Genomic DNA, 144179 nt, shown 5'->3' on the forward strand with positions numbered 1-144179 from the left:
TCTTTGCAAGGGTGTGGAGGTTCCTCATGCCAGCATGCCCTAGCCTCCGATGCTAGAGCCAGCATTCTGAAGCTTTTGCTAGAAGACATACGGCAAGCTGTGGTCCTGCTGAAAAATCTACCACGTACAAATCATCTTTCCGATACCCTTCAAACACTAGAGACTTGTCAGATTCCATTAGAACAAGGCAACGATATTTTCCAAACATTACGATCATGTTCAAATCGCAAAGCATTGAGACAGACATTAAGTTGAAGCCAAGGGATTCAACAAGCATGACTTTATCCATGTGCTGATCCTTTGAGATTGCAACTCTACCTAGACCCAATACCTTACTTTTACTAGTGTCAGCAAATGTGATGTGACTCTTGTCGGATAGACGTAAGGTTGAGTCCATAAGAAGGCTTCTTTTGCCAGTCATGTGATTGGTACACCCACTATCAATAATCCATTCTGAAGACGCTGGTGCCATACCCTACAGTGCAGTTAGGGGGATAGGCTTCACGAAGAGAATTGTGAAGCAAAAATATTTGACGAACCAGTGGGTTATGAAAGCTTAGATCCAGATTAGGACTGATAGGGAGAGTAGCAAGCGATTCAGGAATGAAGTACATAGTAAGACCATTCGGGCATTTGATCTTGCGCCCTACAAGATGTTTAAGGTCCCCAGCAATAGCGTCAGACGATTTTGGTTTTCTGCTGGAGACCTTTCCCTGCAAAAGAGAGTTAAGCTTTCTTAGCCACCCACATCTTCAAGGGTGGCTTAGAAGCAATAAGTCTAAGTGCAGCGTCTGAGAACTTTGGCTTTGGAGCCCTAGCAAAAAGTCTTGCAGGTGGACAATAGTACTCATAAGAATAAGCAGAATAGTTCTTGGTCTTATGAACATGGCGGTTCGATGAACCGCACTCATATTCATAGGCCTGAGTATGGTTTCCCTGTGGTGTCATGATGACATTCACAGGAAGATTTTCCAAACACTTTTTCGGCACCCAGATCTTCTTCATAGGCGGTCCATTCCTGCAATTAGTACCAATGTACCTGGCAAACACTTCACCATTCTGATTCTTAAACAGTTTATAGTTTGCATCAAAGGATTTATCAATGACAATGGGGTTAGCACAAGTGAAGCCAGATAGAGTGGATGGATCTGCTGAAGGTTCCTTTGCAGCAACCCATGTGGTTTTGGGGTACTGATCAGGTTCCAGTAAGAGCCATCAGCATTCATTTTCCTTACGAACCCAACACCCTCTTCCCTCGGGTTTTGGTTCAAGATCTGCCTTTTGAGGACATCACATAGTGTCTGATGCCCTTTAAGACTTTTCTACATCCCTGTTTCAAGCAATGTCTTCAACCTAGCATTCTCATCAGCAATAGCAGTGGTATCCTCAGCAGAGGGGTTAGTTACCACATCAACAGTTGAAGATATTGCAACAGTAGCAGCAATAGAACACTCAGCAACAGAAGTAGCGTTGTCACGCTCGATGCATTTAAGACATGGTGGTTCAAATCCTTCCTGAGCGGAACTGATCTGTTCGGCGCGAAGTGACTCATTTTCCTTTTGAAGATCTTCATGAGCCGCTCTCAATTTCTCAAGATCTTGCTTCCTTTGAATATAATCATAGGAAAGCTTTTCATGGTGGTTCAAATCCTTCCTGAGCGGAACTGATCTGTTCGGCACGAAGTGACTCATTTTCCTTTTGAAGATCTTCATGAGCCGCTCTCAATTTCTCAAGATCTTGCTTCCTTTGAAGATAATCATAGGAAAGCTTTTCATGAGTTGTTGAGAGCGTTTCATGACGACTTTCAAGTTCCTCATACTTAACGTGAAGATTTTTTATGTCTTAAATTAAGGACTCAGATCGAGTCATTTCAGCGTCTAACAGATCATCGCTTTTGTCTAACAGTTTTTGAATATGTTCCATAGCTTTCTGTTGTTCAGTTGCAATTTTAGCAAGTGTTTTGTAGCTGGGTTTTGAACCACAATCAGAGTCATCTTCACTAGATGTTTGATAGTGAGTAGTGCATGTGTTTACCTTGGCACCGCGTGCCATGAAGCAGTAGGTAGGAGTGGAGTAGTCCTTGTCATTTGCATCGGTGTCGGTGATGAAGTCATTGTCTTCAGTGTTGAAGATGGACTTGGCAACGTATGTTGTAGCCATACTTGCAACGCCAGAATCGGACTCCTCCTCAGACTACACCTCCGCCTCCTCAGAAGCAGACTCCTCCTCTGAATCCATTTCCTTGCCAACAAACGCACGTGCCTTGCCAGATGAGCTCTTCTTGTGTGATGAAGACTTTGAGGAAGACTTGGAAGAAGACTTTGAGTATTTCTTCTTCTTCTTGTCGTCAGAGTCATATTCCTTGCTCTTCTTCTTCTTTTTGTTCTCATTGTCCCACTGCGGACACTCAGAGATGAAGTGGCCAGGTTTCTTGCACTTGTGGCATGCTTTCTTCTTGTAGTCATGAGCAGAAGCTTCATCATTCCTTGAGCTTGATCGTGAAGACTTTCTGAAGCCTTTCTTCTTGGTGAATTTCTGGAACTTCTTCACAAGCATAGCAAGTTCCTTTCCAATGTCTTCAGGGTCATCAGAACAGCTGTCAGATTCTTCTTCAGATGAGGAGACAGCTTTTGCCTTCAAGGCACGAGTTCGCCCATAGTTGGGACCGTAGATATCCTCTTTTCTCAGAAAGCTGAAACTCATGTGTGTTGAGCCTCTCAAGTATGTCAGATGGATCGAGTGTCTTGAAATCAGGACGTTCTTGAATCATCAGGGCTAGGGTGTCAAACGAACTATCAAGTGATCTCAGGAGTGTCTTGAGGACTTCATGCTTGGTGATCTCAGTAGCGCCAAGGGCTTGAAGCTCATTTGTGATGTCAGTGAGTCGATCAAACGTGAGCTGGACATTCTCATTGTCATTTCTCTTGAAGCGGTTGAAGAGGTTGCGAAGGACACTAATTCTCTGATCTCTCTGGGTTGAGACGCCTTCGTTGACCTTGGAGAGCCAGTCCCAGACTAGCTTAGATGTTTCCAAAGCACTCACGCGGCCATACTGTCCTTTGGTCAGATGACCACAGATGATATTCTTGGTAGTAGAGTCCAGTTGAACGAACTTCTTGACGTCAGCAGCAGTGACACCTTCTCCAGCCTTGGGAACGCCATTCTTGACGACATACCATAGGTCGACGTCAATGGCTTCAAGATGCATGCGCATCTTATTCTTCTAGTAGGGATATTCAGTTCCATCGAAGACGGGGCACGCAGCGGAGACTTTAATTATCCCTGCAGTCGACATAGCTAAAACTCCAGGTGGTTAAACCGAATCACATAGAACAAGGGAGTACCTTGCTCTGATACCAATTGAAAGTGCGTTATATCGACTAGAGGGGGGGTGAATAGGCGATTTTTATGAAAGTCTTCAACACGTGGAAGTTTCAAAGACAAACGATAGAAATAAACCTATTACCATGCAGCGGAAGGTAGACTACACTAGACAAACCATAGTCAAGTATTCAATGAAGTGAAAGCACAGTGACTAATAGCAGCTAGGTAGTAAGGATCAGGTAGGAAGATATTATGAAGCCAATCAGAACAAGCAATCACTCAGTGAAGACAAGAGATAGTGCAATCATACAATGACTTCACAAGGACCAACAGTAAGTAAAGGGAAGGGAAGGATGAAACCAGTGACTCGTTGAAGACAATGATTTGTTGGACCAGTTCCAGTTGCTATGACAACTGTACGTCTGATTAGGGCGGCTAGGTATTTAAACCTGAGGACACACAGTCCCGGACACCCAGTCCTCAACACGCAGCTCAGGACACCCAGTCCTCACCGTATTCCCCTTGAGCTAAGGTCACACAGACCTCGCCCAATCACTCTGGTAAGTCTTCAAGGCAGACTCCCAAACCTTCACAGACTTCGTTCACCGGCGATCCACAATGTCTCTTGGATGCTCATAATGCGACGCCTAACCGGCTGGAGGATTCACAGTCCTCAAGTGTAATAAGTCTTCAGACCACACAGACAAGAAGACTTAAGTGATGCCTAACACTCTTTGGCTCTGGGTGGTTAGGGCTTTATCCTTGCAAGGAATTCTCTCTCAAAGGCTTCAAGGTAGGTTGCTCTCAAACGACAAAAGCCATACTCTAACTCTGAGCAGCCAACCGTTTATGGTTGTAGGGGGTGGGCTATTTATAGCCACTAGGCAACCCGACCTGATTTGTCTGAAATGACCCTGGGTCACTAAGAAACTGACACGTGTTCCAACGGTCAGATTTCAAACTCACACGGCAACTTTACTTGGGCTACAAGCAAAGCTGACTTGTCCGACTCTGGACAAAATTCGCTCTCATAGTCTTCACTTGAAGACATAGGTTTTGGTTAAGCATCACTTCAGTCATTCTGACTGGTTCTCTTGGACCCCACTTAACAGTATGGTGGTTCCTATGACTCAACAAAGAAGAAACAGAACTACGAAAGATCTAAGTCTTCGAGCTCCATAGGCTTCATGCGATGTCTTCTCTTGTCATAGTCTTCAATGAGAATATCTTCATAAACCACCTTTGACATCAATGTCTTCATACATTTTTAGGGGTCATCTCTGGTAGGAAAACCGAATCAATGAGGGACTTCTACCTGTGTTATCCTGCAATTCTCACAAACACATTAGTCCCTCAACTAGGTTTGTCGTCAATACTCCAAAACCAACTAGGGGTGGCACTAGATGCACTTACACTTCCTTTACCATTGCTTAACAAGGCACCCTTCCCCAATATTCTGTCAGCATTATAAAAGAAGAAACAAGCAGACACATAACAAGTTTAGCATGTACTAGTATATGAAACTCATTTCGGTGAACCAGTTCATTAGTAAGGTGGATAGGATTAAACTACCAAGTCTTCTATTGCCAAGTACTAGTACATAATAAAAGCATCAAACAAACATATATCTATGTCCTATGGTCACTTCATTGTCTTGCCAAATCAAAATAAAGACACGGTTCAAATCATATCAGTTCAAGACAAAGCAGCAATGAAAGAATACAAAGCATGGGAAACTACACGGCATAACAAGATTTCAGATGGGTACCACGGGTCTACATGTACAACAACACTATTGGCTTTGTTGTGATGCTAGTAATGTGCATGATATGAAAGTCAACTGTATACACAATTGAAATTGAAATCAACAGAGCTATTGATAATAGCAAACCTGTTAAAGAAACACGCGTGAACATATCTGTTGTGCCATTAGAGTTTCGATTGGATCCTTCAATTTAAAAATAAGTTTGTATGAGTATACAGTGATACAAGAGCAAATCAATCATAGTTAAAAAAGGCGCACCTAAGCGAGCGCTTAAGCGCGCCTAGGCTCTAGGCGTTGGAAAAACACATTGCGCATAACTACGCATAATCTGTGCATAATTGCGCATAAGCATGCGCTTTGGTCAGTAAAGCGCAAGGCGATGGCAAAACGCATAATTAACGCCTAGCACTTTTTTGAACTATGATAGCAATGGAATCTTAAATTAGAACAGTTGTTCTTCAGGTTTAGGCACTTGTTCTACATGAACAGAGTACAGTAAGACGCAAGAATATAATACTTAAAAATAGAAAATGAGCTCATAGACCTTACCACATTCTTGGTTCGGGACCAGTACAGAACAAGGCGTTCCTAGTCATAGTCCAGTAAATGTGTCTCAGGACAACGTAAGAGAATTTGATGAGTTTCTTTGCCGGTGAAGTACGTTTTCTTCAGGTAATTCGGATACTGACACCAAGCATTCTTGAACATAGCAGAGGTATTAGCACAGGTTACCTCATCCTGAGTTTCCAAATCGGTCCTTCTCTATAGAGAAAAATGGGAAAATTTGTTGTATTATAACCATCATGGAGGTAGGATGTATGGGACGAAGCAAAGTAATTGCCATGAATAACATTACTTACACATAACTCCTGGACAAACACCTGCAATTGGCATTTTCCTTCATCTTCAGTATAATATTTCCAAGATGGGAAGATACGCACATACGATTTAACAACATTAAATGCGATAGATGCTAAACTACGACTAGCTGGTTGTGCTTCCTCCACAGGAATAGGCGTACTAACTGGTGGAGTTGGGGTTCACCGTGATAGTACTGGCCCTTTGGGCACTGGAGCTGCCTTACTAACTGCTCTTGTTTGGGAGCTCTGTGGTGGAGATGGTGTCGTGTCAACAGGAACTGGGTTACTATCGGTTGGGGTTGGGGTTAGATTGGGTGAAGCCGGTTCTCTATCCATCGCAGTAGGGGTACAATCTGCGAGAGTTTGGGTTATGTGTGGTAGGGCTGGTTCTTGTGCATGTACAACCGGGGTGCTATCTCCACCAAGAGGTAGCACTGTTTTATTTGAAGACCGTGTTTTTAGTCCGCTAGATACTGGCATCACCCGCTCCAATTCAAATGGCTGATAAACAGGAAACATAGTTGAATGTACAGACATTGTATAAGAGACAGATGCAATAGATAGTATGGAAAAAAGAGGGCATGAAATAGTTGACATGTATATTGTTTAACTAAAACGGATAGCATGACATAATTTCACATATATGATGTCTATCTAAACTGGATAGCATAGCATAACATAATTCAAAGATATGATGATTAACTAAACAGGATCGCATGACATAATTCACCTACATGTTATCTAAGTAATCAGGATCGTGTCATTTAATTCACATATGTAATTTATATGCTAAACAGAGGGCATTCGATATGATGTCTGAAGTAAGAACATGATGTTGAATATTATGTATATGATGTCTAAACTATGCAATGCAAGACACTGTATGCATGATATGAGCAGTATAACTGTGCCAAGTTAGAGCATACACCTCAGTGGGGGAATAGGACTGGTCATCTGTCTCTGAATCCATCTCTAAGGAGCTATCGGGACCCAACAAGAGATCTGCTTCGACAGGTAGCATTGTCTGCTCTGAAGGCCTTGTTTTCACTCCAGATTTTTTCATCTCCCACCCAAATGGCTGATTCATAGGAAGAGTAGTTTAATGTACAAACATTATCGACAAATGGAAATGTAATGAAGAAAAGGATGGGTAAGATATCATTCAAATATATGATGCCTGGTTAAACAAGATGGCATTGCACATTTCACATATATTATGGCTGGCTAAAAGACATGAGACTGCATAATTCTCATATATGATATAGAAACTAAACAGGTGGCATTACAGAACATGTCTAAACTAAGCAGATGACATATATGATGTCAAAAGTAGGCACTGCAAGGCAACATGTGCATGATATGACTAACATCATCATGGCAAGGTAGAGCAAACATGCACCTTGGTGGGTAAATAGGAGTGGTCAGCGGCGTCTGAATCCGCCTCAGGGCAGATATCTTCCTCTGGATTACAATCTGGAGAGGGGTGGGGAGGGTTTGCCATTGGACCCACCATGGAGCGATGTCTGCATGACATTGTATTGCCGCGCAAAACTCTTCTCTTTTTCTCTACATGTTCAGCATGACTGTGTACAATATCTGACATGCATACGAAAAAAATATGGTGAGATTATGTAAGGAGAGCATGCAGAAATTTAGAGTGATGGTAACAACCAGTGGATCGACGTTTTTCCATTGAACCAAAATAGCCCTAATGGATCGACGTGAATGTATAGTAATAAGTGATGTAACAAGTGTACAACCTCTTTGTCGTAGCCGTGTCGACCTCAGCATCATTGGGTTGGTCGCTGAAGAAGTTGAGGCAGAGGTTGCTGTTGGAGGTGTGGAGGAAGATCTGAGGAATCTGTAGACGGCGTCCAGGGCACTGCTCTATTGTGATGGATCGTTCTATCATTGGAGCAGCTCCGGTGAGCCGTAAGACATCAAGGCTGAAGCAGCACAAGACAGACATCGTCAATCTCAAGTGGGATTCTAATAGCATCTCCAATAGATGATGTAAAATGGATGTAAAATTAACATCACCAAAAACCACCTGACTACAACAGATGAGGTAAAAACTATTGACTCTAAACTTAACTGTCGAAACTGAAATTTACTGTGAAATCTGAATGCTACTGTCAAAACTGAAGGCAGTGGCAGCAGAGAGGCACTTGACATGTAGTTTAGAGAGGGCATGCAGTTCATCTTCAACCTGCACCCCCCTGAGCCGCCAGCCACCACCCGCCGAACCACCGGCCCCAGCACCGCCTCGCCGCCCCGAAACAACTCGCCACCGCCGCCCCGGCCAGCCCTCTAGGCCCCGCCCCCACCCTGAACCCTAAGATAGATAGTGGGGTACCTCTCCGGCGAGCCCCCGTCCCCGCTGCGGGTGGTTCTTCCTTAACTCCGGCGAGCCCCCCAACCCCTGAAATCGACTAACCCAAAAGTCGATTCAGTCGACTAAAGTGTGGCTTAATCGGAGCAAAGTAGCAGCATGAGCGAGGGGGAGAGTAGTAGCAGCAGCAGCGCGAGCGAGCGAGCGAGAGCCAGAGCAGCAGCAGCAGATCCGGCTAGTATGGACGCCACTGCCGAAGGGGCCTCGCACTGGGGGAGAGACGCAGTGGAGATGTCGCCCGCGACACCGGCTTCAAGGTAGCCGCTCCATGGGGGTGCGGGATGAAGCGTCGTTGGTGCCGGGAGGTCGAGTTAAGGAGAAGGTGCAATGCGATGAGTGTACAACCTCTTTGGTGGCGCCGAGTAGGCCTCGGCTTCGTCTGAGGAGTCGGTGAGGATGCTGCGGTTCCGGTGGACCAGGTTAAGGCGGCGTTGTGGGGATGGAGCAGCCGTGATAGATGAGGCGATTGTCGGAGCAGCTCCTTGGAGGTGGAGGACGGGGCGGCTGAACCAGCAGGACGGCGAGATGGACGACGGATCCTCATCCAGGGAGGTGGACGAGGGACGTCGAGCTGTTACGGTGGATGACGTCGTCGGGGAAGAGGCTCTGGCTGGGCAGTGGTGACATGGCGGGTGGAGGAGGATGGGGTTTCGTGGCTGGAGCGGAGAGGTTATGGCGGCCTGGGATTTCGAATGGAGAAAAGAGGGCGATGGAAGGGGGTGAAGCATGACTTAGGGACGCGCTTGTCCAAAATGTAGGGTGTGTTACAAAAGTACCCCCCACCGATTTGAACTAGCGGCCCTTTCGGCTCAGGATTAGAAGGGGGATTTCGCGTGTCGGGATTTGGCAGTTGGAGGGAGTTTTCGCGCGCGTTGTAATTTTTGGATAGCAAGGCGCGGGTTGTGAAGGCGCCAGTTTTGGGAGCACGATATCTGAATTTTCGGGATATAACAAGATGCGGGTTGAATTTTAGGGACAAGCCTAACATGTAGTAATATTGTACTTCTACGTACCAAATCAATTCACACTTCCCTCAACCAAAAAGAAAACGAAAAAAATAAAACTATTCACACCACACAAAGAGAGAGTCTTACCCCATTTTACTATACAAATGCTATTCAAAGCTACTCCCTCCTTCCATCTATATAGGGCCTAATGCGTTTTTCGATGCTAACTTTGACCAAATATTAGAGTAATGATATATAACATGCAACTTACACAAAGCACATCGTTAAATTCGTCTATGAAAGGTTCTTTCAATGATATAATTTTCACATTGTGCATGTCATGTACTATTAATCTTGTCAATAGTCAAAGGTGGTCTTAAAAATCTCATTACGCCCTATATAGATGGAAGGAGGGAGTATGAATCCATGTTATGTTCGATTAAATTTTTTTGATTGCTGTATAATGCATGTAACCTACTCATACCAACATTTAAGTGCATTCCAAATGTCTATACTACCACTGCAATTCGAACTAAATTTGAATTTGTTTCTCTATTTCAATAAGAATCTACAATCATGATTGTTGCCAACTTCAACCATCATAGTTTCCTTGCTATCCGCCAGATATAAATCGGACGGCCTATAATGCAGGATGGCAGGCATACCATCATCAACAACTCCGTTTTTTTATAAGAGTAGAGATAAAATATATTAAATGTAGTATAACATGTTCATAACCACACCATGTGTATCACCGTTATATATATTCACACATGTGTCGGGTTGAAACACTATGATAAATTCTTCAAATATCTGAATTCGCTTTTTATAATGAAGTATATATGATCTCTATTCGTCTTTTACACCCACACAACCCTCTTATCTTTGTAGCTAGAGCTAACTTTCTCTTGTGCATGCACATGCCCGCATCCCTCTCACCCTCCCTCAGCATTCTCTAGCTCCATCGCGCAAATTCGTCTTTTCACTTTAGGTCGTTCACCCACGGTGTGTGTAGGCCCCCCAACTCCTTCTTTATGGCACACATCGATCAATATGCCTCTCTAGCCAGGTGTGCCTAGCACAAACACAAGCTTCCCCTCTTCTCTTGTCACCGTTCATGCCTCACTCTTTTCATCGTTCTCGTACCCCCCATCGATCGATGTACCTCACAAGTTATGTCTCTCCTTTCTCTAACAAAGGGCGACTGATCTTCCTATGTAGTTACGTCTGCTTACCACAGCCACATCGTCCCCCCTCATCATTCGTGCATGCCTCCTGACCCGTCTCTTCACATGCACATGCACAGACAACAAGCAGCCATCTCCTCCCGTATTGATATTGCGGGCGTGCCCTCCGTTTGTCTAGCAAGCCTATCCCACCATTTGTTAGAAGCAACTCCACTACCACCCCCTCCAACACTCTAGCTCTGTCTCTCTCCCAATCTTATTCCTCTCCTGCACATATGCATGGATGTCGATCGATCTCCCTTAATACATGAGGCAGATCGATCTCCTTAATACATGAGGTAGGCCTCTCTCCTCCTCCACACATACACCAGCCATTGTACCTCTATAGTTAATTGGGTCTCCCTCTTCCCCCACCACACACCGATAGTCGAGCGCTGCAGGTAGGTATCCATGCCACAGAGACAAACTGCACATGTCCCATCTCACGTTCCAGTAAGCCAGCCACTCTATATCTTTGATGTGGGCACACACAAATTCGATGGCACTCTTTATCGATCACACGCGCACACACACACACACATCATCCCTCTCTTCGATTCTATGGACACCTCCAGATGCATTTGTATGAGTAGTTTATCTTGTGAGAGAAAAGGTTGAACGAGGGAAGGCCTTATTTGCGAACATGGAGAGACGTGTGGGTATATTTTTGCAAAATTGCCATAGTTTCTTTCATATCCGTTAGATATAAATCCGACGGCCTATATTGCAGGATGGCACGCACACCATCATCACCAACTCTGTTTTCTAGTATTGTCTTTTTAGAGATTTCAACAAGTGACTATGACCGGACCTTACCAACATACTCAAAAAAGTAGTCCATAATTTTGATGTTACCCTCTTTTCTTGGCGGTGCAGTGCCATCTGGACACCTCATAAATAAATAAAGTACTACATGATACTAATATATGATACATGGCGCAGGAGTACTAAGTATTATTAATACAGTTTTGCTAGAACTCATCTAGATGAGATATAATTTGGTCTCATTCATCTTTTATAGCCATTGGATGTGATGCTATATAAGATGCGTCTGTGTTGACGTGGGTTGTATTTGTTCTTGTGCAACGAACTGACCACTGCATGTCATGTTTGATATCTCAAGTCATTAAAAGCATACAAGCCCCACATCTCTTCTTGGTTGATTCCTCTATTTATGTCAAAAAATAAGAAACAACATGAGAGTTAATGCACCACGCCTATGTGTTTACTATTTGGTTTTCGTAAGATGACTTAATACTCACCTAGATGGAGGGAGCATTCGATTTGACAGTGGGCGGTGCAGTTCCCGATACGGCTTTAATGCAGACAAGGGAGGGAGTAGCGGTTCCCAATATGTTGAACGGCCAATGCATCCTCCTTCAATTAATGCATGAGGGAAGTAATGGGAGGAGGTCTGGGAAAAGAGATTGCACGATGTGAATGCAATGCAGTTTGCCCTCATTGCCCTCATATAAAGGCACCCCTCCATTCCAATGCATCTACCACATCGTATGCACCTAAGCATTTGCCTAAGCACCTGCACTAAGCGCAAAAGAGCTCACTCCAGACCCATGGCGGCGATGCGCGTGAGCGGCCAGCGGCTGCGCCAGATGGTCCACGACGCCGGCCTGTGGCATGGCGCCGAGGATCGTCTCCAGACGGTGTTGGAGACCGGCTGGTGGATGGCCGCCGTCGACGCCAACTACGACTCTCAGTTGGACCAGATGATCGTTGCCACTAGCAACAAGTTCACCATCCTCAAGAAGCTTGTGGACGACATCGCCGTACTCCTCCAGCCCGCGCGCCCGGGCTCCTCATTGCCTGCCACCCTAATCGGCCTCCATGGCCAGAACCTCTTTCAAGCACCGGTGGCCCTGTGACTGCCCACTAACGCCACAAAGAATGTCCACCTGGAGGTCCCACTCACCGCGAGGCGCCTCACCCTGCAAGAATTTGTCGACCTACACATCCACGTGTACGAGGAAATCGTGTACATAGGTATCTACAAGGCCGGTGAGGACGCTACGACGTTGGCCTTCCTCAACCGGCTGGAAGCCTTGGATGCCTTTGCTGAGAAGCACCTCGACCTCGCCACAAAAGCCGCCACTCCTTAGCCGTCGGTCGGTGGCCCGGCGCACTAAGTTGAGGAGGAGGAGGTCGTACGTTCGTGGATCCATCTTTCTTCTTCCCTTCTGTAACCACCACTGCGATGGCATCATCGTGGCCTTAATTCTTATTGTGCTGTTGCATTCTCGTTCCAGTCAATACCGACATGTGCGATCCCTTTGCTTAATTATATGCATCACTGTAAATAGTACTCCATCCGTCAATTTATAAGTTGTGCTTACCTTTTCCATCAACTTCGTGCAACGCGCGGGCATCTTGCTAGAAACACTAGAATATGTCTATATAATCCGTATGTGATAGTCCATTTGAAATCTCAAAAAAGACAAATATTTAGGTATAGAGGGAGTAATACATTAGGAGTATATCAAAACAATAGTGATTTCTTTCAAGTTTGTGAACAAATACTACTATTCTACTACTTTGGATCCGTCGCAACGCACAGGCACATTGCTGGTAAAAGGAAAAGGCATGCCGTGTTCGCGTCGCACCCCCACACGCCCGGGAATCGGGAGTACAACATGGCCGTCCGGCATGACACATAGCTTAGGGAAGGTGTGTTGCCTAGCATTTTCACTTTCATGTGGGACCGCCGTTGAGCAAACCGACACCCCGCCCGCCGCCGGGTTGGAAAACAGAAACGAGGGGAAGATCTAGCTGTAGCACAGAAGCCAAGAAATTTGGTGTCAGACGGGGCTCGTTGATAGAGTAGGAGCATTCCGTACTAGTACAACTCCTACTAGTACCAAGTTTGTACTCCTAATACTATATTACTAGTACTACCACTATACAACTAGTAGGTACGTGCACAGCACAGCATCGTAGGACCAAAAAAGCGAAGATCTTGTTTTGGGTGATTTATCTTTTTTCAATCAACATAGTATGAAAAATATGATGTGGGGGGCACCCATGAAGCTTATGTGGCTTGGTTGCATGGCTACGGAAGGTTAGAGAAAAATAAATAGATAATGTGTTTAGAGTGCACTCCACTAAATAGATATACTTTGGATCCATTGCAACGGACCGGCACATCTATATCCATACCCCCTATATAGTGTGTGAAAAACTTTGAAAGTTGGTCGTTGGATGAAGCCAATCTGACGGTACAAAGATGGCAAATCCGAGCACTACTGGTCGTTGGATATCATCCACCAGATTCTTCCACATGTATAATCTAGAAGACTCCATGGTTGAACTTAATTCATGACTAACTTTGCCACAACTAAGTGATGACCCACAAGTATAGGGGATCTATCGTAATCCTTTCGATAAGTAAGAGTGTCGAACCCAACGAGGAGCAGAAGGAAATGATAAGCGGTTTTCAGCAAGGTATTCTCTGCAAGTACTGAACTAATTGGTAACAGATAGTTTTGTGATAAGATAGGTTGTAACCATATGAGGAGAAGAAGTGGTTGTTGGGGAACATAGTAATTTCAAAAAAATTCCTACGCACACGCAAGATCATGGTGATGCATAGCAACGAGAGGGGAGAATGTTGTCTACGTACCCTCGTAGACCGACAGCGGAAGCGTTATGACAACGCGGTTGATGTAGTCGTACGTCTTCACGGCCCGACCGATCAAGCAACAAAACTACGGCACCTCCGAGTTCTAGCACACGTTCAGCTCGATGACGATCCCCGGACTCCGATCCAGCAAAGTGTCGGGGAAGAGTTCCGTCAGCACGACGGCGTGGTGACGATCTTGATGTACTACCGTCGCAGGGCTTCGCCTAAGCACTGCTACAATATTATCGAGGATTATGGTGGAAGAGGGCACCGCACACGGCTAAGAATATGATCACGTGGATCAACTTGTGTCTCTAGGGGGTGCCCCTGCCTCCGTATATAAAGGCTCAAAGGGGGGGTGCGGCCGGCCAGGAGAGGCGCGCCAGGAGGAGTCATACTCCCTCTGGGAGTAGGATTCCCCCCTCCCTTTTCCTAGTTGGAATAGGATTCGCGGAGGGGGTGGAAAAGAGGAAGGGGGGCCGGCCCCCTCTCCTTGTCCTATTCGGACCAAGGGAGGGGAGGGGCGCGCGGCCCATCTCTGGCTGCCTCTTCTCTTTTCCACTAAGGCCCACTAAGGCCCATATATCTCCCGGGGGTTCCGGTAACCTCCCGGTACTCCGGTAAAATCCCGATTTCACCCGGAACACTTCCGATATCCAAACATAGGCTTCCAATATATCAATCTTTATGTCTCGACTATTTCGAGACTCCTCGTCATGTCCGTGATCTCGTCCGGGACCCCGAACAACCTTCGGTACATCAAAACGTATAAACTCATAATATAACTATCATCGAAACCTTAAGCGTGCGGACCCTACGGGTTCGAGAACAATGTAGACATGACCGAGACACGTCTCCGGTCAATAACCAATAGCGGGACCTGGATGCCCATATTGGCTCCTACATATTCTACAAAGATCTTTATCGGTCAGACCGCATAACAACATACGTTGTTCCCTTTGTCATCGGTATGTTACTTGCCTGAGATTCGATCGTCGGTATCCAATACCTAGTTCAATCTCGTTACTGGCAAGTCTCTTTACTCGTTCCGTAATACATCATCCCACAACTAACTCATTAGTTGCAATGCTTGCAAGGCTTAAGTGATGTGCATTACCGAGAGGGCCCAGAGATACCTCTCCGACGATCTGAGTGACAAATCCCAATCTCGAAATACGCCAACCCAACATGTACCTTTGGAGACACCTATAGAGCACCTTTATAATCACCCAGTTACGTTGTGACGTTTGGTAGCACACAAAGTGTTCCTCCGGCACACGGGAGTTGCATAATCTCATAGTCATAGGAACATGTATAAGTCATGAAGAAAGCAATAGCAACATACTAAATGATCGGGTGCTAAGCTAATGGAATGTGTCATGTCAATCAGATCATTCAACTAATGATGTGATCCTGTTAATCAAATAACAACTCTTTGTCCATGGTTAGGAAACATAACCATCTTTGATTAACGAGCTAGTCAAGTAGAGGCATACTAGTGACACTCTGTTTGTCTATGTATTCACACATGTATTATGTTTCCGGTTAATACAATTCTAGCATGAATAATAAACATTTATCATGATATAAGGAAATAAATAATAACTTTATTATTGCCTCTAGGGCATATTTCCTTCAGTCTCCCACTTGCACTAGAGTCAATAATCTAGATCACATCGCCATGTGATTTAACATCAATAGTTCACATCTTTATGTGATTGGTTCACATCTCCATGTGACTAACACCCAAAGGGTTTAGTAGATTCAATAATCTAGTTCACATCGCTATGTGATTAAGACCCAAAAAGTGATCATGTTTTGCTTATGAGAGAAGTTTAGTCAACGGGTCTGCCACATTCAGATCCGCATGTATTTTGCAAATTTCTATGTCAACAATGCTCTGCATGGAGCTACTCTAGCTAATCTATCCCACTTTTAATATGTATCTAGATTGAGACTTAGAGTCATCTGGATCAGTGTCAAAACTTGCATCGACGTAACCCTTTACGACGAACCTTTTGTCACCTCCGTAATCGAGAAACATATCCTTATTCCAGTAAGGATAATTTTGACCGCTGTCCATTGATCTACTCCTAGATCACTATTGTACTCCCTCTCTTAACACAGTGTATGGTATACAATAGATTTGGTACACAGCATGGCATACGTTATAGAACCTATGACTGAGGCATAGGGAATGACTTTCATTCTCTTTCTATCTTCTGCCGTGGTCGGGCTTTGAGTCTTACTCAACTTCACACCTTGTAACACAGGCAAGAAACTTTTTCTTTGACTGTTCCATTTTGAACTACTTCAAAATCTTGTCAAGGTATGTACTCATTGAAAAAACTTATCAAGCGTCTTGATATATCTCTATAGATCTTGATACTCAACATGTAAGCAGCTTCACCGAGGTCTTTATTCGAAAAAACTCCTTTCAAACACTCCTTTATGCTTTGCAGAATAATTTTACATTATTTCTGATCAACAATATGTCATTCACATATACTTATCAAAAATGTTGTAGTGCTCCCACTCACTTTCTTGTAAATACAGGCTTCATCGCAAGTCTGTATAAAACTATATGCTTTGATCAACTTATCAAAGCGTATGTTCCAACTCCGAGATGCTTGCACCAGTCCATAAATGGATCGCTGGAGCTTGCATATTTTGTTAGCACCTTTAGGATTGACAAAACCATCTTGTTGCATCACATACAACTCTTCTTTAATAAATCCATTAAGGAATGTAGTTTTTTTTATCCATTTGCCAGATTTCATAAAATGCGGCAATTGCAAACATGATTCGGACAGACTTAAGCATAGATACGAGTGAGAAACTCTCATCGTAGTCAACACCTTGAACTTGTCGAAAACCTTTTGCGACAATTCTAGCTTTGTAGATAGTAACACTACTATCCATGTCTGTCTTCCTCTTGAAGATCCATTTATTCTCAATGGCTTGCCAATCATCGGGCAAGTCAACCAAAGTCTACACTTTGTTCTCATACATGGATCACATCTCAGATTTCATGGCCTCAAGCCATTTTGCGGAATCTGGGCTCATCATCGCTTCCTCATAGTTCGCAAGTTCGTCATGGTCTAGTAACATGACTTCCAGAACAGGATTATCGTACCACTCTGGTGCGGATCTCACTCTGGTTTACCTACGAGATTCGATAGTAACTTGATCTGAAGTTACATGATCATCATCATTAGCTTCCTCACTAATTGGTGTAGTAGTCACAAGAACAGATTTCTGTGATGAACTACTTTCCAATAAGGGAGATGGTACAATTACCTTATCAAGTTTTCTACTTTCCTCCCACTCACTTCTTTCGAGAGAAACTCCTTCTCTAGAAAGTATCCATTCTCAGCAACGAATGTCTTGCCTTCGGATCTGTGATAGAAGGTGTACCCAACTGTCTCCTTTGGGTATCCTATGAAGACATATTTCTCCGATTTGAATTTGAGCTTATCGAGATGAAACTTTTTCACATAAGCATCACAACTCCAAACTTTAAGAAATGACAGCTTAGGTTTCTTGCCAAACCATAGTTCACACGGTGTCGTCTCAACGGATTTAGATGGTGCCCTATTTAACGTGAATGCAGCTGTCTCTAATGCATAACCCCAAAACGATAGTGGTAGATCAGTAAGAGACATCATAGATCGCACTATATCTAATAAAGTACGTTTATGACATTCGGACACACCATTACACTATGGTGTTCCAGGTGGCGTGAGTAGTGAAACTATTTCACATTGTTTTAATTAAAGGCCAAACTCGTAACTCAAATATTTTACCTCTGTGATCATATCGTAGAAACTTTTATTTTCTTGTCACGATGATTTTCCACTTCACTCTGAAATTCTTTGAACTGTTCAAATGTTTCAGACTTATGTTTCATCAAGTAGATATCCCCATATCTGCTCAAATCATCTGTGAAGGTTAGAAAATAATGATACCTGCTGCAAGCCTTAATATTCATCGGACCACATACATCAGTATGTATGATTTCCAACAAATCTGTTGCTTGCTTCATTGTTCCGGAGAACAGCGTTTTAGTCATCTTGCCAATAAGGCATGGTTCGCAAGCATGAAGTGATTCATAATCAAGTGATTCCAAAAGCCCATCAGCATGGAGTTTCTTCATGCGCTTTACACCAATATGACTTAAACGGCAGTGCCACAAATAAGTCGCACTATCATTATTAACTTTGCATCTTTTGGTTTCAATATTATGAATATGTGTATCACCACGATCGAGATCCAACGAACTTGTTTCATTGGGTGTATGACCATCGAAGGTTTTATTCATGTAAACAGAACAACAATTATTCTCTGACTTTAACGAATAACCGTATTGCAATAAACATGATCAAATCATATTCATGCTCAATGCAAAAACCAAATAACACTTATTTAGGTTCAACACTAATCCCGAAAGTATAGGGGAGTGTGCGATGATGATCATATCAATCTTGGAACTACTTCCAACACACATCGTCACTTCACCCTTAACTAGTCTCTGTTTATTCTGCAACTCCTGTTTCGAGTTACTACTCTTAGCAACTGATCCAGTATCAAATACCGAGGGGTTGTTATAAACACTAGTAAAGTACACATCAATAACATGTATATCACATATACTTTTGTTCACTTTGCCATCCTTCTTATCCGCCAAATACTTGGGGTAGTTCTGTTTCCAGTGACCAGTCCCTTTGCAGTAGAAGCACTTAGTCTCAGGCTTAGGACCAGACTTTGGCTTCTTCACTTGAGCAGCAACTTGCTTGTTGTTCTTCTTGAAGTTCCCCTTCTTCCCTTTGCCCTTTTATTGAAACTAGTGGTCTTGTCTACCATCAACACTTGATGCTCTTTCTTGATTTCTACCTTCATCGATTTCATCATCATGAAAAGCTCGGGAGTCGTTTTCGTCATCCCTTGCATACTATAGTTCATCACGAAGTTCTACTAACTTGGTGATGGTGACTAGAGAATTCTGTCAATCACTATCTTATCTGGAAGATTAACCCCCACTTGATTCAAGCGATTGTAGTACCCAGACAATCTGAGCACATGCTCACTGCTTGAGCGATTCTCCTCCATCTTGTAGCTATAGAACTTGTTGGAGACTTCATATCTCTCAACTCGGGTATTTGCTTGAAATATTAACTTCAACTCCTGGAACATCTCATATGGTCCATGACGTTCAAAATGTCTTTGAAGTCCCGATTCTAAGCCGTTAAGCATGGTGCACTAAACTATCAAGTAGTCATCATATTGAGCTAGCCAAACGTTCATAACGTCTGCATCTGCTCCTGCAATAGGTCTGTCACCTAGCGGTGCATCAAGGACATAATTCTTCTGTGCAGCAATGAGGATAAACCTCAGATCACAGATCCAATCCACATCATTGCTACTAACATCTTTCAACACAATTTTCTCTAGGAACATATCAAAATAAACACAGGGAAGCAACAACGCGAGCTATTGATCTACAACATAATTTGCAAAATACTACCAGGACTAAGTTCATGATAAATTTAAGTTCAATTAATCATATTACTTAAGAACTCCCACTTAGATAGACATCCCTCTAATCCTCTAAGTGATCACGTGATCCAAATCAACTAAACCATGTCCGATCATCACGTGAGATGGAGCCGTTTCATTGGTGAACATCACTATGTTGATCATATCTACTATATGATTCACGCTCGACCTTTCGGTCTCCGTGTTCCAAGGCCATATCTGTATATGCTTGGCTCGTCAAGTATAACCTGAGTATTCCGCGTGTGCAACTGTTTTGCACCCGTTGTATTTGAACGTAGAGCCTATCACACCCGATCATCACGTGGTGTCTCAGCACGAAGAACTTTTGCAATGGTGCATACTCAGGGAGAACACTTCTTGATAATTAGTGAGAGATCATCTTAAAATGCTACCGTCAAACTAAGCAAAATAAGATGTATAAAAGATAAACATCATATGCAATCAAAATATGTGACATGATATGGCCATCATCATCCTGCGCCTTTGATCTCCATCTCCAAAGTACTGTCATGATCTCTATCGTCACCGGCATGACACCATGATCTCCATCATCTTGATCTATATCAATGTGTCGTCACACGGTCGTTTTGCCAACTATTGCTCTTGCAACTATTGCTATCGCATAGCGATAAAGTAAAGCAATTATTTGGCGCTTGCATCTTATGCAATAAAGAGACAACCATAAGGCTTTTGCCAGTTGCCGATAACTTCAACAAAACATGATCATCTCATACAAAAACTTATATCTCATCACGTTTTGACCATATCACATCACAACATGCCCTGCAAAAACAAGTTAGACGTCCTCTACTTTGTTGTTGCAAGTTTTACGTGGTTGCTACGGGCTTAGCAAGAACCGTTCTTACCTATGCATCAAAAACCACAACGATAGTTTGTCAAGTTGGTGCTGTTTTAACCTTCGTAAGGACCGGGCGTAGCCACACTCGGTTCAACTAAAGTTGGAGAAACTGACACCCGCCAGCCACCTGTGTGCAAAGCACGTCGGTAGAACCAGTCTCGCGTAAGTGTACGCGTAATGTCAGTCCGGGCCGCTTCATCCAACAATGCCGCCGAACCAAAGTATGACATGCTGGTAAGCAGTATGACTTATATCGCCCACAACTCACTTGTGTTCTACTCGTGCACAACATCAACATATAAAACCTAGGCCCGGATGCCACTGTTGGGGAACGTAGTAATTTCAAAAAAATTCCTACTCACACGCAAGATCATGGTGATGCATAGCAACGAGAGGGGAGAGTGTTGTCTACATACCCTCGTAGACCGACAGCGGAAGCGTTATGACAATGCGGTTGATGTAGTCGTACGTCTTCACAGCCCGACCGATCAAGCACCGAAACTATGGCACCTCCGAGTTCTAGCACACGTTCAGCTCGATGACGATCCCCGGACTCCGATCCAGCAAAGTGTCGGGGAAGAGTTCCGTCAGCACGACGGCATGGTGACGATCTTGATGTACTACCTTCACAGGGCTTCGCCTAAGCACTGCTACAATATTATCGAGGATTATGGTGGAAGGGGGCACCGCACACGGCTAAGAATATGATCACGTGGATCAACTTGTGTCTCTAGGGGGTGCCCCTGCCTCCGTATATAAAGGCTCAAAGGGGGGGGGGTGCGGCCGGCCAGGAGAGGTGCGCCAGGAGGAGTCCTACTCCCTCTGGGAGTAGGATTCCCCCCCCCCCCTTTCCTAGTTGGAATAGGATTCGCGGAGGGGGTGGAAAAGAGGAAGGGGGGCCGGCCCCCTCTCCTTGTCCTATTCGGACCAAGGGAGGGGAGGGGCGCGCGGCCCATCTCTGGCTGCCTCTTCTCTTTTCCGCTAAGGCCCATATATCTCCCGGGGGGTTTCGGTAACCTCCCGGTACTCCGGTAAAATCCCGATTTCACCCAGAACACTTCCGATATCCAAACATAGGCTTCCAATATATCAATCTTTATGTCTCGACTATTTCGAGACTCCTCGTCATGTCCGTGATCTCATCCGGGACTCCGAACAACCTTCGGTACATCAAAACGTATAAACTCATAATATAACTATCATCGAAACCTTAAGCGTGCGGACCCTACGGGTTCGAGAACAATGTAGACATGACCGAGACACATCTCCGGTCAATAACCAATAGCGGGACATGGATGCCCATATTGGCTCCTACATATTCTACAAAGATCTTTATCAGTCAGACCGCATAACAACATACGTTGTTCCCTTTGTCATCGGTATGTTACTTGCCTGAGATTCGATCGTCGGTATCCAATACCTAGTTCAATCTCGTTACCGGCAAGTCTCTTTACTCGTTCCGTAATACATCATCCCGCAACTAACTCATTAGTTGCAATGCTTGAAAGGCTTAAGTGATGTGCATTACCGAGAGGGCCTAGAGATACCTCTCCGACGATCGGAGTGACAAATCCCAATCTCGAAATACGCCAACCCAACATGTACCTTTGGAGACACCTGTAGAGCACCTTTATAATCACCCAGTTACGTTGTGACGTTTGGTAGCACATAAAGTGTTCCTCCGGCACACGGGAGTTTCATAATCTCATAGTCATAGGATCATGTATAAGTCATGAAGAAAGCAATAGCAACATACTAAACGATCGGGTGCTAAGCTAATGGAATGAGTCATGTCAATCAGATCATTCAACTAATGATGTGATTCCGTTAATCAAATAACAACTCTTTGTCCATGGTTAGGAAACATAACCATCTTTGATTAACGAGCTAGTCAAGTAGAGGCATACTAGTGACACTCTGTTTGTCTATGTATTCACACATGTATTATGTTTCCGGTTAATACAATTCTAGCATGAATAATAAACATTTATCATGATATAAGGAAATAAATAATAACTTTATTATTGCCTCTAGGGCATATTTCCTTCAGTGGTCAATCCATCAATCGAAGTCCTGCCGCCGCCGCTGGTGCTAGGGTCCGTCGACGACGTCCATTATAGGAGTCAACGTCAGACTTTACCCGTGTTGCTCGGAACGATGGATGGCACAGGGACTACTCCATCGCGCGGCGAAGGCCACTGCTTCTTTGGGAGAAGAGGCAGGGCTGGCTACCTGGATGTGCTCTAATTTGAGGTAACAACTGAATCTTGTCAGATACTAGTTAAATCCGAGCTATGGGTGTGAAGCACTGATATGCCAGTACATTTGATTGTGACATGTTCTAATTTTGTACCTGAACTTTTTTTAGAAAGGGTTGTACGTCAACTTAATGTGCTAGCAGAACTTATTATGTTGTCTGTCTGTTTTCTTTGCACAACATTCAAGATATTTCTCCGTCATTGATAAAGACGATGAACCGTTATGTACGGCTTCGTTGGTTTCAGCATAGCCCTTCCCGTAGCGATCCACTGCTTCCATCCTGATTGTGCCGCCTGCGTGAAATTTTTGTATGCAAGTTCAGTGTGCTATGATGTTCTATATGATTGTGTGAACTATATAAGTTTTTACTGAGCATCAGCAATGCATATGGCTGAAAGATGTATTTATGAGCATCGACTGATGGGTCTCTCTCTATCTCTCTCTCTCTCTCTCTCTCTCTCTCTCACACACACACACACACGCGCGCGCACACGCGCACAAGTGGGACCCGTTGAATTATTTATTTGCTTGTGACAGCTTTTAATTAGGTTCCACTGTAATCTAACTTTTTTCTTAAGTTATTAATTGAGCTCAGTGACTTCAAAAAGTTGTACAGAAGCCTTGTTTGGGCCTTTCCGGCGTCGCTGAATGTGGGTTGAGTAACCATGTTAGGTTGTGTTGTACTAGACAGGCCTTTTTTCAATATTAGCAATGCAACTGGGCCGACAGTTGTACACAATATCCGGATCAACTTGTTATTCTTCGCCCCGTTGGGCTGCAAACTTTCCTAGGAAGTATGCATTAGGCTTAACAAAAAAATGGACTTTAAGAAATAATAAATGAGATGTAATTATAATAACTGGACAATTATTATGCACCAAATACGTAATTAGTTTGAAAAATATATTATTTTTGGAATTTTAAAGTTTTAATTTCATTACTTGTTGCGTGCACAATATTTCGTTGGATTTTTACGTAATACAATTTTATTTTGAAATTATATTTAACCTGACTAGAAATTTCGAATAAAAATATTTCGGATCCCATCAAAATGTGGGAATTTTTTTAATTCTGTTTTGAGCGGTTGTTTGAAATTATTAATCGTTGTCCTAGCTAGAAGTTGAGCTGTACTTTTAACAAACTGTAAATGGGCTGTAGTAAATTTCATTAGAATTAAGAAATGAGATGAACATTCTTACAAATCGCAAATGGGCTATATGTTCTCTGGCAAATCCGAGCTGTGGGCCTACTAAGTTGACGCATACCAAGGGCTTTGTCAACTTAGTCAATATAAACGATTCTAGCTGCAGTGATCGTACGATGTCCATCCAATGGCCGTAGTGCTTTTTCAACCTCTGGTCTTCTTTCTCCAGCCGCCCAAAGCAGCGCCGGTCGTGTCGCGAGCTCCTGCCTCCCGTGGCCGGTTGTGATGCTGCAGAGGCCTCACTGCCCCGTACTACTCCCACCGCTGACCAGGCTATCCCTCTACTCACCCACACCCCCTGTTATTCTGCGGCGACGGCAGCCTCACACCGCAGCCGAACCAGTGAACCCTTGTACTCCTATCTGTGCGGGCTTCCACTGCTGCGTCTTCCCTGGCTCCGCGTCGTCTCCTTCCTAGGCCTCACCATCGTCCAGACCACCGCCCTGGTGCTCTCGACGCGGCGTGGTCAACGACCGACTTCCATCGGAAGAGTACTGTACGTGGAGAGGCTGACAACTGGGTCCAGGCGGCCGCAAGGAAGTGCCTCCTTATTACGCGCAAAATAATTATTCCTCCACCTGACAGCAGGGACCCGCCGGACGGGCCACCTTATTTCACAAAAAAACGTTTCCCCTTGACTGTTGGGACCCACCGGACGGGACAGCGTATTTCGCGAAGAAAACGTTTCCCCCGCTGTCAGCTCAGACCCACTGGAAGTGCCTCTTTATTACGCACAAAAAAAGGAATACTCCCCCTACTAGCTGGGACCCACCATGGTGGGAGGCTGACTTGTGGGCCTACTAAGTTGACTGGGACGGAGGCCTTTCTCAACTTTAGTCAATATGAATGATTCTAGCTCCAGTGACCATATGATGTCCATCCAATGGCCGTAGTGCTTCTTCAACCTTTGGTCTTCTTGCTCCAGCCGCCCAAAGCAGCGCCGGTCATGCCGCATGCTCCTGCCTCCCGTGGCCGGCTGTGCTGCCACGGAGGCCTCACCGCCCCCTACTATTCCCACCGCTGGTCAGGCCCTGCGGCGACGGTAGCCTCACACCGCAGCCGAACCAGTGAACCCTCGTACTCCTCTCTGCGCGGGCTTCCACTGCCGCGTCTTCCCCGGCTCCCCGTCGTCCCCTTCCTAGGCCTCGCTGTCGTCCACCGCCCTGGTGCTCTCGGCGCGGCGTGGTCAACGTGGTCAAGCAACGACTTCCATCGGACGTGGACTGTACGTGGAGAGGCTGACAGCTGGGTCCACGGCCGCAGCAAGGAAGTGCCTCCTTATTACGCGGAAAATAATGATTCCTCCACCTGATAGATGGGACCCACCGGATAGGCCACTGTATTTTGCGAAAAAAAAGGTTTCCCCCTGACTACTGGAACCCACTAGCTACATCTTCACACGCAAGGAAGTGCGTCCGGGCAAAAAAATGATTCGCCCCCTGACTTCTGGGACCCATCAGCTACATCTTCGCAGGCAAGGAAGTGCCTGACAGTCGAGACCCACCTGGTCGAAGCATACGTAGCGTTGTCATTCTGGTCGCGGACGTGTACATACATATATACTGGTGGATATAGAGGCGCGCATGTGTCATAGTAGAGGCGTGTACGTGTCGTAGTAGAGGCACGCACGTAGCATGTACACGTATGTACAGCGGCCAGGGTGCAAGAAAGAAAATACGGTCACATATGTGTACATACGGGCGGGGTCTCGAACGCCCACTCGCGCATACGTACGGCCAGGGCTCGTGTACATGGCTGGGTCGAAACGGAGAAATAGCGTCGTCGTCGTGTTCATGGGGAGGCAACGGAATGCGTCGTGTTCATCGGGAGGCAACGGAATGCGTCGTGTTCATCGGGAGGCAATGGAACGCGTGGGAGCCAACCGGCTGGGTCGGAACGGAATGCGTGGTCATATTCATCGGGAGGGCTTGGACGGAATAGGCGATGGAAACGAGGCCTGGCGTACCGCACAACGGAGGAAACAGACCTCCTACGTTCGAAACAGGGTCCTGATGATTGGGAGGGGTCTGGCGTACCGCAAAACGGAGGAAACGGACCTCCTACGGTCGAAACGGGTGTCCTGTTGATCGGGAGGGGTGTGGCGTACCACAAAACGGACGAAACGGACCTCCTACGGTCAAAAAAGGGGTCCTGTTGATCGGGAGGAGTGTGGCGTACTGCAAAACGGACGAAACGGACTTGTGTTGGAGCGCTACGGTCGAAACGGGGGTCCTGTTCATCGGGAGGGGTGTGGCCTACCGCAAAACGGGACTCCACGGGATACTGTTCATCTCCACTATCGACCTCCTCCAGCCTTCACGGGCTACCGTCGACCTCCTCCAGCCTCCACGGGCTCCTGTTCATCCAGCCTTCCACCACGCGCTACTCCATCGGCTACTATTCAACCACCCCTCCACCTTCTACTATTCATCCAGCCCTCCACACCACGGGGTCCTGTTCAACCACCCCTCCACGGACACCCCTCCACCGTATACTGTTCATCCAGCCCTCCACCACACCACGGGATCCTGTTCATCCAGAGGCAACGCCACCGCCCACTGTTCATCCCCCCCCCCCCCCCCGCAACGCTTACTGTTCATCCCAGAGGCAGCATCGATCGGCTTCAGTTAGCAGCAGTAGCGAAGGAATCGCTCGATCGGATTCAGTTAACAGCCATCGATCGATCGCTCGGGTTCGGTGACGCGTAGCCAGCAGTGCAATCGCTCGGGTTCAGTTAGAGCCCAACACCTCGCTCGGGTTCAGTTAGAGCCAACGCCTCGCACACACGCGCGTACGTGTACGAGAGAAACGCGCATCGCTCGGCCCCCGACCTCCCACCGTAACCGGGAACTCCCCGAAATTTTCCTCCCCCTCGCTTCTACCATGCTTTTTTCCGTCATGGACGGCCCAAAGAATGTCATGCAGCTGCGTCTCCGGCCCGCCCAGGACGAAATGCCCATTTTCTGTTATGATTTTTTGTCATAGAAGTAGGAGCCCACCACATCTATGATGATACCGGGTTTTGTCACAATTATCATCATAGAAGTGTCATATGTATGACAAAAAAAATTCGTTCGGCCCAAAATGTCACGGATGTGTCTTTTTTTGTAGTGTTCCATTTCTCATCATCCTTCAACACGTTATAGCAATGGGGCAAGGTAAAGACCCTTCCTTTCTTGATCTTCCCCTTCTTGGTTTTCCCCTCCTCTTCTTTGAACAAGTTTTGTGCAATGTTGTACTACATGAAAACAAAGCAGGTTAGCACCAACAAGTATGATGAACATGTATGAAATGCCACTTACTCTATCGTCCTCATTTATGCCACTTGGGTTCAACTTGTCAACCGCCTTTTGACAGGTCGCCCACCTTTGACAATCCGAGTTGATTGTCGACCATCGGGACCGAAGTGATCTCTCAGAGCGGTCAAGTCCACTCACGTTGTGAACATCAAAGTGTTCTTTCATCCGCCCCCAATAAGCATCTCGACTTTCATCACCTCCAACGGATGGATCCCTCGACACTTGCAACCAAGTATTGCATAGTAAGATGTCATCGGCGTTGGTGTAATTGCCCGCTCTTCCTTTCGGCGCGTCGACAATGCCCTCACCCTCCTCGTCCACCTCGAACTCGTGGTCTTCGAAATGCATGTCATTGGTTTGAGACCAATGTGAATTGTTGGAGCCAACACCCATAGTTGACATGTATGCATCATCATTGAGACTACAAAGTTTTTTGAACAATGCAAATAAGCTATCTATATGTGAATGCATTGAAAAAATAACAAGAAAAGAAAAGTTGGGAATTTTTTTACCTTGGGGGCATTTCGTCGAACATGTTGTGCGCGTCGGCCGCCGGCTCAACGAGTGAGCTCGCCGGCGCTTCCGTAGCCGCCGCGCCCATCGCACGCCCTGCAAGCTTCTTCCTCCTCGCCTTCGAGGTGCTGGAGCCGTCCGCCGCCTTGTTTTTCTTCGCCGATGTCTTGCCCTTCTTTGGCCGCGCCGCATTGGGGAGCTTTGAGGAGGGGGTGGTGGCTCGGGCCGGCGCCGGCGCGACGCCACCCGCCACCGAGGTCATCCGCGGCGGCATGAAGAGGCCGCGCGCGAGGCCGATGGTCGAAGGAGCTCCGGCGAAGGCGAGGCCAACGCCACCCGGGCTAGGGTTTGCGGCGGCGGCGGCGGCGGTGGAAGGGTCGCGGCTATAGGATGGGATGAGCGGGGTGTCGGCGCGTGCGTCCATGGGTGCAGTTCGCCGGCGCCGGCGCGCGCGGGGCGTAGGAGGCGGAGAAGAGAGAGTGCAGCGCGAGCGCTCGAGTGTGCCGCGCGCGGAAGCGGGCGCCCCAAATACACCACACGAGATAGCGAATCCGACCGCGCGCCCAACTCCTTGTACCGCGCGCGCGGTTATTGTGCGCCCGCTGGAGCCATCCGCCGGGTTGCGCGCGCGCTAAACTGGCCAAATTTGCGGCGCGGCGCTTGTTTAGCGCGGCTGTTGGAGATGCTCTCATACTTTCTCCGTGATAGAGATCAAATTTAGTGAAAAGGATGTGGAATGAAAAGATCAACTGCTTTGCGATGTAGCACTTTTTTGCTATCTGCTACAAAAGTAGACGAAAATGGGTTAAAGATATTAAAGTAGGCAAAAAAAAATTGACAAACAAGTAATTCGTTGCAATGTCAGACGCATCATAGGTAGCAGGTGCTCTGAAGTTTTCTAGAAACAATAAAACTTCTCTGAACTATTTAGTTAAAAAGAAAAGAGTAAATATGGAGGAATCCACTCTTCAGGGCATTAGTCACACAAAATGCTTTTAGGAATTTCATCACATAGCCGTAGTTATATAGGCAAGATATATATCGCACAATCCAAATTCTCTTTGCCATCAAACTAATCACAAAAACTGACAGGCCTGGGCCACATGACAGCTCCCACACAGGCCACCCTCCTGCAAATTAAATAAGATTTCTGTATAATTCCAATCCAACTCAATTAATCTTTCCGCATGCCATGTGGGAGCTGCCATGTAGCCATGCCTGTTATTTTTTTGTTGATCGGGAAGAGAAGTTATCTTAAAATGTAACTGAAGATATTTTCATGAAAACAGTGAAAAATCTTAATTTGTTTATGTGCATCTGTCTCACTTGAGTTATCTTAAAATCAAAGAGTACACATGTTATGAAGGTAATAATTTACAACAAGGATATATGGTTTTTGCGCATTAGTCTGACAGGGTTAAAAAAGAGTATCACGGGAGTAGGAGAAGAACATTGTCATTAAGGATATATAGGTATGAAAGTACCTTGCACTTCGTACTTACAAGATCTATAGTTTCTCTGTACAGGGAAAACGAAATGGGTACAAGTTGTGTCCATGGACCAGGTTGTGTGCATTCTATCTTTTTAGTGAAAAATGAACAGAGGTTCTTAAGATCTAAGTTACATGACTGCAGTACACCAAAATCTACACATTTGCCCTCTCAGAAAAAAATCTACACATTTGCATTGTAAAGGAGCTGTAAAGTCACTGAATCTTCATACCAACTGGAGGAACTTTTTACCAATGATGTGGCAAGCAGAAGCCCCACTTTAACCTCTTTCTTAACTACTTCTTCTTTTTTTAAGAAATACTGTAAGAACTTTAGTTCAGCATGAGACGGTTATCATGGAATTTCACATGTATATATACATGATAAGTTCTCCTTTTGCTTTCATGATTTTGTCATTCCACCAAGGAGCTACCACTTGCGAAGAAAACCCAGTTCAGGATACGATGATACGCTACGCCATCACGACTCCGATGGTGTTTTCAACAAAGATGGGTGAAAAAGTTCCAATGGAAACTGCTTTAATCCTCTATATGGATATCAGGATCCTATGACACTTTCAAACTATCCACATTGTCGGTGACAGTTGCGCACAAACTTGATATTGGAAAAACTTCGTTGCGCGTGAAAGCCCCAACTTACCTCATACTTTCTCTGTGATAGGAACCAAGTTAGTGAAAGGATGTATAATAAAAAGAAGATCAAGTGTGTTGCGATGTAGAACTTTTTTGTTATCTGCTATGAAAAAATAGCAACAAAAGTAGACAAAAATGTGTTACGCAGATATCAAAGTAGACAAAAAGTTATTAGACAATGCAATGTCAAACGCATCATAGGTAGATGCTCTGAAGTTTTCTAAAAACACATCATAGGTAATTCTTTGCAGTGCCATCTTACAACGTTTTTCTGCACCACCAACCGTTAGCAGCAAGTCTTCATATAAGCAATATCTTATACAGACTGCGGTGAAGCATAGAAGATTCAGTGCAGTTCTACTGGATATCTTGCAATACACCTCAGCAAACTTCAGGGAGGCTTTTTTATTGAAATGAACAGAGGTTCTTACTATCCAACATACATGACTGCAACATCTAGTGTTCTAGGAAGATACATACCCTCCTATACAGCAGAAGTCATACTCGGTGACGATATTACAAAGATCAAACACAGGAGGGTCATTCCTCTTGATCATGTCCTTCGTTCAGTGCCGGGAAGATAGGTGGCCAGGTCATCATAACAGGAGAGATATGTAGGCGACCAGCAGCCAGAGTTGTAAACAAACTTATCGGCTTCTGATACACCTTCTCAACCACCCTGCTCCTGAGATGAACATAAAAGAGAATGTCGCTTGCTGGATGATCCAAGATTGCAAAGTCGGCATTGTCCCCGACAAAATCAACAGCAATAAAATTAAAAAGAGGCACCCGATAATGACCCACGAGACGTGTGCATGTCTCATGGACACAAAATGTATCCACCAGCCGCCAATTTCCTGCACCATCGTCGTCGCCGATCATCGGATGGAGCCACACACTGAGCTGAAACCCGTCTGCACCGACAAGATAGAGCCCAGAATTCTCCGCACATGAGAGCTTATAGTTGTTCTGCACTCCATCTGGGAGCTCAAGGGTGAAAAAGCTCGCCGTTGCCACATCTAGACCCAGGGTGAACCCCCCAGAAGACCTTGCCAAGGACGGGTGGTAGCATATCAGCAAGGAAGCGTTCGTCATACCTCTGAGCAGCGAGCTCCATGTGAGCAGGGAGCTCCATCTCTGCGCTGGCAGGGACGCCCCAGCCGTCGGACCCCAGGACGCACACCTCCGCATAGATTTTCCGACCGACATTCCAGAGATGCACCAAGGTGATGCCGTCGAGGCCCCCATCCTCGGGTAGGAACACCTCAATGAATCTGACTTGAGCGCGCCCGTCCCAGTCACGGGAGTGTGGCGGGTTCGGCGGGGGGAAGGTTGCGGATTCCCCGGCGAGCAGCGGCGCAAGGAGGGCGTGCCTGCGTGTTGTTGCCTTGTTGTGGAAGGACTCGGTGATGAGGCGGCCGTTCCGGCAGTGCTTGATTAGATGGATGTTGTTGGCGAAGGCGGCGGCGCAGGAGGAGGTCGCCCGGTGTATGGGGACGGCGAGCTCCGGGGGCTGTGGCAGCGGCACGAAAGAATAGCCGTCGAGGCCGCGGAGGCAGAAGCCGAGGAGGCGGGGCGGGTTGCGCTCGCGGAATCGGCGGAGGAAGGCCGGGTCGGAGGCGTGGAGGAGCCACCGCTTGCAGACGAGGGCGGCGCGGACGAGGCAGGTGGGGAAGCCGAGGCGGAGGAGGATCTCGCGGAGCAGGTCGTCGTCGCCGAGGACCGATGCCGCCGATGCGGCCGCGGCCGCCGCCGGAGACCGCCTATCGCCGTCCATATTTTGGGGGATTTTCGCAGAGGGAGAGGGATTTCTTCTTCGATGTAGGAGCAGAGCAGTTTTTTTTTTCGAGCGAAAGGAGCAGAGCAGTATGTGACGAGATTTTCAGCAAGCATAGCTCATTTTCACTTCTTTTTTTTTTTGAAACTTAGTAGTACTTCTTTGTTTTCAATATATCGCTTCATCCCCTCGGGAAAAAAAGGTATTCGCTTCATACTACTATTTAACTGTTGTTTTCCTTTCTACACCATGTTTTTTAACCGAAGATTATAACTTTTTTATGGATTTTTCATTCACACACACACACACACACACACACACACACACACACACACACACACACACACACACACACACACACACACACACACACACACACATATATATATATATATATATATATATATATATATGACACTTGTGCTTTCGTGATTTTTCATTCACACACACACACACACACACACAGATATATATATATATATATATATAGGGAAAATCCATCCTACCACCCAGTGGTAGTTACCCCACATGTCTCATATACTAGCATGTGGTACTATATATACTATTTTTTATTTTAAATATGTTTATATACTATATTTAAGATATTTCAAAACAAGTTACATGAAAAAATTGCATATGAGCCCATAGTTTTTGTTATATTTGTGAAATACGTACATATTTGTACGTAAAAAAGAGCATACTCAAAAAATGGTACATACTACCTAAAAATTTGTATATATACTACCTAATCATTGTTATATACTACATAGTACACGTACATACTCTCGGTTTCGACAGATACTACATACAACATACAAAACGCAAGTGGTGGTAACTACCACTGCTTGTAGGAAACATTTATATATATATATATATATATATATATATATATATATATATATATATATATATATATATATATATATATATATATATATATATATATATATATATATATGACACTTGTGCTTTCATGATTTTGTCATTGCACCAAAAGGACTTGTCAAAAGAAAAGCCACTTAACACAGGACAGTGCTTTCAATAAAATAAAGGACTTGTCAAAAGAAAAGCCACTTAACACAGGACAGTGCTTTCAATAAAATATGTGTATTAGCAAATTACAGCAAATGCGATGTTGGCGGAAGCTTTGGCACTTCGACGTGGGCTCCAACTTGTTCAACAGATTGAGTGTTCAAGGATCATCGTTGAATCTGACTGCTTGGAGATAATTGACATGTGCAATGGAGTCTCAAATATATTGGCACCATATGCTACTACTCTTCCGGGTTGTTCCCGGCTCGCACTTGGTGTATCTTTGATTCGTTTTCAGCATTATCTGAGGAAGTCAATAATTCTGCACACTATCTAGCTAGGCATGCTTATGTTCTTTTTTTTTTTGAAAGCATGTGCTTTATTTCTCAGATGATCAATAGGTCATTTACAAGAGTTTGAGAAATAAAATCATGGATCATAGAGTCCCATAACGCATAACATTTCCCGGTAAAAAAAGTCTTCGCTAACACATCAACCACTTCATTTGCTTCTTGGAGACCGTGAGCATATGATATCTCTACAAAATCCAGGGCTAGATCCTTCATTCGAGCACTATAGCCGCGGCAGAACACACATGGTCACCTCCCAGTTGAATTGCCTCCACTGCAGAACTGTTGTCAGATTCTATCATCAACTTATTACATCCGATTCGTCCTGCTAAGTATAATCCGTTCCTGATTGTTGTTATCTGCATTGCATTGACACAGCTAATATGTAAAAGGAACCAATTAGCTGCAGCTATAAAGTTACCTTTTCCATCGCAAGCAATCGCATCTGTTGCACCCGAAAGTGTTTCATAATGATACGCCGCATCTACATTAATTTTAATAACATCACTTCCCGGCTTCTTCCACATCTAATCTTGCGTCCTCATAGGACTGCTTTGCTTGCTCTGATAATTCGTCGCCAGTACTTTGATAGAAATTGTTGTTCTGTCGGGTGCTTGAATTGTTTCGCCTTGCGATCTCCAGTTGATGTATTGGTGGGACGATGAACAACCTAATTTTCTTCTTTCGCGTGTCTTGAAGGATGTAACTCTGATAGTTTCACAATTAAGTGCCATGATGCTTTTCCTTCAAAAAAAATATGTGTGTAAACTTACAAATGAAGAATGCCTCAATCACTCGGTTGCACTAAATCAAAAACACTTATTTTAGGATGGAGTGGTACTATATATATCTCTCTTATTTAAAAGTCAAAACCAAGTCACCGCCTTGTCTTCCGGAGAAGAACAAAGGAAAAATCCTCAAACTAGGGACTCATATATAGAAAATTTAGCTCTCACCCTCAAGTGTTTACCACATGCAAATCTATCCTTCTCCCCATAAACCTTTACAACCTCATCCAGCCAATTACCAGAGGTCTACCCTAAACCAAGCTTCAATCTTGTCAAACATCGTCTCTAAACCTTTACAACCTCATACAGCCAACTACCAGAGGTATACCCTAGCAGGGCCGGTCCTGAGATTTTGGAGGCCCGGGGCGAGATTAAAACCCGGGGCCCTTAATGTAGACACCATAACAATACAAATTAATATGCATATGTATGAAATAATACCATTAACACCTACAACCATCCAAAATCAGTATATATCGAACAAATTATACATATTACCTAAAAATGTCCTAATCCATCATGTGCTAAGGATATCTGATTCCCGCTAATGGTAGCCTTGAAGATCTTATAGTAGAAGCAAAAAACTTTGTCAACATCTTTGGAATAAACTCCTACTAATGCTAGACTTGAAGATCTTACAGCGGAAGCAAAAAGCTTTGTCAACATCTTTTGAATAAAATAGTCGTTTTTATCATGTTCCTCTCCATTGCTTAATTTCCTATGATAATGAGAATTTGAATAACATCTTAGATGGTATGCCATTTTTTGTCCTCTCTCATGGACCCTTTCTCAACTAAGATGTTTCTTGTATTTGTATCAGGATTATCCCAATTTTTCATAAATATCAGTAGTATAAACTGGTTATTCATGATCACTAGCTGACTGTGCATGTATATCCAATGAATTACCTACATGCTCAGAGCAACTTACGTTGTTATCGTTGCTGTTGGTTTCGATATTTTATTCTCACTGATCAAATTCTGAATTGCCATTAGTTGGTTGCCCTTCCTCCATGGCAACTATGCCAACTCTCTTAGAAAAATAAATATGAATATTTCCACGCTGTGATTGTACTAATTCATCTACAACTTTCTTACGGATGACAGGATAAGACACAATGCTGAAAATAAATAAATAAATTACATCAATTGACAATTGTTGAAAAATACCGATGTGCCAGCTATTCATCTAGGAGACAAGGCAATATGAATAGAGGATATACCTCGGATGGTTGAATCGTCGATGGACGGAGAGCAAAGCAGGGTTCCGACGGCCCCCATGGAGTTAGGGAATTGAAATAGGCGGTCGATCTGAATTTGTGTGCAAATTCGAGTTAGAAGAAAAGGGAAAAGGAGCGGTGAACTCGCAGTCGCGAAGAGATAACCGTCAGTGGCCGCTGAGATGAGAATCGCTGCGTGAAATGCATGCGTGATAGAATAGAATGGGATCAATCTGTTCCTTTTTTTCGGCATGCACGTACTAACCTAGGAAAGAATCGGAAAGGATCAATCAATTCCTTTTTTCTCGACGTGTACATAGTAACTAGTAGGAACAACTAGTAGGAACGAACGAATCGATCGTTGGATCCCTTCCTCGCTGATTTTTTTTGCTGACCGAAAATATATTGGGCCGTAGCTTACATGTATACCTGGGGAGGGGCCCCTCGATCTTGGGGGCCCGGGGCGGCCGCCCCCCCTGCCCCCCCTCAGGGCCGGCCCTGTACCCTAGCCCAAGCTTCAATCTTATCAAACTCCATCTCTAACGGTCTGTTTTCACCATCGCAATCCTTCAGACAATCACATTGAAATCCAACTACCAGGGTCTATTATGAGAAGCATCTTTTCAGTTACCTTTGCTACCAAACCGCACAACAAAGATGTTACCTCCGATGTCCTTGAACTGTGTTTCTTGGTGCAAACCCCATGCTCCTGGCTGCATAGCCCTTTCAAAAACTTGATGTTCATCGGGGGGAGAGCACACCTTGCCCGCTTAGTTGGTTTGGGCAGATTCGATGGGCCATGAAGATTACTCCATCAGATTCCTTCTCTCTCACGATTAGATCTCCCAGCGAGAGCCTTGCCGCCTCCTCAAAAACCTTGTCGTCCACTGGTGAATAGATGGTTCCCGACATGTCGTTCCGTCCGTAGCCTACTTCGTCGGAGTCGCATCCCCGTGCCTCGCCTGCTCCGCCATTGTCACACAGCAAAGGATTATCGCCACCATTGGTCTATGTGGAGGAAAATGTCGCCGCCGCCCCACGCACCACTAGAAGACACCACCCCCGGTGGAGAAAACCCTAACCCTAGAAGCTACCTACCAAACCAATCGCCTCTAGTCACCCCTTACCCCCCCCCCCCCCTATATACAAGGCACTTGTCTTTCATGATTATGTCATTGCACCAAAGGAGACTTGTCAAGAAAGCATAGTTTAGGGTAAGTTCATAATGCTATGTCACGAGTTTGCGGATGGTGCTTTGAACAAATATGGATAAACTTACCAATAAAACCGCCCAACTCTTCTATTTTGATACCAAGATCACATATACTACCAAACTAGCTAGCGTGCAAACTTGATAATGAAAGACAATTGTACACTTTGGTACATATAAAACTAATGTATTAATTACTTTCTCCGTGATAGAGATGCAATTGCCCAAGAAAATGTAGAATACAAAGAAGATTAATTTTGACCTAAATATCCTTAGACCTTTTATCAATTATACTATCTAAACCCATTAGGTTTGCGGTTACTGAATTGCATTGCATTGCGATGTATACTTACTTCGTAACCTGCCATGGAAAATTAGCAACAAGAGTACACGAAAAAAGGCTTAACAAACTTTTAAGTGGTTAAAAATTTATTGGACAAACAAGTAATCCACTGCAATGCCAGGCGCAGCCTAGCTAGATGCTTTTTCTTTAAAACCAAGAAATTCTCAGATTTATTTAGTGAAAAATGGAAAGAGTAAATATAAGAACCCACTCTTCCATACATTAGTGTTTGGGGCGGCAATTGACAGTGATGAACGACTTGAGAATGCACCGAAGGATATGGCCACCTAACGAAACAAGCAAATCAGACCTGAAAGAGGCCATCGAAACAATAAGATCCTTCCCCGACCTTTTGTCCCAGTCAGGAGTCCCTTAACAGTATAATTCTTAACCTGTACAAGGTATCTCGGTCCTTCAACTCAAACACTCTACTTCCTCAACTTAATTGAATTGCGAAAGACAGGGCCGTATATGAGCATGTGCAACAGGAGCGACCGAACAGGGCCCCCGGCACCAGAGGGGCCCCATTTTTTTGTTAATCAAAGTATTAATTGAACTGTTTAAAATATTTTACAGCAAGCCACTCTACCCATTTCTCTCTAATCACGATCCATCAGTTCCTCTCAGCTCTTTCAATCTCACAGCTCTTCCAAAATAGCATAGTACAGCTAAAAAAAGTAGATTAGGTGTGTGCTATGTACATGTCTTTAAAACTTCTGCTTCCAACTGGTGTATTTTCTTGTGAAAAACTACACTGGCTGACAAAAATATTATTGTTTTTCTTTCACACATAGTGCCTAATTTTGATTTGTACAGGGCCTTCGATTTCCTCGGTACGGCCCTGGTGAAAGACTAATCATTTCAGTTTCGGCGGATACAGAGAAGCACGAGGATTGCGACACACAAGCCCATCTGTCCCCCATAACTCAGTTGAAGTGTAAATAACCACAAATTGTGGTTGCTACTGATGGAGAGAAGAACAAACAATGTCTGGAGGAGTACCAAGATCCTTTTAGACTGTTTGTTTTGATGCTGCCGCACCACGGTCTGTGCTTGACAAACTACAAAAGTGTAAAAGGACAGACAAAATATAGGCACACAGGTTCAACGTTAGACTCCTAGCTCTGCTGAATGCTTACCAAACCTTAATGGATTAGAGTCAATATCCATTAGGCTCCTGATAAGCTAGGATTGGATCCACTCTAATTGCCTGTTTTTACCATTGTGAGTGACAAGGAATACCATTGGTGTGGTGTTATGGACATTCATGCATCACATTTTTTATCAGGATGCCATTGGACACCTTTGTCTAATGGCATCTGTCAGTCTTTCCTTTAGACCGCTGAACCGGCAATCATGGATGGATCATAGTTATGTGGACACAAAAAATCAAAAATAGAATTAATCTTCATGTGAAGAAATGAATATCAGAACTTACATCCAACATGCGTACCTTTTCTTGCCGATTGAGATTGCCCAGAACACAAAATGAAGCTTTCTTGTCACAAACTATACTTCCCGTTATTTTCTTCCAGTTGTGTTTGCCCGTCTCTACTAATCATTGCCAGAGAATATTCATTAGTGACAAGTGCTCATATAGGCAATATCTTATACACACTGTGGTCAATCTTAGAAGGTTCAGTGTAGTTCTGCTGGATAACTTTCTTGCAATACACTTCTGTGAACTTCAGATTTTTTTTCAGTGAAATGAACAGAAGTTCTTAAGATCCAACTTACATGACTGGTGTTCTACTACGTAGCACAGACGTCTAAACATTTGAATTGCTAAGCTTAATATATGTAAACAAACTCGGAACCAAGCACCAGCCAAGAGCCTATTGCTCATACTTATTGGCCAAATAGCAGATAGAACTGCGCATGTCGATTACAGAGTAATGACAGAAACTAAAGGAAATGAAGAAAGTAAAATGGCATCAATTTGTTAGTTGAGATGCAATGCAATGAAACCCATCTGAATAATATTGACTGCTCGTCCATTTTCATGCCTCATCAGACAAACATAGCTTTCTATTATATAAGTCGTACCTGGTGACAGTATTACAAAGATCAAACACACTGGGATCATTCCTCTTGATCATGGCCATCGTCCGGTGCAGGGAAAATAGGCAGCCAGATCATCATAAACGGAGAGATGTGTATGTTGCTGATACCATGTTTATACTGTGCATGCTCATACACCTTCTCAACCACCCTGCTCCTCGGATGAACATAAAGGACAACAGTCTATAGCAAAATTCAAGAGTGCAAACTCAGCATTGTCTTCGACCACAGCAACGCAAAGAAAATCGCCATGTTGTGGCATCCAAACCCAATTATGACCAGCAAAACGCATGCATACCTCAAGGGCACAAAATGTGTCCACCAGCAGCCAATCGCCGCCTGTCATCCAATGCAGCCAAACACTGAGCTGAAACCCGTCCGCACATGTGTAGATTTCTTCAACATGTTACTACGTGCCCGCTTGGATGGTGGTCGTTCACAGGCCATTACCGGTGTAAAACACCGGAATGGAATATTCAAGGTTACAACTATCCACAAGCAGTGACACCTTATCGCAGTTCCAACAACAAACCATGATTAAGCACATAGCCATGCCTTAAAAAAATTGAATTATGAATCCTATTTCTCCAGAACACATAAACACAGCTCAAAATACCAGCTATTTGAAGCCAATCCACGGGAACAAAATTACTTTTATTTGATACAGCGGAAGAGCATGCATTGCGTTGTCTCCTGCATACATTCCATTGCGAGAACAAATAAGAGGTAGTGAACCGGTGAGCCACCAACTCAAATCTTTGTAAGTATAATAAATAACAAAATATATATAGCCAGCAGGCAGCAGCTACGGAAGTATAGTACTCGCTCCGTCCGGAAATACTTGTCGGAGCAATGGATGTATCTATTCATATTTTAATTTTAGATACATTCATTTTTATCCATTTCTCCAGCAAGTTTTTTCGGACGGAAGGAGTAGCATATACTTTCCCAATTGCATCAAAGCAATGAAATCACTTGCTGAAAGTAGCACATCGCAGCCAGCTGAGTACATAAATAAAATGAGCATATGTACACAAAACAAGATACCTGCAATCAGCCTCCATTGCTTTGACAACAAGTGAGCACGTGGAAAGCTTACACTTAGCACTCCTAAATTAAGCAGCAGAATTTCTTGCGGATCATCTAAAAATTCAGCAAGAACTGTTGCCACAGGACCTTCATTTTTTACTTATGTCCTGCTGCTGTTGCTTATGCATGATCAATTTGCAGGTCCATGAGGCAGTCATATCTCTCTCTTAGTAACAGAGGAACTTCTTGCCAAGAAAAAAATGCACACACAGGACAGGAGCATAACTGCAGAAGGTCCTAAGGGCACACATCATATTCACAAAAGATATGGAGCAAATCAACATTTTAGATTAGTACTAGCATTCATGGCTTCATGCCAACACTAAAACAAGAAAATCTAGCTAAGCTCGATCGACTTAGCCGACAAAAGGGGGGTCAAGGCTAAGAAACAGTAAACCATTGATACCTCAAAACAGTCCACTAGCACTACGATTACACTATGTCTAAAGTTCAAGGTGTGAATAGTCTCATGGCAACCAAAAGCAGCAGCACCCTAGATCATAGATAAATCATAAGTGGCCTCAGCGCTTCCTCTTGTTTGACTGCTTCTGTTCAAGGACAAACTGGATGGTTTCTTCCAGTGTTGCTCTCCGACCGTCCTTCTTGTTCCACAGCTCTGGTACACCTACGCGGCTGCGGGGGTCGTACTCGTTGATCTCAAGCAGTGCATTTGTTACCAAGGCGTAGACTTCTTCACCATGCTCCTCTTTTAACTTCTGAAGCTTGGTGTCATCCTTGGAGAGAATTCTCTATGCCAAAGTAAGTATGCACTATCAGATGAATCATGGAAATATTTGCGAGTGCATAAAAAGAAAGAAACTGTTTGCAAAACCAGATGGAATTGATCGATGTAATGGGCGGAATTGATCAGAATACACTTGTGTTACAGATGACTCAAGGTTACAAACTAGAAACTACCAAAGCTAGAAAACTAGGAATGGTAGCTGAGATAATCTACAGCCTACATACCGTCTCTTTACCATCAACGGTGAATACCCTATACGGGCGCCAATTTGGGTTTGCAATTTCATCTTGCCACTTGGAGCAAAGAGTATCATAATTAACTTGTGCATCCTGTTGTGCTGCATTTTTGCTGCAAGCATTTGCAAACGCTCTTGGGTCAAGCTCACCCATCCATCTGACACCTATATGTGCATGAGCATTTGTAGACTTATCCGAGGGCAAGGCCTGCAAAGAAGATTGACCAACTTGGTCATAAATATAACGAAATGTGATGCAAATGTATCAAAATGCATACACGCCAGAAACCACTTTTCATTTATTTGATTTTTCCTTGTGAAAAAAGAAGTACTCCCTCTGTTCACTTTTATAAGACGTTTAGACAATTCAGACAATGCCCAAAACAGTTCTATGTCAGCTGTCCAAAACGTCTTATAAAAAAAGAACGGAGGGAGTACTGGTTTCTCACTTACCAACATCAGCACTTTCCGAGCATTCCAGGCATCTTGCAAGTCATCATTTCTTTTTTTCTCCTTGGCAGCCAGCGCCTGCTTGAGCGCGTGAGCGTCCCCTTCGTGCTCAATGTTTGGTTCAGGTATCACACCGAGCTGCTCCGACCTCGCATCCAACTGCTTTGATCTCCCATCCAGCTGCTTGGATATCTCATCAAATTTCTTGGATGTCGCATCGATGGCTTTGGAGGCGGCGTCGATCTTCTCTAATGCCAAATCGATCTGCCTGGATCTCACCTCAACCTGATGTATCTTGAGCAGCAGTTCCGAGCGGAGAGTTTGGATCTCATCGGAAGCTGATTGGTCGCTGCCAAGCGCCTGTTGGGCGTGTGATGCACCGGGCTCCGGCGGCAACTGGAAGAGGTCCGGCCTCTGCCACCAAATGATCCTTTGCAGGTATGCGCCATAGTAGCAGTCATGGTCACTCCTGTCCCTCTGAACCAGGTGTGCCATCTCGTCCCTCGCTTCGCACCACATCAGAGTCGCCCAGTTAATCCCATGGCCGCCGCCCCACTCCAAGTTAGGCAACAGGTGGCTCCGCGGGTGACGGTCCTTCCTGTTGACAGCAGCTTCTATATGCGACATGACGTACACCTTGGCGAACGCCACCGCCGCGGCGGACTCGACGGCGAGGCCCACGCCGACGCCTGCCGGGGGACGCTCGGTGGGCGGCCATGGGAGGCGGAGCGCCTCCGCGAACGCGCCGATGGAGAGATCGATCCTGGCGCCGCGGACGGAGCTCGACTCGAGATCGAATTTCACGGATCTGTGGTTGGCTATGAGCTCGGCGACGAGGTCGGGGCGCGGGGCGCCGGAGGAGGGGAGGTCGAGGCGGACGAAGTCGAGGAGGCTGAGCTCGCGGAGGCCGGCCTCGTGGGCGGCGGCGGGCGGCGCGGGCGGGCCGTGGAGCCGGAGGTTGGCCCGGACTCGGTGGATGCGCTGCGCCGCCTGCATGAGGCCAGCGGAGTGGGTCGATTTCGGGACTCCGGCTGGCCCCTCAGGATGGGCGTTGATAGCAGGTTTGGGTCTCCGGCTCGGGGCCATTGGTGGAGCTCGCGAGGAAGAAGGTGAGATTTTTTGGGGGAAAGAAGTTGAGTTGAGCGGGAGGGGAGAAGGCAAGATGTGCGGGGTTTAGGGCTAACGTATTATTATTCGACGATTGGAGATATTTTTTCTCCTCAAGTAAAAATGCTCCCCAAGTAATTATTCTCTTCAATTATATGATGACGATCTAGATTTTCTTAAGTTGGACCATCTTTCTTGATTGCACTGCTTGATGAAGACTAATAAAATGCTCCCCGTACTTCACTGTGGGAGAGCCTTTCTTAGGAATATCTTCACATATCCATTATCATCAGAATGGATGGCAAGCTTCAACCATGTGATTTTGCGATGCTCATGTGAACTAGCAGAACTCAACCTTGGTGACGATCCTCCATGCATTATATGTGATCTTTCTTTTGATACAAGCCTTTGGAAAAAATACATAACCCCACATATAAACCTCACATAGATCATGGGTTAGTACACAAAGTATAATGGGCAATACTTATTATACTATGAGATCACTTGGTCCTACTCGATACATCTTCTACGCCTTTTGTGTTTATCAACTTGAATCCACTCTTTGCACTAAGTCTTGATCAACCTAATATCTTTTTCTTCTCTTTTCGTTAAGATGACGTCTTGAAGGTAAACATGAAAAGTTCACACAATCTTCTTCGTCAAGAAATGCTTGATAGGCTCAACACCTCACAAGACCAACTTCGGATAAGGCCTTGAATAAGACCTTGGCCAATACAAATCTCCTTCTTTTAACCTTGAAACGAACATATGGTCTTCAAGCAGTGCATATGGACAAACCCTTCAAGTATAACTCAAGACAACCATCAATCCATAGGGATTGGCATTAATTATCAAAACCAAACATAGGGGCACCATGCTCTTTCAGAGAGAAAGCCCTCCCCCCCTCCCCCCCGCCACCGACGTCGACCAGGCATTTCCCAGCACACCCCGACGGTGGCGAGGCGAGGGGTCAGAGAAAGAGGGGCCCAGGCCCGACGGCTAGGGTTTGCCTTCTTGGTCGCTCGCGGGAGTGACACGGGAGGGGCTCTTTCCAAAAAAATCTTATAAACCAAATGAGTCAATAACCAAATGCAGTTGGCAATGGTGCGTTAGGGAAGTTAATAACTATCCTAGAGAGATCAAACTCAAGGTCATATTGAACCAAATTAGACCTGGATAAGATCTTGATCGACTTCTTCCTCCAAGCAAGATACTTGTCTTTGGGTTTTTTCTTCAACCTTCCATCTTGTATATAGTTGACTTACTATTCTTCGTAAGTAACCCACTCCGTAGCAAGGTAGCCCTACCGAAGCTAAATTGGTCATTCTATTAAAGGGTGCATTAGCAGATTATTAGGCTTTCACTATATCAGCATCAGTATCTTGAAGCTGGAAAAAACATCAATTAACACTCCATTATCTAAAGTGTCAAATCTCTTTATATCATACCATACCTACCTACGCAATACATCAAGATGCGAGCATTGTGTTTTGTTCACACACACAAATAAAATCATACCACACCGTTCTAAAAAAATCATACCACATCGGCTAATCATTCTTTAGAAAGATCAATGATGATGCCAATTACAAAAACATGCACGGTAGTGTTGCCTTCATGCCACAGCATGCCTTGGTAAATATGCAATGCCAATTTTTGAACATAAATTAACATAAATTCAATTATATCTGATAATTTAAACCTCCCATGCAAAGAGTCATCGCACAACATACATTTACCATATTAACCAACATTTAGCATACATACGAAATGCACCAAAACTTACATCATGTGAACAACATAGGAACCCTTTCACATATGTTGTTACTTATTCACTACACATAACATATTGTTTTCCTATCAGGCAGGTGGGTTATTGCAAAAAATGTGAAGTTACATACTTTTTCCTGACTGGTAAGCTATAGATATGCTCATTCACTCAACCATTTCAAACACGGATCTAAAAGGAGCACGACAAATGTATGATAACTAAGACAAAAATTATCATGTATATAGAAGTTGCCAACTTCTGTACTCTCAACTGTTTTGTATTAATGAGAAATAGCACTCGCAGATTTTTAAAGCACAACAAGGCTGCATTTGAGAAGAACTTAAACAAAAGTTAAGTGTAGAGAGAAGAGAGAGAATATATATTTTAGTTTCTTCCGACTCTTTTTACTTCTTATTCTTTTCGGAATTTCTCGTGACTGTAATTAAGAATTTATGATTTTTCCCATGTTGTTAACTTATTTATGTTGCAGGAGTTTATTCAGCTCGCTCAGGACAGTAGTTTCTCTCACTCCTGCCATTTGTAAAGTTCTCGAAAATCGGGTGATCAGATAACCTCAATTGAAACAAAATTCGTAGGAAGCAAGTTGTGTTGTACCTAATGAGAATAAATTATTTATACTAAACTTTAGTACTTATTTACAAATTATTTTGTCAAATCATAGTGCTCATTTTTAATACATTTTGAATTAAAACATATTTAAACCTGATTGACTTAAACGCGTGAAAAAAAAATGCATGCCTTCTTGGATTAATTTGTGATTCTTATATCAATGTAATGCATATGTATGTGTGTGCATCCTTAAATATTTTAATAGAGACCTCTAAAGTGTGATATAAATATCTTTATAGAGGTCTTCTATGATTAGATATACTAAAATAGAAACAGCTAGAGTACACACAATGTTTACGACAAACTTAGTACCTAATGATTGGCACACCACTTTATCATTTTTTCCTGGACAAATATATATCTTACATATTATGGATGGTTCAAAAATTTGTTCATGATGTGTGCCTCTATACTTAGTACTTAAATAGCACCACTTTATCATGATGTAGGGGTAAAAGAGTCAACTAAAGGAATACACCTTATAATCTGATTTTTTTCATAAAAAACTATACGCCCTATATCAAGGAACGGAGGGAGTAGTATAAGTTGTAAAGCATTTCCAGAAAGCCAGAGTTTAATTAAACAAGGCTGGGTCCGAGGCGTGGAAGAGCCACCGCTTGTAGATGAGGGTTGCAGGGACAAGGCAGTTAGTGAAGCCTAAGCGGAGGAGTATCTCGTGGAGGTCGTCGTCGCCGAGCACCGATGGCACGGAAGCGACCGCCGGCGTCCGTCCGTCCCTGCCCATCTTTTTCAGGGATATTTTGCGGAGGGAAAGGGGTTTCTTTGCTCTGGGAGCAGAGAAATGACCCATGGCCATGTGCCCTGCTTTTATTTTTATTTTCCTCTTGAGTTAAACTTATTCAAAAGAAAGTTTTCCATTAAGCAATCAATATTTTTCTTCTATAAAAAGATTCAATAGTTTGTGAAGACCATACAAGAAAATCTTGACTTCAGCATGGAACTTTTTTCATAGAAATTTTAAATTCTGTTCATATGTATATAAACAACACCTTTTCTCTCATGATTTTGTCATTCCACCAACGGAGACTTGGCTAGAAAACCTAGTTCAGGATAAGATGATACGCTATGTCATAAGGACAGAACAAATACGGGTAAAAGCTTCCAAATAAAGACCGCCCCAATCTTCTGCATGGATACCAAGATCACATTTCATCGTCAAACCAGCTATAGGCCGTGGGCAACAGCAACGTATGAACTTGGTAGTGAAAAACAGTGTTCTCTTGTTCACGTCGTTACCAAAGCCTCTGACCTATCACGGGCGCCAAAGTACTAAAAAAAGTAGAATAAAAATACATTAATCTTGACCCAACATCTAAGCCCATTCAGATGTACTCCATCCGTAAACAAATGTAGGACATTTTTGTAGTTTAAACGTTAAAATGCAAAAATGTCCTACATTTGTTTACAGAGGGAGCACTACTTGTAATCCATGATAGAAAATTAGCAACAAAAGTATGCAAAAAGTAGTTTTAAACCAAACTGAAAGTAGATAAAAAAAACATTGGACAAACGAAAAATCCGTTGCAACGCCAGACACAGCCTAAAAAGTGCTACATGCGTTTTCTTTAATAGAAAACAGAGTTATTTAGTGAAAAAGAAAGAGTAAATGTCAGGGAACCCACTCTTCCGTGCATTACTCACACTTAAACAAACCTTTTGGAAACATTCCTGTAAAAATATATATTTTGGGAAAAATTTCACAAATTGCAAATTCAATTTTCCATTATTACTCTTGGGTGGAATTTGTCTGCCTCCAGTTTCATGGGAGCAAACAGCAATAAATATGCAATGTCGACATGACATTGTTCTATCAGATGCATTGTAAATTTGTAATGGTATCCTTGGCGCAGTGGTAAAGCTGCTGCCTTGTGACCATGAGGTCATGGGTTCAAGTCCTGGAAACAGCCTCTTACAGAAATGTAGGGAAAGGCTGCGTACTATAGACCCAAAGTGGTCGGACCCTTCCCTGAACCCTGCGCAAGCGGGAGCTACATGCACCAGGTTGCCCTTTTTTTTTTTTATTCTGCAGTGACTGCTGCTTCCTGAATCTCATGAGATGATAAATTGACCTAACCCAAGAGTAGTATGCATGGAGAACCGGAGGAGGATGTAATGGCCTTGAAGCAAGCTTTTCCACAGCAACTTCCATGTATCCACCTATCAGGATATCTTTTAACTGCACGAAAATAGAGAAATATGTTGAAGGTAGACTGCCTGGCAGAAATAAAGCCACTCATAGGATAAATTTTGAAAACGACATTAGTGTAAAGTAGCACGAAAGTGTAACCCTTCTACATGACTGGGTGCTCTTGTTACAGAAAATCTGTTCTATCAAAAGATTACATCAAAACTGTACGACAAGATTTTTTTCTGATACAAATCATACCAGAAATGCAGTAGGACAAAGAGCAGATTGAAATGCTGTCAGTCTAAGTGTCTGCAAACCCCCATTATGCGAGCTGAGAACTATGAGGAAGCTGAAATGCTCTACAGGTATATCTCTATTGGGGATGGACCTACAAACCAGATATATATGAGTTTGGTTACACATGATTAGTATTGTTCTCTTGAAATTCTCAATCCTATGTTGGTGTTATCTGTAAGAAGACTTGAGTAAATATTATTGCCAACATTGTATTTCTCACAGTCCGCATCAAGGATGCTGAGAGTAAAGACTGTTCTCAGCACTGATAAATGTTGATACAAGTAGAAGTGAACTCCACTACCTCATGCATTATTTCCAGGCAAGCCCTTGCTACAGAAGTTGATTATAACAAATAGTGTATTTCAGTTATCTGTATGATGAAGTTGGAAAGGTAGCTCTCCATGTGAGACTTTTTGCCTGGGCTATTGACGTTCTTAGGGAGCTTGATATACAAACACTCCCTTCTCCCATAACTCAGATATACTGATGTGGAGAACCTTGAATATCTATGTCCACAGATACTCTCTACTTATTCAAATCAACTGAATTATGAGGAACCACTAATTTCAGTTTCGGCGGATATAGACAAGCATGAGGATTGCAACTCACAAGCGGTTCTGTCTCCGATAACTGAGATGAATCACAAACAACCAGAAATCTTGGTCGCTAATGATGGAGAGAGGAATGGAGAATGTCTGGAGGAGAACCAAGATCTTTCTAGACTGTTCAATGATGCTGGCACACCACAGTCTGCTTGAGAAACTACGAAAGCAGCCAGTTAAAAAGAACAGAACAAATATCAGTACACGAGCCAAGTTCAGACTCCTAGTTCAGTTGAATGGTTGTCAAACCATGATGGTGTCATAGATGCTAGCAAGAATCCTATTCAAGAAAAATGTGGGCAAAAAACACTACTGTGCAAGGTGAGAGCAGCAAGAATGCAAGTGAGCAGAGTGACAGAACACTATTACCCTCTCAGAAAGCAGCAACCTACAAACCCCGGTTGGGGGTGTTCGGCTACAAAGTACATCAGCAGTTTTTTTTATAGGAAAAGTACATCAGCAGTTTTTTTAAGGAAAAGTACATCAGCAGGTTCATGGAGATGCAATGACTCCAGAATATCGACAGACGAGAATGTGAAAAGGAAGTTTGTGAGGCCCGCTCCAGCATGGAAGCAGTAGATGATTCGAGATCACACAAAACCATGGAACAGCAGTGTAGCTCAGAGTTCACTTTTCCACTGTCATGTATCATTTGCTGACAATGGAAACTCTCAAGATGCTAGTCACACCAAAGCCACCAACCACTGGCTTAGGAACACAGCGAGCACAGTACAATGGAGGCTGCAGAACCACCTGCAGGTCTTCCAGGAAATCACAAATGAGATGAACCAAAATGCCGCATAGCTAGATCTATATTCCCCGCTCACTGTTGATGGAAGTTCTTAGCAGTAAGTAGTGGTTGTTGTTTCCCACCAGAGATGAGACTGGTGCATAGCTCATACTTTTTCCTTTCTGGATTTGTTTCTGAGAAGAGGCATTAGCATTGGAGTGTCAACAGCTCAAGGGGGATTAGTTACAACAATCATGTAGAGCTAAGGAACTTGCCAAACGTTGTCAATACTTCATGTTCCTAACAAGTCCATGAATCATACTCTCTTCAGATCCAAATTCGGACCAGCTTACTTCATTTGAGCTAGCAATATACTGTTATTTCTTGAGCTTTGTGATGGAGATGGCCCAGCATTTATGAAAAACTATAAGTTGAGGAGAAAGTCATAGGTGCAGTATTTCAGGATTAATTGAGGTGTAAGGGAATCACCGTGAGGTGTGGCAAATCAGGGAGACCAAGTATTAGCTTTTGGGAGGGACCAAAAAGCATACAGTTAGCTACGGCCAGAAACCTATATTAGCACTTGTGCCACAAGCTGTTCCAGTTATTTCTCTTCGGCCATCTGTGCACTAATCAGGTAATCATTGCCAGAAAATCGTCATTAATGATTAAGTGCTCATAAAAGTAATATCTTATACACACTGTGGTCAATCTTAGAAGGCTCTGGACTCAGTGTAGTTCTGCTAGATAACTTGCAATGCACTTCTGCAAACTTCAGGTTCTTAAGATCCAAATTAAATGACCACAACATATAGTGTTATATGACATGGCACGAATGTCTAAACATTTGCAATGTCAAATCTCAATATTTGTTGACAAACTCGAAACCAAGTACAAGCCAAGAGCCTATTACTCATACTTGTTGGCCAAATAGCAGACGGAACTACACATGTTGATTGCAGAGTAATGACAAATTCTGAAGGAGTTAAACACGGTAACATGGTATACATTAGTTAGACAAGATGCAGTCAAAACGATCTGAATATATAAATGGGTTTAAATTGCTCATCCATTTCCTTACCTCACCAGAGAAACATAGCTTGCTATTATAGAAGTCGACGTTATAACAAAGATCAAACACACTGCGATCATTGCTCTTGATCATGTCTTCTGTTCAGTGCAGGGAAAACAGGTGGCCACATCATCATAAAGGGAGAGATATGTATGCGGCTTATACCCGGATGAATATTACCATGATGATACAGTGCCTGCTCATACACCTTGTCAACCACTCTGCTCCTCAGATGAACATAAAGGACAACACCATATGTTGCATAATCCAAGAATACAAACTCGGCGTTGTCCCCAACTGCAGCAACACGAAGAAAATCACCATCTTGTGGCATCGAAGTCTGATTTTGATCAGCAAAACGTGTGCATGCCTCGTGGATACTAAATGTGTCCACCAGCAACCAACCGGCTGCACCATAATCATCACCTGTCATCCCATTGAGCCACACGCTTAGCTGAAATCCGTCTGCACTAACGAGATAAAGCCCGGAATCCTTCGCGGATGACAGCAGGTAACTGCGCCACACTCCAACTGGGAGCTCCAGGGTGAAGAAGGTTGACGTGGCCAAGTCAAGACCCAGGGTGTACCCAGAGGTGGTCACCACGAAGGCCTTGCCATGAACGGGCGGCAGCATTTCTTGCAGGAAGGTTGTGGCATGCGGGAGCTCTATCTCTATCACCTCGGTGCCAGGGAAGTCCCATCCGCCGGATCCCAGGGTGTACACTTCCGCATAGACTTTTCGGCCGACCATCAAGAGATTCACCAAGGTGATGCCGTCGCGGCCCCCATCCTCGGGTAGGAACAGCTGGGTGAATCTCGCTAGAGCGCGCCCGTGGATGGGCGGCGGTGCCGGTGGGAGGACGGTTGGGGCCTCCCCGGCGAGCAGCGGCGCCAGGAGATAGTGCTTGAAACTGCCGCCGCGTAGCTGGCGCCAGCGGCTGCGGAACGCAGTGAGGAGGCGGCCGTTCCGGCAGTGGATGAGTCGCTCGGCTCCGCGGGCGAAGGCGCCGTCGCAGGAAGAGGCCGGGCGGCGCGAGAGGGCGGCCAGCTCCGGGGGCTGCGGGAGCGGCACGAACTGATACCGGCCGGGGTAGCCGGCGTAGAATCCGAGCAGGCGGGGCGGGTTGCGCTCGCGGAAGCGGCGAAGGAAGACCGGATCGGAGGCGTGGAGGAGCCACCGCTTGGAGACGAGGGCGGCGCGGACGAGGAGGTTGGGGAAGCCGAGGCAGAGGAGGATCTCGCGGAAGAGGTCGTCGTCGCCGAGCACCGACGCCACCGATGCGGCCGGCGGCGGCGGTCCATCGCCGTCCATATTTTGGCCGGTCAGATGTGGGGGATTTTTCAGGGGAGAGGACTGGGAGGGGTTTGGGCTCCGGAGGGGTTTATTTCCGAACAGGGTCCATTTTTTCCTATGAACTCCAACCTGGCCAGATGGGCTGGCACGGCACGGCATGGCCCGGCCTGGGTTATACGGGCCCGGCTAGGCACGCAAACTATATGGGCCGTGCAGGGCCAGCACGCGTTCTGCCTTACCAGGGCCAGGCATGGCACTAATATTAAACGGGCCAGCCCATCGACACATTTAGCCGTCAGCACACATATTATTTAGCCTATTGGGCTACCTATTAGCCTAAAAAATGTATTTAAAAAACTAAAAAACTAAATGGGCCGTGCCGGGCCGGCACGCGTGGCCAGCCTCTACGCCCAAGCACAGCCCATTAACCACGTGTCAGCCACCCCCCGCCACGGGCCAGGCATGCGTGCTAACGGGCCGGCCTGCCAGGCAGGCGAGTTGGTCAGGTTTGTATGAACTATACCTGGCCATCTATCAGCCAGAGCCGGGTCGGGCCTGACAAAGCCTAAAGCAGAAAACCTAGGCCCGGGCCTGGGCCATCCAGTCATCGGGCCTAGTTTTTAGACCCAAGTCCGACCCGTCAGTGAAAAAGCTCGTTGGGTTTCAAGCCGGGTCTCTTCCGTGAAACGCAAATATGGCAAGCTCAGGCCCAACTGGGCGTGTCCTTCAGGTTCAAAACCTAGGCCCAGACCCGACCCATGAGCAAGACCGGACCGGGTCAGGTCGGGTTTTTTCGGGCCAGGTATACTATGAACAAATTAACCCAAATGATAAATGCCGCACATGTGGCACGAAGCACTCCGGCCATGATGCTTTTACAATCGAAGTTGTAAGAAGAAACAAACTCAAAAAAAAGTTGAAACTTGCCATATGAAAAGAAAATTCTCATGCTTGACAACTAAAATTGTCATCTTCGCGCCACTAAACTTGCTATCAAAAACGTTCCGAATTGTCATGCGTTTATGCCACACATGTGGCACTTATCAAGGTCTCAAATTTATCACATGGTTCACAATTACATTCTTTTTTCTTCTATTAAAAAAGCTCAACAAGAGCGCGGCTTTATAAATTAATAAAGCCATTAGCGGACAAAAGCACACCATTGACATGACCATTTGAAATTAACACTCACACGGGTTAATTTGGTTTTGATCCCAATTAGCTTACTAAATCATGCAGTTGTGTGTTAACATTACAGTGTTTGCTGAAATAATCACGTACCTTTGCCATCGCTTGGCAAAATAATGGAGGAAGCCACCTAAAATTGCCTCGATTGTGGGATGTAAGAATGGCCCATTATCCACACTTTTGACCATGCCTTACACCCTATTTCTGAAAATATGCTTGCAACTACCATATGTGTAGCATTTAGGGGTAAACATGCGAGTGGAAGCTATCAAGTTGTAGAATGTCGACTAAGAACCATATCCAGTGGCATGTTGAGAAGGCACCAACGCCCATGATAATACGGAAAAAATGTTATCGAAGGTGAAGAAAACTAACGAGTAATAGTGAAATATCATTAAAAAAATTGATAAGCATGGATATTTCAGGTCTAATCTCCATTAATGTTATTGTTGATTATGCTTCTAATGATGTTAATTTTATAGGTAGCAGTAATTTTAACGATGGTGGAAGAACTCTAATTCTTATGGTGGCAAATTTGAAAGTTGTATGTTGTCCATGCACGCATGTACTTCAAACGGCCACAACAATGACACTTCAAACTGCCAAAGTGTGCAAGATGCGCCAAAGCAATTAAGCAATGCTCAAATGAAACGGAATAATATTTGCATGGTTTGTGACTTTTGTTTATGCCAATTGGCTAGTAATTTAGAAACTCTTACTTCTGATGTGGAAATGTTTCAGAAAAAGGACAAATAACATCGAAATCGTAAGTATCATTGAGAGTCAAGTTCTCATTTTACCCAAGTTGTAGGCAAGCCAGAGCCCAACCCCGTTGAGTAAATCAAGACGAAGAGCTCCACTCAAGCCATGCAAGTATATGAAGAAGAGGAGCATGAAGATGGATCGCGATCTGGATACTCTATGGAAGACTCTATTGAAATACTAAATTTAAAGATACCAAAAGCACAATATGGCAAGGATCCTAATTATTCATAATCTGTGAAGCGAGTTTGCACAAACATACGTGGGGGCTAGAGTTTGAATCCACCAAGATGGGAGATGATTAAAATGCTCCCCGCTAGACAAGCTAACATATGGGAGCACATCATCAATATTGGTATAGTTAAACAAAATCAATGCTTTTACACGCTCTAGGTGCTAGTGTATCCACTATCTCTAAGCATTTATATGACAGAATCAATTTAGGACCTCAACACTTGTGAAATGAAGTTGAATATCGTAGATTCTACTTACAAAAATGATGCAAGTATCAAGGATAATCTGTTTATATAGGTCATGAAGTGCCCAGTACTGTTTGACCTCGTCATTTTACACATGCTAGAATCACGGGGAAATGTATGCAGCAACAACAGCTAGATCATGCGGCACCCCAACGTCCAAGGTACCTACCTCACCTCAACATGAACCACGGGGTCAACTAACACATCGTTGGGACATGGGATCTCGCTCTAGCTACGAGTGGTGTTCATCAATCATAAAAGAGAGCATGTTGGATCAGCTGATAATGGTGGCGGTGGGGAGTAAGGCATGAGGGATGGGTCTTCGGAGTTGGCATCAAAAATGCCTCGTGAGTCACAATAGCAACTCATGTGACAAGGGTTTTCCAGTACAGATGATTTTCGCAAATTAAAGGATCGCTCTCTCTCTCTCTCTGTGTGTGTGTGTGTGTGTGTGTGTGTGTGTGTGTGTGTGTGTGTGTGTGTTCAAAACATATCAAGCAATCACACCATACTCCACCCTAGGTACGGTGGGGCTCACACCATGGATAATGGATGAGTGACCTCATAGTGGAACTTTATTTTGTGCCACCGAGATATGAAAAGATATTGAAATGGCGGGGAATAGTTTTAGGTTTGCGCTATCTGGCATCACGAGACGGGTTCATGGATGCATGCCCCAACCGGCAATGTTCGACGCCTCCATTGTTGACAGTGAGAGGTCCGTGAAATCAACATTTTTTATGTTGTGTAGGGTGTTTTGACTCCCTCTCTGAAGGGAATAGGATAATTCAAGAAGGCCCATGTCAAGTCTAGTACTTGAACATGGGTGGGCAAGTTCCACCATGAGAAACCTATCCAACTGAGATGCTCTCAATTGGCGGCGTGTATGGTATATGGTGTGTACACATGAGCAACATGCTGCAATGATTTTGGACATTTGTTGGGTTGAAATTATTTTGGAAATGTACTTTCTTCTTCATTGTTGTCCACGTTGTTCTTTATGTTGTTACCGAAAATAACAACAAATAATCATTAGAGAAAATACTAGCAAACAAATTTCCATATGATGTATTTGAAATGGTCGAGCAACATGCCATTTCAATGTAGCACAAACATCAGTCCCTTAAATCACTCAAGAATTCAAGCCATGTGAATGGGAATCGCGGTGCCAATTATATGTATAACGTTGGTTCTCTCATGGTCTTAGCACAGCAGCCAGCTAAATTAAGCAAAGCATCAAATTTAGCAATGACAAGTTAAGCATAAGCCCATTTAATATTGCTCAGAATGCCCACCTCTTACAAAGCATCCTTTCCTTCTGTTACAGTACTATGACAACAAGATGTAAAACTGAAAGATCATGACCGTTAATATGTTTGACGACCTTTCCAAAATGATGTAGCCGCACGTACGCATCAGCCACTGCCGTCATTAATTCTTCAGCAAGTTCAGAGCCAGAGAGCGCCGGCTTGGCGGAGGAGCGGCACGAGCTGGCCGCCGAGGTGCAGCGACATGACCTTGTCGGTGGGGCCGACGAGCGCGCCGCCGATGAAGACGGCCGGCACAGGTGGGTTCTGGCCAACCATGCCGGCGAGCGCCCTCTCAACGTCCTTCCCGCGGGGGTCCTTGTCCAGCTCGTGCACCGTCCAGCTCACGCCCATCTCCGTGAAGAGCGTCTTCACCGCGTGGCACATGCAGCAGTTGCTCGCCCCGAAGATGACCACCGCGCGCTGCGACGCCAGCCGCCTCACCCTCTCCGCCATTGCTCAACTTGCAAACTCTTTCTCTACGAACCTAAATCTAACGATCTGATCAGCTCGCTTCACTTGAGCTAGCCATATATCTATGCTGTTTGTTTCTTTTGGAGGTTTATGATGGTTGTGACTGAACGGTGTCTATTTATAGATGATGATGGGGCAAATCGAAGAAGTGTGAGTCGGTCAGAATATGTGTTCTCTGTGAACTTTGTGCTATGACGTTTAAATGATGTGGAATCGAATAACTAAAAATGGAGGTGAATTAAGATTCGAGGTAGACTGAACTTTAGTTATCTCTCTAGCACATTAAAAATGGATGGTAGCATTGATCGGATCCAATGCTTCAGTTGACTTACGTTCAATCAATGATAACCTAGAATTCCAGATAACCTAGGTTTGAATATCCACTCTAATTCCCCGCAAAAAAAAAAGAATATCCACTCTAATTGCCTCCTTTTGCCATTCCAGTGTGACAAAGAATACGTGCCCATTTGGAGTGGGCATCGTGAATCACGTTTTCTCTGGGCTAAACTAAAGCCTAAAACCCCGTTATTAATAAACCTACTTTGCATTCTTGACGAGTCAGCGCAACATCATCACGAATCTCCACGTCGAGGTCCAAATAAATCGACACGAATAAGTAGGCAATGAATCTCCAACGCCGACAAAGCAGCAGGCACTCAAGAATAATGAAGGGTCCCTTTGTACCATTTCAATATCCTTAGAATAAGTCCTACACCATGGAAATTCGGCACCAAGTGCTTAATCAAGAAGGCAGTTATCTAGAAACATGTGAATGCATCTCTTATATTCTCTTTAAACTGGATAATACTGAAGCTGGTGAGCCAAGCAGCACAATATTACCGTGTATTTGGCAGCAGTGTCTTGTGCCCATGATACCAATTGTATCCATTAAAAATGTGAATCAATTGATAAAATGTATTCTTTATTTTCTGAGACAAAATCACCAGATTTAAAAGTGTGTCGTGCATGGGATATAAGTTTGATGAAATAGGATTAACCAATTTTTTTTGAAGCAACGAGCCACCTGGTCGATATCTATTACAGTCGCAAGTCTTACACCAAGAAAAAGATAATGAAAAAAAATCTGGGAAATACCCCATATGTCTCAACTTTGTACTAAATTGGCCACACTTATTTTAAGATGGAGGGAGTAGTATTTGAAAGTCAGCTCACTCCCGAGCCTTGTCTAGGGCATTGCTCCTTTCTTATCTAAAATTGATTTTCAATTGGGCATCATGAAATCATGTTTTCTTTGGATGACACTATTCTAAACTAAAGCCTAAGACCCCCTTCATTAATCAGCCTAGTTTGTATGCTTTTTCTTTAAACTGCCTACTTCGTAGTCTTGACATGTCACCAGAACATCATAAAAAAAATTCGACACCAAGGTCAAAATAAATCGGCACGAATAAGTAGGTAATGAATTTCCAATGCTCCGTAGGAAGTGCGATGGAGGGTCCCATTATAGTACCATGTGAGTGTCGATGGAATAAGCCTTATTACTTAATCAAGAAGGTAGCAAGCTAGAGTATATATTCTGTTTGAAATAGATAACACTGAAGCTCGTGATCCAAGCACTACAAAGTCTACAGTTGCCATGTAGAAGTATTTGACAACAGTGTCTTGTGGCCCTGCATGGAAACTTGATACCAGTTGTATACCCATGGGATTTACAAAAAAACATGATTTGGTGGATAAAATCCATCGTCGGTTTTCTAACACAAAATCATCGGATTCAAAGTGTGTGATGCATGGGAACAAAAGTTTCATGAAATAGCCATTACCTAAAATTAGTGCTGCTTAACTTATTAGAGCTCTAGCCCTCAAGAGAAAAGAAAAGAAAAGAAGTCAAATCTCCAGGGAATGAGAGCTATATCAGCAGGGTAAAGAAGAAACCGGGCTATTTCTAGTGCGTAGAATATCACTTTGGGGGGATAGCTAGGGACAGTAGTACTTAGGACACACATTGGCGTCATTCCATAAAATCAGAGCATCTACAGCCCGGGCATCTCAAACCGTCCCTAAACGCCCGGGCAGATGGACAGGTCACTGAGTGATAAAAAAAGAACCCACCTGAACGCCTCAAACTAGTCTCAAAACGTCCGGGTTGACCAGCACCCCTCATATCCAGCCTAAATCTAGGGTGGGTGTAGGGTGGCTTAAGTGTGCCCGGCCGCGTCCGCCATGTCGGACTGACGTTAGGGTCCCATATGAAAACACTTCGGAACCCAACGGTTCGACAAACGTCTCCTTCGGGGGCTGTGAACGTCGCGTGGCGCCGCTCGGAATCGTCGCCTGAGGGCCAAAGTCCAGCTATTTAAGCCGGACTGCGAATTCCATCCCCAGCCACATCCACTTCCCTCCCTCTCCACTCGCTATACGCCAACAGCCATGCCCCGATAGAGGCGGAGCAGGACCCCCAGCCCATGGAGGAGGCGGATCCGGAGATGGAGGATGCCATAGAGGAGGAGGAGGTGGTGCCGGCTGTGTGCTTTGCCATGGAGGATGCCATGGCAGAGTTCGAGGTGACTCAAGCAAAGGTGGCGGCCGAGCAGGCGGTTGGAGTCCATCCAATCGGAGGCCGTTGTGGAGGCCAATTGGTGCTCCTCCGCCATTAGAGGGCGGAGATTCACAAAATCTTCGCCTCTAGTGACGACCATGATGAGCCGGAGTTGCCGCAGGCGGCCATCTACCCGGAGCACGGCACGGAAATCGTGAACATCTCCGACGACGAGTAGTGCAGGGTAGATAGGATATTTATGATCTACGTAGATTTTTATTTTACATGTTTATATGGATTTGAGATACAAACTTTAAAGTACTTGAATGCACCGGACGAAATATGAAGGCTGGCTGGTCATTGTCTGCCCGCCCGAGGGCCCGGATATGGTGTATGCTCTCGGGCGTAGGTACGCATGCAGTGTGGGTGTGGCGCGTTGACGGTGTATCAAGCGATGCGAGCCGTGTACATCCACGTTTTCCCCGAGCTGATATGGATGGAATCCAAGGTCGTTTTCACTCTCTGCAAACGATCGATCTATGCTAGTACCTTTTGAAGCTTCCTTGGGTTCTCAAAAAGGACACATGGAAACCATAGAAAAATAGTTTGGAACTTTCGACGGATTCCTGAGTCATCCTGACTAGACTGAACAGTCGTACTGTACCTGATAAGCAGATACGATGCGATTATGATCGGTTTTCTTCCTGGTTGTCAGAACAGTCGAATCGATGAGAGATATTTTTGTTTGTGAATCGATCAGTCATCAGAGATAAACTCAGTACAGTACAAGATACAATCCTAAGCGTCGAGCCGAGGAAGATGGAATCCTAAGGACAAACTTTAGTTCATCTCAAAAAAAAAAAACTTTAGTTCATGCAAGGGAGGAATACCCGTAGGGTTCAGGTTACAGGAACCAATTCAGAGGTGCCTCTTCCACGCTACACGCTTGTGTTATTCTTTTTTTCTTTCACAATTCACTCTTGTGTCTATCTAGCCAGTCCCTGTGCTGATGTCAAAAAAAAGGCAGTCTCTGTGCTGGGTTTGTGCGATTTGCGGTAAACGTCTTACCTATCCTGGCAGACGTGTTACGTGTTATATAGAGGGGTTGCGAGCCCAAATACGCGTACAAGTTGGTTAGGAGATTACATCTTGGGAAGGAAGAAAAGCTAGAGATAAGAAGATAAAGATTACAAGATACTTATCCAACTAACTACTTCCAACGGTGGTGAAGTCCTCCTTGTACACGCAATGCATGCGCAACATTATCATGTTTGACACCCTCCCTTAATCACAACTTCATTAGGTTGAGATTATGCTTGAAGTCTTCAAAACTTCTTGTAGGCAGAGCTTTGGTAAAGCCATCAGCAACTTGGTCTTGAGAATGAATAAACCGAATATCCAGAAGCTTGTTTGCAACTCTTTCTCGAACAAAGTGAAAGTCAATTTCAATATACTTGGTCCTAGCATGAAAGACTGGATTTGCTGACAAATAGGTAGCACCTAGATTATCACACCACAAACATGGAGCTCTAGTGCTTTTTATACCTAGTTCCTTTAAAATTGACTGCACCCATATGATCTCTGCTATTGCATTAGCCAATGCTTTGTATTCTGCCTCTGTACTGGGTCTTGAAACTGTGGCTTGCTTTCTTGCACTCCAAGATATCAAATTTGGTCCAAAGAATACCGCAAAACCACCAGTCGAGCGTCTATCATCTAGACATCCGGCCCAGTCTGAGTCAGAAAAGGCACTGACAAGTGCAGAAGATGACTTGCTGAAGTTTAGACCAATGTTCAACGTATTTTTCACATATCTTACTATACGTTTTGCAGCAGTCATGTGAACAGTGGTAGGTGCATGAAGAAACTGACATACTTTATTGACAGCAAAAGAAATATCTGGTCTAGTCAATGTTAAGTATTGAAGTGCACCTACCAAACTCCTGTATTTTGTACTATTTTCTGAATTCAGAGGCTCTCCTTCAACAAGAGACAATTTTTCTGTGCTAGACAAAGGAGTAGGTGCAGACTTACAATTTTGCAAACCAGCCTTTTTTACCAAGTCTGTTGCATACTTTTCTTGAGAGAGGTGTAGACCATCCTTGTGTTGCTTGACCTCAATACCAAGAAAGTAGTGTAGATCTCCTAGATCCTTTAAAGCAAACTCCGCACTTAAATCCTTCAACAGTGCTATTATTGCTTCATCAGATGAACTTGTTACAATTATATCATCAACATAAATAAGGACAAATATGGATATTCTAGACTTGTTATAGATAAATAACGAAGTGTCAGACTTTGAAGGAACAAAACCGAGTGTTTGCATCTTTTTACTGAGGCGAGAATACCATGCTCTTGGGGCCTGTTTCAGTCCATACAACGCCTTGTCAAGTTTGCACACATGAAGTGGTGCCTGTGCATTTACAAACCCAGGAGGTTGTTTCATGTAAACCTCTTCTTTCGGAACACCATGGAGGAACGCGTTCTGAACGTCTAGCTGTCGTAAACTCCATCCCCTAGACACAGCAATGGACAAGACAAGGCGTATGGTAGCAGCTTTAACAACTGGACTAAATGTGTCCTCATAGTCAATACTATACCTTTGTTTGAATCCCTTTGCAACGAGTCTGGCTTTGTAACGATCAATGGTTCCATCAACTTTTCTTTTTATCCTAAAGACCCACTTACAGTCAATAAGATTTTTACCTTTTCTTGAAGGGACCAAGTGCCATGTTTTATTTTTCCTTAGTGCCACAATTTCATCATTCATTGCCTTTCTCCAATTAGCATCACCAAGTGCTTCTTCAAGAGTGTTAGGTTCTCCTGGTTCACCTGTTGAACAAATCATCCCATGTTTTGTAATATGTTTATAATCAACAGGTTTAATTTTGCCTTGCTGTAGCTGTGTGCGGCGTGGAGCAGTAGCAGGAGCCGCTACAGAGAGCCCCGGCGCAGAGGATCCCACGCCTGGATCTGGCTGATCTCCCCCCGATCCCAAGGAGGATCCTGACATGGCTCCAGAACCGGTAGTGTCGGCGACGTCAGGTTGGTCGGGATCTTCTGCAGTCGTCCGCTGCGACGCAAGCGGCAAACCAGCCGCAGAGGATCTGGGCCGAGCCGTGTCATCATTGCCTCGTGATTGCCTGGGCCCGGCCTCGTCCCCGCCTCAGCCCGGCGAGTCGCTACCCGCCGCTTGTAGACGACTGGTTGGGCCTCAGGCCACGCACGGCCCAGGCCAGCACCAGTCTGCCATCTGCTGGACGGTGATTGGTGTGGACGAGGGGAGTCGTCGCGGCCATCCGAATTCTGCCGCGTGGCTGACGCGGGCGGCTCAGCGTGCCCACATGCAGTTGTCGGAGTTGTCGCGGCAGGATCGCTGCGGGGCACCGATCCCAAGGTGGATTCGCTGCACGGTAACTCCTGGGCAGATCCCAAGGGAGATTTTCTCCCCAGCTCAGGGCACATAAAATATGGATTTGCTGCCGTATTTTCTTCGCTATTTTCGATGATTTCTTCACGAATTCTTCCTGCATCACCACAAGACTCATAAAGGCTATTAGTAGTAGGGTTAGGGTTAGTCATATGATCATCACAATTATTAATGCCCCCTTGATCATAGCCAGAGAGGTGAGGTGGTAAAAGCAAGATTTCCTTGCGTAAGAGAGCTCCGGCATTAGGATGTAGATTGGCAAAAGGAAATTTGGTCTCATCGAACACGACATCGCGTGAGATGTAAACCCGTCCGGTGGAGATGTCAAGGCACTTGACGCCTTTGTGCTGGGCACTATAGCCAAGAAATGCACATTGTTTGGACCTATACATAAGCTTGCGGCTATTGTACGGACGAAGATTTGGCCAACAGGCACAACCAAAAACACGGAGAGATGTGTAGTCTGGTTTGACATGGAGGAGGCGTTCCATAGGTGTTTCATTATTGATGACACGGCTAGGAAGCATGTCGATGATATGGACAGCTGTAAGAAACGCCTCGTCCCAAAATTTGAGGGGCATGGACGCCCCTGCTAGAAGAGCCAAACCGACCTCAACTATGTGTCTATGCTTGCGTTCGGCCGACCCGTTTTGTTGGTGAGCGTGTGGGCATGACACATGGTGGGATATGCCTATGTTTTGGAAGAAGGAATTGAGTTTCTCGTATTCCCCTCCCCAATCGGATTGGACAGCTAGGATTTTGCTGTCAAACTTCCTTTCAACAAGTGCTTGGAAGTTTTTAAACACTTGAAACACATCGGACCTTTTTTTAAGAAGATAGATCCATGAGAACTTGCTATAGTCATCGATGAAACTCACATAGTAGGTGTGTCTACCAACAGAGGAGGGAGCAGGCCCCCACACATCAGAGAAAATCAGTTGCAAAGGCTTAGTGGAGACACTAGTAGATATGGGATATGGTAATTGATGACTTTTAGCACACTGACATGAATCACAAATAGTTTCAATATTTCGCTCACCAACAAACGGGAGCTTATTTTTCCTAAGTAACTTTTCAACTAGAGAAAAAGAGGCATGTCCTAGACGATCATGCCACCTGTGGACGAAAACTTGATAGCACCACAAGCTTGTTTATTGAATCTTCTGAACTCCAGAATCAAAGGGTAGAGCCCTCGAACGCATCTACCTCAATAAAGCACTTTCCTCGTGGCCTGATCCTTGATCAAAAAGAAATAAGGGTGAAACTCGAGAAAAACATGATTGTCAATGGCGATTCTATGAACAGACAGAAGATTTTTGTGGGCACTAGGAACATGCAAAATTCTTTTGAGATGTATTTTGCGACTAGGGGTATTAATAATTGAATGACCAATGTGACGAATACCCATACCTTCACCACTGGCCGTATGGATTTGATCCTTGCCACGATACTTTTCCTTCATGGTGACCTTCTCAAGCTCGTTGGTGATGTGGTTGGTAGCACCACTATCGACATACCAATTTGTGTCGATCCCATAGGAGCCATCGGCAGCGGCAGCAACTTTTTCTTCGTCTTGTGAGGAATCACCATCATCATCTTCGTAACGGTACCAACAGTCCCTCGCCGTGTGACCAGGTTTGCCACAAATTTGGCAGCGAGGGAGATCCGGACGCGATCTGTTGGAGCCGCCACCGCGGCGCCCTTTTGAGCTGCCAGAGCGTCCGCTGCCGCGAGTGTTGTTGGAGTAGCCGCCGCCACCACCGCCACTAGACCTCCCCTTGCCACGAGAGGAGGAACGAGAGCGAGAGCCGCCACCGCGGCCTCTAGAGACAGAGTTGGCCGAGGATTTGAAGCCGCCGCCACCGGAGCCGTGAAACTGCGCCATCCGCTGATCAAAGTTACTAAGCATAGCGAAAAGCTCATCAAGGGTTACCGGAGTGACGCGGGCGTCCAAGGCGGAGACAAGGGGCTGATAGTCTTGGTCCAGCCCGTGGATGATGTAGGATATGAGCTCGTCGTCTTGGATTGGTTTGCCCGCTGCGGCAAGCTCATCAGCAAGCCCCCTCATGGCGGCGAAGAAGGAGGACACCGATTGGTTGCCCTTCTGCGCGTTGATCAGCGCCGTGCGAATGTTGTTGACGCGGCTGAGGGACTGCGACGAGAACATGCTCGCCAGCGCCACCCATAGTTCCCGCGCCGTGGTGATCGCGGTCACCGTGACGAGCACCTCCTTGGATAGGTGTTGGAGTAGATATCCAAGGACCTGCTGATCCTCCTTCACCCAGAGCGGATGGAGAGGATTCGGCCCCTCGGTTTCTTTCCCAGCGGCATCTTTGGTGACGTGGGTTTTGGCCGGCTCGGTCGACGTACCGTCGACGTAGTGGTAGACATCGGCGCCCCGCAGCTGTGGCGTGATCTGGGTCCGCCACAGGATGTAGTTGGTGCGGGAGAGTTTCTCTGTGACTCCGCCGCTGAGGTTTGGCTGGGAGGAGGAGGAGGTGGAGGAAGACATGCTGCGCACTTTGGTGGAGATGGGTAGCTAGGGTTTTGGGAAGAGATAGCTCTGTATACCATGTGCGATTTGCGGTAAACGTCTTACCTATCCTGGCAGACGTGTTGCGTGTTATATAGAGGGGTTGCGAGCCCAAATATACGCGTACAAGTTGGTTAGGAGATTACATCTTGGGAAGGAAGAAAAGCTAGAGATAAGAAGATAAAGATTACAAGATACTTATCCAACTAACTACTTCCAACGGTGGTGAACTCCTCCTTGTACAGGGCTGAGCCCCTTTCCAATGCATGCGCAACATTATCAGGTTTGACAGGGCTGAGCCCCTTTCCTCTGCATTCAGTTAGGCTTCTTTTCTCTGTCTCCTCTTCTCTTCACCTTCAGCGCCCGCCCCAGTGTGGCCGGTGTTACGGGCGCGTTTCCGGGCTATTTGGCGACCTGCGCGCCGGAAAATGATGAAACGCACTGCTTCTGATAAATCTGATAAATTTTTGGCACACAATTTTATACATTTTCTTAGCCTTATGAATTCAATAGTAACGACCTTTGCACTATCCACTTCATTGAGAGATTGATGCCAAATGTTCTTGACAAGCTATTGAAAATCTGGGTGATCAAGCCAATAGTGCTCAAATATGAATAAGTTTCACTTGGGTATAGATCTGCCAATTTGTATGACACATGGAGTATGATCAAAAGTGGTCTTGGCTAGGGAGATAGCCAAATTATTTGGGTATGAAGGGGTCAAAGTTTCTATGAAAAAAACCATTCCAAACACTAAAGAAGAGAAATATCTTGCATATATCTCCATGTATAGTTTTTTTTCTTTTAAAGGAATCTCTACCAAATCCAAATGACTGGTGGCTTCACTAAAGTGCATCATATGTTGTGTGTCCCATCCTCCCTTCTTTGTTCCGATTTTCAGGGTATCTAATCAAGTTAATGTCCCCCACTATGATTCAGTTCTGATCATCTGGCATTGTAATGCTTTGAGACCAATCAGTGAGGATAAAGGACAGAATAAATTGTCATTCTAGACAGAGGGAAGATATTCAAACTTATTAGCCTTCTAAGACAGAAGTTTTTTAAGTATCTCTGGTCAAAGATGCTCGGTCAAAGAAATCTCCTTTTGTTTCTTGAAGATAAAGGACGGCACATCCAATTTCCTCAATCTTGTTAGATAGGGCAGTCCGCTTTTTATCAGAATTAATCCTTCTGATATTCGAATTTAGGATTTTCCAGTCCCTATTCATGACAATATTTATAGCACACACAATAGACAATTTGATACCCAGGTATATCCCAGGCACTGCAACCAACAGCAAAACTGAGCAACTGACCATAATGTAACTCTGTCTTGACATAACCAGCAGTACATCCATGCAATAACCTCTAACATAATATTTTCCTGTCTGACACTACAGTTCATCCACTTAAACATAAGGTTTTAAAAATATTACATCCATGATAACACAAAAGGCAGCTGAAACTAACTGGACTTGAGCTTTATTATGAACTCTGAGCTCTTTGCTTCAGTATATTGTCAGGGCTCCACTCTTCTGGCCTTACCCAAAACTCCTTTTGCTACTTCTGTTTCTTGAATCTTGTGGCCAGCTTTTCATCAGATGCTCATTTCCTGGAGAGAGAGTACAGTGAGATAGAGAGATGATTCAACGGACTGCAATCTTTTGGCAAACAATTCTTGGGTTACAACAATGCTTGATGCAGTAATTCACCATACCAAAAGTTGGTAGCAATGGTAGGAAATATGTTATACTTCACCTCTTCTAAAGGGATTTGCGAATGATATGGACATTCATCACATACTTCTTCTTGTTTCTCAGTAGCTCAAAGAGGCAGACATCTCCCAGCTGCAAGTTATTGCCACGCACAAAATGCATCCACCCTCTCATAAGCCTTTTGGATTTTTTGTTCTTAACACAACACCGCACTTCCCACTTCTTGCCATGGTGCTGAAGGGTCACCATTTGTTCCACAAATGGAAGGTATACTTCAGCATATTTTCTTGATATTTCCTGATAAAGGGAGAAATGATCTTTAGTAATGATAATTGGACTGATAAAGCAAACATCATGGTGTAGTGAACTATGTACACGTCCAGCTACTACTCCCTCCGTTCGGAATTACTTGTCTCGGAAATGGATGTATCTAGAACTAAAATACATCTAGATACATCTATTTCTGCGACAAGTAATTCCGAACGAAGGGAGTATCATTTTGTAGTATAGTACTCCCTCTGTTCACTTTTATAAGACCTTGAAGACATTTCAGACAATGTACAAAACAGCCCATTTTGAGTTGTCTGAAATGACTTACAAAAGTGAACGGAGGGAGTAGCAAAGTTCATTAAAAAAATTGAAACTGAAGTTGTAACGCCCAGCTTACATGAGAGACGTAACGATAAGAGCTCACTGGGGTTGCTATCTTAGAAAATTCAGCAGCATATCACCTCTAAATTTGACACCGTAAAGTTTTCTTCTATAATTTCCTATCTCGATGGTTTTTTTGGACAAAATGCAAAGCTTGCGTTTTGATCCATTGATAGAAAGAAGATTAACATCCATACAAGCCCAAGACTAGGCCGACATAACCAAACACTTCTAACAAGACTACAACCAACTTCTACTAAACACGCACTACAACAAACACCACCAAACCACCCCAAAGCCATCCACACAAATACACGGATGCAAATCCCGCGACAGGAAGCAAGCATAAAAGTTTCTGATAGAATAAGCAGAATACAATCAACAGGGTAAGATGAACATTGTTTTGGGTAAGACAAACTTCAATCTGCTCCAACTAAAATTTTCTATCCCAATGGTTACATGACTCAACTACTTCAATCAATATGCAGAATAAGCCAACAACATTTGGGTGAGACAAACATGGTTTCTGCAAGTCAGATGCAGAGATAGCAGCCGGCTTGCAAAATGCAGCACCACTAATGTACAGTATCCATTCGAGAACAGAGATATTGACTCACAAGGGTGCGGGTTTTTCCATAAATACTGCTCTTCCTTATGACACACCCATAAATGGGGATTTCGGAATTCATAGCTCGGATTTTTTCTTCAAGTTGCTTCTTCTGCAGATGATTTAGATTCAAGAGGGTGCCCTTTGCCAGGATACAACCTGAGAGGGAATGATCATCTTCTGAAGATGAAACACCTCCTAAACACAGAAAATATAAGTATGATGCATATATGAAGTTTTATGGGGCATAATGTATGGCAGGTTTGACATTGTGAATCATAACCTGCTGATTCTGATGGAGAGCTCGACGAGCTGACATTGATGATGTCATTCCCCTGCCTTGAGCTATCCTTGCTTGGCCTAATTTGTTTTCCACTATGTGGAAGTTTCATGGGAAGATTGTGACAAGTGTTTACAATGCTAGCAGTGTTTCCCCACCATTCTTTAGCAGGAGCAGCATTTTTCATGAGATTGCACGCCGGAATTTTCTCGCAACCGCTCGGGCCAAAGATCAAAACCTTCAGTTCAGAGTTGCCATCATACTTGAACACAAGAAAGTCCCCCGTTCTCAAGTTATGGGCGCGAGCAAACGCCTTCCATCCAGAATCAAGGACTAGTTTCGCCAAATTCTTGGTAATCTGAACATCAGAAGTATAGCCATGGCGTGATGCTAGCTTAATAGTTCGCCCTATTTGCCCCCTGAAATGTTGGGCAAACTTATCTGGTATGATCTGTAGTAAACAAGGTAAAGCACACTAGGTCAGGAGACACTAAAATTTTGTTACAAAGAAGAAAACGCTGAAGAAAGCTCATCTGTATAGTTCAGATCAGACCGAATTAAGTTTCTTTTTTTTTTGGAAAAGGACAGACCGAATTAAGTAATGAAGTTTCACCCCAAGAGGTTCCTTTCTTTGTTTGCACAGAAAGGTAGAACATAATCCAGCTGAAAATAAAATTACCCTAGGAGGCTAGAACAGAGCCGAACTGAAAATAGCTTACCATTCTCTCATGGAAGTCGCCAATCATAACCTTGAAGAAATTCTTATCTTGCTCGCCTGTGTGGTTCCAGTAGCGATGTTCGTCCAGCTCCTTCTGTTTCATCCATGGCTTGCTCATCTCCTAACCACGGAATGGATCTACAACAAAAACGAATCGTGCCTAAATATTTTAGGTAAAAATGTAACAACTCAAAGTTGAAGAAAACATTTCGGGAAATAGAGGAAATCGGAGCTAACAGGGAGAAGGTAAAACAAGAGCTTCAGAGGGAGGGAGATAAAAGTTGAAGCATACCAGTGATTATCGGAGATTCAGAGAGAGAGAGAGAGAGAGAGAGAGAGAGAGAGAGAGAGAGAGAGAGAGACTGGAGAACGTTCTGAGAGGAGAAAGCCAAACGTCATGGAGATTAGGCAAGTAGTGGAAGAGCCAGCGCCTCTCCAACTTCTTGGCGCCTATTAGTAGGTGTGCCTGTCAGAGGCGACAAGACTTTACAAAGGATGCGTTGGGGAGGGTGTATGTGGGGGGTGACCTGATGAGGTTGCGTGTGAGGCTGTGAGCAGTAAATATTACTACAGTACAATATTTGAATATTTGAGTGTCATTTTATAATTCAGAAATTTTATTTTAAATATTTTGAATATGTTTCAAATAATAAATTAACAAGTTTTAAAAGTAAGTTATTTCATTTGTAAGTACAATATCTATGAGCTAAAACTAAAAGGATGAGGTCCCGATCTATGGCAGCGGCGCCGATCTGCCCCACGGCGGTCTCCATGTGCGCAACGGCGTGGTGGCTGGACGGTTCCTAGGGGCGGCCGTGGCGGTAGCCTGGCTATGCTCTACCTGATCTGGGGCGGAGGGTGCTGGATCCGGGGCAGCGGCCCCTAGGCCGGCCTTCTCGTCCGGGCGTGGCGGGGCAGGTGGGCTGCCGGGGATCGGATCGGGTGGTCGGTGATCCTTCGGCGGTTTGGTGTCACGGCATCAGATCTGGTGGTTCCCCTCCCTCCTGCTGCCTCTCTCGTCGTCCTGGTGGTTTGCGGCTGCAGGCTCCGGTGATGGTGAGACTGGTGGTGTACCTTGGGTCCGGGGGAAACCTTGGCCGATCTGGCCAGCCCAGCGACGACGTCGTCCATGGGCGTCGCTTCCTTCATGAAGGCGCAGTTGAGGGCCCAATCTACCCACCCCTATCTCATGTTGGATGAAAACCTACAATCCTCTTCGGATTTGGCGGCAGCGGCGCTTCACGTCGTGACCTTCCTGGAGGTGTCGTCAGGGGCCTTGGGGCTCGGTTGGGAGTACAGAGGAAATGCAGGTGGAGGGGATGGGACCAGTGGCAGCAGGTGGTGTTCGTGAAGGAGGTGCGGCGTTGCATCTGACACGTCGACAACGGCGGGCCCCAGCAGCATGGTGCAGCGGGGTCTCACTGATGGGCGTGTGTTGATGGACGAGCGCATGATGGTGGCGTCGACGACAGCTAGGCCGGGCAAGGTTGATGCGTCAGTATAACTCTGAAGATGGATTTGTGGTAGTTGGCGGCGGCGACCATTGAGTGTGTGTCGGACCGGTGGATGTCCCATACCCGGCAGGTGGCTTGGTTGGGGCCTCAGGTCTTAGATGTTAGGTTTGACTGCGAGGTCTGTTTCGAATTAGGCCTAGACTATCAACTGGATATAAGTAGCGACAGATATTGCCTAGACGGTGGCTTCAGTCTTACTGCTGTATTATTTTGTAAGGTCTTTTGTGAATAATTAATAAAATGGCTGCATGTATAATCCAAATGTAGAGACTAGAGGTCTTCCTTTTTTCAAAAAAATAAAAACCAACAAGTGCAAAATGGGCCGCACAGACCACTGTCCATTTCTGGTCGCGCCTTTGTTCTAATATATTAAAATGTAGTTATCCACTTTAGACATCAACATGTGTAGGTGGTCGTGGGTTTGAAATATGGTGCCCACACTATTTCGTCTTAATTTTTGGTTTGTATTGACATGCGGAACACATCAAGAGTTGGCATTTTTCCGCAAATAAAAAAAGTAGGTGTATTTTTTGTAAAAACGCGTCGGGCCAAGCATCAACTGTCACTGATAGTGGACCCTGTCCACGCATGCACGTACGGGATATGTGACCGTATTTGCATGGCCATGCGAGTTCGATGACCGTAATCACATATTTTATAAGTTTGTAGACTAAACTTATCGCCGTGTGTAATTTCTAAGACTCCTAGTGCATTTTGATGAATGAAAAGTTCTTTTCCTAAAAAAAATACTTCTAGTGTATTTATCTCTAATAAAACCGCAAGTGGAGTCGGTTTTTTCACTAAAATAAATGCTAAGTTCTGGTACTCGGTCCGGCACAACTAGAATTCTAAATTTCTGCCATTTCAGCCAAGTCTAAAATAAGGCATGTGTCGTCCTATGGTGATCCGACTAATATAATCACATGATTTTGTTCTAAGATATATTCATTTTAGCGACAAGTAATATGGATGGAAGGAAGTAATAGAATTGAAATTTGATTTCAGTGGTAATGTGAGAACCTCGTCCTTTGTCTGGTGTAGTGGGATGGTTGGTATGGATATGGTCAGTATCACAGGCGGAGAACTCGGTAGGGCGAGGTGGGCCGCTCGCCCTACCTAATTTGCTAACCACTCAGATTAATCAATTGCACTGACTGAAAACAACACCAAAAACATAAGAACTACCGTAGCCACGCTATTTATAAACTATATCACTTAGATCTTGGAAGTATTTGAAAAAAAAACTTCAATTTTAAAAAGTTCATCATTTTTAAGAAAACTTTCAACAATTTTCATAAAATAAATTCACAAAATTGAAAAAAGTTCACAAATTTTGAAAAAAAAGTTCAGCAGTTTTGGGAAATAGTTCACCTCTTTTGAAAAAAGTTTTTCCAATTTTAAAGTTTTAAAGGAAGTTCATCGATTTTAGAAAAAGTTCATTGATTTTGAAAAAGGTTCATATTTTTTTTAAGAAAATCATCAACTTTGAAAAAAGGTCATCGATTTTCAAAAAAATCATCAATTTTAAAAGGCCCAGCGTGGAGGAAAGTGTGTGCGGCGCCCGTTTATGAAAAAAGGAAAAACATTACTTTATTCCGAGAGAGGGTGTTGGCTTCTGTCTTCTTTCCTTCCGGTTTTCTTTATTTCTTCAATAGGTTTCTTTGAATTTTTTTTTGTTTTCTCCGGTTTTATTATTTCACACCATTTTTTTCATTTATTTATTGCTTTTGACATTTTTTTCTTCATCGGTTTTCTTCAGTTTTTCATTCTTCCTCGTTATAGTTTTCTTCACTTTCACTGGTTTTCTTTCATTCTTTATTATACTTTGTTTTTTTGTTTCTTCCTTCCTGGTCTTCTATTTTCTTCGCTTTCCCTTTCTGGTTCTTTTATCTTTTTGTCCATTTTCGTTGGCTTTATTTTTCTCAACATATGTTAAAAAATTTCAGTACAAATTCAATATTTTTGTATACATTAGAAACATTTTTCATATACATGTTAAACATTTTGACATACATGATTAACATTTTTAGAAAACTTATATATTTTTTTATCTCCAGTACATATTATAAATATTTTGGTATATATCTAATACATTTTTTTCCAATACACGTTCAATTCAGGCTGGACGTACCGAGCGGGCTTTTCGGGCCGCTCGTGGCCCGCTCGGTCCTGGCCCGCTAGAGAAACTGGCCGGTCCGGTCTGTCAAATTGGGCCCGAAAATTTGTCGGTCCGGTCCGGGCTTTGACCGGTCCGACCGAGAGGACCGAGAAAACACTGTCATCGTCGCCACCGTTCCTCGTCATCGCGGCCACCGGCAGCCCCCGGGTGAACCTCCGCGTCCCCAAGCTTCCCCTCTTCTTCCTTCATCTCCTCACCATGCGCCATAGCCTCTCGCCGCCGCTAGCCGTCGCTGCCGTGCGTGCACCGCCGATGATCTCGTGTTCTCGACCTGGCACCGGCAGTGTTATAGCTGCGGGTTTCGCTGCCATGGCAGCAAAAGGAGGCGGCGACGATGACGGTTTAAACACAGCACGCACACAGGCCATAAACTGGGATAAACGCTCGATCGGCCATGATTCTCGGATTGTGGAGAAATGCTCGACCGTGATTTCCGCTTCCAACAGATCAGGAAAATACAGTGTTTTCTTTTTGGAAGGCAATAGATTTAATAGCGTCTGCTATAATCACGCGCCGTGATCCTATGCTGCCGTTTTCATTTTGTTGAAGCGTATGATCAGGTCCATCAGCCGGCACGTTGGTCTCTCTTCCGTTGCTCTCTCTTCAGTTTCTGCACTTTTATTCAGTCGAACAGGTAAAAGAAAGTACAACATAAACAAGGCTCGATCCGAAAATCACGGAGCCATTGACCACTAACTCGACGTCAGGTTTGATCCGCTATTTATGGCAAGGCTAGCACGCCGGAAATCATGGGCTCATGCGCACCCTACATTAGTTGCATACTACAGAAAAACTGCTAAGGAAGGTTCATGGCTAACAGCCGCGCACTTTCGACGGCACATCGCCCACCTTGCCGCCGTCGCTTGCGCATGTCGCCCACCTCACAACAGCACTCGCGCACGTCGCCCACAACTCCGCTGCCCCCTGCACCTCGCCGCCGGTGGTTATTGGCCGGTCCGCTCGGTCCAGCCCGGGCTTTGCCGCGGCCGGTCCGGTCCGTGAAAACTGAACCGCGTGGCTGGTCGGTCCGGTCCGGTCCGGACCGCTGCCGGTCGGTCCAAAGGGTGGCTCGGTGAGGGACCGGACCGGCCCGGACCGTGTCCACCCTGACGTTCAATATTGTTTGAATACAAGATTATTATTTTTTTAACACATGATCAACATTTTTCCCATATACATTTTAAAACCAAAATAAATGTTTGATTAACATTTTTCTGTACTTATTTCATATTTTTCAAAATGCTTGATTAATATTTTTTAAGTACAAGATTCATATTTTTAATACATGTTCAACATTTGTTTCATACACGTTAAACATTTTGAAATGCTGGATTAACATTTTCCAAATACAAGATTAACATTTTTAGAATACATGATCAAACACAAGATAAAACATTTAACATTTAACATTTTCAAATGCTTGATTAATATTTTTGTCAAATACAAGATAAAACATTTTTGCGTCTTTTTTCACTTGTGTCTTTTTTTCTTTTTCTTTTTAGAATTCACTCTTGCGTCTATCTAGCCAGTCCCTATGCTGATGTAAAAAAAAGCCAGTCCCTGTGCTGGGCTAAGCCCCTTTCCTCTGCATTCAGTTAGGCTTCATTTCTCTGTCTCCTCTTCTCTTCACCTTCAGTGCCTGCCCCAGTGTGCCTGGCGTTACGGGCGTGTTTCTATTTGGCGACCTGCGCGCCGGAAAACGATGAAACGCACAGCCGCTCTAGGCATGAGCTCCCACTACGTGTATTCTGGGCTGGCCCATATGCGGGCTGGGCGCCCCTCTTTCTTTTTGTATTTTGTGTTTCATTTTCTTTTCTATTTTTTTACTTGGTGAGCTGTTTAACAATATGAATTTCAATTCTATTGCGGGATTTCTATTTGAAAAATGTTCTGAACTTCAAAATATATCCAATATTTCATAAATGTGCATAAATTTGGAAAAAATGTTCAAGATTTCAAAAAAAAATCATGAATACAAAAACATGTCCGTGAATACAAAAAATGTTGGCCAGCACAAAAACTGTTCAAAAAGTCGGAAAATATTTTTGAATCAATAAAACGTTTGTGAATTCGAATTTTTTTCATGATTTCCAAAATATAGTGAATTCATAAAAAATGTTTGAGATTCCAAAAAATGTTCATGATTTTGTTTTTTTTCATAATTTTGAAATTATTCACGAATTCGAGAAAATTAATGAATTTAAATAATTTTCATTAAATACCAATTTTTTCATGAATTCAAAAATGTTTTGAATTAAAAAAATTCTTCGCAAATTAAAAAAAACAATGAATTCATAATTTTTTTGTGAATTCACAAAATATTTGTGATGTCAAAAAATGTTCGCGAATTCAAAAAATGCTCATGATTTTGAAAAAAGAGAATAACAATATTTGTATTCTGAATCGCTTCTGATAAATGTGATAATTTTTTGGCCCACAATTTTATACGTTTTGTTAGCCTTATGAATTTAGTAGTAATGACCTTTGCACTATCCACTTCATTGACAGAATGATGCCAAATGTTCTTGACAAGCTGTTGAAAATCTGGGTGATCAAGCCAATAGTGCTCAAATATGAATAAGTTTCACTTGGGTATAGATCTGCCAATTTGTATGACACATGGAGTATGATCAAAAGTGGTCTTGGCTAGGGAGATAGCCAAATTATTTGGGTATGAAAGGGTCAAAGCTTCTATGGAAGAAACCATTCCAAACGCTAAAGAAGAGAAATATCTTGCATATAGCTCCATGTATAGTTTTTTTTTCTTTATAAGGAATCTCTACCAAAAGCAAATGACTGGTGGCTTCACTAAAGTGCATCATATCTTGTGTGTCCTCCCTTCTTTGTTCCTATTTTCTGGATATCTAATGAAGTTAATGTCCCTCACTATGATTCAGTTCTGATCATCTGGCATTGTAATGCTTTGAAATCAATCAATGAAATTTTTCTTGTTGACAAAGGCTATAAACATTGGTTAATATTCAGGAATCACCATTGTGGATTGAAGTAAATGAAACAGACACGGGAAATTGATTTTGGAATATTTCCCACTTATGAATATATTATCATTCTAGACAATGAGCAATCCTCGAGAGTCCCCCACAGAGGGCAGATATTCAACTTATTAGTCTTCTAAGACACAAGTTTTTAGAGCAACTTCAATGGGGCCATCCATTTTGTCCGCCGTCATCCATTTGGGTCGGCGCGGACAAAAGAGGAGGCCAACACGACGACTCAAATCCAAATGGAGTCCGCTTCGCATCCGCGCTGACGCATTTGCGGGCCAAATTTGTGTCCCAAATGTGTTGGCGCAGACGCGGAACAGACGCCATGCACGCCTTCTCGGTGTCCGCCGTGGCCCCACATGGCGGTTGTCCAACCGCCCGCCACCTACCTGGTCAGCTTAATTTATGACCTTGGACCCCACGTCAGCGACGCCGGTCATCCTTTTTAAGCCGACCGTGCGGCGTGTGACGCCCCGTTACGTCCAACAGAGTCAAGCGTAACGGAAGCCTTCACTTCAGAGTTGCGCTAGGATCAGTTAAGGAGAACAGTGCCATGTACAAGACGGAGCGACTGCCATGAATAGGCAAGCTTTTATTACATAGACACCTCAAGTGTCGACTAAGCCTATGCGGCCATGACGATAGATCGTCACCTGCTTCTAGTATAAGCCTTTTAGACCAACCATGGAGGGCATCTACTCTTCATAGCCTTGATTGTCAACTTCCTCATAATCATACTCCACTTCAAAATAACCAAAGTTGTTAAGATGACCAGACTCATCATAAGTACCATTCTCTATCGCCTCAGAGTTCTCATAACTCTCTTGCTCTGAAAGACAACATAAGTGCAGCTTAGTACGTATAAAATACGTACTCCGCAAGTCGCCGGGAAAAGTGAATGTATGAGTTTTTAAAGAGGAAAAACTTTATCGGCCACAGCTACCACCACCGAGCCATTATCTCAAAATACTATGCGGGTATTTTTTTTCCCTTAACCCATTTTGTTGAAAACCAAATTTAATTCATAAAATCTACTGGCGATAGAGCGACGTGGGATCTTACATCCTGTGTTAGAGGAAAACCCACACGACGCACTTCCAATCCTGGAAGCTGGGAGTATATCACATTTACTCTGATGAGAGGTGTACTGCTTTGCCCATAGCATCACTTGGTCCAAGTCTTCCATGCGCTACCCGTGCGCACGACTAGACCAAGGAACCAGAACCTTTGACCAGCCCGTACACTACCTCTGCTTTTCCACCTTGCCTTACTAAAGGCCCGCGGGTCGAGACCCCTGGCCGGCGGTCCCGCCCTAGGGTGACTGTACCTACCCGGCTACAGCCACCTTCTCACCCATGCAGAGGCAGTTACTTGGCAAGGATAGTCGGTTCGGGCCATCCCATTCCAGGTCTATGGTCAGTACGGTTTGCGCCGCTTTTGAAGTAAGCGCCAGTTGGTTATGTCCTAATGTGATACCCTATGTAGAGGAGCCCGCCATCCAAGCCGACCCTACCTGGGTGGCTTTCACCAACATGAGCTTCCCTACCCACCAAATATTTATTTATCTTGTAACCCTGCCCGGGTCACAACTACTTAATATAGATACTTCACCTGATCTGGTCCAACTGCCAAGTCAGTGGATCAACTTGATCCAAATTTCATTTTGTTTACGGAAAATATTTATTTTTAATTCTTATGCAAAATTTTGGAAATGACCCATAGCTTGGAAAACATTTATCAAGACATGGTCAAGAAGATGACGACTTACCGGGAAGTGCTTCGACCAACTCGGAACCACCAGACGTGACTCCTACAGGTCCGAAATCGACTCCTGATGCCTCTTGGGGCGTATCTGTGCGCACTTGTATTGCTCGAGCACCTCATCATGTCCTATGCAACCATTTTCACACATTTACACACATTTGTCTCCTACTAATAGCAGACTAAGAGTTGTTAGCATGACGTTATGGATTCCTCATAGAAGATGGAAATTTACAGTGTTGAATGGAAGAAAATAGAAGATGGCATTCATTCTGTTCAAAAAGATATAGTAATAAATATAATTTACAGAATCACAGTTCTATATCTGATGAAAAAGAAGCCTTGGTTGTTTTAAGGAGACATCAACACTATATAGCAAAACAATCCGACGGTTTGTCTCTTTTTAGGAGGATAACAGTTCGAACTATTACAGCATACCGTCCATTCTAAAAGCACATAAATATAAGTTAGTACATATAAATTAATTAACACAACTTCCAACTGCTAGTCTTCCTTCAGATTGCATGGTGGTTCAAGTCCCAGCCTAGCGAGCTAGACACTGTGTAAAGAAGTTGAACACCACGGCAAGACACCTCAATTTACAGATCTCACATATAAATAAGGCGCAGTGCATCTAGTCAACAACAAAGTTGTTGTTCTTGCAAGAACGGTTTGCCTAATTTTTAAGTTCCCAAAGTTTCTAGGTTTACCTAAAAGTAACACCACACTGAAATCACTTGGAAATTAAGAGGTGGAGAAGGAGAGGAAGGAAGACGAGGAAGATCTTACTAATTGTACAGAGACGAAATGCATCAGACAATCTAAGTTGCAAATAAAAAAGTTAACACATTAACTAAAAATACAGAGAAAGGAATGTGTTTTCCCCAGCCTCACCCTTGTTGGGGTAAACAACAGGGAGAAAAGCAACAACTCACTTTCACACAAATCCATAATGTGTAGTATCTTTTATTACAACAGACATCAGTTGGAAGGAAAAGAAAAAAAAACTGTCAGACTTGCCAGTGGCGAAATTTGTAACCTAGACAAAGGATTGCTAATAACCTACTGGTGTTTGAAAACTGTCAGCGTTATCCTGTGTATCAGATATACACCCACTCTATCCAATTTTTCAGAAAATTCTCCTTGAATCTAGTCATATAGCAAAGATAAGAGGTCTAAAGACTTGCAGAACCAAAATACAGAGGCAGTACTGAACATCTACCCAACAATGACACACTGCCAACACTATGTGTAGGACATAAATTGATGCTTAGTTTCATAGTTGGAATTTATTACACCAACAGGTAGGTAGGTGCAGAACTCCGGCCTTAGATGGAGATGCTACAAGGTACAGGGAATGAAGAGAATCTATTCTGATAACTTGTAGAATACCTCTGGAGAAGGCCTCTTGATAGTGTGCAACTTGATCTCCATAGTCCTCGTCATGGAACCAAATAATTAACTACCACATGAGCATACACTCAGATCAAGAAACATGTGGGAATCTAAAGCTAAATCATGGCAATTATCCTACGACATTCCAAAGAAGTTGAATAAAGCTTGCTGACACAACCCCAAAGAAGTTGCCATCTGTCAAGACAAACAAGCATGCAAGTAAGAAGATATAACACATGTACGCAGAATAATCCAGCATATTAGCCAAGGAATAACCAAGAAACTACTAACATGTAACTTCACATGCATCAACAAGGTGTGGTTTGGAGATCTTAGTGGGCAGACAGTAACAATATCTGGTTCTTACTATATTAAGCAATAAAATACCCAATATAAATATGTATTTGCACGTATATTCAACAGTCTACCAGTCAACAGTCACTTTCTGTACACTCTGCATCAAACAGATCGAAGTGAATTTGTTGATTCTCTGTCATGTATCTAAAAGATAGAACCATGAATGAGTTCGGCTTCGGGCCTCTGCATTAATCGAGAATAGACAGCCAAACAAGCTTCGTTGGATATCACCATATATGTTGTCGCTGCAAATTCTTTAGTGAGTCCCAATAGTTTAGAGTAAGAAGCAGATGAGTAAGTAAGTCGCATTACTTTGTGTTTGTGAGCCGGCGACTACTACCTGCTGTAAAGAAATATAAGAGTGTTTAGATCACTACTTTAGTGATTTAAACGCTCTTATGACTTCACTGTATTTCCCACTGCCTACTTTCCGGACGACCTCGTAATCATCCTTCTCACTGAATGGGGAAGAATCACCAGTAGATACAACTGAGTACATAGCTAAAAGAACAAAATATTTATTGAGTTTCACTCCAAAATTCACCTACTAAAAAGGTTCGAAGACTTCTGTAAAAAAATTTGAAACAACGGCCAAGAGAGGATTCACGATCGTGATACCGATCGAGGGTCATATAACTATTGTTTACACGTTTGGAAGCATGTGTCCAATTGAGCATTTTGGTTGGTGCAACTCCATTCAGTTCTCCTCAGAGCAACCTCCCTATAGAGATATTAAATATTAAATGGTCTCCATCAATACTAATTTCCAGGTGTTTAGTCTTTTAGAATACAGTTCTCTGGATGCACCCCCAATCAGCATAATTCTAGATATCATTCCACTAACAAGCACAACAGCTCAAACAACAAATATTGGAAGACAATCCAAAATAGCAAAACACTCGTCAATAATATTCAACAATAGCTCCAGTCGGATAACAAAGGGTAATATGATCACAGCCCGATGACCAAGGGTTTAAAATCTTTTGACAACATACATTCCTGAATTTTGTGAATATCCAACAATGGCAAATATTGACAAAGGATTGCTAATAACCTAATGGTGTTTGAAAACTCTCAGCATCATCCTGCAACTTGCTGGATCAGATATACACCCTCTCTATCTATTTTTTCAGAAAATTCTCCTATAATCTAGTCATAGCAAAGATAAGAGGTCTAAAGACTTGCAGAACCAAAATTCAGAGGCAGTACTGAACGAATATGAATGAACCAACAGCAACTCCAGTACAAACTTCAGATCTAAAGAGTACCTTAAATTGAACCTGATGGGCACTGGAATTATAAAACACAGGTGTCAAACATTTTAGAAAAGAAAATCGTGGGCGGAATCCTTCCGGGTTAGGGCCGGCGATTAGGCTGTGTGGCGAGCGGTCTCGAGGGGAGGGGAGGCAGGATAGCGTGCAACTTATGAGTTGATTAGTATCAGGTCTATGTTTTGTGAAGTTTGATCGATGGACTGAACAAGTGCAATAGGTTTTGAAATTTTCTTGAATCATTAGTTCGAAACTATTTCAAAAGAGAGTTTAAAGAAATGAGGTTAAGAGAGTAGACTAAAAAAGAGGTTTAATTGAAGCATTAGACAGAAAATGATGTTTTGAGCCCAGGTTGTACCACAGCAAGAAAATGCATGTTGTGCCTGAAGCCGTCAACCCTTCAAACTTTTCAAATACCAGTTAAACTCACTATATCAAGATCATTTTTCAAATATCAGTTAAACCCACTAAATCTCAGCACTACTAACAGAAAAAGTGAAGAACTCATTGAAGGTCCTAAAAATGCTTTCACCAGAAGGAGTAGGACCATGCAGCACAAACATTATTCAAGAAGAGTGTGACCATCACAACATTGAATCTTCTCTGTCAACTCTACACATCAGAGATTGACGACAACATGGTTTACTGGTAGTGGAAATGTAAATTTAATATATATATATATATATACTTTGGAATGCACCAGAATTCAGCAACTGATCCCTTACTGAAGGCATCATGCCATCGACACCATCATATGAATCAACACCAGGGTATAAACACGCAGATGAATCGGTCTGACAGAAAAGGAGACGACAGTAAGATATGGACGGGTTTCGATTACTACCTCGCGGTGGGAGAGCTCGGCCTTCCAAACGGCCTCCCTCTCGGCGACCTCGCGTTTGCGCTCCTGATGTAGCTGGCATCTCCCGCTCCTTCATGATGCGATCCTGGATGTCCACGTCCAGCGCCTTCTACAGCTCCTTCACGAACCTGTCCATCAACGCTTTGATCCGCACCCGTATGCTCCCGGACCAAAACCAAGAAGATCTGGGGAGATGAGGCTGGACAGGGTGGAGCTCGCGGCCGGAGATGAAGAGGGCATGAGCGCAGGTGAGGGTGGCGGCGGCCACCGTGGACGAGGACGGAGTGAGGAGTCGGAGAGGCGGCGCGTAGCGTTGGCGCCGGGCTTGCCGCCGATTCACCTCGTACCGCAACGTCTTGTTGACCCGGATGCCCCCTCTCCACCGGCCGCTGCCACCATGTTCCTGTCCTCTCGCCGGAGGAGCGGGCGCCGGGGGAGCTGGGAGCCTGGGATGTGCAGACGGCGGCGGCGGCGGCAACCCTAGGTCCGCCCGGAGAAGAGGAAACGAGGAGAGAAGAGGGGAAGGTTGTTTCGTGAGGAAGGGAACGCGCCCGACCAGTCGCTCCTCTTTTCTTTTTATCTTTCTAGCGACTAGCGATGCAAAGCAATCAGTTCTTTTTTTCTTTGTCGTACCTGTGAGACGTGGCACGCGCGAGCGACCGCTCTTTGCGCTACTCTTAAAGGGTTTAATTTCACCAACATGTTTATATTGCCTAATTAAAATCTAAACATCCAGCAACACGGCCATGTTGGGCAAGCCATAATTAATTAACTAGGTACTGATACGTCCTAGTGTTTCATTGAGATATAAAATGCATCCATGCCATTCAAATCAGAGTAGCATGCACGTATGTCATCCAGTCCAGAGAGTGATAAAAGAAATGATAAGTAAAAAGGAAACAGCAGCCTAGTACTGCATTACTAGTACTACGCGGGTCGAGCCCCAGCCCGAGTCTATCAAAAAGACTACTCAGGCCTCCTTTGGTTTGGAGGAATTTCATAAGAATTTTAGAGGATAGGATTTTTATAGGATTTTTTCTTTAAAGCCTTTTGGTTCATAGGAATAGATTTTTATTCCTACATAGGATTGGTTCCTATCCTCCAGATTTTATAAGAAAATAAAAATGAGCCTAGACTCAATGGAAAAATTCCTTTGATGTAAACAAAATGACATCTCATTTCCTATTCCTACTCACAGAATTTGAGATACATGCCATCTCATTTTCTACAAAATTCCTATTCCTATAATAATCCTATCCTATGAACCAAAAGAGGCATCAACTTCTCTGTTGTCCCACGAACAGAACCAGCTTGCTCACCTCTCTCTCTCCCCAAAGAACAGAGCACGGCCGCCGTCGCCTCGATCTGCCCCGTACGGGCATCTCCGGCGACACGGCGGACACCTACAGATTCCTCTCGTCTCCCTCTACCATTTCCCCCTATTTATTTGATCCGCCGCCGCCAAAAACATCGCCACCACTCAATCCTAGCGCCGCCTGATCCAGGTCCGGTGGGCTTGCCACCGGCTGCAGCGGCAACGACGTCTCCATGCCTACACCCCCCCCCCCCCAGCGCAGCCACACGCACAAGGCGTGCAGCCACGGGCGTCGGGCGCGTGCGGCTTCACCGGCGCTGCTCGGTTGCCATGGCTTTGCTGCTAACGGTGTGGACTAGCCACATCCTACTGCTACTACTGGTAAGTACTATTCCTGATTCCTTCTCCATGAAGTGCTCCAAATTTCACAACAAGTGCCTGCTATGTATGAATGTGGGTGTGCATATATTGTTCATTTTATCTCAGGCCCTACTATTCCCCTCTTAGCCATATTGCCTTCTTTCTCTTTGTTTATCTCAAGGCCATGAAATTAATCAAGATTTAATCTATGGTGTGGTCATGGTATTGCTACTGATTAGATCTAACTAGTGCTACTCATCCTTGAACACCATATAGAAGTAAACAGTGGCAGTGAAACTCCAAAAATAATTACTTGTGAGTAGATTATAAACATCAATCACTCAATGTTTGCTACAGATTGGCAGGGATTAATAATTAGGACAAGGTAGTATACACAGGAAGGTTGATCTTTTGGATACACACATACATGTCTTAGCAAGTTGCTAGTACTTAAGATTTGATTCTTGGCATGTTAGATCTAGTACAAGCCACGTATGTCATTCACAGAAACTTTTACAAGCTTTTGCAATTGATCTAATTAGTTTTGACTAACTTGGGTGTTTACGCAAACATTTTGTTCTTTTTACTGCAAGGTAAATAGATCAAGGTGAATAGATGCTCATGGACTGATTCAAACCGAGGTGGAGATAGATAAGAGGTCAAGCAAGAAGGGCTAACACAACAAGGTACTTGATTAGTACCTGGTGGCGCATGCAAGCCAAAGAGCTTCACAGCAGTGGAGGACAGTAGTGTGGCAGAAAGTGAAAAGGCAAGGTGAAAAGGTAGAGGGGTTTCTCCAGCGGATGATTGTGTGTGGCCACAGTGAAAGGGATGGCTCCTATTTATAGTGGGGTGAATAGCTATGTCGGTTTGGAGAGGCATTACATGCATGCGTGGTTAGTCTTGCATGCATGCCTCCACTTGTGTCTCTTGTGGGCTGTATTAGGGACAAGTGTGATTTGCTTGGCTGGCCATTAGTTGGCATTTACTTTGTGTGAGAGAAATGAGACAAGGGTCTATAAAATATAGGGAGGTTTGGAGAAGAATTGTTGTGTATGACTAAATGCTATTTCCTGTAAAAATATATTAAAAGTAGTTGTTTCTATTATTTTAATTAATGTTTAGGCAACGCGGTTGAAATTATCGTTATCTAATTTTATTATTATTATTATTATTATTATTATTATTATTATTTTACGGTTTTTACACGGCGGGGCCGTCCTCATCCAGCCAGACCCGTCCCCATCTAGCCACACTCGCTCCCCCATCGCCGGCAAACCCTAGCCACCTCAGTCGTGCCAAATGGGGCTCTTCTTCGGCGCCGACAGCAGCAACAAGGCCAAGAGCAAGTCGCCCGCCACCCCCTTTCCCCCAGAGTTTCTCCCCCTCCATCGGCACCAGCTCGCTGGCCGAGGCATCGCGTCAACGTGCCGATGCACCATGCGGAGTGGCACCGACAGCACCACGTGCCTCTCCCGTACCCCGACGCCACCCTGCTGCACGACTGGCACCTAGATCCGGAGAGGATCCCGGTGCCGACGGTCCCACGATCGGCCAGGGCGCACGTGGAGGAGGTGCGGCACCGGCAGGCGCTCCTGACGCCGGAGCAGCGCCGCGACGCCGCCTACGCCTCCGACTCGGCCAACAGGGCGCGCTGGTTCGCCTTCGAGCACGAGAAGGCGAGGCGCCGCGGCGTCCGCGAGGTCGACCGCACCATGCCACCGCCCCCGCTCATCGTCCGCGAGGAGGACTAGGCGGCGGAGGCCGCCTACCAGGCTGCCCTTGCGGCGGTCTACCGAGAGAGTGAGGAGGACGAGCGGCGCAGGGCGGCGGCAAAGGAAGAGGAGGTGGCGTATGAGGCGGCCATGGCCCTCTCTGCGGGGCGACTGCGTCCTGCCGCCGGTGACCCCGTCGTCCCCTGTGAGAGCCGAGCCGGAGCTGAAGCCGGAGCCGGAGCCGTCCCCCATCGAACGCTACTCCTGGACGGGAGTAGTGCGCGAGTGGGTCAGGGCGCCGCCGGTCTGGGTGGGGCCGACACCGGCGCAGGAGGCGGCGTACCTCGAGCACTAGCGCCACATCCGGCTGGCCGAGGAGTGCCGCGACGGCGAGTACCTCGAGATGCTCGAGCGCGACGCCGAGGCCGAGCAGCGTGACGCCGAGGAGGAGGCGCGCCAGGCCGCGGCGGCATAGGCGGCCGCACAGCCCGCGCCCGACATGAACGCCCTCTAGAACCTGGTGTTCTCCTGGGCCGGCCCTGCGCTGACGCTCATCGACCTCACGGACCCCGAGGACGATGACGACGACGCCTAGGGCAGCACGTCGCCTCGTAGTTTAGTTTATTTTTAGTTTTTATTAATGCTAATGTGGACGCATGGACTCTCGCCGGCCTTTGTGGCTAGCTTTAATGTATAATTATTGCATGCTTTTTTTTCGCGCTGTCAAAAATGGGTCAGGCCAGTGTTAGGCGCACGCGCCGACCCAAACGCGAAAGCGGATATTCGTATCCGCCTGGCTGACCCAAACGGACAAAAGGCACATAAAATCACCGTCCATTTGGATCGGCCCGTTGGAGTTGCTCTTAAAGCATATCTGATCAAAGAAATCTCCTTTTGTTTCTTGAAGATAAAGGACGACACATCATATTTCCGCAATCTTGTTAGATAGGGCAGTCCGCTTTTTATCAGAATTAATCCTTCTTTTATTTGAATTTAGGATTTTCCGGTCCCTATTCATGACAATATTTATAGCACACACAATATGATAGCCAGGTATACCCTAGGAACTGCAACCAACAGCAAATATGAGCAACTGACCATAATCTAACTCTGTCCTGACATAACCCACAGTACATCCACGCAATAACCTCTAACATAATATTGTCCTATCCGACATTACAGTTCATCCACTTAAACATAAGGTAAACATAAGGTCTTAAGAGTATTATACATCCATGATAACACAAAAGGCAGCTGAAACTAACTGGACTTGAGCTTTATTATGAACTCTGAGCTCTTTGCTTCAGTGCTCCACTCTTCTGGCCTTACCCAAAACTCCTTTTGCTACTTCTGTTTCTTGAATCTTGTGGGCAGCTTTTCTTCAGATGCGCATTTCCTGGAGAGAGAGAGTACGGTGAGATAGAGAGATGATGCAATGGACTGCAGCCCAAACATAATTAGATTTGAGCTCATAACTCCTAAATTATTATAGGGAATTTCTGATACCCAGAATCTTTTGGCAAACAATTCTTGGGTTACAACAATGCTTGATGCAGTAATTCACCATACCAAAAGTTGGTAGCAATGGTAGGAAATATGTTATACTTCACCTCTTCTAAAGGGATTTGCGAATGATATGGACATTCATCACATACTTCTTCTTGTTTCTCAGTAGCTCAAAGAGGCAGGCATCTCCGAGCCTCAAGCTGTTGTCACGCGCAAAATGCTTCCACCCTCTCATAAGCCTTTTGGTTTTGTTATTTTTAACACGACACCGCACTTCCCACTTCTTGCCATGGCGCTGAAGGGTCAGCATTTGTTCCTTAAATGGAAGGTATACTTCAGCATATTTTCTTGATATATCCTGATAAAGGGAGAAAGGATCTTTAGTAATGCTAACTCAAAGCAAACATCATGGTGTAGTGGACTATCTGCACATCCATGATATTACCATTCTGTAGTCTAGTAGCAAAGTTCTTTAAGTTTCAATCTGCTCCAACTAGAATTTTCTATCCCAATGGTTACATGACTGAAATACAACTTCAATGAATATGCAGAATAAGCCAACAACACTTGGGTAAGACAAACATTGTTTTTGTAAGTAAAATGCAAAGATAAACAGCCAGATTTACCACTCGTTAGCAATACAGTATCCATTCAAGAACAGAGGTTTTAACTCACAAGGCTACGGTTTGCTCCGTAAATACTGCTCTTCCTTCTGACACACCCATAAATGGGGATTTCAGAATTCATAGCTCGGATTTTTTCTTTAAGTTGCTTCTTCTGCACCCGATTTAGATTCAAGAGGGTGCCATTTGCGAGGATACAACCTGGCAGGGAATGATCATCTTTTGAAGATGAAATACCTCCTAAACAAAGAAAATAAAAGTCATATATGAAGTTTTATGGGGCATAATATATGGCGGGTTTGACATTGTGAATCATAACCTGCTGAATCTGAAGCAGAGCTCGACGAGCTGACATGGATGATGTCATTCCCCTGCCTTGAGCTATCCATACTTGGCCTAATTTGTCTTCCACAATGTGGAAGTTTCATGGGAGGATCGTGACAAGTGTTTACAATGTCATCAGTGTTCCCCCACCAGTCTTTAGCAGGAGCAGCATTTTTCATGAGATTGCACGCCGGAAGTTTCTCGCAACCGCTCGGGCCAAAGATCAAAACCTTCAACTGAGAGTGGCCATCATACTTGAACACAAGAAAGTCCCCCCTTCTCAAGTTATGGGCACGAGCAAACGCCTTCCATCCCGAATCAAGGACTAGTTTCTCCAAATTCTTGGTAATCTGAACATCAAAAGTATAACCATGGCGTGATACTAGCTTAATAGTTCGTCCTCTTTCCCCCCTGAAATGTTGGACAAACCTATCTGGTATGATCTGTAGGAAACAAGGTAAAGCACACAAGGTCAGGAGACACTAAATCTGTTACACAGAACAAAACGCTGAAGAAAGCTCAGCTGCTATATTTCAGATGCGAAACAGAGTAACATGAGAGAACAGAGGGTTGCCCAGATCTGACCAAATTTCACTCCCAGAGGTTCCTCTTTTGTTTCCATAGAAAGCAAGAACACAATTCAGACCAACTGAAAATAGCTTACCATTCTCTCATGGAAGTCGCCAATCATAACCTTGAAGAAACGCTTATCTTGTTCCTCTGTGTGGTTCCAGTAGCGATGTTCATCCAGCTCCTTGTGTTTCTTACATGGCTTGCCCATCTCCTAACCACGGAATGGAACTACAACAAAAACGAACCGTGCCTGAATTTTTTAGGCAAAGACGCAAAGTACCAACTAAAAGTTGAAGAATCATTTCGGAAAATAGAGGATTGCAGTATTTCAGAGGGAGGGAGAGAAGAGTTGAAGCATACCAGTGATTATCGGAGATTCAGAGAGAGAGAGAGAGAGAGAGAGAGAGAGAGAGACTGGAGAACGTTCTGAAGAGTTTAGAAAGCCAAACGTCAGAGAGATTAGTCAAGTAGAAGTCCAACGCCTCTCCGACTTCTAGACGCCTACTAGTAGGTGTGCCTGTCAGAGGCGAGAAGACTTGACAAAGGATGCGTTGGGGAGAGTGTATGTGGGGGGTGACCGGATGAGGTTGCGTGTGAGTATCCTTGTATAATTCAGAAATTTTATGTTAAATATTTGAATATTTTAAAATAATAAATGAACAAGTTTTCAGGTTGCGTAGTAAGTTATTTCATTTGTAAGTACAATACGAATATTTATAACATGCAAATATTTGAAAGTTATTTTTATTTCTGGAGGTACCTCGGAAGGACACCTTTCGGTATTTGGGGTCAATGTTACAGGAGGATGGGGGTATTGATGAAGATGTGAACCATCGAATCAAAGCCGGATGGATGAAGTGGTGCCAAACTTCTGGCAGTCTCTGTGACAAGAAAGTGCCACAAAAGCTAAAAGGCAAGTTTTACAGGACGGCGGTTCGACCCGCAATGTTGTATGGCGCGGAGTGTTGGCCGACTAAAAGGCGACATGTTCAACATTTAGGTGTGGCAGAGATGGTATGTTGAGATGGATGTGTGGCCACACGAGGAAGGATCGAGTCCGGAATGATGATATACGAGATAGAGTTGGGGTAGCACCAATTGAGGAGAAGCTTGTCCAACATCTTTTGAGATGGTTTGGGCATATTCAGCGCAGGCCTCCAGAAGCTCCAGTGCATAGCGGACGGCTAAAGCGTGCGGAGAATGTCAAGAGAGGGCGGGGTCGACCGATTTTGACATGGGAGGAGTCCGTTAAGAGAGACCTGAAGGATTGGAGTATCGACAAAGAGCTAGCTATGGACAGGGGTGCGTGGAAGCTTGCTATCCATGTGCCAGAGCCATGAGTTGGTTGCGAGATCTTATGGGTTTCACCTCTAGCCTACCCCAACTTGTTTGGGACTAAAGGCTTTGTTGTTGTTATTTTTATTTCTGGGATTATAATTTAAATAATCTCTTCAGATTTATCAAAAATAAACAACGAGTGCAAAATGGGCCACACAGACAACAGTTCAGCCTTTGTTCTAATATATTAAGAGGTAGTTATCCACTTTTTTTGTGGGTTCAAAACTTGTATTACTCATAAAGTATCAGTACAATCCATCGCAACCAATTCTAACACATCCGGCAGAGCCGACCCAATCGAGGTCATGGTTCTATTTTAAGCTCTACCAAAAGTAGCTAAACTATCGCTGGCCTTATTTTGCGACCGCGAGACGTGAGTAATACAAGATTAACGAAGACTAAGAAGATATCTAATCTCCTTTACGAGAAAAGCATAAGCAGACTGATCACAACCATCACATGTGATCATAGATACCGCCATAAAAAAGTCTAACTCGACTGCAATAGGCAAATCTGACCGCTGCAAAGCATAGGAGACGCCCTCCATACAGGCACACAGTTCAACCTCCAAAACATCTCTATAGGAGTATAGAGCCCTGCAGGCGAGAAAATAATCTTGCCATCCGAGTCTTTCAGCATCATTCCTGCTCCAGCTATTTCACTTGAGACAAAAAACCCATCTGTGTTAAGTTTTACCCATCCATTCACCGGTTTGGACCACGTCGGCGAAACATCCACCGCTGCACTTGTACGCTTGGTGGCACCGTCCAGAACGACTGCCATCTTCCCTCTAGTAGGATCACAACGTGAGTTGGACTTTACTGCCATCAAAAATTCCATATAGCTTTGCAAGAATCTGATTGATATATCCATTGGCGGAGCAGGCTTAGAGTGTACTAGCTCATTCCTTATGTACCAGCCTCTCCAGAAAATCATCAACAACATGCATCGTTCCAAATCACTCAAATTGGCTAGGACATGCAGCAGCCATTCCTTTCCAGTAGGGGTGAAAGTTTCTATATTGGGCAGTCTTCAAATTTTTGCCATTGACCTGTACAGATCCCGGCCATATTGACACTTCACAAAGGGGTGAAAATTGTCTTCTGCTGCAACTCCACAAACTGGGCATGTACTAGTAGTCTCAAGGCCGATCCTGCACTTATTTTTCCAGGTCGGTAAACTGTCCGTTGCCACTCGCCATACAAAATTTGCAATCGTAGGTGTAGCGCCGCAATTCCAAATGAACTTCCAGCACTCTCTGCCCCCAGTCGGCGCTGAACTAGAGGAGGCCACAGGCCCTTGGTGCAGTTCATCAAACGCGAGGCGATAGGCGCTTCTAATTGTGAAGACTCCATGCTATCATCGTCTAGTCTCGGAGAAGCCCTGATCTTCATGATCTCTTCAACATCCGCAGCAACGAAATAGTGAGAGAGCAGCTCAACCTTCCAAGATCCATTATCATTTAACAAGTCAGAGACAAAACGCGCACGGCACACACCTTGCCGTGAGATGGGTCTGAATGAAAAAGGTCGGGGGATCCAGTTGTCCCGCCACACTCTTATGCTTCTGCCGTTCCCAACACGCCAAATTAACCCTTTCTTTAGTAAGTCGAGACCATGGCTGATTGCTTGCCATGAGGAGGAGGCATTACCCGTGAAAACAGTATCCTCAAGTTTGCCATGTGGGTAGTATCGTGCTTTAAGAACTTGTGCACATAGGCTTTCTGGTCTGGATATTAATCGCCATGCTTGGCGAGCTAATAGCGCTTGATTGAACAAACGGAAATCCCGAAAACCCATACCACCCCTATCCTTGGGTTGCAGCAAATGATCCCAACCCTTCCAATGAGCTTTCCTCTTGCCTTTTTCCGATCCCCAATAGAAATTCCTTACCATCCTTGTGAGATCATAGCACACCGAGTATGGTAGCTTGAACACGCCCATAATGTACGTTGGTAATGCCTGGGCTACTGACTTTATCAAAGCTTCTCTTCCTGGCTGGGCTAGGTGTCCATCACCCCACTAAACGAGTCGTTTAGTCAGACTAGTTTGAAGATTCTGAAACTTGCCCTTGGACATGCAACCCTCAGGTGTGGGGAGGCCTAGGTATTTTTCCTCAAAGACTAAGCTAGTTACATTCAACACATCTCTGACTTCCTCTTGAACTGCCGCTGGGCAAGCCTCCCCAAAGAAAATTGAGCATTTGTTATAATTAAGGCTTTGACCTGTAGCTGAACCATACATATCTAGTGCCCCTTTTACACTCTCTGCTTGGTCTCTAGAAGCCTCAAAAAACAGCATGGTATCATCAGCAAATAACAAGTGAGATATACCTGGCGCCCTTCTGCAAACATGAACTGGTGAGAGAGCTCCAGCTTGCACTTTATTTCTCAAAATTGCAGATAGTCCATTAGCCACAAACAAAAATAGATATGGTGAAAGAGGGTCCCCCTGCCAGAGCCCTTGAGCCGGTGCAAATGAATCCAAGAGAGTTCCATTAAGTTTGACAGAATACCTCACCGATGTGACACACGTCATTATCCAGTCAATCCATCGCTGAGAGGAACCCAACTTTTGCATCACCTACTTCAGGTAAACCCAGTCCACCCTATCATAACTTTAGATAGATCGAGCTTGTAGGCACATAAATTTTTCGTAGGATCCTTCTCTTGCTTAATGTAGTGGAGGCACTCAAAGGCCACCAACGCGTTATCAGTTATCATCCTGCCAGGGATAAACGCACTCTGTTCCACTGATATTAAATCATCTAGGAGTGGACGCAAACGGTTCACCAGGCACTTTGAGATGACCTTGTAAATCACGTTGCATAAGCTAATGGGCCTGTATTCAGACAACTTTGTAGGGTTAGCAATTTTCGGAATAAGAACAATGGAAGTAGAGTTTACTCCCTCCGGCATGATACCCATACAAAAGAAATCTTTTACTGATGCAATCACACTATCTTTCACGGTGCTCCAATTCCGCTGAAAAAATCTGGCAGGAAATCCGTCCGGTCCCGGTGCCTTCAAGGGCCCAATCTGGAACATAGCGTCTGAAATTTCCTTATCGGAAAACGGTGCACAAAGCTTAATATTATCCTCTTCCGACACCAAGGGTTGCACTAAGTCAATCACAGGGGCTGCATCTAATGATGTGTTTGCCGAAAACAAGTTACTGAAATAATCCGTTGTAAGTTTCCCCATGGCAGCAAAGTCGGAGTGCACTACCCCAATGCTATCTGTCAATTCTCGAATCTTGTTCTTTCTTGCCCTCCAAATGGCCTTGCTCTGAAAGAACCTTGTGTTTCGGTTGCCCTCCTTAAGCCAGGATATTCTTGACCTTTGGAGCCACATCATCTCCTCCTGGTACAATAAATCTTTCATCTTATCGGATACTGCTCTTATATCTTGTCTATCCGCATTCATACTCATAAGCTCCTCTAGCTGAGTTCGAGACTTGGCAAGCTCCCTCTTAATGTTGCCAAATTTTCTGCTCCATGAACCAAGGCATATCATTGTTTTTGATAGAGCATCTCTCAACTGTCACAAATTCTGCATCCCTCCTACCGCAGCCCATGCATCCTTTATGACTTCAGGTAGTGCAGGATCTGTTTCCCAAAAAACTTCATACCTTCTATTCTTTGCACTTGCAGGGCCTGGATCAACCTCTCCCTTTAAAAGTAGCATAACATGATCTGAACATGGTGCAACAACATGATCAACAGAAGCATAAGCAAACATATTTCTCCACGAACTTGTAGCAACTGCCCGATCCAACCGAACTCTCACATTACCCATACCACTTCGCCTGTTATCATACGTGAACGGAACTCCAGAGAAACCAAGGTCCACCAGCTCGCAAGTTTCAAGTACATCGCGAAAAGCTAGCATCTGAGCCGCAGCCCTAGGAATGCTATACGGACGATAGTGTACAAACAATTTATAGACGATTTTTTTAAAAAGGATGATTAACCTCGGCCTCTGCATCTGGGCGATGCATGCAATCATTTTATTAATTATTCACAAAGATCTAAAGTAATACATCAGTAAGTCTCAAACCATCATCTCGGCAACATCTGTTGCTACTCCTATCCATTTGATGAAGGGGTGCCTATAGTCCGAGCCGAATACCAAACACACTTAGCATCAAAGCCTAACATCTAAAGCCAGAGGCCTCAACCAAGCCACTTGCCGGGTGTGGGGCACAGACCGGTCCGGTGCACTCTCTGAGGCGGCGGCCGCCGTCTTCCATCGATCCATCTTCAAAGCAGACACTGACGTATCGACCTTGCCAGGCCTGCCGTCGACGCCACCGAGGCGCCAGACAATGCCTTCCTCCTGCGCGAGTCTGTGAACCAGCATCAGACGCCGAGACTCCACTGCGCCACGCTGCCGAGATCCGTCGGGGTCGATGCGTATGATGAAACACAACTGCACCTCCTAATCCAGATCGCCGCCAACGCCCACCCAACGGTGTCCATAGTCACACAGCTCCCAAGGCGACGCCTTCAAGAAGGGAACGACGCCGAAGACTTCGTCGCCACCCACCGTAGTTAGGGCTTCACCTGGGAGACAAATGGCGCGGTGGAAGTAGAAGTAGATCTGACAAGCGTCTCCATGGAGAAGAAAACGACGCCCTTGGGCGTCGCCACCACCGCAGACGAAAGGTCGACTACGGATTTCTCCCGATTTAAATCCTCACCTCCAGCTCCATCCGCATCAAGGATTGGCAAGTCTTGCGACCCAGATCCGTACGAAGAAGCAAACCTAGCAGGGGACGAAGGCTATAAGGCGTCCTGATCTAGACCAGGCATCTCCGCGCGAGCCCAACTACCGGTGTCCCGATCGGCCAGAAGGATCAAACGGAATAAGCGCGAGAAGCTCCCTGCCATCACCTTCCTTGGCTGTGTCGACGGAAACGTCTCCTCCCACTGAATGCGCATCGCCGAAAATCCTGAAATAAATCCAAGAATAAATGCGAGCACCAGGACTTGAACCCTGGTGGGCTGGGGATACCACAGTCCCTCTAACCATCCAACCACAGGTTGGTTCACATCTTAATTGTTGGTTTGTATTGACATGTGGAACACACCAAGAGTTGGCATTTTTCGCAAAAAAAAAACAAAGTAGTTTTTTTGTTGTAAAAACGCGTTGGGCCGAGCACCAATTGTCACTCACATTGGAGCGGTTCGGTTCGTTGGATTGACCTTGTTTGATAGTCGATTTTTGGTTGGATCTGCCTCTTCAGGTTTTTTTTATATTGGTTGCTCGCTTAAAACTTTGCGGGACCAAAGTAAACCAGCTAGAAATCAATTTGTCATGTGTTATTGGGCCGCGAATCTTGTTGGGACATACACACGATAAGACAAACTGAGGCACAACCATAATCATCGAAGAAGGGACCTCCTTTTGGGCGCCCTCTACGCCGTGGAACGAACTGGCCCTCACTATAGTGCTCAGTTGGGTTGGCCAATAAAGCCCGAGCGCAGCGAACTTATAGCATGGAGAAAACCCAAAAAGATGGGCTTTGTCCAAGATTCAAACTCGCACCATTGGACTCCTGTACAAGTTTTGCTAACGACTCAGGCTACTCAATTGCACTTACTGAAAACAATGTAAAAGAATAGAAGAACTACTGTGGATGCACTATTTATACTACTCCCTCTGTTCACTTTTGTAAGACCTCGAAGACATTTCAGACAATGTACAAAACAACCCATTTTGAGTTGTCTGAAATGACTTACAAAAGTGAACGGAAGGAGTATATCAATAAGATTTTGGAATTATTTAAAAAAAATCAATTTTATAAAGTTCAGTGATTTTGGAAAAATTTCATAGGTTTTGAATTTTTTTGTTCAATTATAAAGAAATTTCATCGACTTTGAAATTTTTTTTTTCAATTTTAAAAAAGTTCATCATTTTTAAAAAATAATAAAATTTGAAAAAAGGTCATCTATTTTGAAAAACTATTCATCAATTTTAAAAAATTACATCAATTTAAAAAAAAGTTTAGTGATTTTGAAAAAAACTATTCGGATTTGAAAAGGTTCATTCAATTTAGCAAAGGTAAAAAATACCAAAAATAGAAAAACGTCGCAATAAGAAAAGAAACAAGAAAAAAGAGAAAAGAAAAAGAAGGAAAGCAGGAAAAAGATAGAACGGAACACGTTAGGTGTAGGTGTTTTTTCATTTTGGCATGTTCAGCATGAGGAAAGCTTCCTGGCGCCATTCCTCATGGGCCGGTCCATCTACATGGCTCAACTGTTGACTTTCGAGAGAAAAAAAACCAAAAAACCAAAAAATAGCAAAATACGAAAAATATTGTGAATTCAAAAATGTTCACAGGTTTTGAAAAAAATCACGGATTTGTAAAAAAGTTCATCGAATTTGAATTTTTAAATCAATTTAAAAAGTGTATTGAATTTAGAAAAAAGTTCATCAAATTTAAAAAATGTTCAAAACAGTTCAATGATTTGAAGTAACGTTTTACGAATTTGAATAAAGTTCATCAAAAAAGAAAGATGAAAACATAAAAAGAAAAGAACAAAGAAAAAAGAAGAAAAAAAATGCAACTAAACACATTGGGTTAGGTTTTTATGAGAAAAAACGCATCGGGTTAGTTGACTGTGTGGTTACTGCAGCGCGCATTAAGAGTGAGGGTCGGCGCCTAAAGCCCCAAATAGGAAATGCCCTTTTTTCTCCTCTCGGAAATTCTCTGTGCTCTCTACCAAGGAAGGAAGACTCTCGAAGGAGGGTGGAGCCCATTCGGCCCCATTCCTCAGCCAGGCTGGGCCTAGGAGGCTGTTTCTGTCCATTCTAGTGCACCCACTCCCCATCTCTCCCCTCAGTCGCCGGCGGCGCTGCGTGCGTTTCCCCCAAATCTTTTTTTTTTTGAGAACCAGAGTAGACAGGCCTACTAGATTGACTAGGATATTGAGAAACCATCAGAGATCGTAAACTAGCTGGGACGTCTGCAATCAAACATTGATCTCCTTGACTCCTAGTCAGCGCGGCAAGACCATGCGCTAGCGCTAGTGAGTTTCTGCTCCTTTCTGCATATCTTATGGAGCATTCTGAGAAGGTGCTCATAGCCTTTTGAATGTCCATCAAGATGCCATAGCAAGGAGAACGCGTCGGCGTCTGCAATGCTAGTTCCTTGGCTATGGTTTGGTTGTCCGTCTCAATGATTACTCGCCCCTGAGGCCATGTTCGGTTGACAGGGTTGTGGAGGGGTTTTGACAGGGATTGAGGTGGATTAAATCCTCTACAAGTCAAATCCCCCTCAAATCTCTTCCAATCCTCTTAGGGCAGGGTGTAACCGAACAAAGCCTTAAACAGTTTGGCCAAGTCCTCAAGACCGACGAGGACAGCTCTGGCTTCTGCCTCTTCCACACTGCTGCAGAACTGGAGCTTCTTGCAGGATGAGAAGAGAACAAGGCCTCGGTAGTCACGGGCGACAGCTCCAGCAGAACTTTCGCCTGTTTTAGCCAGATATGCTGCATCTCCTACATTTCTTATCTCTTCTTCGTACTGTTTTAACCTCCCTATGGCACACATTCTTTCCGCCTGTTCACTCGTCCGCATTTCCTACATTTCTTATCTCTTCTTCGTACTGTTTCAGAAAATGGACTGATCTGTTGATAGTCTCCTTTCCTTCGTTGCGTACACAGTCTTCTCGAAGGAACCAACAGCGCCAGATGAGCAGCAGAATTTTTGCTCTCGTGCTCTCATTTTCAGAGTCCAGGAGCACCTGAAGCCAATCCTTCCCTGTGTACCAGACCTTTTCCTCGGCTGGTAGAGCCCAACTTTCTCTCATGGCTGACCCCAGGCTCCGACTTTTAGTGCACCTAACCACTGCATGGTACTCATCCTCGGTGCCATTCCTGCAGATAATGTGTTATGACCAGCATATTAGGGGCTTAGCCAAATGGATTATGACCCAAGTATCTTAATCATTATTAGAGGCTTAGCCAAATTATCTTATCGTATTAGAATCGTTTGCTTAAGAGTCAAGTAAACATCTCTATATAAGAAGAGGAGATGTATCAATCTAATCAAGTAAGAAGCAATCAATATTTGCTCGGCTTCCCTTAGGGAGTCGGGAGACCTAAACCCTAGCCGCCTCTTGCGTCCGCCGCCGCCGCACCAGCCGCAAGGACGGCGCCCAGCCGCCGGCCGGCGCGCAATCTCCTCCGACCTCCTCCCTCCTTCTCTTATAGGCTACGCCCTAGACCGGGTAGAACCCTAGTTTCTACCAATTTGGTATCCAGAGACTTATGTTCGATCATGTCGTTATCCTCACCCACGCCGTTGCTGCCCATCATCACCACCGCCACGATGACCACGGCCGGGTCCTGAACGCCACCGGCCCCGATCACCTCTGCGCCGCCGTCGACGATCCCCGTCTTCACGCCCGAGGAGATGTCCAGCACCTTGCGGGACCTCGTGACGGCCGTCCAGGGCATCACCCTGTACCTGGCCGGCCCGCACGCAACCCCACCGGCTGCCCCTCCCGCCTACAGCCATCCGGCGCTGCACTGGACGATCCAGAACGCATCTCTGGCCCGAGCAGGACGCCCCTGCTGCCGTTCCAAGCGGGACACACCAGCGGGCCCCCATCGCTGCTGCACCTACAGCCGCCCTCAGCCGCGGCCCAGCTCTGGCTGCCGTGGCCGTCCCAGGGTGCGCCTGCAATTGGCGGGACACCGCTGCTGCCGTTCCAGGCAGGGCACCACAGCGGGCTGCCACCGTCACTGCTACACCTGCAGCCGCCCCCGGCCGCGGCTCCCCTCTGGCCGCAGTGGCCCCCTACTGCCACCGCGGCTACCGCCGCGTTCGCCCACTCCCCACATCAGCCGCTGCAACTCCAGGCGCCACCTCTGCCCAGCTCCGGACTGCCGTCACCGGCTGGCCTGCCGATACAACAGGTCCGGTTCCCGCCCTCCCCGTCGCCACTACCAGCTTGGGCCGCTGGGTCTTCGCCATAGCCAGTCTACACCACGGCTCCGGAGCAGTCGACCCCGTTTCTGCAGTTCGGCAGGCCATCCGGCTCCGTGGGTCCCTACCCGGAGTACTCCGACCAGGCGCCACCCGCCTCGCTGCTCCGCACCTCCGAGCCAGCTCAACACGGCACTCCGACCCAGACACCGCCGCGGTTCGCCAAGATCGACTTCGCCACCTATGACAGCACGAAGGACCCCCTCAACTGGCTCAACCAGTGCGACCAGTTCTTTCGCGGGCAGCGCACCCTTGCCTCGGAGCGCATCTGGCTCGCCTCTTACCACCTCTGTGGCGCGGCACAGACCTGGTACTACGCCCTTGAGCAGGACGAGGGCAGCATGCCCCCTTGGGAGCGCTTCCGCGAGCTCTGCCTCCTTCGTTTTGGGCCCCCGATCCGCGGGAGCCGCCTGGCGGAGCTAGGCCCCCTTCCCTTCACCTCCACGGTTCAGAACTTCGCCGACCGTTTCCAGGCCCTGGCAAGCCACGCGTCGGGCGTGACGGCGCAGCAGCGGGCCGACCTCTTTGTCGGTGGACTTCCGGATCACATTCGCATGGACATGGAGCTTCGGGGACCCCAGGATCTCCAGACGGCCATGTACTACGCCCGCGCGTTCGAGCGCCGCGCGGTGGCCGTCCGGCAGGAGTCACCGTCCCGGGCCATTGGGTCGCTACCCTGGCCAGATCCCGCTCAGGGTCGGCCTGCTCAGGCTTCCGCGGCACCCCTCGCCGCGATCGCGGCGCGCCCGTTCCGCCGGCTCACCTCGATCGAGCTACTCGAGCGTCGCCGCCAAGGGTTGTGCTTCAACTGCGACGAGCCCTACACGCCCGGCCACGCCTGCCCACGACTCTTCTACCTGGAGGTTGCAGACTACATTCCGGAGGACGTCGTCGCCGCCGACCTTGCCGCCCCAGCTGTCGCGAAGGTGTTTGACGCTGGTTGATCACCTCGAGGAGTTCAGCAAGCGCTTCCCCACCTTACAGCTCGAGGACGAGCTGTTTGTGCAGGCGGGGAGAAGTGTTATGACCAGCATATTAGGGGCTTAGCCAAGTGGGTTATGGCCCAAGTATCTTAATCATTATTAGGGGCTTAGCCCAATTATCTTATCGTATTAGGATCATTTGCTTAGGAGTCAAGTAAACCTCTCTATATAAGGAGAGGAGATGTATCAATCTAATCAAGCAAGAAGCAATCAATATTTGCTCGGCTTCCCTTAGGGAGCCGGGAGACCTAAACCCTAGCCGCCTCTTGCGTCCGCCGCCGTCGCACCAGCCCCAAGGACGGCGCCCAGCCGCCGGCCGCCGCGCAATCTCCTCCGACCTCCTCCCTCCTTCCCTTACAGGCTATGCCCTAGACCGGGTAGAACCCTAGTTTCTACCATAGTGCAGGTAGCGTCCACCTCAAGGGTTCTTCTCCATTTATTTTCCTTTGTTGCTAAGGTATTTGTCACCACCCTCCATCCGAAAATGCGAACTTTCCCTGGGACCTTTGCTTTCCAAATTAAATCCCAAATGCTACCGCCGTTTGGCTCGCTAGAGGAGTTTAAGGGGTTGTGTATCATCTGGGGTAGGCCACCAGCAGCCAACTTGTACGCACTTCTCACAGAGAAGACACCGTTCTTCTCGTAGTGCCAAGCAACTCGGTCCTCCGCATCCGAGGAAGGTATAGGGATTTTACAGATTTCATCGGCATCGAACGGGTAGCAGATTTATCTTATCAGACCCTCATTCCTCTCCTTCCTGTCCGGGTGTAAAAGTTGGTTAACCCACCGGATTCGAGATCTTCTAATGAATGTGGCTGACTTGAGACCTTCTCTCCTTGGGATCCATTGATCCCGTTGGATTTGTACTTTTTCCATCCCCTACTCGCCATATTAGACCTTTTTTTAGGAGCTCTAGACCAAACTCAATTGCCCGCCAAACCGACGACGCATCCGAAGCAAGCACAGTATCAAGGAGATTTCCATTACGATAATATTTGGATTTAAGAACTCTTGCGCAAAGGCTCTCTGGTTTTTGAATGAGCCTCCAGCCCTGCTTCGCTAGGAGGGCCTGATTAAATAGGTGCATATCTCTAAACCCAATGCCACCCGCTCTCTTTGGCATGGTCATTCGCTCCCAGGACATCCAATGAACCTTCCTGTGTCCATCCTTGTCTCCACACCAAAAGTTTCTAATCATTCTTTCATATTTCTTGCAGAAGCCCTTGGAGAGCATTAAGACACTCATGGTGAAGGTGGGCAGGGCTTGAACAACCGATTTAACGTGGGTTTCCTTGGCCTCGTAGGACATAAATTTCTCTGACCAATCATTGCATATTTTACCAAATCTATCCATAATAGGCTGAAATTAATCATCTTTCATTCTTCTTTCAGGTGTTGGCAGCCCAAGATATTTACTCTCAAAAGAATCGCTTTGCACACCCAGTATGCTCTTGATTTCCTCTCTGACGCCTTTCGGGCAAGCTTCACTAAAAAGGAGGGAGCATTTACTTGCACTGAGAAGCTGCCCGGTGCATCTCTGAAAGGTATTAAGGACTCTTTTGATAGTTTCAGCTTGTTCCGGCGCGGCTTTGAAAAAAAACAAGCTATCGTCCGCAAATAAAAGGTTTGAAATACCCGGGCTGTTTCTAGCAATTTTCAGAGGGGTCAAATTATTGTCAGACATTTCCTTCCTCAAAAGGTGCACCAATCCATCTGCGACAAAGAGAAAAAGGTATGGGCTGAGGGGGTCCGCTTGTCTCAGTCCCCGGGAGGGTACGAAAGGTTCCAGCATATCCCCGTTGCATCTGACACTATATCTCACAGAGCGGACACATTGCATGACCCAACTCGTCCATTTGTGACAAAAACCAACCTTCCTCAACACACCTTCCAGAAAGTTTCAATCAATCCTGTCATATGCTTTGGCTAGGTCCAACTTGTAGGCAACATATGCGTCTCTAGCATTCCTGTTGTGTTGGACCTTGTGGAAGCATTCAAAGGCGATGATAGCATTATCCGTGATCATCCTGCCCGGGATGAAAGCACTTTGGGTTTCCGAAATTATCCCATCTAGCAACGGCCGTAGACGATTCACAAGGCACTTCGCTACTACTTTGTAGATGACGTTACATAGACAAATTGGCCTGCAGTCTTTCAATGTTTGGGGGTCTTTTCCTTTCGGTATCAGGACAATGACTGTGTCATTTATTCCATCCGGGAGATCACCCCTCTGAAATTTTTTTCCAAAACTCCTCTCACAATATCCTCTTTTATTTCCCCCCGTTCCTTTGAAAGAAGCGTGCCGGGAGGCCATCCGGGGCAGGTGCTTTGAGGGGGCCGATTTGGAATAGTGCATTGCTGATTTCCACTGTCGTGAAAGGTTTTGTTAACGCATCATTCATGTCATCGTCGACGCGGTCAGCCACAAGCTCCAGTATATCCGTGGGATCAACACCATCTTCTTTCTCATAAAGGGTCCTGAAGAAGGAATTCGTCATATTATGGATGGTACTCTCGTCCTCCACCCACACACCACTGTCATCCTTCAGCTTAGATATTGTGTTCCTTTTCCTTGTCCACGTCGCTTTCCGCTGGAACCACTCAGTGTTCCTGTCCCCCTCTCTAATATATGTAACTCGTGACCGTTGTCTCCACATAAGCTCTTCCCTGAGTAGCAATTCATCCAAGTCTCTCGAAAGCTTGTTTGTTTTCTCCTGTATTGCAGCCCAAGGTGGGGAGTTCCATAGTCTACTCAGCGTTTCCCCCAAATCCTTCCCACCCAAACCCCTTCTCGCCGGCAATCCGATTCCGGCACAGAAAAGCCGCAAACCTGTCAGTCCCTATCCGAGCAGGCCTCGCTGTCGATGCCCAAGGCTCTTTTTAAGCGCGACCCGGCCACTGCTCGCCACTCGATTCGTCGCGCAGCTGGAGGTGGCTCTCTCATGGCCAGGACCAGCCGCGCGCGCGGGGCGGCTCGCTTCCTGCGCCGGCAACGTGCCGACCGGATGAGCGACCTCTCCGACGATCTGCTCCTCCTCGTCCTAAGCCGCCTCGACACCCGCACGGCGCTCGCCGCCGGCTCGATCTCCAGGCGCTGGGCGCACCTCCCGCGCGAGCTGCCGGCCTTGGACCTGAAGGTGAGCGACATACGGCCGATGGGTCCGCCTGCACCGCGACATCTACACCAAAGTGGCGGCCTATCTACAGTACAGACGCCACGCCGTCAGACTGGAGCTCCTGCCTAACATCAAGAGGTACGAGCGCCGCGCCATGCGCGCCTTGAACAGATCCGTCGAGAGCCTCTTGCAGCAAGGACCTCGCTCTCGCCGGGGGGTCCTCAAGAGGCTGAGTCTCGAGTTCTACACCACCGGCAACGGCTGCTGCATGAACCGACTCATCGCGGAGGCCATCGATGCCTGGGGCGTCGATGACCTGGACGTCATCGCCAAGCCACTGTACTTTGAGATGGACGTCGTCCACGCCTTTCCCAGCCATGGCATGTGCAAGGACCCCGGCGCCGCATCCCTGCGAAGCCTCAAGCTTGGGGGCTGCCTGCTCCCGCCGCTGCACGAGTACAGTGCGCTCACCATGCTCGTCCTGCGAGACATACCGGAATCGAGGACGCCCCCGGCCGCCTACGAGGCTGTCTTCACCTCGTGCCCAAAGCTGCAGACCCTGCACCTCATCTCCTGCAGCTGCAGCCTGCAGGAGCACCGACTCGGGCACAACCTTGCCGGTGGTGGTGGACGCCCCCAGCTCAGAGATCAGAGAGCTTGTCGTGGAGAAGTGCGCATTTCAGTGGATACGGCTGAGGACTCTCCCCTGTCTCGAGAGGCTAGCCTCCCTGGGAACCAGAGTCTTCTTCGAGTATAATAACTTGATTCCCTCCCTGAGGCAATGCAACTTCGCCCTGCGCCTCGGTGTCATGCTAGAAGGCGCGCGCCAATACTTTGCAAAGCGGCTGAAGCTAGAGCTTGGCATGTTTCTTCGGTGCACCCCCAACATAACCAGCCTCATTGTCCGGTTCACCGGTCCTGACAGATGGATCGTGCCGTCTAGCTCCCCGTTGTCGCATTTGCCTAACCTTAGGCGGCTGCTGGTGACCGATGTGCCGTCTTCCTGGGATGCCTCGTGGCCTCGTCTCTTTCTTGAGATGACGCCTGCCCTGGAGATCCTACACGTCAACATTGCCTCCTGCAAGGACAAGCCTGGCAAAGAAATTTCATGGCAGCCCAGCGAGCTTCTGCAGCATCACTTGAAGGAGTTTGTGGTTACTGGTTTCGAGGGAACCAAAAGGCAGATTTACCTTGTCAATTTCGCCGTCGGAGCATGCACGGCGTTGCGCCGTGTCGCCTTGTTCAGGAACGGGCATGCGCAGGGAAACGGGCTCTGGGACTGGGAGATGGTGACGCAGCCACACTCGTGGACGGACGAGGAGAAGGACTACACGCTGAAGCAGATCATGGATGGGGTTTCTTCCTCACCTGCCCAACAACTAGTTTTTGGCTGAATTTTCTCACAAGTCACTCTTTTAGTGTTCCTTATCCCTGTTTACTCGATGTAAGTCGTCATTATCTCTGCCACAATTAGCGTGTATCTTGATGCTTTCTTAATTTTTTTGTGCTAGGCAGTGTGGGCATTTTTCAATAAATTCGATTTCTTTTGCTTGGTTAAGTTTTCCATGTCCACTAATATATCTAGAAAAAAGGGATTTGAATGTGGCTTCTTCCTGTCCACGAATATTGGGGCGTCACAGTTCTTGAAAACCAAAATAGATTATCCATTTTGTTTCAAGAGCTATGGATTAAATATAAATGAAAATTTGCATCAAGGTAGATTCATGAACTATTGATATGCTTAAATGTTTTCGAAAGTCCTATTCTGCTCCCAAGCTCAAATGGTCCCTTATGAATAGTAAAATCAAAAAAATAGTAAAAAATTTCAAAAACTCTGAATTTTTTTGTGGTAAACTTTAACAAATGTTTTGTATGACTGCAAAATTTCAGCACGGAATGACAATGTGGAAGTGGCAGAAAAAAATCAGCACTCCAAAATGTTTTAAAACTAGCATTTTTGGAACATCGATTTTGTTTTTTCAACTTTCACGAATATCATTTCGTGCTGAAATTTTGCAAGTTTATCAAAGTTTACCACAAAGAAAATTCAGATTTTTTTGCTTTTTCTATTGTACTGTTTATAAGAGAGCATTTGAGCTCGGGAGTAGATACTCCATGCCCAAATGTTTTCAAGTTTTTGTATCAGTGTATTCTAGTGATTCTGTAGTTTGGAGCACCGGGAGAATCAGGGAGCACCTGAAACTTTCCCGCTTAGGTTCTGCTATTTATCATTGGACTAAAATAACAACATCAGTCAATCGATATCATGGATGGCGTTTCTTCCTCAGCTGTTCGACTTTGTTTTTGCTGAATTTTCTCACAGGCCTCTGATATTTTTGTGTCTCTTGATGCTTTCTTCTTTTGTTCTAGGCAGTGTGCGCATTTTTCAGTAAACTTGAATAATTTGTTTCGTTAAGTTTTACATGTCTTTTCGCAACAAAAAGTTTTCCATGTCCACCGGCAGCTCAAGTAACGTATCTTTTGAGGAATGTCGGCACGTCACAATTCTGGAAAACTTTTTTTTGTCCTTTTCGTTTCTCGACCTGTGGATTGAATATAAAATGAAAATCTCCGTCATGATACATTCATTAGCTATTGGTGTCCATCAAGTATCGGGGCGAGAGAAGAATCCTATCCCTCCCCTCCCCTCCCGCGTCGCTCCCGCGAGTGACCGGGGGGCTCTCCCTAGCGCCGCCGCCGGGCCGTCCTCCCTCCCCTCTCCCTCCCGTCGCCGCCGCCGGTTCGCGCCACCAGGCAAAGCCCGGTCGGCATCGACGGCGGTGGGGTTCCCCCCCCCCCTTTCGAAGACGGCCGGCGCGGGCCGCGAAGCTTTGGATGGTGGCGATGCGCGGGCGCGGGGCGCGTCGGCGCGGTGGCGGGCGTCTGGAGGCGGCGGCGCGGACGTGTGGCCCGGCGCGGTAGGCTGCGTGGTGGCGGCGTCCGTCGCGGCCGCGGCGGCCCGATCTGGTCCGGTCCGGGCCCGGTCCAGGCCCGATTCGGGCGGCGGTGGCGGCGGATGGCTCGGTGGCTTGCCCTTCCGCTCCTGGAGGTCTGCATCCTGCCTCCATGGGTGGTTGGGGTGGCTGCTGCGCAGCTGCAGGGCGGGTGGCGGCGCGTCCGTCTTGGATCTGGAGGTGGGATTTGGTGGACGGCACGGGTGGGGCAGCGGCCTGGTGTAGCCGTTGCTCCGGCCGTGGGCGGCGGCGCGCGGAGGTCCGACACATGGTGGTGGCCTCCCGGGGACGCGGCGTCTACACGGTGGTTTGGCGGATCTGCCCGCGGCGACGGCCGGCTATCTCCGGCATCGGCTCGTTTGCGGTCGGACCGCTTCGACCGTCGTTCCATCTCCTCGTCCTCCGGGCGATACTTCGGTCCAAGGGCCAGCCCTCTCCCAGCTGTGGTCCATCGCTCGTCTCACGCCCGGAGCTGCAGGACGGAGCTCGTCTCGCGCTCGGGGCTGCAGGACGCCTGATGGAGGCCAGTTTTGGCCGGCCTAATGGTCTCGGCGCTGGGGGTCGTCCAGGGGTGCGAAAGTCGGGGCCTTTTCGCTCGTCTCTTCGGTTGGGGTAGCGGCGGGTCTCGGGTCAGGTGGTGCCTAGGTCTTGGATGCCGGGGCGGCGGCCACGGTGGTGGTAGCGTGGTGTTTTTGGGCAGAGCTCGTGGCTTGGTGCTGCCCGGTGGCCATGGCCGTGCGGGCCGCGTGGCAGCCGGGGTGCGGCATTCGGTGGCGGTGAGGGGTGGCTGGGGTGAAAACCTGTTCTTTCTGTGGACAGACCGGCGGCGGCGAAACTCGTTCCCTTCTTGAAGGCATCGTCGCGGCTCTCATCGCCCATCGTGTGCTCCAGGGGAAACTCTGATCCTTGGATCGGGCGGTGGCGGCGCTCCGGTGTCGTATCCTTGCTGAAGGCGCCGCCTTGGAGTCCATGGATCATCGTATGCAGCTTCATCTCTTCGTAGTTAGGGGTGGTGTTGCTGCGCTCAGCGCCTGTGTATCATGCCTTGGGTGTGTGCATTTGTTGTGATGACGTGTGTCTGTATCGGGATGTTGGTGATCTTTGCTTTATATATATAGCGGGGCGGAAGCCTTTTTCGGTATAAATGTTTTCAATTATTTTCACTAGTGTCATGTGGTGATTATTTTGTTTTGGAGCACTTGGAGGAGCACCTGAGACTTTCCCATTTATTAGATGGACATGCAGAGTTCATTTAACTTCCTTTTCTTTTTTTATTAACACAATACAATCGCACATGCTCACATATAGGCATTCATATGATGCACGCATGCACACATTAATCCTATGAGCACCTCTGAGAGTGACGACACCATAGACCTAGTAGTCGACGGAACTTTTGCTCCCACTGAACGAACATGTCTGAGAAGTCTGAAATAAATCAAAAAAAAAATGCAAACATTAGTGTCAAGTCCAGGGCTTGAACCATGATAGGCTGGTTCCACCACAAGGAACCTAACTATCTAGGCTACGTTCAGTTCATTTTCATTTAATTTTTGGTGTACATCTAGTCTCCACTATGGCTGGGTATTAATTTCCTTGGTTTTGCTTATTAGTTGCCTCAAATTGCAATTTTCATCAGCAGATTTTTGGCGAATCTATGACCGCCACATCGAGCACCAGCAAGGCCCTCGACATGAGCGATCTGAGACCGAGAATGGCATGGCTGCAGCGTCGCCAGTGGGGAGGATTCTCAGGTTCGACTGTTTCGGGTGCGTGGGGTTCACTGATGACACAATCGTGACGAGGTTTAAAGGGACTTTAGCAGAAGCACGACGAAGGTGGTGACTTGGGGGGAGGGGGGGGGGGGGTACTAGGGTGGAGAAAGTGCAGAGCACATTGGGGAAGAAGAAAATTGTCCCTGGATTTGGATAGGAGGAGGAAGAAGAACGTGAGGCGTTGGATTTGCATGGAACAGTTGGGAAAGGCGGATAGCAAATCGACTTCAGTAAAAACAATTTACTAACCAAGGTGTTTTTCATTGGGGGTTCTCTCATTTCTTCAAGCAATTTTGCTTTCTCGGACTTAGAAATGCATTGTTGGAGTCCTAATTTCTTAGATGATGGGCTGCATTGCTGCAAGATCTGAGCTTTTGCAGGGGCAAATGGCAAATGCATGCAATGCAGTTAACAAACTGGTGTGTAACTGGAATCATGTTTATATGTTGTAATGTACAACAGTTTAGCTAAATGACAGTCGATTGAATTTTAAATTTGGGTCAATCAATTTTGAATGGTTCGCTGGAGTGAGCCGGAGGGAAAGAAGGGGCTCGCCGGAGGGCAACCCCGGTGGGGTGGCGGTGGGGCTTCACCTGAGAAAAAAAACTAGAGCGGGCGGGGCTAGAGGGATGGTCGGGGGCGGCGACAAGATCGGCAGTGGGGGTGATTTAGGGGAGGGCGGGGTGGCGAGGCGGTTGCGGGCAGCGGGGGCCGGCGGTTAGGCCGGCGGCCCGTGCGGCGGTCTGGGAAGAAGAAGAGTTGAGGTAGTGGAAGAAGAAGGGCCAGACGCTGTATGATCTTCATCCAACGGTCCAGAACGGTCGACTGACTCAAATTTAAAAAACCAATGGACTGACATGTAGCTGCACCCAATGTACAATACATACGGCATTAACCGATCGAACAGCATTATGTATGCATAAGGTGGATTCTCATATTGTGATCACATGTAGTGTACGTAGTACTGTAGTATAACTCTGTAACTGCAAGCTAGTACTCCATGCGCATCAGCCATGCATTTGTATGGGGCTGTCTAGCTCAGAGCCAGAGGGCGCCGGCCTGGCGTAGGAGCGGCACGAGCTGGCCGCCGAGGTGCAGCGCCATGACCTTGTCGGTGGGGCCGACGAGCGCACCACCGATGAAGACGGCCGGCACGGGCGGGCTCCGGCCGACCATGCCAGCGAGCGCCCTCTCAACGTCCTTCCCGCGGGGGTCTTTGTCCAGCTCGTGCACCGTCCAGCTGACGCCCATCTCCTGGAAGAGCGTCTTCACCACGTGGCACATGCAGCAGTTGCTCATCCCGAAGATCACCACCGCGCGCTCCGACGCCAGCCTCCTCACCCTCTCCGCCATTGCTGGTAGCTCTCTCCTTCTCTCGATCTCGATTGATTGATCTTAACTAGCTCCCTTCACTTGGGTAGCCATCGATGCTTTTGTTTGTGACGGTGATGATCTGATCTGAAACGGTGCTAGCTATTTATAGATGACTGGGGCAAGTGGACCGTTAGAGTGATGGGGTGATCTGTGATATCACGTTGTGCGTGGCTAATCGCGGAAGAATAGGTGTTCTCTATGTAGAGATTCTGCCACTTTTATGATCTTTGCTTTTTGGGAGGGGCAAAATCTCACGGTTACCTATATTATTCGATTCAGTAAACTTTGTACGATGAGTATGACGTACGCGATATGGTTCCTTTTTAACGGATGTTTCGAATAAGTGAAAATGGAGGTGAATTAATATTCGACTTCCTTGAATCAGGCTACCATATGTATTCTCGACGTGTTACCACAACGTCATCATGAATTTCCACGTTGATGTTGGAAGAATAAGTAGGCAACGAAATTCCAACGCCGACTAGGTGGCAGTAGGTACTCAAAGAATAAAGCGTCCCCTGATACCATGTGAATGTCGGCAGAATAAACATGCAACCAGAAGGCAGCCTGGACCTTGTAAATGCATCATTTCCACTCTGTAAGCATTAAGTACAACAAATATATATGTAATATAAGCCTTCCGAATAAAAGTAGTAGAAAAACATATTGTACATGTATACTTGATGCATCTCTTATCATCCATCAAAAGTTAACCAGAAGTATTATAGAAATTCATGACAAGTACAAATACATCAAACATAGAAAAATACATCGAGGTCTCTGAACCACCGAACTGTTGGAAATATGAGCAATTTACCAAATAATTTTATTAACAGAAATACTAGATAAAGCATGACTAATATAGTAGAAATAAAACAAGTCATGCGTTCTGACAGTGAGAAGGTCAATAGCTTCTGCATATATGAACCGTAGCCTATCATATCTAAAGCAAACAGTATAGCAAGTAGCAAATTTGAAGTAGAACCTATCATGTGTAGGACAAGAACTAGAACAAGGAACCGCGACAGAACCTTTAACAGGAAAGACAGGAACACGTACGGGACAGCAGCAGCAGAAGCGCTGGACTTGGGGTCGGTGTCCTCGCCTGCCATGTCGTCGAGGAGGTCGTGGATGTGGGGGAAGAAGTCGTCAGCGACCGGATCGTCCGTGATGAAGCAGCCAGTAGTCGCGCTGAGCGCTCCCCAAAAACCTTATCACCCTTCTCCCGTACATGACTCAAAAGATGCGGTTTCGGAGGCCTAGACGCGAAGAGGCTGCGGCAGGAGGTGAAGCAACGAAGGGAGGCGAAGCGAACAGGCAGCGGCTCATTCCCGCAATCCGCGGCGCGACGCGTCGTGACGAGGCGTGGCGTGGCGAGGCGGGCAGCGGAGGAGGAGCGCGCGTGGATATCCCTCTTGTTCTCATGCTCGTACAAGTGGGGAAAGAACCTCCCTTATAAGGAGGTCCAACTCCCGCTAAACTAGCAATGTGGGACTAAACTTTAGTAGTATCCCTTGCCTTGCACAAATGGGCTAAGTGGGCCTCTAGGATTTATTAGGAATTTCTGAAATAGTTATTGGGCTGCCCAAAATAGACTAAATTCCAACACGAACAACCACTACGGCCATCGAGCCGATGCGTTGATATTGCACTTCCATACCGGAGCCGACCTGTCCTTGTCGATAACAGCCAGGATGTCTTCGCGCACGTGCCCCTAAGGACCAACACCTCATATTCGGGGTCATAGTCGTTGAACACCTGGATCAATCTGAAAAATCTGAAACCAAATCTAGTGGTCACATATGCATGATAAGAAACCCTAACCTCGCCACCCTGAGGACCTGACAGGAATGTACGCTGGAGCTTCGTCTAATCCGTCTCAATGAATGATCTTAAGGAGGATATGAACCCAGATATGACTGACTCGATAAAGAAGTGTTGTCATCCGTCCGAGCGCCGCCCCTTTGAGAACTAAAATCCTAACCTATCTACTAGCCAGAGTTGAGACACCAGGATTCCCATTCCCGCCACAGGACGTCGGAGCAGCACACAAAGGGAAGACGAATTCACGGGCTCACCGGTGAAGATCAAGGAGAGGAAGGCTTTGCCCTACCCGCCCGGCGAGAGAGGAAAGAAAGATTTCACTAGTTGATGCGGCTATAAGTTATATCAGAAAGGAAATTTGTTATAGCAAGATGTACATCCACTAAAACAGAACATGCATATCTAGATTAAGACGTCAGCTTTTTTTGGCTCAAAAAAAAGTCAGTTTCTTCAAAGAAAAATACAAAGAAATGTCATATATTAAAGTCGACCAACCAACCCTTACATGACCATCATTACAGAATTTAGTTACCTCAGCTAAACCTTTTGGGGAAACAAAAATTACACATAGCGAACCAAAGAGCGGTACCATGAATGGAAGGGAAAAAAATCAACAAAACAATTAATTTGATGGCGAACTCATTATCTTCCACACACACATAAAGAAAGCAATGTTTTCAAAAAAAAATAAAAGAAAGAATGCAGTGCGGACAATATGCATTCTCAAAATTTGGTTTGGTGCTTGCTCGAGCAATCATAGACTCGGTGCCCTCCAGTGTCAAACTGTCAATACGCCATCTTACGTATTTCAATAAGTGTCTCAATTTTATACTTACTTTAATATAAAATTGTATTAGAGAGACACTTATTTTAGGACGCTGGGAGTATTTTTCAGGCGTAGCTACTTATCTATGCGATGCCCGATGTGAACCGGCCATATCGCTGCATGCGGGTATTACGTACGTACTTGCCCGCCCGCCCGCGCGCGCAGCGGCCGGTCAATCGATTCGTGCCTAGACAGGACAATCCTACCTGACGGAGATGCTATGCGATCACGATACGATCCAGCCGACTTTCCCTCCGGCGCCGGTCGCCGGCGTATACCGATACCGGCCTGCGTGGCGGCGGCGCACGTTGGCAGGTGGAGATAGTCGACCAGCACATGTTCTCGACGGACGGGAACCAACCGAAAGCTGAACCAAGTAGGATAAATCAGATTACCAGTTGTATATAAATTACCAGTTGTTTATACGTATATAAATTACCAGTTGTTTATACCCCTTATACGTATACGTAGTTTATCAATTACCAGTTGTATATAAATCAGATTGAATCGCGCGCACACAGGATTTCGTGTCACGTTTTCGTTTCTCGCGCACGCGGATTTAGGCAGCTCGTATCAGATTCGATAGGTGATAGGTCGGTCCGCCGGCTCGCACTGCTGTAGCTGGTCGTGACGTCCGTCCTCGCGAGAATGAGCGGAGGCCAACTTTAACATCTGAACCGGATCCTTTAACATAACTAGTAGAATGCCCGTGCGTTGCCACGGGCTTGTGAAATAGTCATAGATAGAGACAATATAACACAATCACAATTGCATAATAATTGAAGTCCATTTCATTTGGATTCAAAAGTGATAACAAAGTAGCAAATTAACAATGTATACGTATAAGTGATGATCCAATTAAAAATTTATTGCAAAGTATTGAGATCTACTTGATGCGCTTAAGAAATTCTCTCACAATATCAGGCAAGTTGTCTTTAGCTTCATTCGCACGATTTTTGAGCAAGCATAATAAAAAATGCTTTCTCAATTCATACCCATTCTGCACAAGTAATATACGTAGTTAGTATGAATACTTCATGTGGAAGGTTTAAAAACATGTGTAATGCACAGTACTCACCGCACAAACCGGCTTCGCCAGGTTTTTACGGTCCCACAAAAGCATAAAATAAAAGACAAAATAGCCTAACAAATCCTTGCAATTTCCTAAATTGTTATTGTATTAAATATGATGATAGAAAATAAATGTTTATATTCCAAATTTATTACCGGTCTACGCTCGTTGGAATACCATCAGGAGATAAACGTTGCCATTTTGATATATCGGAATGCCACCCTGGTTGCTTTATTTCCAGTGCTTCTTTGAATTTCCGCGCAAAACCTTTTAGTTTCATTAAGTGCCTCAGAATTTTCATCTCCAACAATTGTGTTGTATGAATAGGGTCCAGAATAGATACACGACGTGCCTCTTTGTCGATGACATACAAGATGTATCGGCCGATGGATTCATATGGAAGATAAATTTACAAGTCATAGCTATTACAGACAATAATAAACCATGACAAACAATGGACAAAAGACCTTACTTACCATGTTGCACGATGAGATGTTGTCTATCCCAGGCCAGCTATCAAACAAATTTGCCAACTTCTAAATAGTTTTCTTATCGCAGAACTTTTGACCTCGTGTTGAATCCCGCATCATTGACTGAGTAAAAAAACATCGTCATATACATGGATAATGAGGCAATACCAACCATATCTTGTTGTAGATAAGTATTAACATGTTGTACAATGTGATGATATTTTGACGGGTCAATGTCCGTGTCTCCGTCTTCTTTCATCTGGCCAGAAACAACTAATAATATAGACCTTTTCACCCACCCTGTCTCGTAGATGGTCGTGAGCCATCATGCAATATATGTAATCATTTATCACCAGTAACTCCACGTTTAGATTATATCTATGTCTTACGATATTATATGTTCTTTAAATTATTAATTATAAAGTTTATGCAAATTGGTCTTGCATCATCGTGTAAGAATATATCATCCTTCATAAGGCACTCCAAATTGTCGTTTGATAAGAAGGCATCTTCAATGTCCACGAACATGGTTTTCTTGGGGGCAGACATGATTGATTCAATGACTATAATATATCTAGGAGTACAAATGTAGTCTATCGACATGATACAAAAACGAGCCAAATTAGTATGAAAAATTAGACAAATTGGTTGAATACATAAAACAATATGTCGAAGGAAAGATCGATAATAAAATTGAAAATAATACCTTGTGCAATAACATTTACATTGGCATTCTTTTTTGGTTTTTTATGAGATATCACCGCCCCCACATCATTTTGTTTTGAAAAACTCGGTGAGCTTTCGGCCCCTTTCAGCGTCGCCGCTTCAGAACCCTTGTCGATGCATTCTTTTTGTGCATCTCCAAAATCCATATCTATGTCTCCTATATTCTGAAAAATAATAATATGTAAAATATAAACATTTTGTACTATCATATATAAGACACAAACAAAGAAGAATTAGCTATATACCTCTTCTCGTGGTGTTTCAGTCTGGTCTGTCATCGTTGCATCCAGCCTGGTTACATCAGTGTGTATGTCGGAACCCATCACTCTTTATCTGCGATGAAATATAAATGATATTTTCTACTGCATCATATAAACATATACAATATATAATAAAAGTAAGAGTGAAACAAACACAGCTGTTTTATTTTGTAAAAACGAAAAACTGTTTTTCATATTATTAGTCAAAGATGTTGCATTTATTTCGGAGGAAACAACCAACTATAATGTGCATATATAAATAATATATCATCTGAAATTTCTTAAATCATTTAAAACTATTTATATTTTTTAGTAGAAGAGTTTAATTTTTTATGCAGGCTAAGGAAAATTGTCCGACAAAAGATAAAAACATGCAAGCAATCCAACATAAACCAAGTATATTCGGTTTTTTCCCTACAATTTTACTTTTTTGTGTTACTTTGAATATATGTAATAAGTATAAAAACATTTATTCATTTTTTTCGAGAAAACAACATTTATTCGTATTTGTTTTTGAAGGTTAAAACATTTATTCATATGATCCATGTATATACTTTAGTGTATTTTTTTCTTCGGAGAGAAAACATTGCCGATCAAAGGCCCAAACTGGCTATACAGCACGGCCCAACAAGCACCCAACCCAGCAGTATTACAGAAAAAAATTTACTCAAAAAAAGAAAAGCCCCCAACCCAGCCGGCGACCTCATCCACTCCACTCACTGGATCTCACCCACTCCCCTCCCTCCCCTGTCCCCCACAGCCGGCGACCTCATCAACCACGGCCGCTGCCCCTTCTCATCCCTTCCCCTCCACACACCCGACGGCAATCAGGTGCGAGCTTGTTGAGGCTTCGTGCCTCCGTCGTCTCCCACCGCCGCTCCATCCCATCCCCTTCCCTCCCACTCACGAGACCCGGGGCTTGCACATCACCATCGTCGTGCGTCATGGACGAGGTCTAGTGCTCGGCCGGCATGGCCGCCCCGAGGGTGACCGCCACGGCCCGGCACCTGTCATCCTCATCGCGCAGCTTGGGCGGGTCGCGGCTGGCGCCTGTCGTCCTCGACCGTGGCCAGCTGGTTCAGCAGGAGCGACAGGGGGAGCGGGTGGTCGGAGCAGCGGGGGGTGGTGGAGCGCGTAGGCAACGAGATGATGAGAAGGACAGGGACCCCGCGGCGGAGCAGCAACGGCTGGGGGAGCAGCGCAGCTTACCACTTTGCCGCCGTCGCTGTCGTGCAAGCCAGGCCAGGTGAGTTTGGATATTCCACCGTGGGGGAATTTTGTCAGGGGCAAATCATTAAGTTTCTAGCAAAGTTGTGGCAAATATTTAGTTTCGCAAGTATTTGTCTAATATGTGCGCTGCATCATTTTAGTTTTCCAGTGAATCCAGTGTCAAAACTCTTGTTGCCGTCCAATATTCAAGTTGAATATTCCCAAAGATTATATGTCACATAGACAGAGCCCAACTTCTAGGCATGTGCACTTGTTGAGAACTTACACAAGTTAGGAAACATGCAGGTTAGGCCATCCTATCAATTGACCTGTCCCTAGAATTTTTCCGAGTTAAGCTTCACTTGATGCCATCTAGTCAGGGACCAGTCTGTACCATCTGAAACTCACAACGAAACCTCGTGTTTTCATTCAGTACCTACTCCCATGATAAAAAAATTATGAGGTGTGCAAGTTAGGTTCTGTGTCAGCATGTGACATGTCTTGACTATTGTAGGAGTACAAGTGTGCCAGTGTGCGCCAATGATGTATCTTTTTCATATCAAGTTCATATCATTGAGACTATGAACTACATAAAGTCTTAAGTGTCTTTATTACTCTCAGAATTGCTTGGGCAGGAGCTTAAGTTTGTTTTGTCGACATCAAGTAACGAGTATATTATGGTCTCTCTTTATTTCAGCTACATGAATCTAGTGTTGATCGTGCAGCTTTTGTGGAGTTTGTGCTTGGCTTGTCAGGATATATTTTCTCTGAGGAATAACAGGGATCTTCATGCCCCGGATTTTCTATTGTTCTTTGTTATCATTGATTGGGTAAGTCGTGCACTTTGTCACTGCTATTGTCCATGCAGCTGCGCCTGAATTATCTGAAGGCATGCACTGAAACAACTGAACCCAATATTTTTTATCAACATTAATTAGTTCTTAGGAAAAAATGAAATTCAGGAAAACTGCAAGTCATGCTTCTCTATTGGCGAAGCTTTTGTTTTGCCTCCCTGTATGAGAATAAGGCAGCCTTAAATAGACTTGCTGTTATGGGTGCTTTGCATTACTTCTTGGTTGACCAACGGTATGTGGGTGATCACATCACTTGTGAACGCATTGTAGGTCATGGTGATTCTCATGTTCTCTGGATTTCGTGCCTCTGCCAGCGTGACGATTTTCTTCATGAAGGATATGAACTTCTGCGCGGAATACCGGCGTCTGGACTGCAGTCAGTTCACACTTTCAGTCACTCTGGCGTTCTTTACATGGTTGTTGCAAGCTGCGTCTTCTTTCTCTGGGTTCTGGCTACTGATTTCATTCTTCTAGTGATCTCTCTCATGCGCTCATAAGCACCGTCAGCATCGTGCTAATTGTCGGTCAGGAGGGTAAATCAGTTGCAATGTGCTCGGGCACCCATTATACATCACTTGTTACATAGATTGTCTGTTTGATTCATAGCTCATCTTCAGTTTAGGTGTTGGTTATGAGCGCCTTGAGGTGGAACAGTTACATGTGGGAATATTATGTCTTGTTAGTTTCGCAAGTTTGTGATTTGATGGTTGGCTCGGTCATTTAGTTATATCCAGAGCTTGCCACTGAAGTTCCTTCCAGCCAACACTAATTGGTTTCTTTCTGAATAGCTTTGGCATCTCTTGATTATGGTAGTTATTACATTATGTACTTTAGTTGTAGGTTGTGCTGAATGTAAAGGAATAATTGAAAAGAACCTGGTTAGTATAACTTTATAGGCTTTCTTGTTGCTTGTCTGGGTGAACAATAAATTGATCACGATTTGTCTGGGTGAACAATATATTCAGAACTGCAAATACTCCTACTGCAAACAAAATTCAGTAAATTTCAGTGCATCTACTGCAAACTAAATTCACCCAGACAAGAGTTGTGATGGCAATTTATGAGTAAAACTGCTTGAACTAAACTGCTTGTCTACTGCTTGCTCTAAAAACTGCTTGTCTACCGCTTGCTCTAAAAACTGCTTGTCTACTGCTTTGACATGTTTTAGATTTCAGTACATATGTACATGTGTGTGGTGAGCTTCATGACTGAATTTTGCATTGTGATTACAAGTCATTAGAGTCATCTAATGCCAAATAATCTTTTTAGCTAACAGAGGTCGATCATGTGACTATATCTTCATGACTTAGAGACACTACAAGTCCTTGGAGTCATCTAAGCCAATATTTTATTTTGTTAATCTTTGCCCAAGGATGAGTTTTTGTGGTGGAAGTTGGATGGGGGGTCCATCAGGTGCACCTATGCTGACAGAGGTTCATCATGTTGTGGTGGAAGTTTGCTTGGCTATGAAAATAGTTTGCTTGGCTATGCAGCCTAAAATGTGTGATGAATCTATGTTTCTTCAGTTGCAGCCCACCTAATAGGACTGCTTGATTAACTCTACAATCAATTGTAGTATACCTGAAGAAAACATGATCATAATCTAATAACTATTATACTTTTAGAGAAGAGACAGAACCTAGAGGAACTCGCCTTCTTGATGCTCCTAGCTTACGCAAGGTACTCCTCGGGAATTTTTCCTCCAGGTCTGGCTAATTTGATCATGTGCTATCAGTGATGGGCGAAGGGAGAGCAAGGAGGGGGAGGAGGGATGGCGGAGGTTAAGGCCTCTTTTGGTTCATAGGATAGGATTATCATAGGAATAGGAATTTTGTAGGAAATGAGATGACATGTATCTCAAATCCTATGAGTAGGAATAGGAAATGAGATGTCATTTGGTTGACACCAAAGGAATTTTTCCATTGAGTCTAGGCTCATTTTTATTTTCCTATGAAATGTGGAGAATAGGAACCAATCCTATGTAGGAATAGGAATCTATTCCTATGAACCAAAGGGCTCTAAAGGAAAAAATCCTATAAGAATCTTATCCTCTAAAATTCCTATGAAATTCCTCCAAACCAAAGGAGGCCTAACATATATAGGTAGGCCACATCCCACATGTGCCATGGATAGTTGGCCACATGTGCCATGTGGTACGTCTAGATTACTTGTTGGGCGTATTTAGGACTGCTCTCGCTGTACATGTAGCCACTCCTATATGTACAAGTACCTCACCATACCGCTCTCACCGTATAGGTAGCCCCCTCACTGCACAGCAGCCGCTCACACAACTCGCTTCTCCCCACAATGGCGCTGCTTTTCCGACCTCCTCTCCAGCCAGCCTCCACAGCGTCACGCCCATGTCCTCTCCCCACCATGGCCTCGCGCCGTCCCGCCATGGTCTTGCCCCACAACCAATGCCGTTGGTATCACATAGATTGACGTGCGCCCCGCCATGGTCTCGCCCCGCAACCAACTCTGTCGGTATCACAGAGATCGATGTTGTTGCCGGCATCCATCCTCGACGACGACGACCTGGCATGGCTCCAAGCCAAGGCGGTTGCCAAGGCGAAGAATCTCTGCCTGGCCACCTGGAAGGGCGTGCAACTGGCGGCCAAGTTGCCATCCAAGCACACTCCACCTGTGGTCTTCCTGCAGGTCATATTGTGGCTGAAGATACTAAAGATACCTCGTTTTGATTTTGAAGAAGTTAAAGCCACTTCTTTCCTGGATGTTTGGAAGATACTATCATACTCGAATCGGATGCCTATATGGTGGTCTCCGCAGTCCTAGACACGGGCCCAAACTTTTCCATACTCCATGCTATCTACAAGGAAATTAAAGTAAATGGTTGCACTTTGATCCCCTGGTCAGTAGCCAAGACAAGGAGAGAACAAAATCATGCTGCTCACATTGTAGATGTTGGTCTTATTACAAATACGGGAGCAGTGGATGTTGGCTGTCAAAACTCCCATGAGTTGCATCGCAATCATGTACTATTATATCCAGTAGAGTGTAAAAAAATTTAATTCTACACCTGGACTTACTGTAACAAGCAGGAACACATCGATGTTATATCTTTCCGGAAAAGAATTCTATGAGACCAGGTCTCACGTGAGACCCATTCTGATGGATGACACGTGACATTCACAAATCACAAAGCATCCCCCACTCCCCACTTAAAATCAGGGGGGAGAGAGATTAGATGTTTTGTGATTTGTGAATGCCACGTGTCATCCATCAGGACGGGTCTCACCTGCTAACCGTGAGACCTGGTCTCATATAATTTTTTCCCTATCTTTCCTGTTAAGTTTTGCATGCTAAGCATTTAGAAGTTGGCATATGCCAAAAAAAAGCTTCTCGTTTCCCCTGGTATATTCTTCATCCCTACTAAAATGGATAAAATAAAGGACTGATACTACAGATGTAGGCATTCTTCATCTCTACTAAAATATATTCTTCATCATGTGGTTATCCACCTGTAATAAATCACCCCTGCATACCTACTGAAGGAAATATGCCCTAGAGGCAATAATAAAATTATTATTTATTTCCTTATTTCATGATAAATGTTTATTATTCATGCTAGAATTGTATTAACCGGAAACATAATACATGTGTGAATACATAGACAAACAGAGTGTCACTAGTATGCCTCTACTTGACTAGCTCGCTAATCAAAGATGGTAATGTTTCCTAACCATGGACAAAGAGTTGTTATTTGATTAACGGGATCACATCATTAGGTGAATGATCTGATTGACATGACCCATTCCATTAGCTTAGCACCCGATCGTTTAGTATGTTGCTATTGCTTTCTTCATGACTTATACATGTTCCTATGACTATGAGATTATGCAAATCCCGTTTACCAGAGGAACACTTTGGGTACTACCAAACGTCACAACATAACTGGGTGATTATAAAGGAGTACTACAGGTGTCTCCAAAGGTACATGTTGGGTTGGCGTATTTCGAGATTAGGTTTTGTCACTCCGATTGTCGGAGAGGTATCTCTGGGCCCTCTCGGTAATGCACATCACTTAAGCCTTGCAAGCATTGCAACTAAATAAGTTAGTTGCGGGATGATGTATTACAGAACGAGTAAAGAGACTTGCCGGTAACGAGATTGAACTAGGTATTTGGAATACCGACGATCGAATCTCGGGCAAGTAACATACCGATGACGAAGGGAACGACGTATGTTGTTATGCGGTCTGACCGATAAAGATCTTCGTAGAATATGTAGGAGCCAATATGGGCATCCAGGTCCCACTATTGGTTATTGACCGGAGACGTGTCTCGGCCATGTCTACATTGTTCTCGAACCCGTAGGGTCCGCACGCTTAAGGTTACGATGACAGTTATATTATGAGTTTATGCATTTTGATGTACTGAAGGTTGTTCGGAGTCCCGGATGTGATCACGGACATGACGAGGAGTCTCGAAATGGTCGAGACATAAAGATTGATATATTGGAAGCCTATGTTTGGATATCGGAAGTGTTCCGGGTGAAATCGGGATTTTACCGGAGTACCGGGAAGGTTACCGGAACCCCCCGGGAGCTAAATGGGCCATGATGGGCCTTAGTGGAAAAGAGAAGAGGCAGCCCTACTTGGGCTGCGCGCCTCCTACTTCCCCTAGTCCTATTAGGACTAGGAGAGGTGGCCGGCCCCCCCTCTCTCTTTTCCCCCTCCGCGAATCCTATTCCGACTAGGATTGAGGGGGAATCCTACTCCCAGAGGGAGTAGGACTCTCCTGGCGCGCCACACCTTGGCCGGCCAGCCTCCCCCCTCTAGTCCTTTATATACTGAGGCAGAGGCACCCTAGAACACACAAGTTGATCCACGTGATCTATTCCTTAGCCGTGTGCGGTGCCCCCAGCCACCATAGTCCTCGATAATACTGTAGCGGAGTTTAGGCGAAGCCCTGCTGCTGTGGTACATCAAGATCGTCTCCACGCCGTCGTGCTGATGGAACTCTTCCCCGACACTTTGCTGGATCGGAGTCCGGGGATCGTCATCGAGCTGAACGTGTGCTCGAACTCGGAGGTACCGTAGTTTCGGTGCTTGATCGGATGGATCGTGAAGACGTACGACTACTTCCTCTACGTTGCGTCAACGCTTCCGCAGTCGGTCTGCGTGGGTACGTAGACAACACTCTCCCCTCTTGTTGCTATGCATCACATGATCTTGCGTGTGCGTAGGAATTTTTTTGAAATTACTACGAAACCCAATAGTGGCATCCGAGCCTAGGTTTTATATGTTGATGTTATATGCACGAGTAGAACACAAGTGAGTTGTGAGCGATATAAGTCATACTGCTTACCAGCATGTCATACTTTGGTTCGGCGGTATTGTTGGATGAAGCGGCCCGGACCGACATTACGCGTACGCTTACGCGAGACCGGTTCTCCCGACGTGCTTTGCACAAAGATGGCTAGCGGGTGACAGTTTCTCCAACTTTAGTTGAACCGAGTGTGGCTACGCCCGGTCCTTGCGAAGGTTAAAACAGCACCAACTTGACAAACTATCGCTGTGGTTTTGATGCGTAGGTAAGATTGGTTCTTGCTTAAGCCCGTAGCAGCCACGTAAAACTTGCAACAACAAAGTAGAGGACGCCTAACTTGTTTTTGCAGGGCATGTTGTGATGTGATATGGTCAAAACGTGATGAGATATAAGTTGTTGTATGAGATAATCATGTTTTGTTAAAGTTATCGGCAACTGGCAAAAGCCTTATGGTTGTCTCTTTATTGCATAAGATGCAAGCGCCAAATAATTGCTTTACTTTATCGCTATGCGATAGCAATAGTTGCAAGAGCAATAGTTGGCGAGACGACCGTGTGACGACACGTTGATATAGATCAAGATGATGGAGATCATGGTGTCATGCCGGTGACGATAGAGATCATGACAGTACTTTGGAGATTGAGATCAAAGGCGCAAGATGATGATGGCCATATCATGTCACATATTTTTATTCATATGATGTTTATCTTTTATGCATCTTATCTTGCTTTGATTGACGGTAGCATTATAAGATGATCTCTCACTAAATTATCAAGAAGTGTTCTCCCTGAGTATGCACCGTTGCCAAAGTTCGTCGTGCCTAGACACCACGTGATGATCGGGTGTGATAAGCTCTACATCCATCTACAACGGGTGCAAGCCAATTTTGCACACGCAGAATACTCAGGTTAAACTTGACGAGCCTAGCATATGCAGATATGGCCTCGGAACACGGAGACCGAAAGGTCGAGCGTGAATCATATAGTAGATATGATCAACATAATGATGTTCACCATTGAAGACTAATCCATCTCACGTGATGATCGGTTATGGTTTAGTTGATATGGATCACGTAATCACTTAGAAGATTAGAGGGATGTCTATCTAAGTGGGAGTTCTTAAGTAATATGATTAATTGAACTTAAATTTATCATGAACGTAGTCCTGGTAGTATTTTGAAAATTATGTTGTAGATCAATAGCTTGCGTTGTTGCTTTCATATGTTTATTTTGATATGTTCCTAGAGAAAAATTGTGTTGAAAGATGTTAGTAGCAATGATGCGGATTGGATCCGTGATCTAAGGTTTATCCTCATTGCTGCACAGAAGAATTATGTCCTTGATGCACCGCTAGGTGACAGACCTATTGCAGGAGCAGATGCAGACGTTATGAACGTTTGCTAGCTCAAAATGATGACTACTTGATAGTTTAGTGCACCATGCTTAACGGCTTAGAATCAGGACTTCAAAGACGTTTTGAACGTCATGGACCATATGAGATGTTCCAGGAATTGAAGTTAATATTTCAAGCAAATACCCGAGTTGAGAGATATGAAGTCTCCAACAAGTTCTATAGCTAAAAGATGGAGGAGAATCGCTCAACTAGTGAGCATGTGCTCAGATTGTCTGGGTACTACAATCGCTTGAATCAAGTGGGAGTTAATCTTCCAGATAAAATAGTGATTGACAGAATTCTCTAGTCACCATCACCAAGTTAGTAGAACTTCGTGATGAACTATAATATGCAAGGGATGACTAAAGTGATTCCCAAGCTCTTTGTGATGTTGAAATCGACGAAGATAGAAATCAAGAAGGAGCATCAAGTGTTGATGGTTAACAAGACCACTAGTTTCAAGAAAAAGGGCAAAAGGAAGAAGAAGGGGAACTTCAAGAAGAACAACAAGCAAGTTGCTGCTCAGGAGAAGAAACCCAAGTCTGGACCAAAGCCTGAAACTGAGTGCTTCTACTGCAAGCAGACTGGTCACTGGAAGCGAAACTGCCCCAAGTATTTGGCGGATAAGAAGGATGGCAAGGTGATCAAAGGTATATGTGATATACATGTTATTGATGTGTACTTTACTAGTGTTTATAGCAACCCCTCAGTATTTGATACTAGTTTAGTTGCTAAGATTAGTAACTCGAAACGGGAGTTGCAGAATAAACAGAGACTAGTTAAGGGTGAAGTGACGATGTGTGTTGGAAGTGGTTCCAAGATTGCTATGATCATCATCGCACACTCCCCTATACTTTCGGGATTAGTGTTGAACCTAAATAAGTGTTATTTGGTTTTTGCGTTGAGCATGAATATGATTTGATCATGTTTATTGCAATACGGTTATTCATTAAAGTCAGAGAATAATTATTGTTCTGTTTACATGAATAAAACCTTCGATGGTCATACACCCAATGAAACAAGTTCATTGGATCTCGATCGTAGTGATACACATATTCATAATATTGAAACCAAAAGATGCGAAGTTAATAATGATAGTGCAACTTATTTGTAGCACTGCCGTTTAGGTCATATTGGTGTAAAGCGCATGAAGAAACTCCATGCTGATGGGATTTTGGAATCACTTGATTATGAATCACTTGATGCTTGCGAACCATGCCTCATGGGCAAGATGACTAAGATTCCGTTCTCCGGAGCGAGCAACTGACTTATTGGAAATAATACATACTGATGTATGTGGTCCGATGAGTGTTAAGGCTCACGGCGAGTATCATTATTTTCTGAACTTCATAGATGATTTGAGCAGATATGGGTATATCTACTTGATGAAACATAAGTCTGAAACAGTTGAAAAGTTCAAAGAATTTCAGAGTGAAGTGGAAAATCATCGTGACAAGAAAATAAAGTTTGTACGATCTGATCGCGAAGACAAATATTTGAGTTACGAGTTTGGTCTTCAATTAAAACAATGTGGAATAGTTTCACAAACTCATGCCACATGGAACACCACAACATAATGGTGTGTCCGAACGTCATAATCGTACTTTATTGGATATAGTGCAATCTATGATGTCTCTTACCGATCTACCACTATCGTTTTGGGGTTATGCATTAGAGACAGCTGCATTCACGTTAAATAGGACACCATCTAAATCCGTTGAGACGACACCGTGTGAACTATGGTTTGGCAAGAAACCTAAGCTGTCGTTTCTTAAAGTTTGGGGTTGCGATGCTTATATGAAAAAGTTTCATCCTGATAAGCTCAAACTCAAATCGGAGAAGTGCGTCTTCATAGGATATCCAAAGGAAACTATTGGATACACCTTCTATCACAGATCCGAAGGCAAGACTTTTGTTGCTAAATTCGGAAACTTTCTGGAGAAGGAGTTTCTCTCGAAAGAAGTGAGTGGGAGGAAAGTAGAACTTGATGAGGTAACTGTACCTGCTCCCTTATTGGAAAGTAGTACATCACAGAAAACTGTTTCTGTGACACCTACACCAGTTAGTGAGGAAGCTAAAGATGATGATCATGAAACTTCAGAACAAGATACTACTGAACCCCGTAGATCAACCAGAGTAAGATCCGCGCCAGAGTGGTACAGTAATCTTGTTCTGGAAGTCATGCTACTAGATCATGATGAACCTACGAACTATGAAGAAGCGATGGTGAGCCCAGATTCCGCAAAGTGGCTTGAAGCCATGAAATCTGAGATATGATCCATGTATGAGAACAGAGTATGGACTTTGGTTGACTTGCCCGATGATCGGCAAGCCATAGAAAATAAATGGATCTTTAAGAGGAAGACAGACGCTGATAGTAGTGTTACTATCTACAAAGCTAGAATTGTCGCAAAAGGTTTTCGACAAGTTCAAAGTGTTGACTACGATGAGATTTTCTCACTCGTATCTATGCTTAAGTCTGTCCGAATCATGTTAGCAATTGCCGCATTTTATGAAATCTGGCAAATGGATAAACAAAACTGCATTCCTTAATGGATTTACTAAAGAAGAGTTGTATACAATGCAACTAGAAGGTTTTGTCGATCCTAAAGGTGTTAACTAAATATGCAAGCTCCAGCGATCCATCTATGGACTGGTGCAAGAATCTCGGAGTTGGAATATACGCTTTGATAAGTTGATCAAAGCATATATTTCTATACAGACTTGCGGTGAAGCCTGTAATTACAAGAAAGTGAGTGGGAGCACTACAACATTTCTGATAAGTATATGTGAATGACATATTATTGATCGGAAATAATGTAGAATTATTCTACAAAGCATAAAGGAGTGTTTGAAAGGAGTTTTTCAAAGAAAGACCTCGGTGAAGCTGCTTACATATTGAGCTCCAAGATCTATAGAGATAGATCAAGACGCTTGATAAGTTTTTTCAATGAGTACATACCTTGACAAGATTTTGAAGTAGTTCAAAATGGAGCAGTCAAAGAAAGAGTTCTTGGCTGTATTACAAGGTGTGAAGTTGAGTAAGACTCAAAGCCCGACCACGGCAGAAGATAGAAAGAGAATGAAAGTCATTCCCTATGCCTTGGCCATAGGTTCTATAAAGTATGTCATGCTGTATACCAGATCTATTGTATACCCTGCACTGATTTGGCAAGGGAGTACAATAGTGATCTAGGAGTAGATCACTGGACAGCGGTCATAATTATCCTTAGTGAAATAAGGATATGTTTCTCGATTATGGACGTGACAAAAAGGTTCGTCGTAAAGGGTTACGCCGATGCAAGTTTTGACACTAATCTAGATGACTCTAAGTCTTGGTCTAGATACATATTGAAAGTGGGAGCAATTAGCTAGAGTAGCTCCATGCAGAGCATTGTTGACATAGAAATTTGTAAAATACATGCGGATCTGAATGTGGCAGACCCGTTGACTAAGATTCTCTCACAAGCAAAACATGATCACACCTTAGTACTCTTTGGGTGTTAATCACATAGCGATGTGAACTAGATTACTGAATCTAGTAAACCCTTTGGGTGTTGGTCACATGGCGATGTGAACTATGGGTGTTAATCACATGATGATGTGAACTATCGATGTTAATCACATGGTGATGTGATCTAGATTATTGACTCTAGTGCAAGTGGGAGACTGAAGGAAATATGCCCTAGACGCAATAATAAAGTTATTATTTATTTCCTTATTTCATGATAAATGTTTATTATTCATGCTAGAATTGTATTAACCAGAAACATAATACATGTGTGAATACATAGACAAACAGAGTGTCACTAGTATGCCTCTACTTGACTAGCTCGTTAATCAAAGATGGTTATGTTTCCTAACCATGGACAAAGAGTTGTTATTTGATTAACGGGATCACATCATTAGGTGAATGATCTGATTGACATGACCCATTCCATTAGCTTAGCACCCGATCGTTTAGTATGTTGCTATTGCTTTCTTCATGACTTATACATGTTCCTATGACTATGAGATTATGCAACTCCCGTTTACCGGAGGAACACTTTGGGTACTACCAAACATCACAACGTAACTGGGTGATTATAAAGGAGTACTATAGGTGTCTCCAAAGGTACATGTTGGGTTGGCGTATTTCGAGATTAGGTTTTGTCACTCCGATTGTCGGAGAGGTATCTCTGGGCCCTCTCGGTAATGCACATCACTTAAGCCTTGCAAGCATTGCAACTAAATAAGTTAGTTGCGGGATGATGTATTACAGAATGAGTAAAGAGACTTGCCGGTAACGAGATTGAACTAGGTATTTGGAATACCGACGATCGAATCTCGGGCAAGTAACATACCGATGACGAAGGGAACGACGTATGTTGTTATGCGGTCTGACCGATAAAGATCTTCGTAGAACATGTAGGAGCCAATATGGGCATCGAGGTCCCGCTATTGGTTATTGACCGGAGACGTGTCTCGGTCATGTCTACATTGTTCTCGAACCCGTAGGGTCCGCACGCTTAAGGTTACGATGACAGTTATATTATGAGTTTATGCATTTTGATGTACCGAAGGTTGTTCGGAGTCCCGGATGTGATCACGGACATGACGAGGAGTCTTGAAATGGTCGAGACATAAAGATTGATATATTGGAAGCCTATGTTTGGATATCGGAAGTGTTCCGGGTGAAATCGGGATTTTACCGGAGTACCGGGAAGGTTACCGGAACCCCCCGGGAGCTAAATGGGCCATGATGGGCCTTAGTGGAAAAGAGAAGAGGCAGCCCTACATGGGCTGCGCGCCTCCTCCTTCCCCTAGTCCTATTAGGACTAGGAAAGGTGGCCGGCCCCCTCTCTCTCTTTTCCCCCTCCGCGAATCCTATTCCAACTAGGATTGGGGGGGGGGGGATCCTACTCCCAGAGGGAGTAGGACTCTCCTGGCGCGCCACACCTTGGCCGGCCAGCCTCCCCCCTCTAGTCCTTTATATACTGAGGCAGAGGCACCCTAGAACACACAAGTTGATCCACATGATCTATTCCTTAGCCGTGTGCGGTGCCCCCAGCCACCATAGTCCTCGATAATACTGTAGCGGAGTTTAGGCGAAGCCCTGCTGCTGTGATACATCAAGATCGTCTCCACGCCGTCATGCTGACGGAACTCTTCCCCGACACTTTGCTGGATCAGAGTCCGGGGATCGTCATCGAGCTGAACGTGTGCTCAAACTCGGAGGTGCCGTAATTTCGGTGCTTGATCGGTTTGATCGTGAAGATGTACGACTACTTCCTCTACGTTGCGTCAACGCTTCCGCAGTCGGTCTGCGTGGGTACGTAGACAACACTCTCCCCTCTCGTTGCTATGCATCACATGATCTTGCGTGTGCGTAGGAATTTTTTTGAAATTACTACGAAACCCAACACCTACCTGATTTTCTTCTGTCACAAGTCACAATTCATAAGCAGTCTTACTTCTTAGGCGAGCTCTGTATTTTACTATTCTCTTTATCTTCATTTTTTCTTGACTCGGCACATTTACTTTTTTCGGTTATACCTTTGTACTACACTGAATCTAGGAAATATAAAGTAGATGAATGATGTGTTTATTCCTGTGTATACTATGTGACCTTCAATTATGTTTGCTTTCAGGAGTAAGAAGTCAGTTGGAGTGGAAGTGAGAATAGTACCATGAGCTCAAGTGATTCATTCACGAAGCTGGTAAACGCATAAACTTTAAAAAGATCATCTCAACAAGGTATGCAAGTAATTTCTTTTGGGTGTTTGAATTGCCACATCTTGGGTTTTGTTTTCAGTCCATTATATATTCTAGGGACAAACTTCATCTCATTTCTTAGACCAAATAATATTTAACTACAGGATCAGATTCACGTAAAGTAATTTGCAATGTTTATTCGATTTTGTGCATGACAAGGGGCAAGTAGAATTTTTTTTCTGTATGCACTTAGCAAGATTAAAGTAACAGGCACAAAGTGAATCAAGTGTCTTCAACAAGCAATTTAAAAGTGAAAGTAGATAAAAAACTTACTGATCCACATAGAAGAGTGTTGAGTATTGAAATTTGATTTGCCGCATTGCAATGGTCCGCTATGGTCCTGCAGTAATATGTGTATGATAGCAAAAGGATCTTCAAATCAGTATGTACACTAACTTATCCATTATAATTCGATATAGTATATGAGATAACTTGAACATCTCTAGAAACCAGTGTGAAAAAAATATAACAGCCAAATCGCATTACAATACTATTACGTGTGGATTTTCATGTGCACATTCCCAGACGCTACAAACTTGATAAGAGCCGAAAGCAAGGAAATGCATATCACAGTTGCAATGACCGCTAGGAGAAGTCTCTCCACATCTGCGTGTTGAGAGACTTGAGCTATTAATTTTGCAGGCACTCCACACAAGCACATGCATGTTAAGTGAGGGTATACGTTATCATTTTGGGTATGATCGAATGGAAATACCTGTTCATGTCATCCTCTGATCCACTCATCCAAATCATCCTGCAAAGCTCATGCATAATGGTTTAAGAAATAAAGTATAGATGCTCAAAGGACAAGATTGATAGCTAACAAATAGTTGATGCTTACAATTAGCCTATGGTCTCCTCCTCCAACATGTGTTTCCTGTTTGAGCGTTGTGAAAGGTTAGAAGGTCCAGGCAGGTCAAGGCGATGGCCACCTTTGACTTTGGAAATGCAAACCCCCTGTCGTGGCCATCTCCACAACATCATCCAACATATTGACGTTTAGCTGACCGAAAGGAACTATATATATTTAGCTAGGAAATCTAGGAACAACAAAATAGACCGGTCGACATGTATGATTAAGGATAAAGAATGCACTAACTTTCAAACTTTTTTGATGCTATCTTGCCTGACCACATATATTGTCAACATGGAAATTCTGGTTTCTGAAATCAGTTTCCTTTCTCAGTAGAACACCTATTATGAAATCTGTTTGTTCCCCATACACACATATGGAATATCAGCTCCCTGACACGAAATGAACATTGTCTGATGGCAAAAAAGTTTGAAATAGCGCGTGTGGGGGTAGCAAGATTGATTAGAGCGCACCATTTACAACCACAACAGCAGTGCTTCAAAAAGTGGGATGCGGCAAGCTAGCCCCCTGGGCATTCATTGTGGCCCCAAAACAATCTGTTATGTTGTATTCCATATACCCTATTTTACAGTTGTCTATTTTCTCATCATCGTCAAGCAAAATTAATTAGAATGTACCCATTCCAGCCAGCGTGGCAATACTTCAACAAGCCAGATGGACCATGTGACCCTGGTTATGCATCGTTCGCCCCTGTACATGGTCGTCACCAGGCACTGTGGCAGCAGCCGCCACCATCAAAACAGCAGTTGACTTATAACAGTGAGGTTGGACCTCATGAGGTAAAAACATTGGTGAAGCTTATGATATTCTGCTATCTCCTCTATTGACCTGTAGCTCTGTAGCCCTGGAACGGACCATCTTCACTTGTTAAAAATTACTCGCAAGATACATATTCTTAGTAGTAATTCTCTCACATGTGTTGTCATGGTTGATGGATCCAACTTGACATGTTCTGTGCAATTTTGCATTATGTGTTTTGAAAGTAAAAGATGAAAAAAAAACTACGGGCACCAAGTTTAAAACTATGTAATCAGTAAGCCTAAAAGCAACTAAACTGTTATATTAAATTCATTATTTGAGTTCATTGGAATATACTCCCTCTGTCCCATAATGTAAGATGTTATAGTATATTGGATGTAATAACGTCTTACATTATGGGATGGAGGGAGTAATAAGCAACAAAGATGAAATTATGTATTTCTGCTATGCTGTGATGGGCTACTTTTGATGTGTTGCCTGGGTGTCTATTTTTCCATCATCTTACCATCAGCTGTTGCCTATGATTTCAGGCACCCCTGCCATCCTTCAACAATTGAAGTGGAGCTGGCTACCATTGGTATTCACAGCAATTTTCTGCCCCTAACTCATTTGATTATGGCGCACACACAACCTATGGCAACCACCAACACCAGTGGGAGCAGCTTCCCAGTACTCTGGAGCTACCTATTGCATCTTGGCAGCATCCACCTCCTCCGTTGCATTGTCGTCCAACACCTAGCAAGGTAAAAACAGCACTGAAAACCCGTGTTTGCTGACATGGTCCTCTTTTAGACAGTATAGACATGGAGTGAACCTTTCATTAAGATTACTTTTTCAAGATAGCTTGTTGCATATGCAAAAGCCTTGTGTGTTTCAAACTCAAATTAAAGAGGGTTACACAGTGTCAGACTATGTAAGGTAATATCCTCTCATAGTTTGACACTATTGCTTATCTAGAGGATCATTGCTTATGGTCCGAACTATGAGAAATGTTTATTTCCTAGAAATTCTTTGACACCAGGTACCAAAATAACTTCTACCTGGCACAACATTTAGGATCTTACTTTTTTTTGAGGGACATTTATGATCTTACTACTGGAACTGAGCACGGGAACATTAAGGTTTTACACACGCTCATGTCTAGAGTGACCTACAGGCAAGTTAATGGATCAACACTCTTGTCCTTTTTGGTCTTTTTCACCTGTGCTACTCTTCAACAGGATCAATTATGTCCTACAATGTGATGTTTCCTTAGCATAGACTTTCCCACTAAAAGAGTGATTTTAATGTGACAGAGAGTAAAGATCATGTGTGTATAAACTTTCTATTGCCTGTATGAGCATGCGTTGGCTGTATGATAAACTGTGTACTGTGTAATACCTTGATCGCTATCGGTGGCGGATCCTCGACGCGATCGGCGGTGGGTCCTGGAACGATCGGGGGGGGGGGGGGGGGTCGTGGAAGTGATCGGCCGCGGGTCGTGGAAGTGTTCGGCGGCGGGTCCTGGAAGCAATCGGCGGCGGATCCTGAATCCTAAATGACAACAGAGCCGGATCAGGGGATCCGCGTGCGACTCTAGAAGGGGATCGACGTGAAAGTGATCCGCCGCAGACCCTCAACGGGATCGGCTGCAGATCTGACCTTGCTTTGCACTGGGAGGGCGGCGGCGGACGTAGGGACGAATGAAGGCAGCGAACGACTCGTGCGGGCGAGTGCTTCGAGGGCACGAGGAATCGCTCGTGGGTGCTGGCGTCTGGTTAATTTTCGTAGGTTTTATTTCGTAGATTTTTTTACTCCGTTCTTTCCTCCATCGACCGGAGGTTTTCTGCTGGAAATCGTCGATGCATAGCATTTTTTTTTGGTTTGCGGGTCCTGGGGGGAATCGCTGGGACGTGGGAGGTGGGATTGAGGACGAAAAAAACCCGGCTTTGGTGGGACGAAAAAAAACCTGGAAGCGAGACTACCAACTGCTCCATTAGGAGTAGAGATGAAGGAAAGTCACGGTGCTACAGTGCTAGCCTAATATAAAATGAAGAAGGAATTTTTTTAATTTTCATCAGGGAAAAAAATAATTCTTCTCACCTGAATTGTATTCATTTTGCCTATAAGGCTTTGCAGCATTTTGCAAGATAGGGTTCAAATGAACCTGAAGTACAAGGAGGCACAAGGGGAGAAGAGATAAAGCAAAACAACACATGCCGACAACACACAAGGCGGAAAAAAGAGGGAAAATACAAGACAAAACAACAAAGAGCACCGCCAGCGTAATCGAACGGCATCAGCCAGCCAAGACCAAATCAAGACACTGCACCGTCGGCACAATCGAAAGGCACCGCACATTCAAGACTGCACAACGCCGCGATACCACCTGTGTCATGGGGCACATTCGAAGGGTCATATGAGGCCGAGACAGCGCCACGACACCTGTGTGCCACCGCCAAAGTCAAAGATGAAGAGAGAGCACGATGCGTCGAGCTTGAGGGAGAAGATTGATGCCATGGTGCAATCAAATGAGTTGATGTTATTGAAGTCGTTGGAGATCAAGAAAGAGTTGGCCGAGAAGAAGACAAGAGAGAAGCAACAAAAATGGCAATTGCTCAAGAAAGAGGGGCTGCGCAAAGCGGCCATTGAGGAGAGAAGAGCACGCGCCGCTAAAAAGAAAGCCATGTCCAAGTTTTGCTCGCCGAAGAGAACAAGATCATGACAATGAACCGCAATGACATGGACGACCTCACCAAAGAATGACATGATATGGCAAGAAGAGAAATCTTGAAGAGGAGAATGGTTGTGTCGGCTACTGTGTGTTACAGTGCCGGAGATGATTTCTCAACGGGGTTTGGAATCAATGTCGATGATTTCGGCGCGGGAGTTGAAACAAGCCCCGGAGGTGGATTCGGTGGTTTCGATGAACTCCATGGACTCGGTGGTGCGGAGTGAAGATCGACCAAGATGATGCCGGATGTGGTCGTCACTTTTGCAAGACCTTCTTTTGCATTTGTCCTACAAAACTTAAGCTTTTATTTGCGCGTGAACTGTTTTCTATTGTTTGAATTTCAACTTATTTGTCGAAACTGATGTCAAATTCGATAATTGGACATTTTCGGTTTGCGGGTCGATCGACGCGGCGGTGCCCGAGCAAACCCCGCGTAATCGACTCGTAAAAGAGCATATTCGTCGAATATCTTTTTTACGGATCTATTCTGCGGGGTCTGAGTCTGACATCGCCCATGCCCGTCTGCATATACACTTTTCCGCAAATTGCAAAACACTTATGCGGGTTGAGATTTTGCAGACTCTGCTAAAGATGCTCTTACGGGGGCGGTGCGACAAAGTCCAGGAAGGTGAGGTTGACAGAGGTCCTCCAGGCCCACCTCCTGCTGCGCCATGCGCACCACCTTCTTGTTTGTCGCCATGTCGCCCATCCTTGCTTGTTTAGCTCGGTCTAATAGCTAGGTCCAATTTTTTATTTATAATAAATAATAAATCTGTAATTATAGAACTGGTAAAAGGCCTGTGAAAATTGTCAAAATAGAAAGGACGCTATGAAGGACAGCGTCCAAGCCTGGACGCCATTGCTAAGTGCGTCCTTCTATGGACGCCGTTACACATGACGTCTGGCTATGTGGTTCGACTTAGTAGGCTCAATCGAGTCGTCTTTTTCTCTCTCTGATATACGTAACTCTTTCTGGTCTGCAAACCCTAATACGCATCCAGAGGAAGCTCCAGCGGTCGACATTAGAAATCATCATAGGAGCCGCGTTGTCTCACCGGCCGCTCGTCATTAAGATCGTCCACTTGACCTGTAGTTGGCGCATGTGAATTGTACCACTGCCATATTGCATCTTCTCTATCAAGTTTTTTGTATAATTCATTCAATGACTGCAAGTGTACTGCGTACATTGTATAGATGATTGGGTTGTTATTCTTGGTAATACAATTAGTAATTAGCTAGTTTATGAGAACTGATAGGTCGTGAAAAAATCAATCTTGAGTCGATAGTAAATCAATTCAAGATCTTGATGCTTACTTCCTATATGTCCATGCCTGCAGGTGAATTGGAGAACGTGCTAATTGTTCTAACGTATGTGGATGTGGAAATGCAACATGGATCCATGGATATGGAGTATAGTGTTCCTCCTAAAGTCACACTTCCAGCATCTGAGGAAACAACTTTTCAGGACATCAAGAGTGAGACATGTCAAAGACATAGACATGGAAATAGCAGCGATCAAAACAACATGAATATCTATGCTCGCTTTGATATTGGAGCTCCTGGATCACAATGTTTTCAATTAATTCCAGTATATGAGAAAAGAGGATGAAACATGATTTTTGAGAAGACCAAGTCCCGACCAACATGGCAAGTGATAGAGTTATATGTTAAATTCACATAAAATCAAGATACGTTGATCCAATTTATTTCCATTGTTTTTCTGTAATGTGGTGACACGTGAACTCCATATACAACCAGATTTGTTTAGTGCCTTGCTATACATTTACAGCTAATATTAAACACGGCTACTACTGCAATAGTTTTTCCCATGCTTTCATACGGTCCTAGTAATCAAGTTATTGTGGTACCAATTGAAAGAAATGTACTACAACTGGAAGTGAATTAAGATTAAACCTTGCATTGCACTAAATCAAGACACTACTAGGAAAAAGGCTATAGATGATATGGCCACTAATGGCACATCAGACATGTGGCGCGCCACTACTATATAGTAATGGCGCACCACACACACGATGCGCCATTATTAACAAATTTTTTTTATTATTTTTCCAAAAAATACTAATGGCGCACCAGGGAAGAGTGCACCATTACTAGTTTAACTAGTAATGGCGCGCCACCAGCGCAGTGCGCCACTATTTTTTTTTTTTTTGCAAAACTACTATAATGGCGTACCTCAAGCCGACGACCCACCGCACCCTCCCCCGCTCCACCACCGCCGACGACCCACCACACCCTCCCCCGCTCCACCGCCGTCGACGACCCACCGCACCCTCTCCCGCTCCACCGCCGCCGCCAACGACCCCCCGCATCCTCCCCCGCTCCACCGTCACAAATGAATGCAACCAAAAATCCAAAAAAAAACAAATTTGATTATATTTTCAAATAACAAATTGGATGATATTTTTAAATAACAAATTTAATGAATGCAACAAAAATAATAAAAAATTTGATGATATATTTTTATATTCATAAATATTTTCAAATAACAAATTGATGATATTCTTTAAAAAATTATTACTGTTTCATATTCATATTCATTTTCTAAAAAATTATTAGATGCAACATAAAATAATAATAAAATTTTTTACTTATGTGCGCCATTGCTATCTAAAAAAAAGATTACTTACGGCGCACCGCTCGGGGATGCGCCATTGCTATCAAAAAAATAACATACTAATGGCACACCGCCAGGGGGTGCGCCATTAGTAATCTTCCTCCCTAGCTAATTCGCCCGATCCCTTCGTCCGTCCCTCGCCAGATCCACTTCCCCCCTCGCTCCACACCCGCTCCGACGACCCCCGCGCCCCGCCTCGCCGTCTCGGTCCTTGCCGCCGACGGCATGCCGCCACGACTGCCAGCCCCCAGAGCACTAGGAGGAGGAGGCCTGCGTCCACCAGGAGAGGAGGCCCGAGCACTTCTTCTTCCTCCGCTCGCCATCGCCACCGCTGCTCCCCATCTCGCCGTCGCCAACGCGGTGAGCTCCTCCCTCGCCCCCCTTTCCCCCTTCGAGTTAGATGTCGTAGGATGCCGACTCCATCGTGCCTGAACCCTAGTGCTGCTGCGCGGCATACGGCCTCGCCGCGCACCGGGCTTCCTTCTGCTGCCCCGTCCTGCTGCACGCGCGTCGCGCCCGACCGCGCCTCTGAAGTCCATTGCTGCGAGCCCCGCCTCACCTGGCCGGTAGCCCTGCGCCCATGCCCGCCTTCCCCTGACCCCCAAGCCATCCCCTGCTCGCGCTGGCCGCCCTCTGCCTCACGCCCGCTCGTCCACACCGAGTGTTGCTGCTACCACCGCTTGTCGAAGTTGCTGCTGCCTGCGCCTGCAGCCGTCCGGGCTGCCCTGCTGCTCGCTGATCCCGCTCTCCTCTACTACTAATTGCTGCTGCATTTCAGTGACTGAGATTTTCTTCTAATTTAGTTAGTTAGTCTAATTAGTTAGTTTAGTTTAGGCACTAGTTTAGTTAGTTAGTCTAATTAGTTAGTTAGTCTAATTAGTTAGTTAGTTAATTAGTTAGTTTAGGCTCCTTGTTTAGGGACTAGTTTAGTTAGTTAGTCTAATTAGTTAGTTTAGTTTAGGCACTAGTTTTGTTGCCCTGTGTGTCCATTTCAGAGACTGAGATTTTCTTCTAGTTCCCGGGAGAAAAGAATTTGTAAATGCACCATTTACCTGATTAAATGGCCTCCTCCTCTGCTCTGCTGCTTACCCAAATACATGTGCATGGGGTAGTGGTACCTTGAGCAGCGGAGTGTTAAAGGCTTCTTGTATTTTTCTGCTGTGTATTTCTACATATGCTCCTTTCCTTTAAACCTCCTCTGCTACTTGCTGAAATAGTGATTAAGGAGTTATGTCAGTTTTGTTTTGTAACTAGAAGACCAAAGTGTGTTACTCACCTGGGATCTTAACTGTTAATTTTGTAATATTCCTTATATTGAAATCGAACATGATGGTGCTACTTGATATTTTTGAGACATGGCATCTCCCATGACTGAATCAGCAACAAGGGGAGTTGATTCCATTTCTTGATTTCTGTAATAATTTAATGGACCTAGGCCTAGTTAAGTATAGGCTTGGGCTTGTGGTTGAATGCTACCGTAGTCCTAGCCATGTATTTTCAGAATTGAGCTAAAAAGATTTGGGGGTAGTATTTCTGATTTTAGAGAACCTTTACTGGATGTATTTTACAGCAGCTGTTGGAATCAAAACAATGCTTGTGGGTTGTCCTATTAAGTTGAGTGAGTCATTAGAGGGCAGATAGAGTCACCCACACCAATTAATGTTTATGAAGAAGAAGAATAAACCTGTTGCTGCTGCTGTTATGTCTGTATTCACTGCTGCTGCTGTTGTACTTGTGATTATGTTGTACTTGTGATGATGCTACTTGTGATCTTCTGAAATGACCCATTGGCGACTTCATTACGCAGGGATAATGATTTTGCAGGTACCCCGAGAGGCCCTTGAGTTTACTGGAATGTCGATTAACTTCCGTTCCGGCAAATTCGGGTACTCCATATGTCCTATTTTCAGCAAAGGTCATGCTGAAATTTTCCGTGAATTTTATCATGACTTTGCTAAAAATAGGACATATGGGGTACTTGCGACTAATGCATGGGCCGGGGTATCTTAGTACTTAATTAAGTAGGATCAACTGCCTCTTGTGTTATACATATAGAAGTGTGATATCAACTCATAGTTATTACTAATGTCAGTTGCTCGTCATCGATAAACCCTAATATGGTAGGATGACCTACTAAAAAAGCCCATACCACATATTCTATTTGGATGGCCCTGCTAACCATTTACCATAAATACTTGAGATGGATGTAGCAGGCTTAAAGAAAGAAATGTTTTTAGGCCAACTCCACTGGGCCTGGCTGTAAATGCACAAGTGTGCATGACTAACAATATTCTATTGTAAAGCTAAACAGGAAAGAGGAACCACTCATCCTAACCATTTTCTCTCAAAATTACCACTTCACTTCTTACTACTGAAAATCTTAGACTATCTCCATTCACCAATAGCTCAAACCAGTTCGAAGGGTGTGTTTTCACCACATTGTGGATTATCTTATTGGACCCAACGCAAGAGATGATGTAGTTTTGAATTATGAACGTAGGATATGTCGTCATCGGACGACGAAAGTCTCCCGGGGGAGTGCGGCTGGTGCCACGACGATCGAGGTCTGTGCAACATGCCTCACCTAGACGATGATCGGCGCTTCAACATTAAGCTCGAGGAGACCTTCGAAGTTGAAACGGTATACAACGACGACAAGTGTTATTTTCATAATTAAGCATGACTTCAACTATTTCAACGTGTAATTTTCATCTTTTACAATTCGAGTATAGCTTATCCCATGCCATGCAAGACGCTATGTCTTGGAGATGATGGATTTTGAAGACCATGAAATTTCTAAAACAAAGAAAATTCACCTAAGGACTCATCACGATGTGGATTTTGAAGTAAATCTGTATAATTCTGGGAGCGTAACCCATTTTGGTTGCAAAAATTGGGAAGCATTTTTCAAGATGTATGGTTTTGACACTGGTATAAAAAGGGGCTTTGGTCCAGCCAGAAAAGAGCATTAATCCCGATTGCATTACGAACCGGGACTGATGTGAGCATTAGTCCCGGTTCAAGCGGCGAGGGCACCATACAGGCATTACTCCCGGTTCAAATGGAACCTTTAGTCCCGGTTCGTGGCACGAACCGGTACTAAAGGGTGCGATGCCCATTACTACCGGTTCATGGCACGAACCGGTACTAAAGGTTAAACCTTTAGTACCGGTTCGTGCCATGAACCGGTACTAATGGGGTTGAGAACTTTAGTACCGGTTCGTGCCACGAACCAGTACTAATGGTGCAATTTTCAAATCCTACTCCCCCCAGGTGCGTCGTTTTTCAGTTTTGTAAAAAGCAAAAGAAAATGATAGAAACTTCAAAATTTAAAATCCTTCAAGAGGTAGTTATGTTACTACATCTACTAGTTAGGAAAATTTAAAAACTTAAATTTGGACATGTTTTGCAAAAAAATGTAGGGAAAATGTAAAACGACTATAACTTTTACATACGATGTCGGAAAAAACGTATAATATATCAAAATGTTTGGAACGAAAATCCGCATCCGATGGAGACTGCCTACGACCTGTTTGCAAATTTTTAGAATCCTCAAATTCTAAAAGGAAAAAAAGTTATGCTCAAATTTCAGTTTTTTTGAATTTTTGTTAAATCTAGTCAAACTATGGTCAAACTACTTATTCAAGAAGTATTAGTGTTACTAAATAATTATTCAAGAATATTACTGTTACTAGATAATTATTTCAGTTTTTTTAAATTTTGGTCAACTATGGTCAAACTGTGGTCAAACTACTTATTCAAGAAATATTAGTGTTACTAAATAATTATTGATTTTTAGAACAATAGTTTCGAACTCAAACAGTGAAATGTGTGACTTCATGCTCAAGCTAAATTCCCGAGGGTTAATAGGATTGCCATCTTACTATTGTCAGGAAAACAACAAGTGCAGACTTGGAAACGAGGGAGAATAGAACCCGGAAGTTAAGCTTGCTCAGGCTGGAGTAGTGAGAGGATGGGTGACCGTTCGAGAAGTTAGATGATTTGGAATGATGAGGGGTGATTAGAGATTAAAGGTTTAAATTGAGCAGTGATGAGAGGTGATTAGAGATTAGAGGTTAAAATAATTCCGAAATTTGAAATTAAAAAAAATTTAAAAAAACAATTTTTTTTTCAAAAAAATCATAAAATATCCTTTAGTACCGGTTGGTGTTACCAACCGGGACTAAAGGTGGACCTCCAGGCAATGGCGACGTGGAGGGCCTTTAGTCCCGGTTCCAGTTAGAACCGGGACTAAAGGGGGAGGCTTTAGTACCGACCCTTTAGTCCCGGTTCCAGAACCGGGACTAAAGGCCCTTATGAACCGGGACTAACACTAGTAGAAAACAGGGCTTTGGTCCAGGCCGGGTCAGCCCATTAGTCCCGGTTCAGTCCAGAACCAGGACCAATGGGGGCATTGGTCCTGGTTCGTGAGCCCAGGGGGCCGGCCGGGCCACGTGGGCCATTGGTCCCGGTTCATCTGGACCTTTTGGTCCCAGTTGGTGGGATGAACCGGGACCAATGGGCCTCGCTCCTGGCCCACCACCATTGGTCCCGGTTGGTGGCTTGAACCGGGACCAAAGTCTCCCCTTTAGTCCCGGTTCATGTCACCAACCGGGACCAATGGGGTGCCTATATATACCCCTCGCTCGCGAGCAGAGCACCCCAGTGCTCTATTTTTCTCTGGCCGAGGGGGAGAGGGCTTGGTGGTGCTCTAGCTCACCTCCTATGCACACAAGGTGTTCGATGGAATGCCCGAGCCACACTACTTAAGCTTTCTCCTCTACAAGCTCGACCTCCAAGCTCCATTTTCCATAATATTTGTCTAGGTTTAGCGGTCCGTCACGCCCCGTCCCCGTCTTCACCGTCGTCGATCACCCGCACCGAGCTCATCGCCGGCACCACCGTGGTGAGCCTCTTGTTCTTATCTTCTTTCTGAAAGGAAAAATATTCTTACTTGTATGTTTACATAGATACTTGTATTATTTTCTTACTTTTATTATTGCATCTTATATAGTGCGATGGTTTTGGTATCCGCCCCCGTCGGCCATCGTCCTGTCTATGATTCGGATGTGGTATATATATTATCTTTATAACTAATGGTTCATTTATTGTTTATGAAAATTATGCCGACCAACGTGACATAAATTTTATTTATGTAGGATGTATGTGAATCGGAAATGCCAACCGACCCTATTGTCGAGAGGTTAAATTTAGTTGAAGAAGAAAACAATTTGTTGAAGGAAAAAATAAAAAAAATTGAGGAGGAGAAGATGATATTGGAGTTGCATGTTGCGGATGTCGTCGATGATCACAAGATCAAGATGGATGCAATGCGCTTGAAGATTAGAAAGATTAGAAAATATGCCATTCATACCGAGGCTTGGTATCATTATGCCATTGGATCAATTGTTACCTTGGTTGCGATTATGATCGCATTTGTTTTCGCATTGAAATGTTTTACATAGTTTCAGTGTATGTTTTAATTAATTAGATGCTCTGGAGAGCTATATGTTGTTAGATGAGAACTATGTATGCACTTTGGTTTTAATGTGATGATGAACTTCTATTAATTTGGACACTTAATTATATATAATGCACGCAGATGAATCGGCAATGGATGTACGGTGATAGACACACCTGCGAGTACATTAAGGGCGTGCATGAGTTTCTCGATGCGGCTGAGGCAAACAAGCAGAATGGTTTCATGTGTTGTCCATGCACTGAATGTGGGAATACGAGGTCTTACTCTAACCGGAAAATCCTTCACTCCCACCTGCTTTACAAGGGTTTCATGCCACACTATAATGTTTGGACGAGGCACGGAGAAATAGGGGTTATGATGGAAGACGGCGAAGAAGAAGAGTACGATGACAACTATGTGCCCCCTGAATACGGTGATGTTGCAACGGGGGAGCTGGTGAAGATCAAGAGAAACCAGACGATGTGCCCAATGATGCTACAACAGGTGAAGCTGCTGAAGATCAAGAGGAACCAGACGATGTGCCCGATGATGATGATCTCCGCCGGGTCATTGTCGATGCAAGGACGCAATGCGAAAGTCAAAAGGAGAAGTTGAAGTTTGATCGCATGTTAGAGGATCACAAAAAAGGGTTATACCCCAATTGCGAAGATGGCAACACAAAGCTCGGTACCATACTGGAATTGCTGCAGTGGAAGGCAGAGAATGCTGTGGCTGACAAAGGATTTGAGAAGCTACTGAAAATATTGAAGAAGAAGCTTCCAAAGGATAACGAATTGCCCGACAGTACATACGCATCAAAGAAGGTCGTATGCCCTCTAGGATTGGAGGTGGAGAAGATACATGCATGCCCTAATGACTACATCCTCTACCGCGGTGCATATAAGGATCTGAACGCATGCCCGATATGCGGTGTATTGCGGTATAAGATCAGACGAGATGACCCTGGTGATGTTGACGGCGAGCCCCCCAGGAAGAGGGTTCCTGCGAAGGTGATGTGGTATGCTCCTATAATACCACGGTTGAAATGTCTGTTCAAAAACGAAAAGCATGCCAAGTTGATGCGATGGCCCAGTGAGAACCGAAAGAAAGATGGGAAATTGAGAGCACCCGCTGACGGGTCACAGTGGAGAAAAATCGAGCGAAAGTACTGGGATGAGTTTGCAAAGGACCCAAGGAATGTATGGTTTGCTTTAAGCGCGGATGGCATTAATCCTTTCGGGGAGCAGAGCAGCAATCACAGCACCTGGCCCGTGACTCTATGTATGTATAACCTTCCTCCTTGGATGTGCATGAAGCGGAAGTTCATTATGATGCCAGTTCTCATCCAAGGCCCTAAGCAACCCGACAACGACATTGATGTGTACCTAAGGCCATTAGTTGAAGAACTTTTACAGCCGTGGAATGGAAACGGTGTACGTACGTGGGATGAGCACAGACAGGAGGAATTTAACCTTAAGGCGTTGCTGTTCGTGACCATCAACGATTGGCTCGCTCTCAGTAACCTTTCAGGACAGACAAACAAAGGATACCACGCATGCACGCACTGTTTAGATGACACTGAAAGTATATACCTGGACAAATGCAGGAAGAATGTGTACCTGGGCCATTGTCGATTTCTTCCGACCAACCATCAATGTCGAAAGAAAGGCAAGCATTTCAAAGGCGAGGCAGATCACCGGAAGAAGCCCGCCATGCGCACCGGTGATCACGTGCTTGCTATGGTCAATGATTTACACTACGTAATCTTTGGAAAGGGTCCCGGTGGACTAGTTGTTCCGAATGACGTTGAGGGACACACACCCATGTGGAAGAAGAAATCTATATTTTGGGACCTACCCTACTGGAAAGACCTAGAGGTCCGCTCCTCAATCGACGTGATGCACGTGACGAAGAACCTTTGCGTGAACCTGCTAGGCTTCTTGGGCGTGTATGGGAAGACAAAAGATACACCTGAGGCACGGGAGGACCTGCAACGTTTGCACGAAAAAGACGGCATGCCTTCGAAGCAGTATAAAGGTCCTGCAAGCTACGCTCTTACGAAAGAAGAGAAAGAAATCTTCTTTGAATGCATGCTCAGTATGAAGGTCACGACTGGCTTCTCGTCGAATATAAAGGGAATAATAAATATGCCAGAGAAAAAGTTTCAGAACCTAAAGTCTCATGACTGCCACGTGATTATGACGCAACTGCTTCCGGTTGCATTGAGGGGGCTTCTACCGGAAAACGTCCGATTAGCCATTGTGAAGCTATGTGCATTCCTCAATGCAATCTCTCAGAAGGTGATCGATCCAGAAATCGTACCAAGGCTAAGGAGTGATGTGGCGCAATGTCTTGTCAGTTTCGAGCTGGTGTTCCCACCATCCTTCTTCAATATCATGACGCACGTCCTAGTTCATCTAGTCGACGAGATTGTCATCCTAGGGCCCGTATTTCTACACAATATGTTCCCCTTTGAGAGGTTCATGGGAGTCCTAAAGAGATATGTCCGTAACCACGCTAGGCCAGAAGGAAGCATCTCCATGGGCCATCAAACAGAGGATGTTATCGGGTTTTGTGTTGACTTCATTCCTGGCCTTAAGAAGATAGGTCTCCCTAAATTGCGGTATGAGGGGAGGCTGACTGGAAAAGGCACTCTTGGAAGAGACTCAATAATATGCAGGGACGGATATTCTTGGTCTCAAGCACACTACATAGTTCTACAGAACTCTACCTTGGTGACCCCATATGTCGTTGAACGCAAGAACAGTCTGCGCTCCAAACACCTGGAGCAGTGCGACGACTGGATTACATGTGAACACATCAGGACTTTCAGCAGTTGGTTGGAAACATGTCTCAGAGGTGACAACACAAGAATAGAGGACTGCGCGGGCTTCGACGCCCACGTCACTTGTGGGACGTGGATGTAGTGTCCGACACCGACGGCCACATGTATCTCACACCCACGATACTTGCTATTTAGGATTTCCTCTACCGCTCGGTGACCCTCGACGACCCTCGGTGACCCTCTACTCCTCTATTCTTTCTTCTCCTCTTTTTTTCTTCCTCCTCTATTCTTTCTTCTCCTCTTTTTTTCTTCTTCCTCTTCTTTTTTTATCCTTGAAGCATTGTCGAGGCCACCCCAAACCCTAGAGAAGCAGCGTCGAGGCCACCCCAAACCCTAGAGAAGCAGCATCGAGGCCACTAATTAATATTAGTTCTACGTTTGCCACTAATATATCCATCTGTCATGTTTGAATAATAATTGCCATGTTGTCATTATTTGTAGAAACTATGGACACCGCCCGAGACGAAGTACAAGAAGAGTTGTTGGGGGACATAATCGCACGAGGAAGTGATGTTGTCGTCTCATTGTTTCTCAATGACAGCGATGGTCTGGAAGCAGCTGGCTATGATTATGATGGCTCCGGTGACCTAATGCCGGTGCAAGAAGCAGACCGTGAGGACGGCTCCGGTGACCCAATGCCGGTGCAAGAAGGAGACCTGATGACGTCTCCGGTGACCGAACCGAGTCCGACCAGGTATATATATTAGTTAAGCTTCTGCTGACTAGCTAATTGATGCATTCATTATTTTGGTATGTACACATATTAATTAAGTCTTTATTCTTTTTTCTAGCCCTTTGGATCGAGCACAACTTCGGTAAAGAGACGAGGCCCGAAGAAAAAGTTGAGCTCGGATGAAAAGTTTGAGATCATAGCAATCGCGCCCGACGGCCAACTGATTGAACCCCTTCGGACAAAGAGCGCATTTGTTGCTCAGTGCGGGGTTTTGGTTAGGGACAAGATCCCGATCAGCATCCAGCAATGGTTAAAACCGGCTACAAAAGACCCTGAGGTGTCTTATGTCAATGATATGAAAAAAAATGATCTTTGGACTGAGCTGAAGTCAAATTTCACCCTACCGCCAGAGGATGATCCAGAGAAGCCAGTTAAAGAGCAATTAATCAAGTCTTTTGCTCTTAAGAGGATGGCAGAACTATTCAGGAGGTGGAAGAAAGAGCTGAATAAGTTTGTCGAAAATAAAGAGACACCAGAATTCAAGGGCAGATATGAGAAGATCAGAGATCACTGGCCCGCATTTGTGGCCCACAAGACATCGGAAAAGAGTAAGAAGATGTCGGTGACAAACAAGCAAAATGATGCGAAGAAGAAGCATCACCATCGCACGGGGTCAGGTGGCTACCTCGTAGCCCGGCCTAAGTGGGCCAAGACTGAGAATGATCTGGTTGATAAAGGGATCGAACTAGAGACAATTAACTGGCCAGACCGTTGCCGGACTTGGTTCTTCGGGGCTGGCGGAACCTTGGACCCTGTAACAGGGAAGTGCATTTGGACGAACGATCAAATGGACATACCAGTCAGGAAGCTTCAGTACTATATCGAAGCAACGCAGCAAGGGACGTTCTTTCCAGATAGAGAGAACGACGAGCTCACAATGGCCCTCTGGAATCCTGAGCACCCTAGACGGACACGAGGCACGCCAGGCTCCATTCCCTGGAAGGTTGGGTTTCCGGACGCAGGCGGTTACAAATCCCAGGAGAGGAGGAAAAAATTGCAGCAGACCCAAATGCAGGCGCTGCAAGTAAGGGTACAAGCGATAGAGGAAGGAGAAGCAAATCGCAGCAAACGTACTGCCGAAGCTTCCCCCGAAGCTACCCCACCATCTCAGCGGAGAAGCAGCGTGGCTTCCACCGAGCTGCTTCAGCCGGAGCATGCCTTGACGGCTCCTGCCAGCTATCCCGTGGATGCTATCACGGAGTCTCAAAATTGCCACCTTATGACGCAATGGATGAATTTGAAGGACAAGGCGGCTGTTGGCTCTGTTTATCCTACTGAACCCGGCGCAACTTTTCACTGCCGGCCGATTCCAGAAGGATATGCTAGGGTGATGGTGGATGAAATAACGGAGGGATTTGAGGACCTCCGACTTGACCACCCTACCGGTGAAGGGGAGACTAGGCTAGGGTCTGCTCTGAAGACTCCATGCCTATGGCGGAAGGAGCTCATCAACCTTCCGAACTGGACGCCTCCGCCTCCTCCTCCTCCTCCTCCGGCAAGTCAGGGCACTCCGCCTCCTCCACCGCCTCCTTCTCCGGCAAGTCAGGGCACCCCGCCTCCTCCTCCAGCGAGTGACGATCAGGGCACTCGACCGGCTCCTTCTCCGGCGCGTGGCG

The 144179-nt window shown here is 45.0% G+C and overlaps 6 protein-coding genes, 1 long non-coding RNA gene and 3 pseudogenes across 8 annotated transcripts; 3 read left to right on the forward strand and 7 right to left on the reverse strand.

Moving 5' to 3' along the window:
- Positions 1-30345: 30345 nt before the first annotated feature.
- On the reverse strand, positions 30346-31843 carry LOC123063300 (uncharacterized; annotated as a pseudogene).
- Positions 31844-40115: 8272 nt separating this feature from the next.
- LOC123063301 (factor of DNA methylation 4) lies at positions 40116-42450 on the reverse strand. Its single transcript, XM_044487042.1, has 3 exons — positions 41281-42450; positions 40817-41035; positions 40116-40596 (listed from the first exon to the last, which is right to left on the reverse strand). The coding sequence occupies exons 1-3, from the start codon at positions 42361-42363 to the stop codon at positions 40369-40371; spliced, it is 1530 nt and encodes a 509-aa protein (XP_044342977.1). The 5' UTR covers positions 42364-42450; the 3' UTR covers positions 40116-40368.
- Positions 42451-46489: 4039 nt separating this feature from the next.
- On the reverse strand, positions 46490-51000 carry LOC123063302 (uncharacterized). 2 transcript variants are annotated; one of them, XM_044487044.1, is made up of 3 exons: positions 49645-51000; positions 47841-47993; positions 46490-46982 (listed from the first exon to the last, which is right to left on the reverse strand). In XM_044487044.1, exon 1 carries the CDS (start codon positions 50945-50947, stop codon positions 49712-49714), a length of 1236 nt encoding a protein of 411 aa, XP_044342979.1. In that variant the 5' UTR covers positions 50948-51000; the 3' UTR covers positions 46490-46982; positions 47841-47993; positions 49645-49711. The 2 variants fall into 2 exon arrangements, with proteins under 2 accessions (XP_044342979.1, XP_044342978.1); XM_044487043.1 differs by lacking the exon at positions 47841-47993.
- On the forward strand, positions 47259-48305 carry LOC123057185 (uncharacterized; annotated as a pseudogene).
- A 3806-nt stretch (positions 51001-54806) lies between the features above and the next one.
- Positions 54807-55121, reverse strand: LOC123059210 (putative glutaredoxin-C2). The gene has a single exon (XM_044481830.1). It carries the CDS (start codon positions 55119-55121, stop codon positions 54807-54809), a length of 315 nt encoding a protein of 104 aa, XP_044337765.1.
- Positions 55122-64935: 9814 nt separating this feature from the next.
- On the reverse strand, positions 64936-79891 carry LOC123063303 (putative B3 domain-containing protein Os03g0621600). Its single transcript, XM_044487045.1, has 7 exons — positions 77425-79891; positions 76040-76161; positions 67575-67711; positions 66859-67306; positions 66586-66773; positions 65361-65614; positions 64936-65214 (listed from the first exon to the last, which is right to left on the reverse strand). The coding sequence occupies exons 3-6, from the start codon at positions 67689-67691 to the stop codon at positions 65366-65368; spliced, it is 1002 nt and encodes a 333-aa protein (XP_044342980.1). The 5' UTR covers positions 67692-67711; positions 76040-76161; positions 77425-79891; the 3' UTR covers positions 64936-65214; positions 65361-65365.
- A 1325-nt stretch (positions 79892-81216) lies between these two features.
- Positions 81217-82674, forward strand: LOC123059211 (uncharacterized). Its single transcript, XR_006427389.1, has 2 exons — positions 81217-81613; positions 82186-82674. It is a non-coding gene; the product is annotated as an uncharacterized lncRNA (long non-coding RNA).
- A 2248-nt stretch (positions 82675-84922) lies between these two features.
- Positions 84923-86541, reverse strand: LOC123059213 (putative B3 domain-containing protein Os03g0621600). The gene is made up of 4 exons (XM_044481831.1): positions 86425-86541; positions 85756-86203; positions 85489-85676; positions 84923-85171 (listed from the first exon to the last, which is right to left on the reverse strand). The coding sequence occupies exons 1-4, from the start codon at positions 86539-86541 to the stop codon at positions 84923-84925; spliced, it is 1002 nt and encodes a 333-aa protein (XP_044337766.1).
- Positions 86542-100579: 14038 nt separating this feature from the next.
- LOC123059214 (uncharacterized) lies at positions 100580-102352 on the forward strand (annotated as a pseudogene).
- Positions 102353-106532: 4180 nt separating this feature from the next.
- On the reverse strand, positions 106533-106847 carry LOC123059215 (putative glutaredoxin-C2). The gene has a single exon (XM_044481832.1). The coding sequence runs from the start codon at positions 106845-106847 to the stop codon at positions 106533-106535; it is 315 nt and encodes a 104-aa protein (XP_044337767.1).
- Between the last annotated feature and the right edge of the window lie 37332 nt (positions 106848-144179).

Source organism: Triticum aestivum, chromosome 3A (genome assembly GCF_018294505.1).
Source record: "Triticum aestivum cultivar Chinese Spring chromosome 3A, IWGSC CS RefSeq v2.1, whole genome shotgun sequence".
Lineage (NCBI taxonomy): Eukaryota > Viridiplantae > Streptophyta > Magnoliopsida > Poales > Poaceae > Triticum > Triticum aestivum.

Excerpts from the sequence above, each read along its gene's own strand:
- LOC123063301 (XM_044487042.1), bottom strand. The coding sequence starts at position 42,363 with ATGGCCCCGAGCCGGAGACCCAAACCTGCTATCAACGCCCATCCTGAG. Across the intron at positions 41,036-41,280 it reads CTCGGAAAGTGCTGATGTTG|GCCTTGCCCTCGGATAAGTC; the intron begins GTAAGTGAGAAA and ends TCTTCTTTGCAG. Across the intron at positions 40,597-40,816 it reads CCGTTGATGGTAAAGAGACG|AGAATTCTCTCCAAGGATGA; the intron begins GTATGTAGGCTG and ends ACTTTGGCATAG.
- LOC123063302 (XM_044487043.1), bottom strand. The coding sequence starts at position 50,947 with ATGGACGGCGATGGACCGCCGCCGCCGGCCGCATCGGTGGCGTCGGTG.
- LOC123059210 (XM_044481830.1), bottom strand. The coding sequence starts at position 55,121 with ATGGCGGAGAGGGTGAGGCGGCTGGCGTCGCAGCGCGCGGTGGTCATC.
- LOC123063303 (XM_044487045.1), bottom strand. The coding sequence starts at position 67,691 with ATGAGCAAGCCATGGATGAAACAGAAGGAGCTGGACGAACATCGCTAC. Across the intron at positions 67,307-67,574 it reads GCGACTTCCATGAGAGAATG|ATCATACCAGATAAGTTTGC; the intron begins GTAAGCTATTTT and ends TGTTTACTACAG. Across the intron at positions 65,615-66,585 it reads ATGGAAAAACCCGCACCCTT|GAAATATCAAGAAAATATGC; the intron begins GTGAGTCAATAT and ends TCCCTTTATCAG.
- LOC123059213 (XM_044481831.1), bottom strand. The coding sequence starts at position 86,541 with ATGGGCAAGCCATGTAAGAAACACAAGGAGCTGGATGAACATCGCTAC. Across the intron at positions 86,204-86,424 it reads GCGACTTCCATGAGAGAATG|ATCATACCAGATAGGTTTGT; the intron begins GTAAGCTATTTT and ends TGTTTCCTACAG. Across the intron at positions 85,677-85,755 it reads CTCTGCTTCAGATTCAGCAG|GAGGTATTTCATCTTCAAAA; the intron begins GTTATGATTCAC and ends TTCTTTGTTTAG.
- LOC123059215 (XM_044481832.1), bottom strand. The coding sequence starts at position 106,847 with ATGGCGGAGAGGGTGAGGAGGCTGGCGTCGGAGCGCGCGGTGGTGATC.